Here is a 144179-nt window from a genome sequence, read left to right on the forward strand (position 1 = left end):
GATATAAGAAATGATAAAGAAAACATAAATTAACTAAAGACTAAATAAACTCTAGATTTGCTAAAATTTTAAATACATAAAATTTAAATAATAATTATTTTAAAAATAACAATAACATCACAGAGCAAATAAATAAGTTTAAATAATTTATAAGTAAAAAAATAAAATGTTTCGCAAATAATAATGATATAATTAATAAGTATAAATAATGATGAATATAAAATTAAATAAAATGTGCGTATCGAATCAAATGTATGCGTCATCGAAACAGAACCACTGGGGCATAATATAAAATATGAAAAGAAAGACAGAGAGAGAGAGAAACGTGTATGTTGGTTCGACCATGCCTGACCAACGTACCACTTTCACTACTTCATATTTAGGTCGTCGCATCAACCAACAGGAGTTCTTTTTTTTTATTTATTTAATTATTTATTATTCATTTTAAATCATATTTCGTCACAGTATTTGTACATTAATAGACACGATTAACGCATTAAACTATTATCAAAATAAAATCATTTATATTCAAAAAATATAAAATTTTTATATGAAATGAAATATATGGTAAGCATATAATTGATATTATCTATGGCACCATATATTTTCTTTGTTATATTTAAGCATATATTTTATTCGGTATGTGTATATGTATATGGGTATATATATTCGCATCAAATTAACTAATTTTGAACATTTTGACTGCAATTTAAAGAGTACATTAAAATTTATATCTAATTTAATTGGAGTTGGTCATACGAATAAGAAACTTTTTTTTCCATACACAATATAAATATATGTTTTTATATATGATCAGAATATGTTTTTCGTATATGATAGAAATATATATTTTTATGTATGATAAAAATGTAGTTTTCGTATATGACAAGAATATATATTTTCCTATATGATAAAAATATATTTTTTGTATATGATTGACATATATATTTTATATATGCTAAACATATACGGACTCGTATATAATGAATATTATATATTTAATATAGAAAAAAAATATATCAGGAAATATAGTTAAATTGGCCACATATATTTTCTGATATTTATCATATATTTTTACATATATTTTATTTTTATACGGATAGCTTGAGCATTAATTACGGATTATGGAAGTAAGTGATATTCCTAAAATATTTCTAAGCTAACTGGGAAAGAAGAATAAAGAAGATAAGATTAGAGAGCGAAATCGTGATTCAGGTAAGGTACACAGAATAATATATATGTATATATATAATAAAAAGAGAGAAAAAGAAAGACAAATGAGTGTGGATGGTATACACGGATGGTCGAGTGATTTGTTTGTGTTAGTATCTCCCATTTACCCAGTTCCCCTCGTGCGAGCGTGAACGCGGATTATGTAACTAAGTGAAAGTGGCACAACGTTCAACAGCAACATCATGCCGCAAAAGTAACCGCCATCTTCTACTGCACTGACAACAACTACAACTATGACGACGTCGACGATGACGATGATGATAAGAAAATCTACGAGAACGACAACGGCATTAACTTAACCAATCTCATTTCATTTTTGAATTTTACCATCTCCACAATACCTTCATAAAAATCTATATCATCAACACTAGCATTGTTTTTACTATGTACTGGTAAATACGACAGTTACTACAGCAAACGGGCCATCGTTGCTGTCTTTTTTCCTGTCTCTTTGGAATCTCTTGTGGGTCACGTCCGCTTTGTTCTTTAACTTTACCTTTCCGTATTCTCAAACACGTTTCATCTAGCATAACAACATTTTTATTATATTATTCTTTGTAATTTTACTTCAACACCGTACCACTTGTGATCTAATTTACTAGAATGCTAGATAAGAAAACAATATTTTGAGTAAACTATAAAAATTTTTAACTTTAAGTAACAGTTAATTTCCAGTGTAAACATACGATGGCGTAATAGTAAGTTGGTTTAGCTTGATTGGTTATTGAGGTGGATATGCCGGCTACCGTTTAACTCTATAACAACCTATGGAATTTACTATTTTGTCGATGTTATAAGAAGTAAATAAAGTTGTATAAAAAAAAGGGAAAGGGTGATTTTACGATTAGATAAACATTTTTATCGTGCGTGCAGAAATGCTTAACCAACCTCGGGTAAGGTGAAAATTGTAAGAATTACACTTATTGTTCAGTTTTTTTTTTTTTTTTTATACTGCAATTATGTATTTATCGAAATTTTATTTAATATATCCCGTATGAAAATAACATGTATGGTCAAAATATATGTAAAAGTATATGGCAAATATCAAAAAATATATGTGGCGAATCTAGCTATATTTTCTAATATATTTTTTTTTATATTAAAAAATATAATACTCATCATATACGAGTCCGTATATGTTTAGGTTATATAAAATATATATGTCAATCATATACAAAAAATATATTTTTATCATATATGAAAATATATATTCTTATCATATACGGAAACTATATTTTTATCATACATAAAAATATATTCTTATCATATATAAAAACATATATTTATATTGTGTATGGAAAAAAAAAGTTTCTTATTCGTATGACCAACTCCAATTAAATCAGATCTAGATTTTAATATACTCTTTAAATTGCAGTTCAAATTTTCAAAATTAGTTCATTTGATGCAAATATATATACCCATATACATATACATACACCGAATAAAATATATGCTTAAATACAACAATTTAACCACATATTGTTTTTTCATACGGGATTAGTATACTTAGATACACGCTTGTTACGTTATTCTCTATAGAGAAATTAAAAATATAAATTTTGTTTGACGAGGGGGGCGGTCAAACCAAAATGGGTCCTCTTAAATTTATATAAATGTTTGAGAGCAATATGGATCGTGTGTATACTAGCCATTGTTTCTTAGATGCGTTACCCCCTTCCCTTCTCTCTCCAGCTTCTAATTAACAGTTATTAATAACAAACGGCCAGTAAATCTATGCACTAATTGTATATATTTGTATACATTTAGACAGTATACATATAACTTAATGTGAAAAGTGAAATCACTTTATACGACAATTACTCGGTAGTATATATATTTAACTCAGTAGTTAAACTCATAAGGAAATTTGAATGCGCGGGTAAATAACCTATAACCTCTGTGCCACCCTACTTACTTTACGATACTTTGAAATAATAGCGTGCCGAGACACTTCAGCCCACGAACTATGTTTCAAATAGTTATATAACGGCTTAATTACTCTGCCCTATTTTCACGGGGCATTGTCTTGATGGGGCATTTACTTTCGAACTTATATTCTTCAATAGTGTGCGTTAGACTAACTTCTGTTAACGCAGCCATCGCAAGCCTGTTGTGCAATTCTTTCAGTACAAAGGTAAAAAAAAAAGTATTATGAATTAGTTATTTACCATTTTATTATAAATTATTATTTCAAACACTTTTTCAAAGATAATATTCGTTACACTGGACACAAAAATTGGAAGATATTAAAAAAATCATAAATTTTTAGGAGATTTTCAGACGATTGTTACTATGCGGAAAATCGTCGTAAAACAAAAAAAAAGCAAATTAGAAATTGAAGTTCCTAGTTTTCAGATCCTAACTTTATTTTTTTTATCACTACTAGTTTTTAAGTAATCATAAGAAAATCAAAAATATAAAAGAATTTTGAAAATTTTTTCTTACCATTCAGAAAGGGTATGAGCTTTGATAAATTCTTAACTTTCCGCTATAAAAATTGAAAATTGAATTTTCGAAAATCAAGTTTTCATCGGATGTCGACGTTTTGAAGTCTTATAGAAACTTTCCGCTATTTTCGAGCTCAAGGAGTTCGAAAGCATTATTGCCAATATATGTTCGAACTCTTTGAGCTTGACAATACCTTCGAGTACTTTATATTTTCGAGTTCTTTGAGCTCGAAAAAAGTAAGGTTTTATATTAATTTCCGAGAATTTGAGAAATTGAAAATAATCAATGAGGATAATTTTTTAACGTTTTGCTCATGATTATGCTTGGTTAATTCAGCAGATTAGATTTTGGAATCGATCGATTCAATAATTTCCAAAATATTTGAAAAAAACCGAACATAACCTAACACTCACGACACAAGTGATCACAACTAATGTAAGCGGTGCTAATCATGAATGTTGTAGGAATTTATATTTTTAACATATATTTTGTATTTATTTCGAATTGAAACTTTTTCAGAATATTGAAGGCTTAATAAAAGTGTGCAGTACAAAGAGTACTTACTAAATTCACTTGTAAATCTTTAATCTCGAGAAAAAATGCATAGATATTTCAAACACAACGTTAAGAGTCGAAAGTTTTTTATGCACAGTATATTTAAGCCTAAATTTGAAGTATTTATATGACTTAATACATATGTAAAAATAATTCCTTTAGATTGAAAAAAAAAAGGATAAGCTTTTTCTGTTATAAAATCTTTACAAGCTAGGTTTATTTAACTTACAAAATACTCATAGGGTATAGGTAGGCTCACTGAAAGATGTTAAATTAAAAATAAAAAATCTGTCTATCGGTTGACCCTGCAGGCCAGCCCTAAAACTTCCCGCTGTTTTCGAGCTCAAGGAGCTTTGAGTGATCGGGTACTAAGTCTCTTACCTTAATACATTTTTTTTTTTCTAATTTCTGTACGTGGAATTTTTTTTTACACCGATTTAACACCTCCAAATTGCACCACCACGCGGTGTTAAATTGAGTCCATTTTTAACATCACTCTATTTACAGCGCACGAGTGGTATGTTGAAAGTGCGATGGTGGTGTAATGGTCAGCATAGTTGCCTTCCAAGCAGTTGATCCGGGTTCGATTCCCGGCCATCGCACATTACTTTTTTTTATCATTCAAAATAAAAAAAAACCGGTCTATCGGTTGACCCTGCCGGCCAGCTTCGAAACTTCCTGCTGTTTTCGAGCTCTTTGAGCTCGAAAATACTTTTGTATGCCATTGTTTTCGAAAAAAACCGTTTTTTAGCATTTCTTTCTCCTGCGATATCTCTCGAACAAATTAACTGATTAAGCTGACTAAGGTGACAATCGACGCGTTTTATCAAATTCTAGAGCTGATCAGATTTTGGAGTTGATCGTTTGAGTCGTTTCTGAGAAATCGATAAAAAACTAAAAAAAAAAATCTGGGCGTCGGTTGGCCCTGCGGGCCAGCCCCAAAACTTCCCGCTGTTTTCGAGCTCAAGGAGCTTGAAAACATCACTGTGAATATATTTCCGAGCTCTTCGAGCTCGAAAATGCTATTACATGGAATAATTTTTTTGTGAACTTTTCAAGCTCTAACAAGTTACGTTTTATGCTAGAGTTTGAAAAGTTAAGAATCGAAAATTATTAATGAAGAAGCGGCTTTTTAATTTTTATTATCGATTATGTTCTCTGAAATAAATATATTGAGGCAGAAATCAATGTTAGTGATCAAAATCAAGATTTGAATGAGTTTTGACTTAGGTCAGAGCAATAATATATGGAATATCCGAGAACAACATTAAAGACTGGGTTTTTTCAATTTTTTGCTGACAATATGTTTAAAACTAAGGAACAAGTTATATGACATTATCTGATGATCGAAAGAGACTATAAACAGAAAGAGTTGGTATGATTTCAGACACATTTTAGCACATTATATTTTGATTTATCCGGAAAAAATATTATTTTTTTAACTTTTCAGCGCCGATATCTTTTGAACTAATTAACCGATTTTGACGTTTGAGGTGGCAATCGGTGTGTTTTCTTGAATTGTAGAGCTGATTAAATTTTGAAATTGATCGGATGAGTCACTTTAAAGATAATCGAAAAAAACCGTTTTTTATCATTTCTTTCGCCAACGATATCTCTCAAACAAATTAACCGATTGAGATGGTTAAGGTAGCATTCGACACGGTTTATAAAGTTCTAGAGCTGATTAGATTTTGAAGTCGATAGTTTAAATCGTTTCTGAGAAATCACTAAAAAACTAAAAAAAAAACAATTTTTTTTTTTTCGTAATTCACCAATATTTTTGAGTCTGCTTGATCAAATGATCTGAAATTTTCAGGAAAGTTGAGCGCCAACAAGCTCTTTCGATTGCCACCTCAACCATCCGAATCGATTCAATAGTTAAAAAGTTACAAAGAGTTTACACACGCACACACACACACACACACACACACACACACACACACACACACACACACACACACAAGTACGCGTACACGTACATACAGATACTCGGAAATCAATCTGAAAATAGTCAAAATAGCTTTCTATGACCTCAAAACGTCGACATTAGATGAAAACTCGATTTTCGAAAATCGGGGTTAAAACAATAACTTTCCGGATTTTTCGAAAATCGTCGATTTTCTTAGCGGAAAGTTAAAAAAAAGTAAAATAGAATTTAAATAACTTATTTAGGAGTTGGTGATTTTGTAAATGTAGGAAACTTAGGTTTTAATGAGAATGTTGTGAATTTATCCTACCAAATAAGAATGAATAGTTTTTATAGGTTTTAAAAAGAAGTCAAATTTTGATTTTTTAGAATCCACAGGAGCTAATAAGAGTATACATTATGAAAAATATTTATTTAGGTTCACTTAAGAATCTCAAGTTCTAAAATAGGTATATTTAAGTATATTGAGTCCTTCCCTGTTTAGAAAATCTCATAAAATCCAATAGATTCCCTCAAATTACTATAAAGATTTTATGAGAATGAATGAGTTCTATGAGAAGTGCTATAGTTAAGTATAGGCCTTATACATATACAGCTATGAGAATGTATCGGATTTTTCAAGCAGGGTTAGAGCGGAATTGAATTTCGACTCGGGATTCAATTTTTGTTCTTTTTTTTCCGTAACCCTATAACATGTCACTGTATTAACTATTCATAGTATTAATTAAATCAGATAGAAGCAGATAACATTCCGTTTGGATGTGTGTAAAATAGCTTAATTAATAATAAATGGAATACATGGCTTCCCAAAATTTTAATAAGCTACAAATAATTACAATAAATTTTATGGAGCTACTTATTTTTTTTTATTAATTAATTTTCATCTACTCTACCTTATGCAAGAGCGACAATGATAGAGTAGTGAGAAAAAAATCGAGAGAACCTCTGCGTAAATCTAAGACAAAACTTACATGGCTCAAAATCGTAGTATTCTTATCCTTAATCCGGTGTCGCTGTTTTCAGCACCTGTAAACGTTGAAGATGGGTCATTAGCGGTCGCCGCTTATTTAACTATGTTATTCTGTAAGAAAAAATCCGAATAAATTCGTAGGTCTTCTTTGGAATTCTAACGATGCGATAGAGTTTGCCCAGCCCCGAAAATCCCTTTTTCAATAAATACGTTCATCAAAATTTGGAGGCATGTAGGCTTTTTACAGTAGAATATTTGGACACAAACGACCCATGTTCAACGATTAAGGTTAATTTGAGATTTGTATTTTAGTTCAAGTTATAACTTTGTATTGATTTTATTTCTTAGTTCAAGATTTAAAATCCAATGAATGTTACTTCCCTCAAGAAAATTTTGATTTTTCTTCCTTATCCTCGAAAGTTTTTTGGTTCAAGAAAAATTTCTTAAAGCCAAATAATTTTTTTTTCTGAGAGTTATTAATAAAAAAAATTCAAAGAATCATAATGAAATGACATGAGAATCATTCATGAAAAATAATATTGACTGAGTAAACTAAACAGGATACTCTGCGGTATGAACTCGTCATATCCTGTTAAGAGGAATCATCAAGCTTTCTATTAAATAATAAAATATTAACGTGGGTAACTCTGTGATGTAATTCAATACGATCGGATTCAATGGATGAGAGTAACTATTAATTTTACAACAAAACTTTTGAACGATAAATATTTTCATAGTTATTTAATATTTAAATCAATAAAATAAGAATAGAATTTAATGAATATACTAAAACAGTATAACATCTGATAAATTTATTATGAATAAAATGTTAAAAACAAAATTGTGTGTTTAATTTCATTGTACCCTAAATACATTTAGAATAAATCAGTAAAGCGCGTCCCACTTTCATCAGCACCATGAGTAGTACGCACGTTTACTCGAGGACAAGAGAAACGTGTGCATGTGTATGAACAGAAATCGAAAGTAAAAACATGACGGTGAATCTAAACTAGCCAGATTATGAAAAATATAGCAAGCATTTAATAAACTTAAAATATACAACAGTTATCATAATAAAAAATAAACCTTTAATAATAATAATAATAATAATAATAATAATAATAATAATAATAATAATAATAATAATAATAATAATAATAATAATAATAATAATAATAATAATAATAATAATAATAATAATAATAATAATAATAATAATAATAATAATAATAATAATAATAATAATAATAATAATAATAATAATAATAATAATAATAATAATAATAATAATAATAATAATAATAATAATAATAATAATAATAATAATAATAATGATAATAAAACATTAACATGACAAGAAATCTGGTCAAAGTACAGTGTTATTTAACGATTTTAGTGAAACGTTCACGACATTATACAATCGGCCTAGATCTCGAGTCACGGAGCGTCACGGATCGTGAACGGTGAGCCAGGCATCCAGCCACAGAGCGAGATTGCCTTCATCGCGAAGTAAATACACACGGTTGAAGCTTTGCTTCGCTTGTTTAATGCTCCCCGAATGACACGTGCACCACACGTCTAAGTAAATTAAAATATTAAATTAAAGAAATAAAAATAAATATAAGAGAGATATTCCACCTGGTCGCAATAACTATGTTCGTTTTTACTTGTTGAAGGAAGCCTAAGATTTTTCGAATGATATTCATATGAAGCACATGACACGACCAAACCATCTGTTTACAAATTTATTTCATTTCAGCAATTACATGATTCCTTAACTTTCTGATTTATTTATTTAATTTCTTATTTTTTTTTCTTTGAGTTCCCGGGTCAAAAATAAAACTTGATTCAGGCTCGCTTCACCTTATTTCCTTTTGAAGTTATCGATTTGCCGACGATTTTTCGATAAGATCTCGACTTTTTCGACTTAAATTAAATTTTTTTTAACTTTTTGAACTTTTTTCATCTGAGTTTGAACTTATTCGTCTTTACTTCGAGCACGATAGTCATTCACCTTACTTTTAACTTGCTGAATCAAATCGAAAAAAAGTTATTTATTCGCCTTACTTCCGCCTTAATATATAACAATTATTTCAGCTTAGTTTTGAATTTTTCGCCTTATGATTTAAGGGGTAACGGTAACCGATTTTCAATTCAATTTAATTCACGGACACTCACTGGAAACCTTAAATAGAGAGTCTTGATCGTTTTTTAAAACCTTAACAAAGAGCTAGAAATTTCGTATTTTCAAAAATTCTAATTCGTCTACGAGAAAAATTGTTTTAAAATTCTCATTTACTCTACGAGTGCAACAGAGACAGTCCCGTTTATTTTTCTGAGTGTGAGAAAGAGGTCCGATAGCGTATCCCCTTAAGTCGAATAAGTCTAAACCAAGTCAATTTCGACTTGATTTCAACTTTTTTGTCTTAAATCGTGACTAAGTAGACTAGTTAAGTCTTAACCAAGACGAAAACTTAATATATTTCATACCTCCGTAAAAAAAAAGTCGAATTTGTCTTGTGAAAAACGGGTCCAAATTTCGACTTGGTAAACCGAGTCTAAATCAAGTTTTATTTTTGACCTGGGTTCAAACTTGACTCAAATCATGTTTATGTTCGACTTTATCGTAGACATTATTTAGGGTATCAGGCGTTTTGAGCACCTGACAAAATATCCCTGATAAAATATCTCCGGACAAAATATCCCCATGAAAAGAAAGCAAAAATAGTGAAAAAAACCAAAAAAACTGACACAAAACTGGGGATATTTTTTCCAGAGATATTTTGTCGGGGATATTTTGTCAGGTGCTCAAAACGCATGGAACCATTATTTAGTATATTTGGCATATTTCGTAGTTTGACTTTCAACCTCAAAAAACATAAAAATTTTTCTTATATATTTTCGTGTATATCTATATATATCTGTACCTTAACTTACTTAACTCAAAATAGAGACAGTTAAATTAGACTAAAGCGTAGCAACATTTGGAAAGTGCTTTTCGGTGCTCACTACGTCATTTCCGGTTCTTCAGCGCTTACTTCAAAGCACTTTCGTTTCATGACAAAGTGAACTTTGCTACGTATGTCAATCTACAATACTAAAAATTCCCTTCACTCTTCTACTCCATCTATAATAGTATAGGCGTATACACCGATAGGGACTTGATGGCTGTATCTATAGTTGGCGTTGGTTCCAATCATTCTTAGCATCGTCGTCGCCACCGCTGTCGTCGTAGAGTTACCTATGTTCAGCCTTGACGAACCTATTTCACATTCTAATGCCCGCCGACATCCAGAATATATTTACACACGTGTGTATGTACACATATGTACGCACAGGATGCAGAAAAGACCAAGACAAACAAAAATATTTTAGTATACTGGTGATGAGCGAATTCTTGTGTTATTTAGAAAAAAAATATTTTAAAATATAGTATAATATAAATGGTTTATAGCCGTACAGTTCATTGGAGCTAACAGGGTCCCAAGAATTTTCTCAACAGCAAACTCGTTTTTTTTTTCTTTCCCGCGTGTGATCAACAGGTCAAAATGATGATATGTGTTCTAAGAATAAGGGGAAGTACGGACCTCAACATGTGTATTTAGTCCTGTGTCATGCGCGATTTTTTTACACGTAACATGTTCATTATTTTATTATTCGCTAACTCGTCATTCGATTGCCAGGGTCAGGTATTCCGTTATTACATATAACGTTTCGTGGTTGATTTTCTCTTGTATATAAAATACAACTTTGCAAGGCGTGTCAGAATATAGGTATATATATATAATGGAGTGCGGCAAAAGTAGTATGCTACCGATCGCGCGAGTAGGATACTGAGTGTCGAGACTGTTACGCCGCGAGTTGGATAACATGGAAAGGAAAAGTAGCTAACCTACTAACCGCATCGCTCGACGGATGCGGGCTGAGAGCGAAACGATCGCCGACCATCGTGCGGCGATCGTGTAAGAGTGAGGTAAAAAATATAAAAAAGTTGCCAGGTAACCGGTTTACTTTGAAAACACTGGACTCAGCTCAACGCCTCCTGTTTCCTCTCTGCTGCACAGTCTAATTTATTATTAACTACTGCTCTAGTAATTTTTTCATTTATTTTTATTAATAATCTATTACATGTGTGATAATTTATCAGTATGCCGGAGTTACTGAACATTTAACTGATTCAAATTTTCCAATGTATACAACCTTTTACAAGTTATTGTCCATGTTACTAAAACATAGTTGCACAGATTTAATCAATTATTAAGAATAATATCTATGGGCTCAAATAGAAATGATGTCAATACTCCATATTTTATTACCATTTTTATTTGAATACCGAATAGTATGTATTTACTTTTTTTTTAATAGTTGATTCCCAATATCCCGTATGAAAATAACATATATGGTCAAAATATGTGTAAAAATATATGATAAATATCAGAAAATATATATTCTGATCATATATAAAAACATATATTTATATTGTGTATGGAAAAAAAAAGTTTCTTATTCGTATGACCAACTCCAATTAAATTAGATCTAGATTTTAATATACTCTTTAAATTGCAGTTCAAATTTTCAAAATTAGTTCATTTGATGTAAATATATATACCCATATACATATACATACTCCGAATAAAATATATGCTTAAATATAACAAAGAAAATATATGGTGCCATATATAATATAAATTATATGCTACCATATATTTCATTTCATATAAAAATTTTATATTTTTTGAATATAAACGGAAATATATCAATACAATATATTATAAGGTAAATGTAAATGTATATATAGCTTAATATAAAAAACATATAAGTTACATATATGAAATACATATATTTACTACTGTGTATAATTTTATATTAAATCGGCCAAAATCTCTATATGATTTTTAATAATATACAATATAATATATCATATATTTTTTTGTTGCAAACATATATGATTTTATATATTTTAACCATATATTGTTTTTTCATACGGGTAGCATAGTATTTCGGAGATAAATTTTCATTAATTGTTGTTTCGTAAGATCTATCTATAAGACGCGCACAAATTTATTAACGATAGCTGAGTCTGAAAGGGAAAACCCGGCGCATCCATCCAATGACCTCATGAGGCCTCAATGCAATACAGTCAAGTGGTTATAGCCTTATACTTCAGACCAATATAACTTGTTATATATGTATATCTATATTTGAATAACTTTCTCCTTCGATTAGCGGCTGTTGTGCGTGGTAACGCACACACGAATTTCTCGGCTTTCCGAAAACGTGGCCTTCACCATTTCTCAGCTATATATATAAATATATATAAATATATGTGTGTGAGAGAGAATTACGTGTCGTTCTTTATGTTCATTCGTCCATATCGTTCTATCCTTTCTCTCCTTTCCCCCTCTGTGCACTTAATTTTCACTTCCAAAATATCGGTGACACTTTCGTTTTAGCTCATTCGACATTTAAATTTTATTTGTATTTGAATAGATTTTAAAAAGTCTTATGACTCACTGACCTAATTGATCTGATCAAATTTCCTGAACTCAGTTGGACTAAAATTTCAAGTCTATATTATATACTAAGTTATTATCATTATTTATAACGTTGCGCAATACTATTGAGGAAGAAGATTCAAATTAAGCTGATATGCGTTAAAAGTATACTTATCATTTACTTTCGATAGACCCAATGACACACTTAGAAATCCATCTTAGAGAAAGTATGAATGTAGGCGATCGTAATAAAGTTACGTTATTTAAGGAACCAAATGTTAATATAATGAGATACGGATATACTAGTAAAGGATATTATTCTTGATTATTCTTTATTTGGGAATTTCACATGATTTTTTTTCACGTTTCGTATATAATCATTTTTAACGTCATGGTATTAATATTACATTATTCTCATAATTTTTTAAATTTCAAAACAGCCAAATAGGAAAAATTGTTAAACAAAAAAAAAATTCCAATCCAAATAGTTAATAATAGGGGAGGAGGGGGCAAAGTGGGCCCCTGTAGGCAAAGTAGGCTCCTGGGGGTAAATTAGGCCCCTTAAAATTTTCAAAACTTCAAAAAACATGGGGGCAAAGTGGGCCCCTAAAAATTTTCTATACGTCAATAAATTCGGATGGATAATAAGCTTATCGAAATTTCTTATATAATGAGGGCTAAAATGGACCACTAAAACTGTTCATTAAATATAATTTATTAAGAAAGTTAAAGATAATTAAATTACGTTTTAAAGTTATATCGCAGCAGGCTATTAAAATGACTTTTATGTTATTAAAATACAAGTGTCTTATAGTTATTTGAAAATATCACACGTGTAAAGAACAAAAAATATCAAATCCGAAATTTTTTGGAGGGCCCACTTTGCCCCTAATTTTCGATTTTTCAATTTTAATGCACGCAGCATAATGAAGTGAAAATAAGGATCAAGGGTCTAAAAAGAAGTAAGCGCGTAAAAAAAGTAAATGATGTTATAATTATTTTCCTTAAGGGGCCCCCTCTCCCCTACATTCAAAAAATGAAATTTAAAAAAAAAGTAAAGAGCTAGATGTGACCAAAGAAATTAAAAAAAATTTTTTTCTTTGATAGCTTTATTTATTAACTCAACTGATTGATTATTAAAAAAAATATATAAAGGTCTTAATTTTTGAGTAAGTTATGAAAGTATGAAAAAATGAAAAAGTCAGCCGTGTTGCCTCTGAAGTCTTAAAAAGTCACTTTAAGACTCTAGTGACGTCTTAGCACATAATTTCAAATTCAAATTATTCAGTTAAAAATTACAAATTTGTAAATTTTTTCATCTATTTATCGATCCGCTGTCAACAAAGCAATGGGTCAAAGCATCAAACTTCTAAAGTCACAATAAAATTTTCTACAGGCTAAAAACTGTGAAGTCCCCTTTCAGATTATGAAAAAAAGTTTTTCAGCGAATTTTTCACATGCGTCATAAACTACTCATCAATTTGTTAAATTTCATGACGTCTAAGTTCTGATGACCCTCTTCGACGGCTGCGAAATTAAGCCGAGTCGGCTAATGTGTTCAAGAAATATGATATCACTACATCACTTTTTTTTGCTAATTAGTCTCATGATTTTTACAAACCATTTTTACCTCACTTCGCTCGGGCGCTAAGATCCTTACTCGTTTTCTTGTGACACAGCGCAACCTGTCGGCTCAGTTTGGAGCGATCCATGCCATAATTTGTTACTTATCTGACATCTCATACATAGTTGTTCTGTGTCTTTTAGTTATAAATTTTATACATGGTAAAAAAGTCAAATATTAAAACTTTTTTCTGGGGGACTCATTTTGTCCCGAATTTGAAGAATTTTTAATTTTCAATAGACGCAGCACATTGAGACTAAATATATGGTAAGGGGTTAAAAAGAAGTAAAATAAGTGGGAACAACTGAGGATAAGTTTTTTTCTTCTTAAGGGACCCATTTTACCCCCCCCCCCCTTTCCCCATAGTTAGATAAACGATTTATCTTATTGGATATGATCTTCCAAAAACGAAAGTTAAGTCTTTTCAAGTATTCTAAACCCGTGTGACACAGTTTCATCAAACATTACGAACCCAGCATGCACGCATGGGCCAATCCATGTTGAGGCACAGAGACAGTAATAGTAAGTTTTAAATTTTCAGGTCGTTAGATACATTTGACAATGAATAGAAGATTTCTATTTTTTGGTTCCCAGACAAAACTCGTTCGGTTTTATCGACATTCAACATACCACAATAGTTAATTTATGTATAATCTAGAAATCATGATGTATAACTACTACTATATTTTTATTACATGAATTAATATTCATATTTAATTATTTCGAATCAATGAAAAGTATTAGCCGTTTTGATAAAAAGTTTACTTTTCTTCCAATAATACGTTGCATAGGTAATTAGCAGCCATTTAATTAAATACATACTCACTTGAAAAATTCAAAGCTCCAATAATTCAAATCTATTATTTTTATTAGATGTCTAGTCGTATTGTCATGAGAAATCCAGACACCACTTTTAATTACAAAAGTTTTCAATAAAAAACTGTTGTATTCAATCAATTTTTTTATAATAATCAATTAATATTTGCATTTAGATTTTTTGTACGAAACATATTTTTATTAAAACTGCAAATTTCAGATACATTTTAAACTTTTTGCCGGCTACAAAGTTTTGAATTTGAATAGTAATTTTAATATGTATATATTTATATATATTAGTGTGATTCATTTCCACAAAAGGTTTTTTTTTTTAAGTGCTCAAGCAAAATCTCAATCTACATCGAAAAAAAAAAAGTTTTCACCAAATAGGAGCTTATAATTCCAATGCTAACTACTTACTATTTCAATTTTATTTTTTCCCATTTAAAATGCATGTAAAAAATTTTTTTTTTTTTTTTTTTTTCAAATTTCTAATGCTGAGCTGCTTTTCATGATATTGAGAAACGAATTGTTAAATTTTGTAGGGAATTCCATGCTTTTTAAAATTGCTATTGGACTTTTTAATGTAGCTCACGGTGGTTCACCAGTTAGAGCTATCGAACTAAATTTTTTGGCGAAAATTGTGATTTTTTTATTTTTTAGGACGAACCGCTAAGTATAGGGAAACAAAGGAAACATAAATTCAAAAGAAATTTCATCTTCTTTAAAAAAGGTCATTAGACCTAAGTTGCTCCGACCGATAGTTTATGAGTTACATCAATTATTATAATAACTCCATTTTTGGAGCACTTTTTTTACAGATAAAATCAATTTTTGGGCTGACTTTGTTGACTGTTGTTAATATATAACGATGATATGTTAAATTACTACTCAGACTTACTCCTTGACGTTTGTAGAATTATTAGTTACTACCAAAATGAAAGTCATAAAAAAGTTTCAAATTAAATTTTCAAAAGGTTTGGCGCTATATTTTGCCGGAATTTTATGTCATGAAATATTTAAAACTCAATATTACATGAACTATCAGCCGAACAGAATTTCCAAAGAACAACTGTTTTGTAGCAATTTCGATTTTCTACAAGTTGTCATTTTCGATTTTTTCGTGTCTAGTAATTTTTTAAATAATTGAAATACTACAAAAACTACATGTGAAAATAGACTTCAGTGGGCTCTACAAAATCAACGGTTCAAGTTATAGTAACGCACGATGGGAAATTTTGTAGAGTATTTCAATACTCTTTAAGGGGCACACCTAGTGTGACGGCCTAAAAAAAAGGTGATTTTTGGGAATTTTTATTTAAAAAACTACTCAATTAATTGTTTTAAAATTTTCAGAGTATATACATGTTTTAAGAATATGCAGCGAAATTTTTGAAAAAAAAAAATTGAATATTTTTGAAGTTATACACGATCTCCAACGGCGCGAAACAAAAGATCCTCCACTGCTGCAGTGATTCTGGCCTTCTCCGTGGATGAAATGAAAAAAAAAAAAATTTCTCGTTTAACTAGAAGATATGGTCCGTCCGTACAATGACCTACGATCAAAAAAAAAAAAAAATCAAAAATTGACAAAATGGCAGCGTTTTAAAAAAAAAAGTCGAATTTCACCCAAAATTTTGGTCGTTTTTGGCCTGCCGAAATTCGATTTTTGATCAGATCAAAAAATCGAAAGGTCATTGTATGGAGAACTATATAAAGATCATGTAGAAAAAATTTGATAGTGATCGGATCATTTGCCGTTGAGTAATCACTGCAGCAAATTCGGAAAATGATGTTTCGAGAAAAACGCGTTTAAAGATAAAATGATTATTCTCACTGTTATAAATGGTTTAAAATCATACTTACAGCTAATCTGTTATTTCAAGTTTTACACATCACTAAGTTACTAATTGCACTGAAAACTGATATAAATTGTAAAATACAATATTCATGAGATGGGTCAATCACAACATTATTGTCATTATTACGTAACTGTCTCAATATCTCTATCTGCCGAGCGGCTGCTCTTTAAATGGCTATAACTCAAAAACTATTTGAGATATCGATTTGGAATTTTAATATGTTATTTTTTAAGGTGTAATCTATCAAAATACGAAAACAAAAGAAAATCGATTTTTTTGAAATTTCATACTAGGTGTGCTCCTTAAAATGAGAGTTTAAATGTATGGATAACATAAAATGCCTAAAACGGGTTCAAAACTTCTTTTTTTTTCATTCCACTCAGTATATTGATGCAGGAAATTGAAATTTCTATAAGAAAGTTCTGAAGCATTATGTTCGTCAAACGAACTGGGAAAAAGTTACGAGGCTTCAATGATCAACAAAAATTTAGTTTTCTCGCTGTTAAATTTTTTTATTATTTTTTATTTCAATTCTATCAAAAATTTTTTTTTTCAAATTTTGACGAGCACGTTCTTGCGAGAAAATGAAACTATCCACAAAAAGTATCTGATATATTAAATACGTCAAATGTATGAGAAAAAAGTTACAGAGGTTTTAATGTCAATGAAAAGTGAAATTTAAAAAATATTAATTTTTTTTTTTGACTCGATCAAAGAAAATTGTTTTCTTTTATTATTTTTTTTCATTTTTACAGGATTTATTCACATTAAATTGAATTCTCTATACGAATAAAAATTTTAAAACAACTGAATTATTTGAAGACACCCTAGTGTATATACACTATAAATATATAAATCCTCTTCTGAAAGGTACCTGTGCTTTGCTGTAAAATTTTGTGAAGGGTTAAAGCCATGGTACTAAAAAATAGTCTCATATCAACTCAGAACCAAGAGCGGTTCCGATGTTCGACGAGCGTGTGGCTTAAAACTTCGAAAAAGTGAAACTCGACGCTGCGCGTGTAACCTAGAAATGGTACCGCGGTTCTCAACTTAATCTGTGATTGTTTAACAATTTTACTTCATTAAATTTTTTTTTTTTTTTTCATTAGTCAAAAATATAGCTTCCATATGTTTGAATCCAACATAAACAGAAAAAAAAAATTTGCAATAAGTGAAATGATAAAAAAATTATGACTGAAGTTAGCGGACGTATAATTTTTGACTTTCCCAAAAACGATAAATTATAAAAAAAATATTTCAAAAATTGCACCTATATATTTTTTAATTTTCTACATGTGCATACTTTTGGTTTTTTTTTTTTATTTTTGTGATTGATTTCTTGAAAAAAATTCCGAAAATCGTTAGTTGTCTACTCACTTTATGATCATCAAAAATTACGAGATTCGGAACCTAAACATTAATATCTTCATATATATTTATTTTGAAAGAAGTATATAAATATCATTCGAATTTTAAAGATTTAATGAACAAATAATTCCTAAAAATGTTTTTTCAATAATTATAGAAAATAAGAATACAATGGAAAATTTTCTTAAATACACTGTATATTTTGAAAATATTTTTTTGAAAAAGTTCTAAAAAATAAAAATATATTAAACAATATCTTGTAAGAGAAAGTAAAAATAATTTGAATATGAAAGCAAAATTTGTTTGAATAAAGAAATACATCGTTTGGACATATGACAACAAAAAAATGAACGTTTAGTTTACAGTGAATTCGGTAACACAAAGATGCAAAATAATACATAAATTGTTACTATGATTTGTATACATAAAGTGGGGAACAATTTATTTAACTATACAGTACTTACCTTACATTACATTACGTTACATTATATTACACTAGTGAAAGTATGAGCGAGTAGCATCGAACGTTCGTTACATTAGTTTCCTTGGGGCGATTGCAGCGCCAAAGATCAAGGCCGGCAAGTAACATGTGTTCGTGTATTTTTAAAATTCATTCATTGGAAAGCCCAATAAACATAAAACATAATTTTTGATAAAAAAAACTTAACTTTTATTTTTGAAAATCCTAATTGATTATTACTGTTACCAGTTGTTACGCGCCGAGTTACACTAATCGTCGTCGAAAACAAGACGACCATTTATTGTTGTAACATAAATAATTAGTGTCTTTTAAGATTAAAACGAGTTATTCAATAGGGTTTGATAAAAAAAATTAAAGATAATTATTTTATGAAAAAATAAAAGTTTTTTTTCTGTTCCAGTGAAGATAAATCATGAAGAAAATTTCGTGAATTTGTGCAATGAATAAATATTAATCAACCCGTATAATTCGTCATCATGAGAAAAATAATTTTTTTATTTAGATCTATGAAGATCAAAATTAGCAAAAGGCAAATTATAGAAATTAAAAATTTTGATTTTGAAAAAAAATTTTAGATTTTAGAAATGCATAGATTTGAATAGATTGAAAATTCAAAAAAATTAAATCTTGATCTAAACCAATTTTAGCAGATGCAATTATTTTATTCTAGAAAAGTTTTAATTTTTATAACACAAAAAAAAAAAATTAATAAATTTCTTGATGATATAATTAAATTTTGTCAATTACTATTTTAACAATAAAACAAATTTTGATGACTTTTTGTTGAATGAGTATAAATAGCATTTTATTCAAATTAAAGCATACGAAAAAAGTTAATTGAAAAATAAAACTAATCAAATATATAAGTAGTTGAATAGATAGCCGACAGCCTTTATTAAAGAATTTACCTAACGATAAAAAGTAAAGAAAAAAAAAAAAAAATAACAACGTGTATGAGTTTGGGTAGCGGTCCACAAATTGTTGAATGCATGTACTATATAAGAGACCCGTTATTTCTTCGGTTGAATTCCTTTGCAAGTATCTTGTTGTCTCCCTTCAAGCCCATTTTGTTACCTTATTTTTTCTTTTTCTGACTGTCGTGTATACCTTTGTGGTCGATGCACTTTCATCCAATCCAGAACTCACAACTCCAGACAGAACGGTACTTATAATAAGCTCACAAAGTAGCTCACAAACTCATCTTTTAAGTCTGATTAATTTTTTTAACTTGATATATTATTATTTTTATATTTATTGGTGTTATTTTTATTGGATACAATTATTATTTTTTTTAATATTATGATTATTATTATTATTATTATTATTATTATTATTATTATTATTATTATTATTATTATTATTATTATTATTATTATTATTATTATTATTATTATTATTATTATTATTATTATTATTATTATTATTATTATTATTATTTATTAGTACAAAAAGGCTATTTTATTTTATGACAGCAATCACAAAAAAGTTTTCACTCGCACCTTCAGGCCACACCTGTATAACAGATCTTAGAGGAAATCCACCTACGTTATGTTTCACTACACAACACAATTCACGCACGTGGTTTACACACCTCATTTTTCCTACGCTCTTTCTTTTATTTCACGCCTTCACTCCTAATCGTACTTAAAATTATGTTTATTTTTTAAACATGGAAAAATTATTTAACGATAAAATCCAGCTATAAATTTAAATGTTAAAGTCACTAAAACCTATTACGGAGTATATACCATTTATATGTAATCAATTTAATATTTAGTTATTTCAATAATGTGTTGAAATGGTTAAATAATTGTTACATAACAAGATATTTTTACCACACGTCTATTAATAGTAAGACTAAAAAAGCATAAAAATACACGGGAAAATCATTTTTCACATACACGAAAAAAAATAACTGGTACTGCAACAGGATGCTCCATTGTAGCAGTTACAGGACTAAGTTGTGTCATAGCATCAGGCAGCCCTGTGGCTGCAACAAGAAAGCTCTGTAGTATTCACAAAATCAGTCCTGTTGCGCCACGGGTCTATTTCTGTTGCAGCGACAGGAACAGTCTTGAATTCGTAATAAGTATAATAATGTGAATTACTACACGGAAAAAAATTTACTGTTGCTGAAACAGGAGACATTCTTATTGCAGTAACAGGAAAAAATCCTGTTGTAGCAACAGGATTTTCCTGCAGCTGCAACAGGAGGCAGCAACAGGATTAATACTATTGTTGCGACTTAATAGTAAAATATAGTTACATAGTAAAAAATCCTGTTGCAGCGAGAGGATTTTCATGTGACAGCAACAGGATAAATCCTGTGAGAGCAACAGAACAAAATCCTGTTGCAGCAACAGGATTTTTCCTGTGGAATAAATAGGATAAAGAAGAAGTTTCATATATTAATTTTTTTGTCCGTATAATGAAATTTCCAAATTTGAAAAAATATTCAAAGTTTGGAAAAAATAAAAATTTGGTTTCGAAATTGATTTTTTTTTTCAAATTGGAATTTCTTCCAAATTTTGAAACTTCATTACACGGACAAAAAAATTAGTACATGAAACTTGTTCCTTATCTTACTTATTCCACAGAAAAAATCCTGTTACTGCAACAGGATTTTGTCCTGTTGCTCTCACAGGATTTATCCTGTTGCTGTCACATGAAAATCCTGTTGCTGCAACAGGATTTTGTCCTGTTGCTGTAACATGATAATCCTGTTGCAGCACTTATTTTTTTCCGTTTATATTAACAAATAGTAAAGAATTGATCTTCTAGCTTCGACAGGACTAGTCCTTTAGTTTCAACAGGATTATTCTTGTAGCTACAACAGGATTATTGTTGTAGCTGCTACAGGACTAGTCCCGTAAATAATGCAGTACATTCCTGTTACAGCTGCAGGCTTGCCCTAGTAGCTGTAATAAGATGGGTCTTGTAGCTGCTACAGAACTTTCCTGTCGCAGCAACAAACTCATGCTGCAGGGTCTATTCTTATTGCAGCTACAGTTCTTTTTTTTAGTATACACTATATTATTTTATTTTTTTTATACGGCACTATAATAGAAAACATTATTGCATGATCTATACTTTTATTCCACTAACTTACAAATATTATGGTTAGTTTTGGTTACATACATACTTTAAAGAATGAATTTTTTTTTGCCGACTGACGTAATAATATATACCTATATGCTTTAGGTTACTAGTGGGCATTTGTAAGGACTTGCACGTTCTGTGTACCCCGCATTAACCTCTGCTAATTTTGTCAACAGTGCAATATATACGTCTAGTATTTTTAGTATGGAGAGGCTTAGGATTGATAGATAACATATAAATAACATTGTTCAATCAAATTCGGAAGAAAACAATAAAGACGATATGGTAGCAGATTCTGTTAGTAGGTTTTATATTAATTACTATTTTAATTCAATACAAATTAATATTTTTTGATACAAATGAGCCTGATGGTAATATGATGCTAGCCACTCGAAAATCTGACTCGTCAGTACAATCTAACTTATCAGCAACAACATCTAGTCTAACATCTACTGATAGTTCTGACTTTAAAAATCAGTTTAGCCAACCAGAACAAATTTCGAAAATTGACATCATGGCAGCTGAACTTTCTGCAGCACTTGATCAAGCCAAAGTTACAAATAAAAATGTCACTTTTATTTTAGCTGCAACTTATAAGAGTGTAAGGGTAGATCTGTCAACTCTTAATCCTAGTTACAGTAAAACTTATAACGGGCGCATCAAATTCAGATCAGATATCGCGGAAGATTTGAAAACAGAATTTTACACAGGCGACGGCTATGTTGTACATTAGGACGGTGAAATCCTCTGCGATATTGCGGATACATAGTCGGTGGACCGTAAGTAAGGGGCCCAGTTTCTCACCTTTTTAGAGTGCCGGTTGGGGTTATACTATAATAATGAATGTAAGATTTAATTTAATGAGAAAAATAATAATTCTATCGACTAGTTTATGATTTGTCAAATAAAGTCATGCGCGTAAAATAATTATTTCAATTGAATTAATAATTTAAATTGACGTTTTAAAAATTGACATTCAGAGACTTAGTTCCTGACCCTCAGAATTTTTCAGGTCGCAGTTTCTGACCCTCACAGTGGCCTAGTTTCTGACCCTCAAATTACACAAACCATGATTAGGTTATGAAGTACTTATCATGTTTCAATAAACTAAAACTATTATTTAGATAAATAAATTAAATATTTATTAAAACAAAAACATAATTTTTAAATATTTAAAATATAAATAATTAAAGTCACTTTAGCTAGCGCCTGTTCTCATAATTTTTCATCGTAGCTCGTTGTCATTTTTTTTAAACTCTTAAATAAAAAAACAATGAAAAAATTAATTTTGTCATAATAACAATATTATTCAACTAAAAGAGTCATAACAATTTAATTACTATCGAAATTGACATTATTTTTACAATAATTTCATCACTCCAAGAATATGTACTTTCAAGATCTAATTATGATCGTTTATTTTTAAAAATGAATATTAAATGTTAATTTATCACTGCATTATGAATAATAGTAGAAAATAATTTAAGAAAATTGTAAATATTGCTATTTTTACATTTTATAGACAAGTAATTAAACAGATAACGTGGCTCGCGTAAGTTATAATTTTAGGGTCAAGAACTCCGCCATACCTTTAAAATTGAGCCTAGTTATTGACCCTCAAATTTCAACAACAAAACTCATTTTAATATGTTTTATAAATGTATTAAAATAAATTTTAATTAAATATTGATCGATCTATCTATGTTTTGTTAAATTTTTTTACTTACATGATAATTAGTGCACAAATTCAATCGTCGTACCTCCTAACGTAAACTGTTTTTTAAATTGCCATTAATTAGGCTCAAAATAAATTACAATAAATTAAGAAAAAATTGATTTTCTATTTAAAGTTATAGTTTTTTAAGTAAGTAAGAAAAAAGTTGAAAAGGTCAGAAACTGGGCCAGGGTCAATAACTGGGTCTTTTACCTTATTGCGATTCTTTTATCTATTTCTGAGGTTAATTAACTTCTCGAAGTTCCGAAAGCTGATGATGGAAGTGCCCATAAGTAAGCTTTAGCTGTTTTTGTCTGCTATACTTACCTGTGTCGATTAACAATATCATATTAAACAATGAAATTGTAGATGATGCTGGAGGTCGTATTTAACTGTTGTTTACTAGTTCAGAAAACCTTTTTTTCTGGGTGTAAAAAAAACTGTTTTCGTTTTTTTTACTATTTTTTAAGGATAACTCGTTAAATGAGATGATAAAAAGTTCGATTATTGAATTGATTTATTTATTTTATTTTTTATTTTTTTGGTCATTCATGTTTTTTTTAATTTTTTAAATGAGTTATTTAGTAACAAGGTAGTCAGACAAGATTTTGTGCGAATGATGCGAAAGAACTTGTTGAAGCGAGAATAAGTCTGCTAGCAGGCAAACAACTTTTACGCAATTCACATCACTGACCTATGTCTTAAAAGTATGGTGCAAGTATCAAAGAATAAAAATATTACAACTGCAATTTGATGACACTTTACAACATGCATCTGCGTAAGAGTTTTTTTTTTTCTTATATTTATATAAATATTAAAACTTGAGAAAAATAGTGTGTTCACTAATTTAATTACTGTTGTGGTGAATAAGTAGCCCTAGAACTACAAACCCATTTTTTTTACCTGTAAACTACAAACCGGAGTAAATATTTACCCCACGGTATTTTTGCTCGTAAAATCGTTTTGAAAGAAGTAATCTGACTTTCAAGTACGTGAATTTTTTCATTTGTTTATGCCAAAGAGAATGGTAAAGAGGAAATTCAATTTTATCAAGATTTAGTTAGCTAAAAATCGATTTAAATCGTTAAAAGTGCTGAAAAACAGTTAAGCCGTCATTTATCAAACGAAAATTTATAACTATTTTTCTAAACAACTCATTTTCAAATTGCAAGCAGGATTTTAAAGAGAACACATAAAGTTTTGAGGAAAAAATACCATCATGATGTTTTGTCAAAAAAGTCTATTTATTTGGGACTCTGAAAATTCAAAAAAATTGGTAATCTAATCAATGGAAAAGTCGAATAAAAATCTATGATATATTGGTTGTTAAGAATATATTTCGGTTTCTGTCTTGGAAAATGTGAAACAAAAGAGAAATCTGATACATATAAAAAATATTTAGAAGCATAGTTACGATTTGATTTATTCAAATACAGTCAATTGCTATGATTCTATGGAAATCTCGGATTCCGTCGAAGTTTTTGCCAGTAAATCTGCGCTTCTCAAATTGTATCTTTTCGCCATTATCTGCCAAAAAAATGGAATGCATATCAATTTCCTTGTTATTCTCTCAGTATATGAGTACTTAAAGTACGAAAATCATCGTCGAAAATTATGCATTTATGTTTTATTGTCAAATAAGGTTATATATACGTGAATCAAATTTATTTCAGTAAGAAAGAATAAAAATAACTTACCTGCACAAAACATTAACGGGAACTACAAACCGGGGTAGATATCAACCTCACACGAGCTTCACGTCTTCAGGCCGTCACAGTAAACAAGCAACTGAAGGGTCTCGTGACCTCACCTCATTGTTAGAACCTTGAACTAAATTATGGTACAGGTCTTTAGTCAAATATGTCACTGCCTAACTTAGAATCATAGTTCAAAGTTTACCTGGGGTACATATCTATCCCGGTTTGTAGTTCTAGGGTTCAGTATCTTATTAATTTGAACGATTTTTCAGAAACTAACTATTACTTTGGGAAAAATAATTTAGATTTACTGAGATTTGATTGAATCAACGATAGATCCATTTATATCTATTTAGTTTCATGTAGATTTCTTTGGGTAAATCATTAAAAAAAAATATTTTTTTCACAATATCTCGAAGTCTCTTTCAAATTCAATATTTTGAATTCTCATAATCTTATAATTTTCTTTTTTTTAGCTCTAACGTAGATCAAAAATCTTCTTCGTTCGGCATCTATGGCAGAGAGGCATGATTTTGTTAACTGAAAAAAGATTGCTTCAAGAGCTCAGACAAATGTTATCTTTCTGACAACTTTCTATGGATATCAGTTTTATGACATCTAAAAAATAACTTCTATATCTTTCTCTCCATATTTTATCATAACCGAAAGTAATCAACCGATGTTTGGTATTCATAAATTTAATGTTCATGTTTACCCAACCTGCAAAAACGCTATATGTGCAGAAATTGTTTGATACAAATATGCCTGATGGAAAATAATTAAGAGAACTATCAAAGAGCCAAAAAAAAAAGGTATTTACGTAAATTTTCAATGGAATCAATAAGTATTCCCAATCCCCAGGCAAATCAATTTACTAAGTCTTAATCATCATTAAATTTCGTAGCTGGTAGTCAATTTGTTTATGTTAATAATGATAATATAAATAATAATAGCGATGATAGTGAAGATGGCAGTGATAACAATAGTGGTTATAAAATTGAACAAAACGAAGTGAAGTTTAATTCTTCTTGTGTGGTGATTAATAGTATAATCCCAGTGAACAGGCTTTGTCATCGGGTAATAATTTTAGTTTACTACTAAAGCTATCTAATGGGTAAATGATTATAATATTACACGTGATGTGACTGGTAAACTATTGAAAATAATGAAAGCTTTAAATTGTTACGAAATTGATAAGTTACTAATTGATCCTCAACCATTACTTTGCACACCAGATGACTCTATAATAATCCGTAAAGTTTCCCCAGGTGAATAGATGCATTATAGCTTGGAGAGAGCCTTAAAAGATCGATTACGTATTATTGATTACAAAATATTATCAAATTTTATTTTGATTGAGGTAGTCATAAAGAGCTGGATAAAACGTATGATGGTGATTGCCTTAAAGGTTAATATGAAAATATCAGCTACATAAACTGCTTATTTTTAATATCATAAATACTATCATTCACGTTATGAATATTATTATTATTATCATTAAAATTATTTAAAACAAAGATTATATTATTTGGAATGTATTATTTTTTCATAGGTAATAAAAAAAAATTAAAAATAATAATGAATTTAAATACCAACCATCATTAAATGTCCTCAAAAATTTATCTGAATTTTATAAGTGATAACTACATAATTTTGAAGATTTGTTATCTTTTAGACACCAGAAAAATTTTATCTTTCTGATTTCTTTTTGAAGACGTCTAAAAGATATCAGTTCGTGGTGCATTAGATATCTTTTTTATATCATTATTTTATCTATAGATCTTTAAGATATCAGGCCTAAAAAAGTTATCTTCGTAAGATGATTATGATAACTTTTTGCCGAACGGGATCATAGATTTAAATAATGAAAAATTAGATCCCAATAGATGTAAATAGAATACTGGTTAAGATCACCGTAGACGAATTGACAATTTTTAGCTGCTACAGATTGTTTTTGTAAATTTCCTGCGGTGAAAATTAACGGTTTTCAAAAAATTCGGGAAGTTATTATTTTCACTCCAATTTTCGAAAATCAAGTTTTCAGCAGATGTCAAAGTTTTAAGATCTTGGGAAGCTATTATGACTATTTTAAGAGTAACGCCTGATTGCCTATATGCATGTGTCTGAACTCTTCATAACTTTTAATCTGATTAACCGATTTTAATTGTTCCGACGACAATCAAGAAGGCGTATCAGCCATAAACATTCCTGTAAATTTCAAATCGTTCGATAAAGAGACACTGGAATAATTGAATAATAAAAAAAATTTTTAGTTTTTCCGAAATTCCACAAAACAGACTATATGAATCACTTTTAAAATCTAGTCATCTTGACAACTTTAACAAAAAGCCTCGATTGCCGCATCAAACATCAAACTCGGTAGATTTGTTTAAGAGATATCATTAGAGAAAGTTATGATAAAAAACGTTTTCTTTAGAATATCTTCGAAAAGAATAAATCGATTGATTTTGAATTCTAATCAGCTCTACAATTCAATAAAAAGCATTGATTTTTTGTGAGAACCATCTTCAACGGTTGCTGCGTTTCAGGGATGTCGTTAGGAAGATGTTTTTTTTTTTGAGATCATGCACCTCCGGAATAATGTTAGGGGCTAACAGGGCGAAATTCAACTACAATTAATTAATTAATGTAATGAAACTGAAGTCCACCTCCGTTTGACGGCAAGCCGATTCCTCGCCTATTTCAGGCATACTCGCGCTGTGAAGTCATCCCCATCTTCCGACCCAGATGACACTTTTAGCCAAAAAAATATTATCGATTGACGACTAAGGTGGACATTAACCGGAGGTATAATCAAAAATCTTAATTGCGCGTGGTATCTAACCACAGTCACCACGAGTCCTACCTTTGTGGGCCAAACATTACTACCATCTCAGGAAATAACGAGACACTGGTCGAAGAGGGCTTGGAGAAGAGGCCCTCCGTGGCACCAATATCCTGTATTGGTCAACAGGTTGTTTCGTGATAAGTGGTGAGATGCAACTTCTCCTCAATACCCTAAAAATAGTTTCCTTCACTTGTTACCATTCAGTTTTGAACAAACTATTATCCACTTGTTCAGTCCCTGATGATTTTCTACTTTCCGACCCTACGGACGCTCTGATTATTAAAGCCAAATCAAAGTTTAGAGCAGCTCGGGAAAAAAACTTAACGACAATTGGCTTCTTCTCAGGCCCAATTGTACTTCTTCTGCTTCCACGAAAATTTTAGGCCTTGGGATGGTTCTGTAAGCGCCTAGCGCTATTTTAAATGAGATTGTCTGGATCGAATTAAGTTTATCGAGATGGCTCTTAGCTGCAAACTGGAGTAGTGTCGATTCAAAATCTTATTTCGATCGTATAATTGCTTTGTACGTATTTATTAGAATTTGAGTATCTGCACCGGACTTATTAGAGGCTTTTGATTTAAGGACATTATTTATTTGGTAGCATTGACGTTCTAATACTGTTTGTTCCAGGATAATGACTCATCGAAGTATATTCCTAATAGGAGTGTGCGAATAATTCGAACTTACGAATTATTCGTTCCGAATCGAACATTAATATTCAATTCGAAACTCGAATCGAATAATTCGAATTATTCGAAAGCCCGAATTATTCAGTAATTATTATATTATTCGAAAATTTTCGAGTATTTTAAATTCAGAGTTTGTTATGTTCGATATTCAAATATGAAAATAACAATTAATATACATTTTATTTAAGCCATGAAATATAATTACACAAATAGAAAAATGAGTATGAAAATTTGCTACAAATTTTTGTTCAAACGAAAATTAATAATTATAAAAACCAAAATGAATTGAAAAGATCTCTTGCCAATATTAGTATCTAGATTTTTTATGTTACCTACAGAGATGAACATATATTGAAATTGAGCAATTGTTTTCTCCAGGTAATTGATTTTTAATCAAAAAGTATGTTATTCGTAAGTAGAATATTTTGATACACGATGTAATGGAATTCAAATTGGAAACAATAGAAAATCCAATGAAATTTCGATATTTCGCGAATTGTTTGAATTATTTGAAATTTTTCGAATTATTCGATTCGAACTTTGAATCCAACATTAATATTCGATTCGATTTGATTCGAACGATATCCGCACACCTCTCATTCCTAATACCTTCAGGTGGGGAGTCTCGCGTAGTTTTCATGATCCTCAAAAATACTTTTTAAAGTTTTTTTATCTTAGATGTGCTCATTTTCTCTCACATTAAAATTTCTTTCGCGGTTTCGTTTTGCTTCATGTCAAATTTTTTTTTTATGCATAAACTATGGCAAGCTCTCAATAATAAGTCAAAAAATCTACAATATTAAATTTTCTCCTTAGACTGTCCATCTTTCCCCATTTCTCTGTTTTATTGCTTTCAATTATTATTAAATATACACACCAAAAAAGCAAGGCTTTATCTATCACTTTATTTCAAAAAACGTCTATATTATATATTTTTTACGATGGAAAAAGAATACAACACAAAAGAAATTCCGATAAAAATTTCTAGGAAACTGTTCTTAATTAAAAGTCTAATTTTATTTTTTGAAAAAAAAAATCCGTAAAATTTTATGGGATGAGATGAAATGATACATCTCTCGTTTGGTGGTCTGCTTTGGAGAAAGGTTATGTATACATAAAACTTGAATTTTTATTGGTCTAGGCTAAGTTTAATTTCGTTGAGACTAATAATGGCCTTTCGTTGACACTTTTACTCATTACATAATCTTTCTGATCCGGCCCGGGTCACTATGTCGACTTAACTTTACGGCTGAAAAATTTTAAGGTCAACACGTTATTAATTGAATGTATTCTTTAGTTTACATTTTAAAAAATATTCATAGAGTTAAAATATTCAAAATATAAGCCTAAAGTTATAACGTCGTAATATATTTTTATTAATAATAATTATCTTTAAAAATGACAGTACACCGAAATAAGTTCCGGAATGTTTTTTATCTATTAAAACTCAATAGCATCAACTTCTTTTTCAAATAACTAAACATCATTCAATCTTATCTGTATAATTATTGTTATTATATAGTTCACATATATATTTATTTGATAAAAAAAAAAGAAAAAAAAACTTAATAAAAATTTTAAAAATAATCTTTAAATATTACCTCAAGGCTATTATGTGATTAATTTATTTAAAGTTTTAAATATTTATCATATTTAAAAAATATCCAGAGGCGATCGATCGATATAACAAACATAGGCTGCAGTGATTACCAGAAAAAAATAATAATAATATTTTGTTTACGCAGTGTTTTGTGAAGATGACTAATGATCAGTAATCAACCACTAGCAACCTCAATTTTTAAATTTATATAATTATTAAAGCTCGGATACTTAATATATCGAATAGATAATGTCCTTGTTATAAAACTTTCAACAACGAAAATTGAATAAAAATAAATTAGTCACCCGTATGAAAATAACATATATGGTCAAAATATATGATAAATATCAAAAAATATATGTGGCCAATTCAACTATATTTCCTGATATATTTTTTGTTATATTAAAAAATATAATATTCATCATATACGAATCCGTACATGTTTAGCATATATAAAATATATATGTCAATCATCAACAAAAAATATATTTTTATCATATATGAAAATATATATTCTTGTCATATGCAAAAATTATATTTTTATCACACATAAAAATATATCTTTCTATCATATACGAAAAATATATTCTGATCAGATATAAAAACATATATTTATATTGTGTATGGAAAAAAAAAACTTTCTTATTCGTATGACCAACTCCAATTAAATTAGATCTAAATTTTGATATACTCTTTAAATTGCAGTTAAAATTTTCAAAATTAGTTACTTTTATGCGAATATATATACCCATAGACATATACATACACCGAATAAAATATATGTTTAAATATAACAAAGAAAATATATTGTGCCATATATAATATAAATTATATGCTACCATATATTTCATTTCATATAAAAATTTTATATTGTTTGAATATAAAAGGAAATATATCAATTCAATATATTATAACCCTCGCAAATTTGAATCACGGTGGAAACACCGTAGAAGTGTAAACACCGTGGATCCACCGGGGTTACACGGTGGGTTTGTTCCATTTCACCACCGGGTATACACAGTGTATCCACTGTGATTACGCGGTGTATCCACCGTGATTCGACGGTGGCTTGACCACTATGTATACACGGTGTTTCCACTGTGATTACGCGGTGTATTCACCGTGATTCCACGGTGGCTTTGTGCTATTTCACCACCGTGGTTCCGCGGTGTATCCATCGCGTAATCACAGTGGAAACACCGTGTATACACAGTGGTCAAGCCACCGTGGAACCACGGTGGATACACTGCGTAATCACAGTGGTAAAATGGAACAAACCCACCGTGTTTCCACCGTGATTCAAATCTGCGAGGGAAGGTAAATGTAAATGTATATATAGCTTAATATAAAAAACATATAAGTTACATATATGAAATACATATATTTACTACTGTGTATAATTTTATATTAAAACGGCCAAAATATCTATATGATTTTTTATAATATACAATATAATATATCATATATTTTCTTGTTACAAACATATATGATTTTATATATTTACTCATATATTTTTTTCCATACGGGCAAATGCCAATATGGATATATTTATATATATTTATTTAAAAAAAAAAGAATAAAATAAATCAGTTTATACCACAGCAATGAAAGCAACAATTACAAAATTCAAACTGGGAGCTACCTGAATCTACAACGACATATATAGGTGTAAAACTGTATACATTCAAGATAGGTAAACAACTATACGTTTTATGTATATATGCATATGTGTATACTTATATTAACGTGTGCATCAGGTTGGCTTAACGCCAACATAGTTGAAAAGTATAATCCAGCCAGCTGTGACGATCAACTTGATCGTGTGTCCTATTTTATATCTAAGATTCTCTCATCTAAACTGATGATGATGAGCTATGAAGGTTCCGATCTACAGAAATAAATTTCAAAAGTAAAAACTAAAATATTTAAATAAAAAATTAAATCTACACGCGTAAAAATCGTTGAATTCAGTTCCGTGATTTTATCAAAACTAATATAATTATTTTTAACCTCGAATTTTCTTCTCAACTTCATTAGAGGATCCGAACCGAAACTAAACGTATACAATTGGCCTTCACAAAATACCTGAAAGTAATTATTTTCTGAGTGGTATTTTTTAGAAACTCGACAGATGGGTCGGCTTTCCGTTCTAGATTTAACAATTTAACCAAAAATTATGGTATAAACACACAAAATATATATATGTATATTTTATATAAAAGAAAACATAAATATTAATCAGTTTCCTTGTACCTTTATATCGGTTTTTCTAGTTGTCCCTATAAATAATCACACCAAATCAAGTGTTGTATATTTGTTTGATATTTATTTTCAAGATCCGCTCAAAAGATTTTAATAGATTAACATTTATACAGAATTACAGCTAAAACTACGAACATGTAGTGATGTATAGGTATGTATATATATATATATAGTTCCTTGATAATATTATTTTTTTTTTCGCCAAGGGCAGGTGCCTGGATCGATTTCTACGAATCTTATGCCCTATATCCCATATATGGTTTCCAATAATTTATCCCTAAATATATAGATTGTATTTTATACCTGGCGCATGTTTTTTAGTTCCCAGCGTACATGTGAAGAATAAAAGTTAGGTGTGTTAGGTGTAGCCCTCTAGGTCGTTGTCCGAAGAATAAAATAAAAAATATACGAATAGAAGGCAAGTCGGTGCTTTTGTTCCTTTTACTCAACAGGCTTAGACGCCCCTCAAGGGACCTCCTCACCTGCACCAAATTCTTAGCTGAAGGGGGTTATTGAACTCAACCCGGAAGAGAACGAGATGACTAGCAGGGGTTTTTTTCAACTCCTTAATTGTCCTTTTAAAACTGGCCACAGTTAGCAAACAGAAAAAAGAATAAAGAAGTAGGAAAAATCATGTTCATATTTAGTTTAACAATAACATCTTTTCTCAGACTACATTTTAATTACAACTTAAATCAGATACTAAACGCGCCGCATAGCATTAATCTAAACTCGTGTTAATGTATCACACATATAGAGTTATAAAGATAAAAATACTAATATCTATTCATTTTTTTCTGCGTTTAATATAGAAAATTTTCTTGAATCTTATCAACAAATATTATATTGCGTGGTAAAGAATAAAACAAGACGATCTCAGGTGAGGGTGCAGATGACTATCTGAGCCAAAAGTGAGGGATAATATCATCCAAAGTCTGAAATCGTGTTTTATCACGTGTCACGTACTATATATTTAAAATTACCGGCATTGATAGGGGAGGGGGGGGGCAGAGCGGGCCCCTTAAAATTTTCAAAACTTTAAAAAATATGGGGGCACAGCGACCCCCCTGAAACTTTGAAAATAAAAAAAATTTTTTTTTTTTTTCGTCTATTTACTATAAATCTAATATATTGGAGCATTTTTAGCCCTACGCATGACATCTGGGGCAAAATGGACCAGCCGAAAATTCGGAAGAAATAATTTTTTCATATTTTCTGGCTGATTCTCTTTGTCTGGGGCCAGTTTGGTCATTAAAAATATTCAAAAATTAAAATTTTTTTTTTTAGTTGCTAAATTTTTGAAACAAAGTAAAATTATCAATAGTCTAAAAAATTAAAAAACACGTTTTTTGGGTTAAAAATAATGGCCAAAAAGAAATATAGAATTTTTTTTTTAAATAATAATTATTAATTAATCTAATCTGATGGTTGAAAGCCACAAAAAGTAATAACCGGCTTAGGGGGGCCTCCTTGCCCCGGTCTCCCCTAATGAGGGCTAAAATAGACCACCAAAACTGTTTATTAAATATTTATTATTACTATATAAATATAAACATAAAAATTTATTAAGAAAGTTAAAGATAATAGAATTACATTTTAAAGTTATATCACAGCAAACTATTAAAATGATTTTTTATACTATTAAAATACAATCGTTTTATAGTTCTTTGCAAATATCATACGTGTAGCTTCGCACTATTTTGTTGTGAACACCGGCATATGAACCATGGGCCCAATTTTTACATTGGCCACATTGAATCCACGGCTCTAAAGATTCCGAGTATAATTTGGCACAAAAAATACAAGCCGTATCATCGACCGATTGTTTTGATTTGCTTTTTCCTTTACCCTCTCCTTCATAATTAATTATTAAAATAAAATGAAGAATAAAAAATATCAAATCCGAAATTTTTTAGGGGGGCCCGCTCTGCCCCTAATTTTTGATTTTTCAATTTTAATGGACGCAGCATAATGAAGTGAAAATAAGTATCAAGGGTCTAAAAAGAAGTAAACGCGTTAAAAAAATTAATCATATTATAATTATTTCCCTTAAGGGGTCCGCTCTGCCCCCCCCCTCCCCTACTAAGAGCTTTAATATCTGGAGTAATATAGCAGCAAGACGATAGCTTTTTATTAATTTAATAATTTTAAACTTCCCGCTATCAAAATCGACGATTTTTCAAAATTCGGGAAGTTATTTTCCACCCCAATTTTCGAAAGCTAAGTTTACATCAAGTTTTGACGTTCTAAGGTCCTCAGAAGCTATTCTAATCATTTTCAGAATGATGTCCGAGTGCCTGTGTGTGCGCGCGCATGTGTGTGTGTGTGTAAAGTCACTATACCTATTTAATAAATCAACCGATTTAAATGGTTCTTGCGGCAACCGAAAAAACTTGTCAACCATCATATTTTCTGCGAATTTTAGATCATTGGATTGACTAGACAGAAAAATTAGAAAATACAAAATTTTTTTTTTTTTTTAAATTTCGCAGAAACGACTTATAAGTTGATTCCAAAATCTAATTAGCTGTAGAATTTGATGAAACGCGTCGATTGTCGTATGAACCATCTCCATCAGTTAATTTGTTCAAGATGTATCGTAGAAGGAAGAAATGGCAACAAACGTTTCTTATCTTTGCAGATAATGAACCAATAGACAACAAACTCTATAGTTGGATCTATAACTCAATGAACCGCGTCGATTGTGAGAAAAACTATTTCAATCGGTTCATTCGTTCGAGAGATATCGTTTAAGAAAGAATTTCAAAAATAAAAATTCACCTTATTTTTATAAGTAGCACATAATGTAATTGATCAAAAGGTTCAAAAATTACACTAATTTCTCGTCTTTAACAGTTTCTTGTTATCGCCGCATAATAAATCCTTCTGTTTAAGAGTTATTAGGGCTTGAAGTCAAATTCATGGTAAATTTTGAGATCTTTTTACTTTTCCGGCAAGACTATCAGATTTATTACAAAATGTCATGAAATCTTTTTTGTAGATAATTTTATTTTTCAGAAATTATCATTGATAAATTTTTTCAGAATTCTGCATTGTTTTCTAGTTATTGCTATTTGAATGTCAAGCTCTTAAAAAAAATAGTGTTCTCATCGATTTTAATTCCTATGTATCATTGGAAATTGATCGATCAAACGAGCCCGCGAAGCGGGCGAAGTTCGATCGAGATTATACTACGCGGCTCGTTCGAAGATGATAGATAACATGTAGTACTGTCAAGTATGCTTAAACTTCACAACTTTTAGAGATTTGAATTCAAATTTATTACCGCCCGCCTGGGTCAGTTGCTCTCGCGCGCCTCTATCGGTCGTCATATATTTTAGAGTGTTACTTACCTTTTTTGTTGTTTTTTTTTTTTTTTTTTTTTTTTTTTTGTCGTTATCACAGATTCGTATTGATGATTACTTGATTGTGGGTCCAATATGGGTGGGGAGTGATCATCTTCGAACGAGCCGCGTAGTATAATCTCGATCGAACTTCGCCCGCTTCGCGGGCTCGTTTGATCGATCAATTATACAACGCGTCTCGTTCTCGATGATAGATAACATGTAGATCTTTAGCGTCTGTGATAATGTTTCTATTTTCCATGAAAATACATCAAACAAAAGGAAAAAAAAAAAAAATACTTATAACTATTTCCCGTCTTTAATTACCTCTATAGGTCTTAACGTTTCTTATATATTTTAATTTATTTATTTATTTATAACTGCTGAAGCAAACTTATTGCTTGATTCTGTAAGGGGTCTATTATAAAAACGCGCGAACGTTGCAGATCCATCTGTCCAGCCTGCTGTTTTTCTGATAGTGTCGATGTCTACTCCTTTTCTATATGCTGCCGATACAGAAGCATGTTTAGCACTGTATGCGCTAAATTTCTCGGTATCGATACCAGCTTTGTTTAATAACGACTTAATCCAGTGCCCGATTGTCTGAGCGGTTACTGGATTGTGTGGTTTTACCGTCGATAAAAACAGTTTTTTATTTTCTGCTCGAATCGATCGTGTTATTTTTAAGTAGTGTAGTATTATAGAAGCTACGCAAACTTTTTGTCTTTCTTTGAAAAATGGTACTATTAATATTGGCTGGTTCTTTCCTAACTTAGATGTCTTGATTAATTCCGTTATTTTGATCTGAAGGCCTGATGAACCTTGACTAATATTATCTATGTCGATAAGAGATATAGTCTGGAGTCTGTGAGCAGTAATGAGGACAAGTAATGTTGCTGCGATTTCAGATACTTGTTTTAGAGTTTGATTTTCTATTGTATTTTGGTTTTCTATGTACTCTAACACTTGTTCTGTATTCCATGTAGTGGAATATTTTGGAGCAGGGGGCCGTTTCTTAAAAACTCCCTTAAAGAATCTTGATATAAGGTCATCTTTAGATAAGTCTCTTTTTACGATGAGTGAGATTGCTGATCTCGTCGAGTTTAAGGTTCCATAGCCCACGTTTTCATTAAATCTTTTCGTCAGGAATTCAATTATATTGGCAGTGCTAGGATTGAATGCATTGAATTTTTTCTCTGTGGCAAATTGTGTCCATCTTTTGAGACAGCCTTCGTATTGTTTGAGTGTTGATGGCGTGATTGAATTTACCATGAAGTCGACGGAGTCCTCCGGTACTCCCTTTATTAGAAACGCTTCCCTGATAGTTTCCCTACCACTAGAGAAAGCTTGTGTGATAGAGGATGGATCTTCTTCCTGCAAGGAGAAATTAACAAGTCAGCTGATGGATCTAGAACTAAGGGATCCTCGCAGAGAAGTGAGGTAAAAAACGGGTACCATGCTTGGGTGGGCCAATTAGGGACAACCACTACCCCAGTTGCTCCATCATTGACTATTTTTCTAAGTACTGGTAATACCATGGCAAAAGGGGGAAATGCATAAAATTGTTTTTTCTCCCATGAAATTGTAAAAGAGTCTACTACTAATGCCTCTGGATCAGGGTAACGTGAACAAAATTTTTTACACTTCGTGTTAATTCTAGATGCGAATAGATCAATAGTACAAAGGCCAAATTTTTCGACTATTTGTTCGAAGTACTTTGCCCTAAGTTCCCATTCGGTATCTAAATTAGTAACACGAGAGGCTGCACCTGCGTGGATATTTTCTTTTGAGGCTATATATGATGCTTTTATCCAAATCTTTTTTCCCTCGCACCACTGCCAGATCTCTCGGGCTAGCGCACTCAGGTGAGGAAATTTTATTCCACCTGCTTTATTAATGTATGAAATGGCTGTGGTGTTATCTATACGCATCAGAATTTCGCAATTGCTGAGATTTGAAGCAAAACATTTTAAAGCAAAAAAGGCAGCAAGAAGTTCTAAGTAATTGATGTGGAACTTTTTTTCTTTCTGGCTCCAAAACCCCTGAGTGACTTCTAAATTAGATTCCGCACCCCAACCTGATCTGGATGCATCAGATGATATTGTGATTTTATAATTTTGTGTCCTTATTGGGTTAGAACCAGTTAACAAATTTATTTTCCACCACGTAAGATCTTCCATTATGGAGTTAGTGATTTTAATATAAGCCTCAAAATTATTATCATTGATAGTTAACGCTAACCATTTTTCCCTCTCTAATCTTACGATATATATTTTACTGTACTCTACCGCTGGGGATGCCGCAACGAGGACTCCTATTAACTGCGCAAAAGACCGGATTTTATATTTGTTCCCTACTTTAAAGTGGTTCAAAAATTGCAGTATTTGATTTTTCTTATTGTCTGGTAGGTCTACAGAATATTTTCCTGAATCGACAATAAATCCAAGATACTTACATCTTGTACTCGGTCTTGTACAACTTTTTTTGTAGTTTATAATAAACCCTAATTTTTCCAACAACTTGATGATATTTTTTACATTACTGCTGCAAGGTTCATATGAACTGCAAATGCATAAAAGATCGTCTAAGTATATCACCGATAACCAGCCTTTTGAGCGCAAAATATTCACTACTGGTTTCATTATTTTTGTAAAAATGTACGGACTAGTCGATAAGCCAAATGGAAGACAAGTAAACTGATATAAGATATTATTAAATCCAAATCTTAAATATTTTCTATCACGTTCATTGACTGGTACTAGAAAATATGCGTCTTTTAAATCTAAGGTCGCCATGTATGAACCCTGTGATATTAAATTTTTTACTGTCCTGAGGTCTTCCATTTTAAAATGTGTCGTTTCGATAAACTCATTCAACCTGCTTAAATTTAATATAAATCTATTAGATTTGTCTGGCTTTGCAACTAGGAAGTAGGATGATACAAATTGGCCCTCACAAGCTACACATTTTTCGATTGCTCTTTTTGATAAAAGATTGGAAACCTCTTGGTTAATTTTTTCAAGTTCGTCTGAGGACCAGTTGGGTATACTTGGTTCTCGAAATTAAACTGATTTGGACTTAAAAGTTAGATCATACCCTCTCAAACAATTAAGAATAAACTTATCACTTGTGATCGTTTTCCATTCTTCTACAAAATGTCGTAGCCTACCTGCGATGAAACTTACTTTTTCTACTTCTTCGACGTCGATCGACTCGACGTTTGCGTCGTCGAGCGACTTGAACTCTGAGATGGTCTTGTCTGAAATGGTCTCGATTTGTATTTCACGTTCGTGAACTGCCGTTTTGGGTAATAGCCCACCTGTCTGGCTTTCCCAGGTGGGCCTCTCCAATTTACCTGACTAGTTGTCTTCTTAGCTGTTGGTTTTTCCGGGGCTTTAAGTGATGTAGACGCTTTTTTAATATTTTTAGCGTCTTTCACCTGATCAGTTAGCTTTTGACCATAAAGCCATTCATCAGAAACTGTCGCTTCTAACGTCGACTTAATATCTTTATCGAGATTAGGAGTAATAAATGATTTTCGTGCAGTTGAATGTTGATGAAAAACATCTGTCATAATTTTCCCTGCATCCCAGATGTATTTCATGAGTTGCACCTGATCTACACCATCCTCAGGATTTTCCATCAGCATTGATATCGCTGAACCAAGAGAAACAAGAGCTGTACCTACGCAGTTCTGGGTGTCAGCAAAATGTTGATCTCTCTCTTTTGCAACTTCTGACAAATGGGTGATTACCTCCAAATTAACCTTTGGTGCTTCTGTTCGAAAATTATCTACTCGAGAATATTTTTTGAGTAGTTCCTTTCGAGCTTCGTCTGTTAGGCCTTTAGCCATCCAATTTGTCCACTGTTTCTCGATGGTATCATCGACTTTTGTCGTCGGACCTGTAGGTGAGAGTTCCTCTCCCATCAGCTCGAGGAACTCTTTGTTCCAGTCTGAAGACTCATCATCTGCTTCCTGGGCATTATTTTTTGTGGTCACAAGGCCCTCGACCTAGAAATCATCTGTTTGTACACCGTTTATATCCAGTCAGATCTAATCAGATATAATTAGATCTAGGCTAAAACAATATCGGACATGATTATATCTAGTCAGATCGGCGTATATCTCGCAAGATCTGACCAGATATAACTATATCTGAACTACATACAACAATTAACATAATCAGATTTTGTTATATCTGCTCAGATATAATCATGTATGCATTGTATTTTTATTGAAAATTGTTCATATCTGGTTATTTATACTCACGCGATCGCATACGTGGATCAGCGCAGTGGATATTATCAAAGACGTTAAATGAGAAGGATGCAGGTTCGAGCCCAGCAGCCACCGGGATTTTTTCATCAATCATAATCATTTATAATTCCTTTAAGTAACGTTCCTAATACATTAGATTACATTTCGGATCGAATTAAAACTATCTTATTTTTAACTTCCCGCTAAGAAAATTGTAAATTTTCAAAAATTCGGGAAGTTATTGGTTTCGGTCCGATTTACGAAAATCGAATTTCCATCAGATGTCGACGTTTCGAGGTCCTAGGAAGCTATCCTGACTAATTTCACGATGATGTCCGAGTGTATGTATGTGTGTACGTACGTACGTACGTACGTACGTACGTATGTATGTATGTAAATATTCATAACTCTTGAACGGATGAACCGATTTTGATCGTTGAGGTGTCATTCGACGCGGCTTGTTAATGTGTTGAGGCCGTAGAAATTTGAACTTAATCGGTAGGGTGCGTTCAGAGATATTTCAAAAATAAAATTTTTTCGAAAATGTTTTATTTGGATAACTTTTAATTTGCTCGATGGATTTATTCCAAAATCTAATCAGCTCTAAAACTCTATAAGCCGCGTCGAATGCCACCTCAACCATCAAAATCGGTTCATTCGTTCAAAAGAAACCGTTGACGAAAGAATTCAAAAAAAATTTTTTCCTTGGTTTTTTTGAAATTTCTCAAAAACGGCTGAATAAATCAATTTCAAAATTCGACCAGCTTTAGAACTTGATAAAACGCGTCGATTGCCACCTCAACCATCAAAATCGGTTAATTCGTTCGCGAGATATCGTGGAAGAAAGAAATGCTAAAAAATGGTTTTTTACAAAACAATGGCATACAAAAGTAATTGCGAGCTCGAAGAGCTCGAAAATATATTCACAATAATGTTTTCGAGCTCAACGAGCTCGAAAACAGCGGGAAGTTTTGGGGCTGGCCCGCAGGGTCAACTGACAGACCGATTTTTTTTTTTGCAATTTAATATTTTTTTTAATAGGGATCCCTGGGAAAAAAGGTTTAGATCTGACCACATATAATTATATCTGATCATATCTGTTCAGATCTCGTCAGATAGAGACAATTTAAAGATCTGGCCAGGTCTGATTTGTCAGATCTGATCAGATATAATTATATATGGTCAGATCTAAACCTTTATCCCCGGGTACCTATTTTGAACATGGATATAATTGCTATGTTCACATAGAAAAAATTCCAATAAAAACATAGGTATTTTTTCTATGTTACATTGGTTTATTTACTTTATAACAATGGAAAAATCAGATATGTGAAACATAGGAATAATTATTATGTTCAACAGGATTTTTTACTGTTTTATAAGAATCACTCGTCTGTTAGCCTAATGAATTTTTCTATTTTGAATTTGGGAAAATACTTATGCACATATAGCAGAAATATTATAACCCGCATCACAATTTTGTAATAAATTTACACTCAATTAAAATAATTTATTAAAGAATGTAAGAAATAAATGACTTATATAGGTGTCACTAATTTTTATCTCGTATTTTACTCTACGGAGATTCTTTTATAAATTAAATAAATATAAAATTCCCCTTCAAAATAAACTGTATTCAAAGGGAAATGTATTTCCTTATAAATAAAAAATTGTTCACTCCGCTTTTACTCAACAAATTTTTTACACTGTAGCATGAATAGGAATCAGTAAAATATTATACAATAAAGCCAAATCAGTTTATTTTCAAGGCGTTGTAACTGTTTTAGCTTTACAGCAACTTTTTTTTAACGCTTTTCCCAACATAATTGTCAACAGAAACTTTCAAAAATATTTACTTCAAGTTATTTTTCATGATATATATCTTATAAGCTCAATTAACGATACAATGAAAACTTATTGATGAAGGAAAATCCAGGAATCCCCGGATGATCTCTGATGTCATGCAAGCAACGTATTGCATAATAAGCGCCAATGAACGGTGAAGGCCGCAGCACTTATTATAGCACCACATTATATTCAGAGGAAAAGCAACATAAGAAAGTTGAGTTATACCGTCTACATACTATATCCCTTCTCTTTGCTTAAATAAAATCTCAGCTCTACTCCCTTCTTTTTTTTTCTTCTTTAGATCGTCATTCGGAGCGATCGAGTGGAATGCTCAATGCCAAACCTGGTGAAAGCGACAGTATCAAAATTAATTATTATTTAGATAATTTGCATCTTTTTATCAGTAGATCTACGATTATATATTATAGTGTAAATTATGAGAAATTGAATAGTTGTAAGAGTTGTCTGCAATTTTTGGAAATTGTTTTTATTCAACAGGTGTTAACCTTCAAATATCTCAACGACTGTTTTCGGCCATTTTTAGGTAAACAAATCTATGTACACGGAAAGAAAATTATGGCAGCGGTTCCCATAATTTTGTGAAATTTTTTCCTATACCATAATAGGAATTACGACCATAAATTATGGGAGCGGTTCCTATAATAGTATGGGAACTATTCCCATAATATTATGGGAATGGTTCCTATAATAGTATGGGAACTATTCCCATAATATTATGGGAATGATTCCCATAATGCAATTAGAATGGTTCCTATACCATTATGGGAATCATTCCCATAATATTATGGGAATAGTTCCCATACTATTATAGGAACCATTCCCATAATATTATGGGAATGGTTCCCATATTATCATGAAAAAATTAATTTAAAGAAGTGCGGTAATCACTTCTACAATACACAGAAATATTATTAACCATAAAAACAAAAATTCAAACATTGAAAAAAAAATCGTATTTGGCAAAAAAACATTAAAATTTTTAACAAGAATTTTTTGTCAGCACAAAACATTCAAGAAAATTCAAATTTTGGGAAATTTCTACACTATTGTGCAAAAAAAAAAATTTAATGATATTATAGGGATGGTTCCCATAACATTATGGGAATAGTTCCCATAATATTATAGGAATAGTTCCTATACCAATATGGGAACCATTCCCATAATAGTATGGGAATGATTCCCATACCATTATGGGAATGGTTCCCATAATGATATGGGAATGATTCCCATACCATTATGGGAATGATTCCCATAATATTATGGGAATGGTTCCCATAATGGTATAGGAACCATTCCCATATCATTATGGAAACCATTCCCATAATGGTATGGGAACTATTCTCATACTATTATGGGGATGGTTCCCATAATATATGGGAACCATCCCTATAGTAGTATAGGTACTATTCCCATACCATTATGGGAACCATTCCCATAATGCATAGGAAAACTTCCCATAATTTTCTTTCCGTGTATATGCTTGTTTATATGTATGCGTGTAAATGAGAGCGTAAAGGTTTGTCGTATGGATACACAACATCTTTGATATAATTTAATCAATTTAGAAAATTTTTTAAGCACTTACCAAAACTCTTGAAATTTTAAAATTAAACATTTTTTTGGAGTTTAAAAAAGGTGCGAAGAATGTGCAATAATGCTGAACTAGAAAAATGTAGCACAATGGCACCCAGCTAGCAAAATGACGTCTTGATGAGTTTTGAATGAATTCCTATTTCTGATTTGTACATCTCATCAACATCTCAAAAAAGTCTTTAAGAAGTCCTCAAGATGTCGAATGAGCCACCTAGCGAACTCAGTAAGACGTCTTTAAGGAGCTCCTAATTTCGACGTTACATAGAAGTTTAAAATAGAATACATTCAGTCGTCACAAAACTGAATCTCTATTGGCCGCAAGCATGACGAACCATCTCATAGCAACCGTTGCGATGACAACATTCCCCATAGCAACGGTTGCTATGACAACAGTTTCCTTAGCAATCGTTGCTATGATGACTATAAGCGGTGACATAACACCAACTTTTTTAGGATAGACATGAGTGATTGGATGTACAATTTTGGATTCTCCAAGATTTTTTTAAATCCAGTCAAAGAGCACAAAAACACGCATCTAATATTTTTGAACTGATGAGATCTGCAGGTCGCAATGAGTTCTAGGACTAGTCAACTGAGCTAATCGTTTGCTGAATATGTTTTTTTTTCTTTAGAAATATTGTTCTTATGTTCCGCTTATTTTAAGTTTTTTATGATGATGATTATAATGGTGAGTGGTATTGAGAATCACTGAAAAGCCGTTAAGGCTTCCTAAACAATGCTTGACTTACTTTCACTTTTTACCATCACTAATTTCCGCTCATCAATGCAAGTATATTCTTATGTATAAGAAACATGATCAATAAATATTATCAGACATTTATTATATGATCTTCTGTTCTTATTATAATTTTGAATATAAAACTATAAATAAATGTGTGTGAATTTTGAAAGATGAAAATAAATTTTTCAATGATTAATGAAACGTAATAAAATTAAAAATGACTTTATTAGAAGAAATTTTAAATTGAAACAAAATAGTTGAAGTATTTAAATAAAACGTAAGCGCGCGTTATTTTAGTTTAATTATAAAATATTAATTTATAACCGACTATGCTGAGACATCATTGCACCATCTATAAATATCATTTTTCATTATTCATAATAGTTGAGGTGAAACAACACCGTCTTTATAAAAAAAAAAAATATAACGTAATTTCTCAACACTTAATATAATTAAGTTTAAAATATGAAGAAGAAAAAAAAAGAAAAAGGAGCATAAAATTAGCTACAGCTTCGAATTGATGGAAATTTATTTAATTTAAAATTGAGAATCATATAGAATATGAAATTCTTTAATTTAAGATTTAAATTATAAAGTAAATCGAGTGATTATATTTATAAAATTTATTTAAGAAATAAGATTTAAGGAAGTGTGTAGTGCGTAATTTGATAGTAACTAAGTATATCACAATTACAAATTCTATATTAGGCGTTCATATTCACTGTTCCATTATCGTTATGTCATAGAAATACAATGGAAATAGAAATAAAAATATAATAAGAGAAATAATAATTTTTTGAGTTCACAATTTATTTTAACTTGAATGCAAAATCTTTTTAACTTTCCACTAAAAAAAAAAAAAATTAAAATTTCCAAACAAATCTGGGGAAACGGGTGACCCTGTGGGCCAGCCTCAAAACCTTCGATTGTTTGCGAGCTCGAGAAGCTTAGAAACATTATTGACAATGCAATTTCGAGCTCTTTAAGCTCCAAAATACTCGTTAATGCATCGGGTTTGTCGAGCTCGAAGAATTCGAAAGAAGTTGTCTTCCCTAGTACCCTCGCGATTTTGAGCCCACTCTGAAAACAGGGTGGGAATGGAAACATTGTGTAGTCATGCTGTTTCCAGCGTGTTTCCAGAGTGGGTTTGTTCCATTTGACCATCATGTTTCCAGAGCTAATACATTGAGACAATGTGAATTGTCTTCTTCGTCCTCAGCCTTGCAGTTCCCAATTTTCCCCGTCTTGTTGCCGTCTGAAACTACACAAGTCATAATTCCGTGGTCACATGACTAATTATCACGTCGACGCATGTCCGTAAGGGTGCAGTGGGGACAGAGTCCCGAGGCTAGTCCTACGCCCAAAATTAACCCGCGAGTTCTGGTGGCTGCTGGTAAAAATCCCGAAGACAAAAAGCGATTTGTCTCAACATATTGAAACTGTAATGGCGTAGTGTAACCACAGTAAATCCACACTGAAACTAGAGTGTTTCCAGAGAAAAACCAGAGTAAATACATAGGAAAGACCGGGCTTGATTGTCTCACGGGTTGGTTGTCACATAGGTCATAATAGACAACTTAACGAACGAAATACAAACATTAATCGGTGTCAAAGAATCGGCGTCGAAAGGGAGTCGATCCCTTCGCGATTCTTCACCGCCGATCGATGAATCGATCGCCACAAATGACCAGTGTGACAATCAATCTGTGAGACAACCGACCCTAGTCTCCTCTACTTCAGCCAGAGTGTATTCAGAGTGAATAAATATTGAATACAAAAAATTTAGTCGAAATTTATTACTTTTAAAATATTTAAGATCATTTATGAAATACAAAGATAATTTTTTTGTATTATCTAAAACGTACTTTTTGTTTCTGGATTATAAAAAAAATTATTCAAGGAAATAAACATATTAAACATTGTTGTCTCATTGTAATATAGGATAAACTATTTTACCATCGAAAGAGGCTCTTGTCACTCTGTCAGATAACAGAGGAGCACCCGTGCCAGAGTAATTCTCAAGTTTGGCATATAAAAGTTCTGGAATATATTCGTTACCAGGGACACCACAAGGAACTGGGCGCAATATAGCGACGAGCACTGAACTACACCCGCTGCTGTTGCCTAGCACTGGTGACTTCCCCTCCTCCATAAGAGTAGAACAATTTCTTGGGAGAAAATATGCATACAGAGAAGGGAAAAGTTTCTGGTGCTGAAGCACAGCGGCGGGAGTAGTTCGGTGCTCGCTACTAGATCGCGCCCAGCCTTTTATGGTGTCCCTGGTAACGAACATATTTCAGAACTGTTATATTCCAAACTCAAGAACAACTCGGGTACGGCTTCTTCTTTGAGTAGCAATAATTCCGGCATGCGAAAACAGTCGCTCGCAAGAAATTGATGTAGCCATAATTGCTAAATATTTTTTTGCTACATTCCAAATGTGAGGGTATTCACTTTTCATGCTTTGCCAAACAACAAAAGCATTCGGATTTGTTTTTCGTTCAACACTAGGCTGAGTCAGATATTGACGCAGTTGAATCGGGAGACCACTCCATACATCATCTTTAATTGCTGTTTTTACTGCGTTTGTTTGATAGTTGCATGCTATTGCTAAATTATTATTGTTAGTGCTTGACATCGTATTTGATTTCTTATTAATATTCCAGTGTTTGTTATTGTTTGAGTACATTCTTTTATACTTTGGAAACCTTTCAATCTGGGATCTAGAAAAGTTGCCATTGCATACACCTCAACTTTTTCAATATTTGAAAACACTATTAATTTCATTTAATAGTTTTTCTTTTAAATTGTAGCTAATACCAGTACTAGCTTCAAATTTATTGACTCGTCTCAATAAAAAATTCCGTCACTTTATAAGACGCATGCGCTCTAGGGTGATTCGTTTTGAACGGCTATTTTTTTTTTTCACTCCCACTTAAAAATTTTGTTATAGACATTGAAAAAATAATCCCTGCAAGTTTCAGCACTTAATTTTAATTTTAAGTACTTCACATTTGATTTTGAAGTTTTCCCATTTAAAATACATAGGAAAGTTGGGATTTTTTTTTTTATTCTCTATAACTCAGCCGCATTTTAAGTTATCGGGTCGCCATTTGCGGCATTTTGTAGGTAATTTAATACTCTTCAAAAGTCTCATTGATGATTTTACTCGGACTCTAATTGTTTTTTCTGTATTGGTTCTGAAAATAATTTTTTTAACAATAATTTGGGTTTTTAGTTGATATTAACTAAGTAACGAAATTTACAGAAAAAGTGCAGATAACGATTTTTTAGGAAATTTTATTTGCTACAAAAAAGGTCCTTTTAGTTGAGTGGCTTAAGTTCTCCGTTTACGTGATATAGGGATTTTAGTAATTTTGTAAATAAAATATTTGTCAAAAATTTTTCCGAAGTTCATCAATTTGACCCCTTCTAATTTTAATGACTGGATTAAATTACTAAAAGAAAAATTATTTACTGATTTAAAATTGAAATAAAATAGCATTTGTAGGAATTTTTTGACAAATATTTGATCTACAAAATTACTAAAATCCCTATATCACGTGAACGAAGAACTTGAGCCACTTAACTAAGAGGACCTTTTTTGTAAAGAATCAAATTTCCTAAAAAATCGTTATCTGCACTTTTTCTGTAAATTTCGTTATTTAGTTAATATCAACTAAAAACCCAAATTATGATTAAAAAAATTATTTTCAGAACCAATACAGAAAAAACAATTAGAGTCCGAGTAAAATCATTAATGAGACTTTTGAAGAGTATTAAATTACCAACGAAATGCCGCAAACGGCGACCCGATAACTCGAAATGCGGCTGAGTTATAGAGAATTTAAAAAAAAATCCCAACTTTCCTATGTATTTTAAATGGGAAAACTTCAAAATCAAATATAAAGTACGTAAAATTAAAATTAAGGGCTGAAACATGCAGGGAATTGTTTTTTTCAATGTCTATAACCAAAATTTTAGTGGGAGTGAAAAAAAAAATAGTCGTTCAAAACGAATCACCCTAATGCGCACATTGGACTTTCATGCGCTACTGTTGCGACGTCAACCGTATTAAAGTCGAAAGCTTGAAGTCGATTATCAATCGATTTCGATGACGATAGTTCAATTGTAAAAAATCGATTATTTTGAGTGAAAACCCGATTTTCGATTAAAATCGAAGTCGACTTTACCATCCCTAAGCCGCCACAGCTTTAAGGCTGCTAACGGTTGAAGTACTAGTAGCGAAACCCACAGAAAGAGAGGTGCTTATTGCTGGTCTAGCGCCCAATAAAGAGCGCTTGACCTCTTTCGCCAGTGGGCTTAAATTAATTAATTTAACGGGATAGATAAATGTACATAAGCCAATTCAGTTGAGACAAAAAAAGAGAGTTGCTAAACACAATTTGACGTTCTTTAACCGGACTATGAGAATGTATATTATGAATGTGTAGATATTTATACGTATGTTTATATTTATGTAGTCATGAAATACTAATTTTTAAAACAAGTCATTCTAATATTGAACCAAATGTAAAAATGTAGTGGAGCCTGGAGCACGAAGGCCCCCCTGGGGTACAAAGGCCCCCCTCAAAAATTAGGTAATAATTTTTTTTTAATTTTCCGTCAAGTTATGACCTCTATAATGTTTTTATCATATTTTCGGCCAATATGTTATATGTGGGGTAAAATGAACCACTCGAAAAAAAAATTTGTTTTTTTTTTGTTTTCTGTCAAGTTGGGACCTCTATAATGTTTTTATTATATTTCAGGTCAATATGTGATATGTGGGGTAAAATAGACCACTTGAAATAAAAAATTGTAACCAAAAAAATTTTTTTTTTCTTTTCCGTCAAGTTAATTTTTTCGTTAAAATTTTTTTTTTTTAATTGGTCCATGTTACCCCACATATCACATATTGGCCTAAAATATGATAAAAACATTATAAAGGTCACAACTTGACGGAAAATGAAATAAAATTTTTTTTAATAATTTTGTGAGGAGGCCTTCGTGCCCCAGAAAAATTTTTTTTCGATTTTATGCAATATTTCGACTGATTCTTCCGAAATAGACGGAAAATTAATGAATTTGATGGTTCAAAGCCACAAAAAGAAAAAACCGGCTTAAGGGGGCCTTCGTGCCCCAGGCTTCCCTATTGGCTTAAGAACACGGAGAAAAATGAAGGTGAAAATTCCATGAAATTTTATGTGAAAATCCATAAATTTTTATTATGCTAGCCGACTAAACTTGAAACCGTATGATATTCCAATATTTTATGTTATGCGTGTTGTTACTAATTGTATTGAAGCATAATAAAATATCGTTGCGGCCGACAAAAATTTCTTTCTTGAACATAATACATTTCGTATTGAGCATAATAAAAATTATTAAGTATTTTATAGTTATAATAACTGACACGACAAAAATTGTGTCGCTAGGATGCAATATTCACCGTCTTATGAAAATAAAATGTACCACTAGCATAATAAAAATTGTTTTAATTATTTTACTTATACGATCAAAATTATTTAAAAATTAATTGAAAAAAATAATAATTTTCATTTTTGTTTTTTTACTCTTTAAATTAACTTTTATAAAAATTATATTACTAATCTAAAAAATTTATAGAGACTCTTTGTAAAATTTATGACACTAACATAATAAATTTAACGAGACTTTTCTTTACTTTGTAAATTCAATATTGCACGAATCGTGAAATTAATTTTTGAAATATATTGTCAACTAATTACCAATACCAATGCTGCTAAAAAAATATAAAATTAATATAAAATAAAAAATACAGTGTTTTGTGTTGATATTCTCATATGTTTCTATCAATTATCTTTAATAGTCTTATATGTATATACAAAAACGTATAGTATAAATATTAAATGAAATTGATAGAAACATATATATGAAAATATCAACACAAAACACTGTATTTTTTATTTTATATTAATTTTATATTTTTTTAGCAGCATTGGCATTGGTAGTTAGTTGACAATATATTTCAAAAATTAATTTTACGATTCGTACAATATTGAATTTACAGAGCAAAGAAAAGTCTCGTTAAAATTATTATATTAATATTATAAATTTTACAAAAAGTCTTATAACTACTTATCTAACTTAATGAACATTTATCAGGATATAAAATTAATAAAAATACATCTAATTTTCCATAAAATTAAAATCCATGCGGTTTACATTTATTACACACAATGATACATCAAATAGTTTTTTATTTTATTAAAACAAAAAAAATATAATTTATTGTTATTCGTAAGTGTGTAATTTATTATCAAACGTAAAAATAGTTATGCAAACAAATCTCATTAGCATAATAATATTAAAATCAATAAGAATAAAGATTTTCACAATCACACAACCCCATAAAACTCAACTGAATAATTGACACTTACTAAATAAAATAGATGCTTCTTGAATTCCCGCGGAGTACTGATCAGAAAAATAACCAAATAAATCCGAACATTCAGAACAAAAGATTATTTTGTTTAAACACCGTTGTAAAAATTACTCAAAGACAAACAAAAATTATTGTCAAAAAATTATAAATAGCTGTATTTCAATGAAATTTTATTAAATGGGTGTAAAGACTGTTATTAATTATTTAAACGTTAATGATTTTCTATAAGTGTTGTTCCTCAACTGAGTAAATATCAGTTTAAATTTAACAAATTTTATTATGCTGGCACGAGAAATTTTGCATTACTGATAAAGTAGAATTTCTACTGATCATATAATGAAACTTATCAACCGACAAAACTAAAAGTTTTAAAATTTTAAGAATTTTTATTATGCTAGCTTTAGAATTTTCAATTAAATCAATGTTCGAGAATTTATACCCAGTAAATAATAACAAAAATTGAAGTAAATATAAATATCATGACAAAATCTGTAAATTTTGTTATTCTATTGTGGCAATTATTATTTTTAGTTCTTATTAATTCTTGTGTGATCAAAAATTATGAAATTTATATAATATAAAACAAAAAAACCATTTTTTCATAGAAAAAATTTTACACAGGAGTTTAAAATGTAACGAATTTATTTCGAATTTAATACTGTTTGAAATAAATATTTTTATGCTGAATATAATTTTTGATACAAAATTATAAAAAATTTACAAATCCATAATTTAAAAACTATAATATATAACACATAAAAATTTTTATTTACATTTTAATTAATAGCATACGTTTATCAAAACTTTACTCTCAATTTATAAAATTTCAAGATTTATTTTGATATTACTTTCAAAGCATAACATATTTTATATTTGTTAGTCATTAAAAATCAAAGACTTCAAAAATCATTATGCTACTCTATAATTTTTTTTGCGTACCTATTACTTTCTACTAATTTTTCATAAAAATTGTCATAATTTATGATTTTCTAAACAGATCTAGTAGAAATCGAGAATCAGACAGTATTTTTTCGTTTATATTGAGCTTCATTTCTCTCCGTGAACTTTTTTCTTAAATCAAGATTTAAAATTCAAGAAATTATTTAACTTCGTCTAAAAAATTTTCGGTTTTCATTCCACCGGCCGAAAAAGTTTCTTGTATGAAGAAAAATTATCACGAGTCAAGTAATTTTTTTTATATAGTTTGAAAACCAGTAGTTTAAAATTAAGTACTAATAATAGTAATATGATAATAATAATAATCCTAATACTAACCAAAATTACGAAATATCCTAATATTGATACCATCGAAATATAATTCTCGTGGATAATTTTTTAACGTAATATCAGTAATAATATTTTGTCTTGGTTATTCTCGCGAGATTGGTGTCGATTACATAACAAGTGTACTAACCGAATCACGAATCAAAACGTCAGCATGGAAGGTGAACAGTGGAAGGATATTGAAAAAAAGTAAATAAAAAAAAACTAATATTTCAAGTAACAGAAATAGAGAGGGCGCGAAAAGTAATTTAGACTCATGGACCAATAAACGAATAGGTAAAATAGGAGAACCAATGAAAATACTTTGAGAACGTTTCAATCCAAAGAGTTGAAAAAAAGTGAAAGTCTACCGCTTCCAGCGACTTATTTTACTATCGTCCTCTTTCTCTTACATACTTACTGCATAATAATTGTAAACTCTTTTTATACAGCAAGAAAAAGACAAAAAATACTCATATTTGTTGTTTTGCTTTATTAATTTTTTTTTTTTTTTTTTCACTAACAAAACATGATATTATAAATTATTAATGGAAATAAAAATTCAAAATAAGCACCTATGTTAAAAATTATATAAAATTTACAAGATTAAAAGTAATCTATTAATATTTAAAATTTTTCGATAAAATAGCTCACGGCAAAATATTAAAAGAACCAACAATTTTTTAATCTAATTTTTTTATAAGATACTCATAAGAAAATCTGTTCAAAAAATTTTGTCAAGTACATTAATGAAGTTTTATAAAATATTTTTTGTGACAGACACTTGAAATCTACGACATTTAGCGCCTATAGCCGACAGCTAAAAATATTAGATAAGATACAGCTGATAAAAAAGATACCTCATCGTTCTAATAGTGACGTCATCATCGGATCAAAAAATATTTTTTGGTTACATGTGCGATAGCAAACGACCAAAAAATATCGAAGTAACTTAACGAGCCATCTCGTGACAAAATTTATCATCATTTTAATTCGTGAACTTACCGACTTCTCTCTAATTTTCAACAAATACTCAAAACAATCTTACCAAATAAATAAACGCGGATTTATAACCTGCCATTTATAGGCACCAAATGTAGTAAATTTCAAATATCTGTCACAAAAACTAATTTATTTATCTAGTACAATCGAGTCTAAGACGCTCGCACTCGATAGATAAACTACTAATACCGAAAAAATTCATAAAATTTTCTAAAACTGCATGAAATTTTATGGAATTTCATAAAGTTTTACTGACAGTAGTTATTTTTGGGAAAAAGTATGGAAAAAGCATGGTAAAGGATAAAGATATCCATGTTATTATTCTCATTCATTATCATAAATTTCACATTAATTGTTTAAAATACTAATTTTATTAACTCGTGGGATAACAAATTGCAATCAGATCTTATATATTGATCTAATGGATGAGGACATTACTGAGACGGATTGAATATGTTATTATTGACGAAAAAATTCCGGTGACTGCTGGGCTCGAACCTGGATTTTCCTGATTCTGTCCTTACTGTTATTCACCGTACGTATTCACGTATGTGGCCGTGAACGAATAAATAGGATATTTATCGAGATATGAAGTTTCAAAATTTCATAATAAATAAAAAGATTTTATGAAATTTTATATAATTCTGAAAAAATTTATAATTTTATACAAAATTAAGAATTTTATAAAATTTTACAGAACTTTGTCCTATTTCACACACTGTTATAAAATTTCAACAAACCATTAACGTTTGTAGTGAATTCAAATTTGATAAAATTTTACAAAATTCCGTGAAATTTTGCAAAACCAAATTAAATTTAGTAAACTTCCTCAAACTTTTATAAAACTACAAAAATTTTCATAAAATTATTTTCTTTAATAGTTCATTCCAACTTATGAATAATTGACAAAATTGTATGGAATTTCATATACTTCGTATATCAAGGTATTAAGCAATTTGATATAATTTTAAGAAATTTTATACAATTTTATAAAACTTTATGGAATTTTTAAAATTTTTAAAATCATTATCTTAGGATTGGATTCGAATTTCATGAAATTTCATACAATTTTACGAAACTTTACCAAATTTTATAGAATAGATAAATTTTCATATTTATTGAAAAATGTTGGGCATTGGTATCTATATCTAAATCTATACATTATTGATAATAAATGTTGAACTATAACTTGAAGTAAACGAAACCGCACATCAATATTCTTCCGATGAACGAACGTTTCATGTTGGAGTGAAGAACGCCGGCGAGTGAATAGTAGTTAACAGTGTTAGTTTCCTCGGGGTGCGGCTTCGCGAGCGCCCTCGATTTCACTTTCATCGCAAGACCAACATCAACTAACAGTTTATTAAAGTAAATATAGTCGTATTTTTATATATTTATAAAATAGGTAAAAAAAACATTCATTTATAAACTATGTATATAAATATATTTGATTTTATTAATGAAAAAATATTTTATTGTCAAGTTATGATTGATTTTTAAATATAATATAATATTACTGAAATATTATGATCCATAAAAAAAAATTCATATGTGTTGTTACAACAAAAAATACATTTTGTGTAGCGGCGCCTTCTCTGAACAGACCTTTATCGTGGAGGTCGCTTCGGCTTCCCGAAATTTCTCGTCCGCCAAGTAACCGCATTCCGGCCAAGGATTGTTTGATATAACGTCGATGACCGCTGACGTACACAACATTGGTTTTGAATTATAATTACATCATTTTACGTATCAAAACTTATTACATAAGTGAACAAAATAAGTTTCTTTGAGACTATTAGTAAATATGCAGTAAAACTGTAGAAGAGCAGAACAAATCCATATAAGTAATTTTTTACTTGTTTCATTTCATTAAACTTACGTATTATTGTAAAAAATTTTATTGACAATGAATCAATTGTTTTTCCAGTTTTTACTTTTATAAATGTCACGAATCAAATTAAACGTAGTGTATATTATATAATTCAAAAAATTAAAGTTTATCTAATCGACAATCAATCGCAAATTTACAAAAACATTCTACTAATAATGATAATTTTAAACTATTCTGAACACATATTTATAGGTTAAGTGTGTAGCGCGAGCCTAACCATCAAAAAACGTTCCGCAATAAGGGAAACTACTACCCTTGTAGGAAATGACGACAGGCCAGGCTTGGTTAAGGCTTGGCCCAATATACTTACTAATTTTGGACCACGCTAGAAATTCAAACCTGGCCCAAGCTTGTTTGAGCATCGGGATGATAACTTCATGCTAGGCCTGGCAATCTATCCTGGCCCAATATCGAGTACCAGTATTGTGCCAAGACTGTTGCTAAGTAATAAAGCACCTATACTTATCAAAAATAAATTGAAAAAAAATTATATCCGTAATCATGTGCGTGATAGTAACATATGAAGGTAAATTTGGACATAGAGAAATCGAGTAGACCGATGGGAATAATTTTTTTTGCATTTGCTAGGTTTCGAACCTGGTCCTTCTTGGCTGCTAGGCAAGTTTCTTGTCCACTAGGCCGTGAGGCTATTCATAGAAGCCGGAGTTTTTTAAGTACCATTTGTTATTTAGCTGTCTTATACCTGATGAAAAAAGATTTTATACAATTATATAAAATTATATACAAAAAATGGCCCGATCCAATTGTATACAACTGTATAGAAATTGTATACAAGTCTATATAATTATATACAATTTTATACAAATTATATACTATTCTATATAATTGCAATATATAGAATTGTATAGAATTATATAGAATTGTATACAATTTCGATACAAATTGTATACAATTGGATCGGGCCATTTTTTCTATCCAATTATATATATAGTCTATATATAATTATATATAGTCCATATATAATTGGTATATAATTCTATACAATTGTATAAAATCTTTTTTCATCGGGTAATTATAAGATATATGAAATTGTAAAATAATATAAAATCATGATATTTACTGCTTAAAGTTATTTGAACTCAAACAAAAATAAAATTATTAGCGAACTCGAAAAAATTTGATAGAAAATTAACTCGTAGGCCGAGACTAACAAACCGAAGCTCGGTAGTTGAAGATTGTCGGGCTCGAAGGCCAAGGCTCCACGAACAGATAATTATAGGAACTTTTGCAATACATTATGGGAATAGTTCCCATAATGGTGTAAGAATTGTACTCATACTATTATAGGGATGGTTCCCATAATATCTGGAAATAGTTCCTATATCAATATAGGAACCATTCCCATACTCCTATTGGGCGCCAAATCAGCAAGCGCCCTCTTCGTGGGTTTCGATACTAGCACTCCAACCGTTAGCAGCTCTAACTATATAAGCTAAACTATATATAATACGTTACAGAGCAGTGGTTGCAGGACGCCAACAGGTGCCTCTGCGAACATCTTAGTGATGGATGAGGGCAAGCTTGTGACAATGACATGTCTAAAATCTTTGTGATTATAAGGGATAGGTATGGCAAAAACGCTGATTAATAAATTTCTCTAAAATATTGACTTTTCGCACATAATTTTAATGTTTTGTATAATGATACATTGAATGGACTATGGCATAAGCTCGGATAGCTCAACTCAAATACCACTCGACACGCCGTTGACATGGTCTCGGTTCAACATCCAGATTATTTTAAAGCTTTGAAAAAAAAAGTTAATTTTCAAATTTAAGTTTAGAAAGTTTTTCTATTTAGAAGTGTTAAAAGTAAACCACAATCTCGAACACTTTGCAAGGGTTCCTTGTTCATAAATCATTTAAACTGAACAAAATTTTAGGGAGCCTATCTCCCCCCTCCTCCCTAACTCATAAATATTCTAATATTTGTAGCAAAAAAAAAAACATAATATAAACAAGAAACTTGATAAAATAATGGAAATATCCAGGATGGAAGATTTATTCTAATTCTGATGCAAGGTTGAATCTTCTTAGTCAAGGTTCATATTGATAACTTTTGATAAAAAAATGTATTAATAATATCTTTTGCGGCACGTGCATTATTTTTAATCTACGCATATAATTATCATTCATTTTTATTTAATATAAAATAATGATTAAATATTTTAACAAAGGAAAAAAATTAAAACTTGTCAATTACAATCAATTTAATGAAAAATTACATTATGAAAATAAAAATTGACTTAATTAATATTACAAATTTAAATATCAAAAGTAAATGATGTAATAAATTGAAGTAATACTCATGGTTAATGTTTATTTATGGTAAGATCAATAAATCATTGACGATGACCTCTCTGCTTGGGGTAGTCATAAACAGATTACACGAGAAAAAAAAGTTTAATGTTACATGTAACGCGAGTGGAATCGTTGAAGGGGTCATGGATTGAGACATTTCTTTAAACTCAACATAACAAATTCTATAATCATCAACTAGCACAAGTACTTGATTGCAATAACGAAATTGTTAATAATAATAAAGGTGCTGACGTACTTATGGTACTTTTTTATTATTATTATTATTATTATTATTATTATTATTATTATTATTATTATTATTATTATTATTATTATTATTATTATTATTATTATTATTATTATTATTATTATTATTATTATTATTATTATTATTATTATTATTATTATTATTATTATTATTATTATTATGATTATTATTATTATTATCATTATTATTATTATTATTATTATTATTATTATCATTTCTTATCATAATAACCCAATAAGATCGTAGTATCAAATAGTTGCTGGTTATAAATTCTGATGTAACACAGTTTAAGATTTCATTGAAAGCATAGAGAAATTATACTATTTATTTTCTGTATTTTTAAAATATATAAGCGACAACTTTATTGATAACCTCAGAGTAGAATATAACGCAAAAAATTCATTTAAATACTGATGCAACTATAGCGATAGTTAATACATCGCAGGGGGTATAAACAAATAATTGCAGAATATATGTTTTTATTGTATGGATCAGCATTTTTTTTTTTTTTTTTTTTTGTAATAAAGAAAATGGATATTGTTGCAATAGTCGTTTATCCGCACATTGAAGACAATTGTTACTTACCATTTATATTGTTTTGATTAATTATCTGTAATTGTATACTTCACAATTAATGCAACATATATTTTATTAGAACTAATCAATAATTCTAAGAAAATTGATTAAATGATTTTTATGTATTTTTAGAATTTTTAAATTTATTAAAAATCCCGATGATAATGAAAATAACTCGTAATTAAAATTAATTATTAATTGATCAAAAAAAAAAAAAAAATGTATACATATAAATAAGTCCGTTAATCATATCAACAATTTTTTTTTCTGTGAATGCCAAATCGTGACCTAGTTTACATTATTAAGTCCAATTGTCTTGTTTAATTATTTTCAACTGTGTTGATTAAGTTTTAACTTTAAATTAACAGATATCAAATTATCATAACAAATTATATTTATAATTTATAATATAATCTTCTATAATTATAAATTGTAACTGAAAATAATTTTAAGTAATTTTTTGTCTTCTTTTTCTTAATGTGGGTTATGGTGTTGATTGTCCTTAAATATATTACATGTATGGTCAACCAGTACACTCATGTCAACATTAAGCTGTCATGTTTTGAGAATAAACTACCTTGTTGAATCAGCGAAAATATATTTAAAACACAATATGTATGTCAAATGAAATAAAATTCATGACGTAATTTAATAATACTGTCGTGAATTTTTTAAACAAGTAATTAATTAATTCATAAATAATATAAATTTTATCTTATTTGTTTCCTATAAATCAATTAAAAATTTTTAATTTTTGAACCTGATACATGACAATAATTATTATCAATTAGTACTTAAAAAGTTATTTAGATCAATTGATTACAGTTTGTCAAATAACATTAAGTAGAATTTAAAATTCCTTCATTTAATTAAATTTGAACTTTCTCTTTTTCTTTTTTTTTTTTATTTTTTATTTATTTCCATTATGTAAATTAAATTAGATAAATATTTTTAATTAAGAAAAAGAAATTAAGTAAACAATGAATTTAATAGAAAAAATTTCCACAAATAATGGAATTTTAAGATTGAATTATATTTTTAATTTTTGTTTAACAATCATTTTTCTTGACCCCAAAATGTATCAACCTGATACCGATTGACCAAAAACAATACTGAGAATAATGTCACGTGTCAATGCACATATATATATGTATATATCCCGGGAAAAAATCAGCATGCATGATCATGCCTGAGCAGGCTTAAATCTCATGCATGATCAGGCCTGAATTTTGGCCAGACATGAACAGGCATGATTATGCCTGAGCAGTCATGATCATGCATGATTCTGCCTGAGAAGTCATGATCGTGCCCAGTCATGCATGATCAGACCTGGATTTTGGCCAGGCATGATCATGCATGACCATACATTATCATGCATAACCATACATTATCATGCATGATCTTCCCTGAGCAGGCATATGATTTTATAATCTGTGATTCCTCTCGAGCACGTTTGGTCGCATTTAAATATTGGCTGCTTATGAAAAATACGATCAGGCATTCCCATACATGAACACGCGTTAGTATGCATGCACATGCATTCCCATAGCTTATTTATTTGAAAGATGTTGCTGTAAGTAATAGAAACTAAGGTATATAATTAATCGTACTATACAAATGATAGAGAGTAATTTATCAATTTTCATTGGTTCTTTTATTTTGAACTTTCATTAAAAACTGTTTTTAACATATTATTCACTTAATGCATCAAACAATTAATATTTATGAATACAAATTGTTTTTTTATTTATTTAACCATTAATATGTTTAGTTTTCCACTATATTTAAGTGGTGTATTACCGTACGATGGACGGTGTGGCTCAATAAGTTATAGATCAAATTGAATGGAATATTGTATAGTGCCGGATAGCTCAACTGGTAGAGCACTCGGCGCGATACCGAATTGGTCTGGGTTCGATTCCCAGTTCAGGCTATCTATATTTTTCTCAATTTATCTATAAATTGTCTTATTGAGAGGTTTGCATGTTTAGCTTTCCACTATATTTAAATGGGTTTCCACTATATATAAAAAACTCGAGATACAATGATTTCTAACGTAAGTCATGAGCAAGCCTGATCTAGAATGAATCATGCATGATCATGCTTGATCACAAATGAGTTATACATGATCAAGTATGAACCATGTATGGTCATGCATGGCAGAGCATGCTCAATCATGACCTTTCCTGATAAAGAATATCTCTGTAGACAATTATTCATAACGTAAGTTATGAGCAAATCTAATCTAGAATGAGCCATGCATAATCATGCTTGATCACCAATGAGTCATGTCTAGCCATGAATGAGTTGTGCATGATCAAGTATGAACCATGCATAATAGAGCGTGCTCAAGCATGACGTTTCCTGATGGATAATATCTCTGGATACAATTATTTCAAACTTAATGCATGCGCAAGCTTGATCTAGAATGAGTCATGCATGATCATGCTTGATCACGAATGAGTCATGCAGGATCAAGCCTGAATTATGCATGAATCATGCACGATCAGGCACGAATCATGCATGAATCCTGCATGATCATACATGATCATGCATGGTAATTTTTTCCCGGGATTGTATCAAATAATATATATATACTGACAATTTTTATTTTTACACACATCATCACAATAATATATTTTTATTGATTTATATTCTTGCGCAAACATGATATGTATAAAACATCATGTGCGTAACAATAATTATTTTTATCATTATTATTAATATATATTCATTTTTTTACTATGTGATGATATCTTATATTAGTAAAATTGTTTTTTGATCAAAATAAATTTATATAAATAATAAACTCGTGAACAACTTTTTGGATTAAATTTCTTTCATGGTTGGAAATTTTGTGTATAAAGAGTAGTTGGTTAAATACTTTCTGTTGATAACTTCACATAGTGGAGTGTAAACCCGAGAAAAAATCTTTTAAAAAGATTTATAAAGTTCAAGGAAACTGTAAAAATTTTATGTAATATTTTATATAACTTTATAGAATTTTACATCACACAATTGATAGAATTCTATAAAACTTGAGAAAGTTCCATAAAATGTTATGAAAATTTATTGTATTTTCTAAAATTTGAAAAAAATTTCATAAAATTGTATGAAAATCGAATTGTACGGAAGCTGAATTCAATTCTGAAATAATGATTTTCGAAGATTTTCTATAATTCCATGAAATTTTTTCAAATTTTACCGAGTTTTGATAAATCGTAAACTTCACGATTTTATATGCTTCTCGGCCCGTGCATGTAACCCTACGACTCGTGCTGAAAACATTACCCTCGCCACATAAAGACTATCGTAGTATCCTAACTGTGCAATATACTATTATTCAACGCAGGCCTGATTCGCGCGCTTTATGACGTCTGCGTTGCGAACCCTAAACGGCTGTTTACCGACCGGTGCAAAGAAGTTTAGTAAAATCAAAATAGATGTCCTCGACTTTCGCCGGCGTTGTGAAAAGTGAGTGGTGAAATGACATTGCACCACGCGTCTCGAGATTTTTAGCTGAGCTCTATCTATTAACATCGTAAGAACTCGTTGAACGACTTAAAGTTTTTTGTCAAAATCCATGTTTAACGGCTAGTACACTAAATATGGTTACTTCAATTCATCATAGGGGGAGTGGGTTATACCGCGTGGTTGTGTTGTATATGGAGCATTCCACGCCAAATCGACCACTTTTAAATCGAATCCTTTAGATTTGGCTGAAAAATTTTTTTCTTTTTCTACCCCATCAAAAACGTTTCTCATAATTTTTTCAAATTTTTTCACCCAACTGAAAAAAAGTTAGAAATTTTTGAAAAAATGGCTTTTTTTATTTTAAATAGCTATAATTTTTTCAAAATTCGACTGATTGAGACGTTTTTTTTTTTCAAAATTTTTTGTGTTTAAATGTAGTTTAGAGAAAAAATACAAACAAATTATTGCAACCTATCTTCATTGTTTTTTTGTAGATTTTTAGAAAAAATCAAAAATTTTTCGATGTTTACCATTTTTGATTTTTGATTTTTTTTTTTTATATAAAACTTTGACGTTTTTTGCAGATCCTCAAATTTTTTCAGAGTGATGTTATTTCGATTTATATATTTTTTTTTTTTTCAATTGAAAAAAAAAATTTTTTACAACTAGCCTTATTTCTCATAACACCATGCTAAAAATTTTTGAGAGTGCTCAGAAAACTTTCAAACTTGGAAAAAAAAAAAAAAAACAAAAAATTTAAATGGTAATCCTCGAAATAATTTGAACTTTGTTCGAAAAATCAAGTTCAAAAATAGAAGGACCGTCTGAATAATTTTTTTGTATTTTTTTCTGAAAACTACATTCAAAAACGAAGAAAATGAATAAAAACTAGTTTACGTTTGGTCCGTTTTTGGACAGATGCTGGCAATTCAAAAAAATTCCTTTTACACTCATTGTTTTATGGTTAAAAGATTTTTTTTTTTAATTGCCAGCATCTGTCCAAAAATGGACCAAACGTAAACTAGTTTTTATTCATTTTCTTCGTTTTTGAATGTAGTTTCCAGAAAAAAATACAAAAAAATTTTTCATACGGTCCTTCTATTTTTGAACTTAATTTTTTGAACAAAGTTCAAATTATTTCGAGGATTACCATTTAAATTTTTTGTTTTTATTTTTTTTTTTCCAAGTTTGAAAGTTTTCTGAGCACTCTCAAAAATTTTTAGCATGGTGTTATGAGAAACAAGGCTAGTTGTAAAAAATTTTTTTTTTTAATTGGAACAAAAAAAATTATGAATCGAAATAACATCACTCTGAAAAAAATTGAGGATCTGCAGAAAATGTCAAAGTTTTATATAAAAAAAAAAAACAAAAAATAAAAAATGGTAAACATCTAAAAATTTTTGATTCTTTCTAAAAATCTACAAAAAAAACCATGAAGATAGGTTGCAATCATTTTTTTGTATTTTTTTTTTTTTTTTGACTACATTTAAACACAAAAATTTTGAAAAAAAAAACGTCTAAATCAGTCGAATTTTAAAAAAGTTATAGCTATTTAAAATAAAAAAAGCCATTTTTTCAAAAATTTCTAACTTTTTTTCGGTTGGGTGAAAAAATTTGAAAAAATTATGAGAAACGTTTTTGATGGGGTAGATAAAGAGAAAAAAAAGGGAACGAAATTTTTTTTTATGCTCTTAATAATAGAGATAAAATGTAAGTAAAATATTTAATAATTTATAAATTGTTAATTAATATTACGTAATATATTATCATATAGTTGCGTTACCTATTATGTCAGAGTGAGAAATTTTTAAAGATAATAATAAAAGTACTGCATATATTTTAAAGATTATTATCTCATCACATTTGTTTTTTAATTAATTGTATTAAATACAGGCTGTTATATGAAAAATTTAATAATTTTTTGTATATATAATAAGAAGAAAATATCATTTGCAAGAAGCGTCCGTCTACTGGTATTGGCTGTCCATCTATTTGAGATTTTGTCCATCTGGGAATTTGGACTTTTTTTAAATTTTCCTTTTTTGTAATCAACCACTACGTCATATAAAGTTTTAATTATTTTTTTCTAGTTAATTAAACATTTTTGCTTAAGTATAATTCATTTTATTATAATAACTTATTTATATTTTATTGCTTCGTTTTGATTAAAAAACGAGAGACTGATTAACCGTCTATCTATTGGTGCGTTTACCCTACTCGAAGGTATTTTCGAGCTCAAAGAGCTCAAACAGCGATTGGCAATAATGTTGTTGAGCTTCGAGATCCTCAAAACAGCTGGAAGTTTCAGGGCTGGCTGTTTTAAATTCTACTGACTGATTTCCCCAAGTAAAATTTTTTTTTTCTACAAAATACTTTTCTTTCAATCATTGGAACATTCCTTAGACTTAGCTTCCTTAGATTCCTTAGCTTTTATAGGCAAAGTATGTTAAAAAGTCGTTTAAAAATCACACTAAGTCCCATTTCATCCTCGTTTTTAACCTAACTGTAGAATAGAAATAGTGTGAAAATGATGACTATAAAGTTAGCAGACAGCTCACAAATAAAATATTTGACCAAGCATATCTTGGTTATATGTCATATTATTGAAAATTTAAAAATGGAAAATGGCGCGTAATTTGAAAACGTCAATATCCATGAAAAAAACTTTTTTTTTTTTAATACAGTTGTCCAGCAATTTAAAAAATAAAAATTTACGAAGGTCTTACGACTTTAAATTTAGATAAAATTCGATGAAATTAACACATTATGATTAGCTAGTTACAATCTAAAGGCCCATTTTACAATTTTTTAAATTTTTGGCTTAGAATCTTTAGAACGTTATAACTTATGAAATAATCATCCAATCTGATACAAAAAAAACTCAAATTGTTGATTTTTAAATTCTCTAAAGGTCCATTTTTTTTTTTTTGTTGTTTTCATTTTTTATTTATTGTTATTAATAAAAATAAATTTTAAAACATTCCAAAACGAACATATCAAACTCAAAATAAATAAAATTCACAAAATAAAAAATAGGGCATTTATATTTTTGAAAAATTTAAATGTCCATTTTTTTTTTTTTTCACTTTTAAGCTTTGTTCCCCAATTAGCAACCAAAATAAATTTAAAAGAAAGTAAAAATAAGCATATTAATTTGAAAATTGATCCAAATTATAAAATTAAAAAAAAAACTTTTGTAAGTTTAAAAAATCTAAGTATCCATTTTTTTTTTTTTTATTCCTCAGTTTTATTTTCTAAATAATAAAAAAAAAACAAATTCCAAAAAAATTTGAAAATAGAATATCTCGGTCAAAATTAATAAAATTTATAAAATAAAAAACTGAATATTTAGAATTGACAAAAAACTAAAGATCCATTTTTTTTTTTAAATTCCAAATTCATTTTTAAGTTGGTAAAAAAAAAAAAATTGATTTTACTAAAGAAAAAGAATCTAGACTTTTACCTAAATTGTCATTTTTTTTAAATAAATTACTCTCTTTTCGATTCATATACCATAACTAATTCTATCTTGTCTTCTTACTTACTTTTTTTTCTACTTAAAAATGAATTTGGAATTTAAAAAAAAAAATGGATCTTTAGTTTTTTGTCAATTCTAAATATTCAGTTTTTTATTTTATAAATTTTATTAATTTTGACCGAGATATTCTATTTTCAAATTTTTTTGGAATTTGTTTTTTTTTTATTATTTAGAAAATAAAACTGAGGAATAAAAAAAAAAAAAATGGATACTTAGATTTTTTAAAGTTACAAAAGTTTTTTTTTTAATTTTATAATTTGGATCAATTTTCAAATTAATATGCTTATTTTTACTTTCTTTTAAATTTATTTTGGTTGCTAATTGGGGAACAAAGCTTAAAAGTGAAAAAAAAAAAAAAATGGACATTTAAATTTTTCAAAAATATAAATGCCCTATTTTTTATTTTGTGAATTTTATTTATTTTGAGTTTGATATGTTCGTTTTGGAATGTTTTAAAATTTATTTTTATTACTAACAATAAATAAAAAATGAAAACAACAAAAAAAAAAAAATGGACCTTTAGAGAATTTAAAAATCAACAATTTGAGTTTTTTTTGTATCAGATTGGATGATTATTTCATAAGTTATAACGTTCTAAAGATTCTAAGCCAAAAATTTAAAAAATTGTAAAATGGGCCTTTAGATTGTAACTAGCTAATCATAATGTGTTAATTTCATCGAATTTTATCTAAATTTAAAGTCGTAAGACCTTCGTAAATTTTTATTTTTTAAATTGCTGGACAACTGTATTAAAAAAAAAAAAGTTTTTTTCATGGATATTGACGTTTTCAAATTACGCGCCATTTTCCATTTTTAAATTTTCAATAATATGACATATAACCAAGATATGCTTTGTCAAATATTTTATTTGTGAGCTGTCTGCTAACTTTATAGTCATGTGAAAATGGCTTTAGATTGGCCGTGGTAAATATCGATATACACCAAAATCAGGCTGTTTAAAAGGATTTTATAAAGTTTTGACTTGGGAGAACATATCACTTACGTATACATTTATAAAATATTAATCTGGAATAAATAAATAAAATTCCCTGTATGAAAACATGTAAGTGATATATTTTGATTGATTGAATAAATAAAACGCAATTTCAAATCCAATTATAAAGAAAGTTAAGATAAGTAATAAAAATATCAGTATAAATATTGGAGGCATGGATGGCGCGATGTTTTTATCTCAACCAATGAGAAACATTTAAATATGCCTTACCCCCATGTATATGACCTCATAAGTATGTCATATCATTGACCCTATGAAAGGATGAATAATAAGATTAATAAATTATTAAATAACTACTACTTATGACATGGAAATACATTTTGTATGACAATAATACATCGTGCAATATTGTTATGTTTACTTTATAAATAATCATATTCACTCATAAACACTTAAAATATTTGTTATATTGCTTTCATATTATTGGATTATTGTTTATTGGTAAGATAGGGGAAGGGGGGGGGGGGGGCAAAACGGGATACTTAACGAAAAATATAGTTTTTAGGGACATAAATATCGTAAATTGGCTTCATTTTGATTCTATTTGAAATAAATATAACGAATTTTAGACTGCCATCAGAAAAAAAATTTTTATTTTCTGCGGGCAAAATGGGATACCCCAAAAAAAAGTAATTTTTTTTTTTTTTTTTTTTAAGTGAATAAAATTGATGTAATAATGTCTTTCTAAATTGATGTAAGTAATAAAATTTACGTGTTTCGGACGACGATACTCAATTTATCTGTGATTATTGTGAATAATTTTAGAGATTTATCTTTCATTAACGATGAATCAGTTATATATCGTTATCGTTATTTATTATAAATTTTAATACTTATGTTAAAAATAATGTTAGTTTTCATCCCAAAGAAATTATTTTTATAAGAGAAATAATTAAATATTGAATATTAGAAAATTAACATAACTGTTAATAATGTGATATTATACACGGAAAGAAATTTTTCGCGGATACCACTATGCTGTATGGTCGATTCCACCATACTGTATGGTAGCAAGGATTTTTTCATTCGTTTAAAAATTTTATGTATAGATGATTTGACCATACGGGAATGGTAACATTCACAATAATCATGGCGTCAGGCCCATACTGCTTGGTGGTATCCACAATGCTTCTGGCAGATAACCCTATTCAATATTGTAAAATCACGTATGCTTATATTGCAGTAGTACCAGTAGTACCAAAGCTTATTGAAGTCAAAACATAGGTTATGTTTGGTTATAGTTTTAAATATATTATCTATAAATATTATAAGATTAAACCCAGTATTTATAAGTAGAGAAATATATAAGAACATAATATTAATGATAAATCTATGTTATTATTAATATTAATTATTTTCAGTATAAACTATATGATTTTTTTTATTCCCGATTGAAATCAATTCATACCAATTAAAAATTCTCGATGGGATTCAGTGGAAATTAAAATATGATAAAAATGTTCAGAAATATATATTGATTGCTTTAAATAATAAAAATATATCTTTTAGAAAAATTAATTTTTAAATTATGAGGCATTATTTCTTGTAAAATTTAAAAGATAAATAAGGAAATAAACTACTTAATTTCTTTTTCAAATTTATTTATTTATGATTTCTTTTTTAATTTGATTAATGTACAGCATTATTGGCATTAATAAAGATTATATAAAAAAATTAGCAACTACATGTACGCAGTATTAATGGTAATCCGATAGCGTATTGACCCTGATTAAACAAAATGATTTCACACGTTAAATGTCCATAAGAGACAGGATTAGAAATGATTTGAAGGATTAAAAAGTATTTAAAATGATTAAAAAATAAATCATTTTAAATCATTTTTAAGCATTTTGTTTAATCAGGGGACTATTTCACAAAGATCTATTGCGACGCAGCCTAGTGGCATTGCCGTTTCTTTAATGTAGTATGGGACTCAAGCCCATACTGATATTGTCTATCCCGCTATACAGACATGTAAACTACGCAAAGATTTTTGTACTATACTATACAGTATAGTAGATAACGCCATACTTATGGTACTGGCTGCAATACTATGATAAGAGTATGGCGATAAGTACCATACATTTCTTTCCGTGTAGCACTAAAGTTATAAAATATTACAAAATTATAAAAGTTACAATGTAACAGTTAAAATTATGGTGATTACCAATGTTACAGTTTTAGAGTTTTTATTAGTATTATTGTTGTTATTGTTCTTGAGTTAATTAAAAAAATAAGTTTCTTAATTTGTGACACTTCATGAAAATAAATTTGTAGTACGATAAAATTTGTACATTTTTTTCATTTATACTTTTCGCAAAAAATATAAAAATGTTTTTTTTTAGCTTTTAATAGTGTAAAATGATACTAGATGTCATTTTTGACCATTTACGAAAGTTTTTCGAGAAAAAAAAATTTTGACGAAATTTTGAGGCTATCCCATTTTGCCGGCCTACCCCGTTTTGACCCCCCCCCCCCCGTCCCCTAAATATATACATGTGAATTGTGAAATCCAATTGGTTGATTTTGCAGCTTTTGATTGAGTTATTAAACGATAATAATAATAACTAATGTCTAAAAAAATACTTTTTTCATAAACTAAATATTGAAGTTGAATATTTAATCATTTTAATTTAATTTTGAATAAATAGTTTTTTATATTTTTATAAGGGATTAGCAAATAGTTCGACCTTACACAGAAAAAAAGAATATCTTGGCGCAAGAAATTTTTTCTTGCCGCAAGAATATTTTTTGCAATTTTGAATGAAAACGAACATTTTCTTGGTTCAAGAACAAAATTTTCTTAAATTTATTCATCTTGGCATAAGATTTTTTTTTTATTCAACCGATATAATATATGCTTCTTGAAGTAAGAAATATTTTCTTAAAGTGAGAAAAATAAATATTTTGCCCCAATATATAATCAATTGTCCGAAAAGTAAAATATTCTTTGTTTAAGAATAATTTATTTTGAATCGAGATAATTTGTGACTCGAGTCAAGAATTAAAAGTACCCGACTTAATAGTAAAAAATATCTTGGTTCAAGTATTTTGTTGTTTTGCGGCGAGTAAGCGTAGACGTTTGAACCAACAGCAACTGCGTTCACGGCCCAACGCAAAAATTCTCTTGGGAAAGCTAACTGTACTATACTAAAGTGGCGGTAGTGTAGATTCTACATTGTACAGTGTGCTTACTGGATATAGGTGAAGTAAACGAACATTCAGGGAATGATCGCATAGCATAGCTGGTAAAGCTCTCGCGTGATGCCGAATCGGTCTGGGTTCGATTCCTACCATGAGCAAACCATTTATTTTTTCTTAAGTTGTTCATAAACCATTAATCGAGGATGTTTATTTCTTATCTCTTCTACTGCTGTATCGTGATATTCTGAATATACACATATAATTTCCTGCTTCACAACATTTAATATTTATACTAGGTTAAATTCACTCAAAAATATAGGACGATATATTTTTTCAAGTAGAGTCATTTATTTTCTTGAATCGAGACTACATTTTTTTTAAGTCAAGAAAAAAAATCATCAATGGGAGAATTTTATGTCTTCCGTGAAGTAAATATTTGCATGATTCAAGAAAAGTTATTTTATTAAGTTAAGATTATAATTTATTTAAATCAAAATTAAAATTTTCTCATTACAATAGACCGTTGTCTTGAGTCGATAATGTAGTTTTCTCAAACTGAGAGTAAATGTTCTTCTGCCACGCAAAAAAAGTTCTTGGTTTGAGATGTTGATATATATTGTGACAATTTACTATACTCACCAACCAAGACAGAAAATATCTTGTTTCGATAGTTTTTTTTACTTGGTTGGAAACAAAATAAATTTGATTTAAAATAATTATTCTTGAATCAAGATTATTTAACTTGAATTAAAATTTAATTATTCTTGACACAATATTTTTATAATATTAGTCGAAGAAAATGTTCTCGGATTAAAAAAACCCAATTACTCAGCCCAAGAATAAAAAAATGAAGGCAAAAATTATCTTGGGCCAAGTCAACCTTTTTTTCTGTGTGCGAATCATTCGAAAAATTTTAATTATTCATGAATTTCGAAGTATTCATAAAATTTTGAATTAATCGATAAATCTGAATTATTTTTATTATTATCATAGATTTCTAATAATATCACTCTAAAACCAACTGTGTATACACACAGTTGACTATAGTCAAAATTAACACACTTGCCAAAGAACATTGAAACGCCATAAGCAATCTATAGATATTTAATACGCCGTGAAACGTGTTTTAAATGACTACAAAAAACTATAGTTTCGCTTATGGCCTTAAACATAGAACACATTTAATATGTGTTAAAATAATACACTTGTAACTCACTTGGTTTTAGAGTGATACCACAAGATAGATTGGAATCCAATCGAATTATCTGAAAATTTATGAATAACTCGAAAACTGCACGAAAAAAACAGCACGGAAAAAAATAAACTCCAAAAATTACTATTTTGAAATTATAACCCGGAACCCGGTTGCCAATATGGGGAATTTTAACATTCAAATAGTAAATTTTATAATACGTGTCGTCAATTTTCAAAGTATCAGTTACGATTTTTAAAGTTCAAATAGTAATTTTTCTTACATAGACAATAAATTTTCATACTTATCCTGTAATTATTCACGTTTTAATCATGAATGACAAAATTACTATTTAGAATGATAATTTTTACTGATCACTTTGTCATTATATTACTTGTCATTCTCAATTTGTTTACTTCATTTTTTCCGTGAGAATATTAAAAATCAATAAATAATAGTAAAAAGTGGAATCTGTTATTAATAATTAGCACTATCATGTACTTAATGCAAAGTAGTTTACTAATTTTTGTAGATTCCTAAAAACTACTATCAATTATTTCAAAAAGTAAGGAAATATTATTACTTTTAGGTATAATACGTGACTTATTCGTGAAAGTTAATTAATTTATGGCGTACATCTATTAAAAAATAATGATTGGTCAAACCCGATGAAAAAAGATTTTGTCTCATCATATATGATCGTGCAAAATTGTCTATATATGATCAGATCCAAAAATTGGCCAGGTCTAATCATACATAACTTGATCTGTTTATATATGAACAGATATGTTTATATATGATCATGCATGAACGAATATAGTCATTTTTAGAATCTCATATAGAATATCTGTATATTATTAATTAAGTAATGTAATTAGAATTTATTGTCTTTATCAACATAAATGTCGGTTAAAATTAAATAATAAAAAAAAAAAAATTATTATCCGTTGACTACTATTTTACTACGAGGTCACCCGTCCAATTCATGTCCCATGCCGATGCTGCTTAACTTCGGTTATCGATGGATTGTAGTCTGATCCTCTAGTCTGTTCTACACTAATAATAAAAAAAGTTTATGGCATTATTTAACTCAAAAAATCACGTTGATACTTCATACTTTTAAATTGCTGCCGAAACCTTTGAACATTTTTTAAGTATTGGGGATTTAAGTTTGATTGATAGTTGACAGAATAAAAATTTAATAAATTTGATATTAAAAAATTGTCATATTATTTAATGTATATAGATATATATTTATTGGAACTATATACATAATTAAATACTTATAGGTTTCATACCATTAAAGTCTGATCAGATCCAATCATATATAAACTTATGCACGACTATACATGATTTTATATTAGCCATGTCTGATCAGATCTAATTATATATAGTCCTATATCTAATTATATATGGGTTTTCATCAGTCATGTCTGATTAGATCTAATCATGTATAGACTTATATATGATTATGTAGGGGATTATAACAGCCAGGTATGATTATATCTAATTATATATAGACTCATATATGATCAGATCTGATCATATATAGACTTATATATGATCAGACCGGATGATATATAGACTTGTATATGATAATATATGAGGTCATAACAGCCAAGTATGATCAGATCTAACTATATATATAGACTGATATACACTAATGAAAACAATTAAAGGATCAAAAAAAAATTCTAAATTTTTAGGCGATTTTCAACAGGCTCTAACTTCGAGAGAAATGGTCATACAAGAAAAGAAAAAAAAAGAAATTGTAGCTCCAAGTATCTACTTTTTGGATTAGAATTATATATAATTATATAGGGCCATTTATTATATGTAATTTTTTTACCCGGATGGGCATGAACAGACATGAACATACCTGATCAGACCTGAACATGCCTGATCAGGCCTGGTCAGGCATGGTCATTTTTCATGTCTGATCAGGCCTGAAGACTCATGCCTGTTCATGTCTGATCAGGTCTGATCATTTTTTCCCGGGTTGGGATTCCCCAAGTCGTGACTTGCACTCTGATAATTTTCAAAAAATAAAATAAAATAACGTTATTTGTTATCTTGATTCTTCAGTTAATTTTTATTTTCATACAGTTTTTAATATTTTTAGAGCTGAAATAATTACAAGTCAAATGTTCAGGAAAAAAAATAATTTTTATAATAACCCTCGCAGATTTGAATCACGGTGGAAACACGGTGGGGTTTATTCCATTTTACCACTGTGATTACGCGGTGTATCCACCGTGATTCCACGGTGGCTTGACCACTGTGTATACACGGTGTTTCCATTGTGATTACGCGGTGGATACACTGTGGAACCACGGTGATGAAATAGCACAAAGCCACCGTGGAATCACGGTGGATACACCGCGTAATCACAGTGGATACACTGTGTATACCCGGTGGTGAAATGGAACAAACCCACCGTGTAACCACGGTGGATCCACGGTGTTTACCCTTTTACGGTGTTTCCACCTTGATTCAAATTTGCGAGGGAAATTGAGTATGATAATTATTTAGGTATTTTAAAAAAAGAATTTTTTTTTTTGTTAATTAAATAAGTCATATCGAATAAATAATTTGTTATTTTACATCTTTTGTTGCTTTCATTGTATGTTCTCACTTAAATAAATTAGCAATTATCTCTCTTATTAACTTTCAGATCAAACCAAGATCATTATATGTATTACAAAATGGCTATTATTTATATTAAAGTTTGATACACATAGAAGACCAAAATTTTTACTTTCGAACATTAAAATTAATATGAAAAAGAGTCGATAAATTGCTATTTACAGTTATTACTATTCGAATTAACATAGAAAAGTTAAAAAAATGAGAAACCGAAAAATTAGTAAACGTACATATTAATATATAAAGATCTAGTATGCTAATTTTTAATTTTATTATTTACCACTTATTCGATTTATGTATACAATAAATTAATTTATAATGATGAATAAGTGATATTTTAAGATAATATTTGATCAGTGATATATCGACTTTATAAAATAAAAGTTAGTAACTTTTGCAATTTTCGGCTGGAAAAATCAGCATCTAAGATAGCAATTCTCAATTTCCGATGGAAAAAGATTTTGTCTAATCATATATGATTATATATGTTCATATATATGATCATATATGATTATGTATAATCATATACGAAGTTATATATAATCATGCATGAATATATATAATTATATAGGACCCCATACATAATTAGATCTGATCATACCTGGCTGTTATGAGCCCATATATAAGTCTATATATGATCAGATCTATTTATACACTAATGAAAAAAATTAAAGGATCAAAAAAAAATTCTAAATTTTTAGGCGATTTTCAACAGGCTCTAACTTTGAGAGAAATGGTCGTACAAGAAAAGAAAAAAAGGATATTGTAGCTCCAAGTATCTACTTTTTGGATTATAACTTCAAAATTTTTAAGCGTCAGTAGTTTTAGAGAAATCTTAGAAAAACCAACGACAAAAAAATTTTCAAATTTTTTTAATTTTTTTTTTCTGGTCTCCGGGCGTGGAACAAATTATTTTTGCTTAACCACTATGAGGATCGGATACCTTCATTATTCAGCTTTAATTTCTTTTTTTATGGACCTTGATACGTCCACTTCTTGCCGAGATATCGGTCTTCAAATGGATAAGGATCCTCTTGTCTTTGATTATCGATATCTCAGAAATCAATGATCGCACAGAAAGTTAATGGTGGGTTTTAAAAACTTGAATAAATTCCCTTCAACGATTAGCCATTGCTTTTTCGAAAAAAAAATTTTTTCCTATAATCACATGAATTTAAAAATGCACCAAAAAAGGGCTTTTTGTGGTTTTTTGGAAAATCAAGCGCTGAAACGAAAATATTGTGGAAATCGATAATGTTGACTGTGCATTTTACAGTTCAATACGTCTACAAAAACCCTGCCAAGAGCCAGATTAATCCAACCAGCCGTTTTTTTGTTTTACGCGATTAAATTTTAAAAAAATTAAAGGATCACGTTTTTTGCTCTGAAAAGCTCGTAATCTTGAGCAAGATGAAAAGAAACATTTTTTCGGAGCTTTGTGCACAATTTTATTGCAGACAGTGCTTAAATTTCCAAAAAAGAAAAAACTTTTTTTTCAAAACAAAATTTAAAAAAAAAATTTTTTTCAAAAAAATTTTTTTTTCGAATAACTTTAGGAAATTTACAAGACCAACACCCAATGATTTTTGACGTTTACGTCGCTGCATTCCGTGATTTTACTAATCTCTCAGTCATTGAATTAAAAAAAATTTTTTTTTTTTTTGAAAATTTTGTTTCGAAAAAAAAGTTTTTCCTTTTTTGGAAATTTAAGCACTGTCTGCAATAAAATTGTGCACAAAGCTCCGAAAAAATGTTTCTTTTCATCTTGCTCAAGATTACGAGCTTTTCAGAGCAAAAAACGTGATCCTTTAATTTTTTTAAAATTTGATCGCGTAAAACAAAAAAACGGCTGGTTGGATTAATCTGGCTCTTGGCAGGGTTTTTGTAGACGTATTGAACTGTAAAATGCACAGTCAACATTATCGATTTCCACAATATTTTCGTTTCAGCGCTTGATTTTCCAAAAAACCACAAAAAGCCCTTTTTTGGTGCATTTTTAAATTCATGTGACGATAGGAAAAAATTTTTTTTTCGAAAAAGCAAGGGCTAATCGTCGAAGGGAATTTATTCAAGTTTTTAAAACCCACCATTAACTTTCTGTGCGATCATTGGTTTCTGAGATATCGATAATCAAAGACAAAAGGATCCTTTTCCATTTGAAGACCGATATCTCGGCGAGAAGTGGACGTATCAAGGTCCATAAAAAAAGAAATTAAAGCTGAATAATGAAGGTATCCGATCCTCATAGTGGTTAAGCAAAAATAATTTGTTCCACGCCCGGAGACCAAAAAAAAAAAATTAAAAAAATTTGAAAATTTTTTTGTCGTTGGTTTTTCTAAGATTACACGAAAACTGCTGATGCTAAAAAATTTTGAAGTTCCAATCCAAAAAGTAGATACTTGGAGCTACAATTTCCTTTTTTTTCTTTTCTTGCACGACCATTTCTCTCAAAGTTAGAGCCTGTTGAAAATCGCCTAAAAATTTAGAATTTTTTTTTGATCCTTTAATTTTTTCCATTGGTGTGTAAATAGATCTGATCATATATAGACTTATATATGGGCTCATAACAGCCAGGTATGATCAGATCTAATTATGTATAGGGTCATATATAATTATATATATTCATGCATGATTATATATAACTTCATATATGATTATATATAATCATATATGATCATATATATGAACATATATAATCATATATGATTAGACAAAATCTTTTTTCATCGGGAATTAAGAATTGCTATCTTAGATGCTGATTTTTCCAGCCGAAAATTGCAAAAGTTACTAACTTTTATTTTATAAAGTCGATGTCACTGATCAAATATTATCTTAAAATATCATTTATTCATCATTATAAATTAATTTATTGTATACATAAATCGAATAAGTGGTAAATAATAAAATGAAAAATTAGTATACTAGATCTTTATATATTAATATGTACGTTTACTAATTTTTCGGTTCCTCATTTTTTTAATTTTTCTATGTTTATTCGAATAGTAATAACTGTAAATAGCAATTTATCGACTCTTTTTCATATTAATTTTAATGTACGAAAGTAAAAAATTTTGGTCTTCTATGTGTATCAAATTTTAATATAAATAATAGCAATTTTGTAATATATATAATGATCTTGGTTTGATCTGAAAGTTAATAAGAGAGATAATTGCTAAATTATTTAAGTGAGAACATACAATGAAAGCAACAAAAGATTTAAAACAATAAATTATTTATTCGATATGAATTATTTAATTAACAAAATAAAAATTATTTTTCTAAAATACCTAAATAATTATCAGACTTAATTTCCCTCGCAAATTTGAATCACGGTGGAAACACCGTAGAAGTGTAAACACCGTGGATCCACCGTGGTTACACGGTGGGTTTGTTCCATTTCACCACCAGGTATACACAGTGTATCCACTGTGATTACGCGGTGCATCTACCGTGATTCCACGGTGGATTCACCACTCTGTATACTTGGTGTTTCCAGCGTGATTACGCGGTGTATCCACCGTGATTCCACGGTGGTAAAATGGAACAAACTCACCGTGTTTCCACCGTGATTCAAATCTGCGAGGGTTATTATAAAAATTCGGAAATCATTTTTTTTCCTGAACATTTGACTTGTAATTATTTCAGCTCTAAAAATATTAAAAACTGTACGAAAATAAAAATTAACTGAAGAATTAAGATAACAAATAATATTATTTTATTTTATTTTTTGAAAATTATCAGAGTGCAAGTCACGACTTGGGGAATCCCAATTCAACAAAATCGGAGATAGTTTTATTTTTGATACCACTAATGCCATCTTGTAAAAATGCCACTAAATAAAATACTGAATCACGTAGGAATATATGTCCGGATAACTACAGTCTCTCCGCAAGTAAGTCGCGTGGAGAAACATCTATTTGCGCTCTGACGAAACTTTTCTACCGACTGTTTTATCGTATTTTTAGAGTCGATAATTTAGAAATTTTGTTGCATACACTGATAGAAGGATTTCTTAGCATTTAAGAAGATTTCTTTGTATTTAAAAAATCATTTCTTAAACATCATTTCTTAGCATTTAAAAAATATTTCTTTGTATTTAAGAAATATTTTTTAAATACTAAGAAATGATTTCTTTAATACAAAGAAATATTTTTTAAATACTAAGAAATTTTTCTATCAGTGTAGAGAACTTAATGCAGAGAGTTACCCTGATAGCCAGAGTTTCCGATCAGAAAGTTGGTGTACCTGAGTTGCGACCAACTTGACGACAAGTTGTCGACAATTTTCAGCTTGTGTAACTGTTGCCGACAACTTGGCTACAAGTTGCTCAGCAACTTGGCGACAATCTACTGCCGCAACCTGTCACCAAGTTTCTGAGCAACTTGTAGCCAAGTTGTCGGAAACAGTTACACGAGCTGAAAGTTGTCGACAAGTTGCTCGGAAAGTTGCCGTCAACTTATGGAAAAGCTGACTTTTGCGGCCAACTTGGCGACAGGTTGCGGGCAACTTGTCTATCAGGGTAAGTAATTCGATAATTCGATATTTCACTTCAATTATTACTACTTTAACGGCTTATGGTACACAGAAATCTTAGTTGGTTATTCAGTTCAACCTCTAAACTGCATAATCTACGGGGTTTTGAAAATCCTATACGATTCAGTACTTTCCAACGCGATTCAATGGGTTTCAAAAATAGTATTGAATCGCGTTGAATCACATTGAATCGCATTGGAAGCCAATGCGATTCCGATTGCTGGGAAATTTCAAGTAATGGAAAACTTGAGATTCAAAGTTCTTGACTTCTTAAATAAACAGGTATGTTGATGTATGACAGCTCGACTTTTCGTTGTTATTTGATCTAAATTAATTCATTTATTGTACATTTGCGTTTTTGTTTTTCTGCTTCAAAACAATCCAATTCATAGGCATGGAATTACTTCAGAAAAGTTGAATTTATGATATTGAAAACAGCAGACATCAGGAAATTTTTTAATTTTTATAAACAAGTTAGTTGTAAGTAAAATACAATTCTCAGAACGCGCCAAAAAAATTTTTGATGCGCAGTTTTTGAAAGATTTTTCTGTAAGTATGTTATCTACTCATTTAAAAGGAATAAACTTATTTAATATCTGCCACTTTGAGTATTATGCTAAACTTACCAATATTTACAAAACTTATGGATATACTTTGAGTAAAGTTCTAAAAGTAAGGCTCTGCCTATTTTTGCTGGTGGAAAATTTTGAGGTTTGACTTAAAAATCGTAGTATAGTTTCGATGGATTGAATAATAAAAAAAAATCTTGAAATCTTGATTTCTAAGGTAGTTATTTAACAACTATTTTTAACTTCCCGCTAAGAAAATCGACGATTTTCGAAAAATCGGGAAGTTATTGTTTTCACCCCGATTTTCGAAAATCAAGTTTTTATCAGATGTCGACGTTTTGAGGTCCTCGGAAGCTATTCTGACTATTTTCAGAATGATGTCCAAGTGTATGTATGTATGTGTGTGTGTGTGTGTGTGTGTGTGTGTGTGTGTGTGTGTGTGTGTGTCTGTGAAAATTTCAGATCATTTGATCAAGCAGACTCGAAAATATTGGCGAATTACGAAAAAAAAAAAATTTTTTTTTTTAGTTTTTTAGTGATTTCTCAGAAACGACTTGAACGATCGACTTCAAAATCTCGTTAGCTCTAGAACTTTATAAGCCGCGTCGAGTGTCACCTCAACCATGTCAATCGGTTGATTTGTTCGAGAGATATCGTTGGAGAAAAAATGGTGAAAAACGTTTTTTTTCGATTATCTTTGAAGTGACTCATCCGATCAATTTCAAAATCTATTCAGCTCTAGAATTCAAGAAAACGCGCCGATTGCTACCTCAAACGTCAAAATCGGTTGATTAGTTCAAAAGATATCGGCGCTGAAAAGTTAAAAAATAATATTTTATGATATTTTTTCCAGATAAATCAAAATAAAATGTGCTAAAATGTGTCTGAAATCATACAAACTCTTTCTCTTTATAGTCTCTTCCGATCATCAGATAATGTCATATAACTTGTTCCTTAGTTTTAAACATATTGTCAGCAAAAAATTGAAAAACCCAGTCTTTAATGTTTTTCTCGGATATTCCATATATTATTGCTCTGACCTAAATCAAAACTCATTCAAATCTTGATTTTGATCACTCTGACATTGATTTCTGCCTCAACACATTTATTTCAGAGAACATAATCAATAATAAAAATTTAAAAGCCGCTTCTTCATTAATGATTTTCGATTCTTAACGTTTGAAACTCTGGCATAAAACGTAACTTGTTAGAGTTTGAAAAGCTCATAAAAAAATGATTCCATATAATAGCATTTTCGAGCTTGAAGAGCTCGAAAATATATTCACAGTGATGTTTTCAAGCTCCTTGAGCTCGAAAACAGCGGGAAGTTTTGGGGCGGGCCCGCAGGGTCAACCGATAGACAGATTTTTTTTCACCTGTCTGATTGAAATTTAACCTTGATTTTTTGGTATATGTTTTGTAATCATGTTCCGAAGCTTACCTCAAAAAATCTGACCTGGCTGGGCCTTTCGCGAAAAAACATATTTAAGCTAAAAGAGCTATGTTATAACATTTTTGTCATCAGGAATAATATTTTCACAGTATCGAAAAAAAAAAAAAATATTCGAATTTTTCGGCCCAGTCTAATGTTTACTATACATGGTATTTTAATGCGAAGATGTGCACCCAAAGCATTCATACTCAAGGAACACCGGGGGGAATAGGGACCACCGGATTGGCCTATTTCTTCCTACAGAGATAAACGCCACTTACTCCTCCCGCTTTTGCAGGGGCCAGTTTTCCATTTCTGGAGAAAAAGGATATTCAGTCCGTCACTAATATTCCATTTTAATTGTATATCTATTCAGCTTTCAGTTATACATCAAATATTCGAATTTTTTCACCAATTGATATTAAACTAATACTAATTCATTCAAGAATATCAACTTGAATACGAATCAACTACCCTACTTCAAAAAATTATGTTTTTTTAATTTGATTCATCTAGACATGTAACAGGAAAACGAAAAATTCATGATTCACACTTTCAGGTCATGAAGTGTGTGGATCATCAAATTTACTAATAGTGTTCTTTGTTGAGGGCATCAATTACATTGTGAAAACAACAATCAACAAAATGGAAAACACAGGGTTCCAGTCGTACATTAATATAGACCAAACAAACGATACGTAAGTTTTTAATTGAAATAATTAAATTTCTTCACAAAATTCTGTACTAAAACTTTCCTCATAAATTAAATATGCCGTCAATATTTTTAAAGGATAAATAGATACGCTGATAGTAAAGTTCATATAGTGTAGGTAGTTAGGAATTGAATGGTATAAAAGTATGATAATTTTATCTAACGTTTTAGTAAGTAAACTAGTAGGGGAGACCGGAGCAGGGTGGCCCCCCTAAGCCAGTTATTACTTTTTGTGGCTTTCAACCATCAGATCACTTTAATTTCGTCCTTTTTTGAACAAATTTATAGACATTTTGCCGAAACTCTAAAAAAAAAAAACTTTTTTTTTTGGCAAGGAGGCCCCACTCCAAAAAATGATAAATTTTTTTTTTTTTTTTAATTTGTGTTCATTGTTAAGAACGTATTTTTCTTGAAAACTATTTTTACTTTTAGATGACTCAAAAAAAATTTTTAAGGTGTAATACATCGTTCCCCCACGATTATTAGATTAATTTATAATTATTGTTTAAAAAAAAAAATTCTACATTTCTTATTTGTCATTATTTTTAACTTAAAAAAAGTGGTTTTTAATTTTTTTGATAATGGATAGTTTTACTTTATTTAAAAAATTTATCAACAAAAAGAAAAATTTTTAGTGACTAAATATGCCTCAGACATAGAGAATCAGCCGAAAAATATGGAAAAATCATTTTTTCAGAAGATTCGGCTGGTCCATTTGGCCCCAGGTGTCATGCAAAGGGTTAAAAATGTGCAAACATATCGGATTCATAGTAATTAGACGAAAAAAAAAAAATTTTTTTTGATCAAAATTTCAGGGGGGCCTCTCTGCCCCGCTCTCCCCTATTCATTTATTCGAGAAAATCAATTTAAACTCAAATCAACTACCCTGCTTAAAAAATAGTATCTTTTTCATTCGATTTATCTAAATATGTAACAGGTAGACGGGAAATCTACGCTCCATACATCCAGGTCACAAAGCACGTGGATCATTGCATTTACTAAGAGTGAACTTTATTGGGAACATAAATTATATTGTGAAGACAACAATCAACAAAATGGAAAACCCAGGGTTGCAGTTACACAATGATATAGACCAAAAAAGCGATATGTAAGTTTGTAATTACAATCATATTATATTTATTATTAGTTAATAATCGTCGACGATATCTTTCGAACGGATTATCTGAATGAGATGTTCTTGGCAGCGATTGATATCTTTCATTGATTTCTAGAGCTAATTAAATTTTGAAATTGATCGATTCAACAGTTTTCAAAATATCAAAAATTTTTAATTTGAATGAATAAACTATATAGATCGGTTTATCCATTCAAAAGATATGAGAGGTTTACATTCACACAAACGCACACACATCTCTCTGAAAATGTCAGAATAGCATCCTAACACCTTCAAACGTCGACATCTGATGAAAACCCGGTTTTTGATAAAGTTTTAGGATGCCGTCGACATGGTGGACATGCTGGAGGAGTCGAACATTTAAGGAACGGATACAAATAATATTGCTGATTGTTGCAGTCATTGCAGTTATTGGCTTGGCAGTAGGTATTAGTATAGTAAATGTGAAGGCGAATTCACGCAGTGGCACAGATGCAGGTAAAAATGTAATTTTTATTATTATTATTGCACACCTCGAACGCAAAGCGGAGAGGGAGTGCTCTACTGTCACCAAATTTTAAAACTGAGTTTCGGTCAACTTCTATTATCTCCACTAATTTTATATAGCACTTAATAAAAAAAAAAGAATTACTGATAGCAAAAAAAATAACTCCAATAAATAATTCTAACATAGTCATAAGTTTTTTTATTTGGACTATTATCAAAAAAAAGTTAATTGAAAAAAATTTTACTTGGACGTCAGTTGGTCTGTATGTCTGTGAGCACGATATCTCGATGAAAAAAGTTTTTGTATAATTATATATGATTATATATGATCATATATAGGGGAGGGAGGGGCAAAACGGGGTACTTAAGAAAATACCAAGTTTTCGAGGACTCAAATACGCTAAATCTTTTTTTTTTTAATGATATTCAAAGTAAATAGAAGAAATTTTCAGTTACCATTGAAAAAAAAAATTTTTCATTTCTGCGGGCAAAGTAGGGTAACCCCTAAAAAAGGTAAAAAAAAAAAAATTTTGGATTTTAAACGAATTTGATTAAGTTGAATTTTTTTGTAAGTAATTTACATGAAGAAAAATTATATTTTACATGTTTATTAGATACAAAAGAAGAAAAAAAATTTTTAACAGTTTTTATAGTAAAACAAACGTCATTAATATTTTTCAACTGACAATTGATTTTTGAAAAAGTTTACCAAAAAAAATTTTAAGTAACGCTTAATTATATTTACAGGAGTGATTTGGGAATGTTTAAAAACCATTTAAAATATAAAATTTTTTTTATCAAATTTTAGAGGTACCCCGTTTTGCCTATCCTACCCCCTTTTGCCCCCCTTCCCCTAATTATACATGAAATTATACACTATACATGGGATTATATATAATTATATATAAGCTTATACATAATTAGATCTGATCATACCTGGCTGGTATAACCCCATATATAACCACATATAAATCTATATATAATCAGGTCTGATCATATATGAGTCTATACATGATTAGATCTGATCAGACATGAATGATATAAACTTATATGTAGTTATATATGTCTATATATGATTAAATCTGATCAGACTTCATTGATATGAAACCTATAAATATTTAATTATGTATATAGTTCCAGTAAATATATATATATATATATATATATATATATATATATACACTAGGGTGATCCAAAAAATAACAAACTTTTTTTTTTTTCTTCCAAACAGGTTCAAAAGTTTCATTTAGATAAAAAAAGACGCCTGTGAAAATTAGAGCTCTTAATATTAACATTAAGAGGTTCCTCATCGCACTTTTCTATTTTCCATAAGAATAACATGGGAAAAATTTTTTTTACGTCTTCTGATTTTTATAAGTAGCTAACGATGCGTCATAGGAATAATTGGCAGGCATATTTTTGTAGGGAATTGAATGCTCTACAAAAAAAGATTCTTATCATTTTTTGAGGAATCTATTTGTTTAAAAGTTATTTGAGGTTGAAGTCGAATTCATATTAAATCTTGAGATTTTCTACTTTTCCGGTGAAACTATCAGACTTATTACAAAATATCATCAGACCTTTTTTGTAGACAATTTTATTCCCTAAAAGTTATTTTGAATAAAGTTTTTTCGAATTCCGCATTGCTTTCTAATTATTTTTATTTTAATGTCAAGCTCTTAAAATCGATCAGAAGACTATTTTTTTATGAGCATCACATTAAAATAAAAATAACTAGAAAACAATGCGGAATTCGAAAAAACTTTATTCAAAATAACTTTTAGGGAATAAAATTGTCTACAAAAAAGGTCCAATGGTATTTTGTAATAAGTCTGATAGTTTCGCCGGAAAAGTAGAAAATCTCAAAATTTAATATGAATTCGTCTTCAACCTCAAATAACTTTTAAACAAATAGATTCCTCAAAAAATGATAAGAATCTTTTTTTGTAGAGCATTCAATTCCCTACAAAAATATGCCTGCCAATTATTCCTATGACGCATCGTTAGCTACTTATAAAAATCAGAAGACGTAAAAAAAATTTTTCCCATGTTATTCTTATGGAAAATAGAAAAGTGCGATGAGGAACCTCTTAATGTTAATATTAAGAGCTCTAATTTTCACAGGCGTCTTTTTTTATCTAAATAAAACTTTTGAACCTGTTTGGAAGAAAAAAAAAAAATTTGTTATTTTTTGGATCACCCTAATATACACTTATCCAAAAAATTAAAGGAACAAGAAAATTTTATAAATTTTTTAGTGATTTTTGGAAGGCTGTATTTTCGTGAAAAATGATCGTATCGAAAAAATAAAAAAAGCAAATTGAAGCTTGAAATCTCTAGTTTAAAGATCTTTCAGCAAAATATTTTTTTGAGCCACGGTTTTTGCGAAATCAGAAGAAAAAGGTCGAGACAAAATTTTTCTAAATTTTTTGGTTTCGTTTTTTAGGTCTACGGGGCCGGGAAAAATTTTTTCAAAAAAACGAATTCATGGCTTGTTTAGAAAATTTATTCAGCTACAATTTGCTTTTTTTTGTTTCTCTGTACGACAATTTGCTGCTGAGATATCAGCCTTCAAATGAAAAAGGATCCTCTTGTCTTTGATTATTGATATCTCAGCAAGAAATGGTCACACAGTAATTTAAAGGGCAGTTTAATAAACTTGAATAAATCCCCTACAAGCTCCATTTTTGATTTAAAAAAATAATAATTTTTTTTTCATCCTTGATATCCATTTGAAAAACCTTTAAAAAATGGCCATTTTCTGGTTTTTTAGTCGACTCATCGCTACTCTGCAAATATTGATAAAAAAAATAATGTTGCCAGGTAATTTTACAGCTTAATGTACCCCCAAAAACCCTGGAAATTTTCAGATTGATCCATTGAACCGTTTGTCCGGTCCGATTGCTCAAAGTTTTACAAAACAATGAAAGGAAAAAGTTTTGTTCCTTAATCTGTGTAATCGTTATCAAAATGAAAAAATCAATTTTTTCGGATTTCCTTTCATTCTTGCGTTAGTTATTCAGTAAATGTAAGGTAAAGAAAAAAAAAAAATTTTTTTCCGAAAAACGAAAAAAAAAAAATAACCCCCCGAATAAAACATAAAAAAAAAAAATTGGAAAAAATTCTTGTTTGGTCTCGTTTTTTGGAAAATTTTTTTTTTTTGCCTCTTTACCTTACATTTACTGAATAACTAACGCAAAAATGACAGAAAATCCAAAAAAAAATTAATTTTTTCATTTTGGTAATGATTACACAAATTAAGGAACAAAACTTGTTCCTTTAATTGTTTTGTAAAACTTTGAGCAATCGGACCGGACAAACGGTTCAATGGATCAATCTGAAAATTTCCAGGGTTTTTGGGGGTACATTAAGCTGTAAAATTACCTGGCAACATTATTTTTTTTATCAATATTTGCAGAGTAGCGATGAGTCGACTAAAAAACCAGAAAATGGCCATTTTTTAAAGGTTTTTCAAATGGATATCAAGGATGAAAAAAAATTTTTTTTTTTTTTAAATCAAAAATAGAGCTTGTAGGGGATTTATTCAAGTTTATTAAACTGCCCTTTAAATTACTGTGAGACCATTTCTTGCTGAGATATCAATAATCAAAGACAAAAGGATCCTTTTTCATTTGAAGGCTGATATCTCAGCAGCAAATTGTCGTACAGAGAAACAAAAAAAAGCAAATTGTAGCTGAATAAATTTTCTAAACAAGCCATGAATTCGTTTTTTTGAAAAAATTTTTCCCGGCCCCGTAGACCTAAAAAACGAAACCAAAAAATTTAGAAAAATTTTGTCTCGACCTTTTTCTTCTGATTTCGCAAAAACCGTGGCTCAAAAAAATATTTTGCTGAAAGATCTTTAAACTAGAGATTTCAAGCTTCAATTTGCTTTTTTTATTTTTTCGATACGATCATTTTTCACGAAAATACAGCCTTCCAAAAATCACTAAAAAATTTATAAAATTATCTTGTTCCTTCAATTTTTTGGATAAGTGTATATATATATTCAATAATATGATAATTTTTCAATATAAAAGTTATTAAATTTTTATTCGGTCAACTATCAATCAAACTTAAATCCCCAATACTTAAAAAATGTTCAAAGGGTTCGGCAGTAATTTAAAAGTATAAAGTATCAATTTGATTATTTGAGTTAAGTAATGCCATAAACTTTTCTTAATTATAAGTGTAGAACAGACTAGAGGATCAAACTACAATCCATCGATAACCGAAGTTAGTAGTAAAATAGTAGTTAACGGATAATAATTTTTTTTTTTTATTATTTAATTTTAACCGACTTTTAAATTGATGAAAACAATGAATCCTAATTAAATTACTTAATTAATAATTTACAGATATTCTAAATGAGATTCTAAAAATGACTATATTCGTTCATGCATGATCATATATGATTAGACAAAATCTTTTTTCATCGGAATATTTTTCATAGTTCGGACAACCAGTTTTTTCTCTCAGTGTAGAAGATATTTTATTGATTACCGAACTTTTTAATATGTTTTTTGCGATACTTATGATTTTAAATATACACATCACTCGTTTTGGTTTCTTTTTCACCTGAAATTGCCACAACTGAGATAAAAGCCAAAATATAACCATAAACAGAAAAGTTTTACGCAGTGAGAATTATTTCGCGGATGGGTAAAAAACGTACGTGTGAAAATTTCAATTTGATTATTTAACATTTTCACGTGTAAGTTTAACGCTCTGTAATTATAATCTCGTATGACTAGTTTTAATCAATTTATTTTTCAACATACAACAATGTTATTTTATACGAAAATAATGTTCTGACATGTTACCGTCCAATCAACTTACAATATTTAAAAAATTATCAGTTTTACATTTAAAATATGTAGGAAAGTACTTTAGACACATCGGCATACGTTAAAACAACTTAAATTAGTGTAAACTGTTTTTACGTGCGATTTATGTTAATTTTATCAAAAAAATTTTTACTGCGTTGGACCAATTGGATATTTCAAACCTCACCTTCTGTTTGTTCTAGTTTCAGATAAAGTTTGCGACTTACCATCATGTAACCATGCCGGTAAGTCATGATTAATTATCAAGTTGTAATGAAACAAAATGATCGACAATAAAAAATAAAATTGATTTTAGCCTCAGAGATCCTAAAAAATATGAATACATCTGTTGACCCTTGTGATAACTTCTATAAATTTGCCTGTGGTGGATTTATGAAACCAACTTTCATTTCCGATCACTCAACTAAGGTATATGAGCCACATATGAGATATGATTCATTCAGTGCCGGTGAAGATGTAATTTTAAACCAATTAAGAAGAAGTATAGAAAATCTAATTTCAACGAATATTCCTTATGCATTCAGGCTTGTAAAAACTCTCTACAAGAGCTGTATGGATAAACGTTAGTATTTTTTTTTTTTTTTTTTTTTTATAACCCTAGCGGTTTTGGTGCCACCGTGAGAACTCGGAAAAAACTCGACAGAAACTCGGTGTTTCGAAGGTGTTTTGACAGTGTTTTCGCGGTAGAAACGTGGCATTTCGTGTGCAATTACGACACGGAGTTTTTACGGAGTTTTCACCGTGTTTTTGAAGAGTTTTGCCAGTTTTCTCTTGGAATTGCATTGGTGTTTTCTTGAAGTTTCATCGGTGTTATCACGGACTTTTGTTAGTGTTTTATCGGAGTTCTTTGGATATTTCCTTGTAGTTTAGTCAGAGTTTCCACAGATTCTAGTGCTTTTAGCGCCACCGTAGAAATTTGAAAAAAACTCGAGCGAAACTCGGTGTTTCGAGGGAGTTTTGACGGTGTTTTCATGGCAGAAACGCGGTATTTTTGTATACAGTTACGACACGGAGTTTTTGTGGAGTTTTGTTGGTGTTTTTACTGACTTTTGTTGGTTTTCTCTCAGAGTTTTATTGGTGTTCTCTTGGAGTTTCGTCGGTATTATCACGCAGTTTTCTTGGTGTTTTGTAGGAGTTTTTAATGTGTTTCTTTGTAGTTTAGTCAGAGTTTTTAAGGATTCTCGCGCTTTTAGCGCCACCGTAAGAATTCGGAAAAAACTCGATTGAAACTGGGTGCACCAAGGGAGTTTTGACGGCATTTCCATGGTAGATACGAAGTATTTTTGTGTACAGTTACGACACGGAGTTTTGTCGGTGTTCTTGCTGAGTATCTTGAGTGTTCTTTTGGAGTTTCATGGGTGTTTTCGCGGAGTCGTCTTTGGGCTTGCTCGGAATTTCTATGGTGGTTTTTTATGGTTTTTGCGGAGTATATTGAGGGTTCTTTCGTCGTTTTGGTAGTGGTAACTTAGAGTTTGTGTGGCATATTTATGATATTTTGAAATAAAAAACTTGAACATTTACATCATCGGTGGTGTGAACGTTCTATAATTCACACAGTCTAAAAGTTAACACTGTGCGTCATGTGACTTTCACACCGGCAGTGTTGAAAATTTTTACACCAAATCATTCACACCACACCGTGGACTTCACATTTTTTACATTGTTTAGATGTCATTAACAATTTTAAAGTTTTAGGTTATACGTTAGAATATTAAAATGATAATTATGATTATAAAATCAATCTAATACGTTGATAAATTTACTAAATTAATATAAATATATAGAAGAGATTAATATAAATAAATTAAATAAATCAATGTCATTTAATTAAAAAAATTCATATAAATTTATTTAAGAAATAATATTTAATAAATTAATATAATCAAATTACAAGTTTAAATTCAATTAATTACTTTTATTATAAAATTAACAATTTTTAATAAAAGTAATGAAATACTTTAAACCATTTGAATAGTTTAAAATTTTAATGACAGGTACTATTCACTTATAGTTACAATTTAATATTATCACTTATTAATTATCATCATTAATTAATTCACATTATAAAATAAACAATTTATAATAAATGTAATATTTGTTTTGATCGCCCACAATCGAGTTTCCACGATAATATCGAGTCTTTTATACACCCTGATTAAAAACAATGATTAAAAATGATTTCACACGTTAAATGTCCATAAGAGACAGGATTAGAAATGATTTGAAGGATTAAAAAGTATTTAAAATTATTAAAAAACAAATCATTTTAAATACTTTTTAATCATTTTTTTTAATCAGGGCATTTTTAAATATTAATTTTCACAGAATTGTTATTTATCCTACTACTTTTTAATCACGATAATAAACTACTTATTACACCACTAATTTAGCATAGTAATAAATTATATATAAACGAATTCATATAGAATTATTTGTATTATATAGTTATTATCATGTTTAATTACACAACACTTTACTTAGCAAATTTTTATCATGAATTTGCGGTTATTTAGTATATTATGTAAATGTAAATATATCTTGACGAAGACAGTACATAGGTGGATGTAAAGTTTAATCAGGGTATCACTTCTAAGTCATCGATTATTCTTTAATCAAATGAATTATTTAAGATAAACCAATATGATCAATAATTTAATTAAAAAATAGATTTACTTATCCCTGATTAAAAAAAGCGATTTAAAACGATTTGCAATGTTAAATGCCCAGAAGAAGAGGGATTCAAAAGTATTCAATGTATTCAAAAGCATTAAAAAGTATTTAAAATTTTTTATTTCGAATCGTTTTAAATCGCTTTTTTCAATCAGGGATACTTACAGAGATATGCATTTTATAATTAGTACTTTATTCTTATTTGAAATAAATTTTTCAAATAAAATACAAAATATCATTTACTTTGAAACAACGTTTATTAAAATCAAATTCTAGTATAAAATACAATATATACTTAATACCGTTGGAAAGCCGCGAATCTATCAAAAAAATTCCAAGAATATATCGACAGTACACCCTCAAAACTCCGCAAAAACTCCAACAAAACCTCGTGTCAAAGCCGTTAAAACTCCAACGATACACCGATGAAACTCCGTAAAAACCCTAACAAAACTCCGAAGAAACACCGACAAAACTCCGAGTATCAAAGCCGCTAAAACTCCGACGATACACCGACGAAACTCCGCGAAAACGCTAACAAAACTCCGGAGAAACACCGACAAAACTCCAAGAATACGCCGGCAAAACACCGACGAAAGTCCAAAAAAAAAACCGAGAAAACTCCGGGTGGACACCGACCAAACTCGAAGAAAAGACGAGAGAAACCTTGTCTCGTAACTGCACAAGAAACGCCGCCCTTCTACCATCAAAACACCGTCGTAACTCCGTCGATACACTGTGGAAACACTGTAAAGGAGTAAACACCGTAGAAACTCCGTGTTTTCACCACGTTTCTACGGTGTCGTCAAAACCGCTAGGGATGGTTATTTTGCATTGAATTTATTGAAATTTGATTGTTACTTCTAGCTGTTATTGAAGAACAAGGACTTACTCATTTGTTGAGTATAATAAAAAAACTCGGAGGATGGCCGGTACTGGAAGGAGATACATGGAACGATCATGAATCTGATTGGACGACAATTGTCTTCAAACTCCGTGAGCTCGGTTATGATTCTAATAATCTAATAGACTTTTCCATTAATGTAGATCCCAAAAACAGTTCAAAGCGTGTTATATATGTAAGTTTCGAAAATATTCACCTATATTTTTTAAGAAACATCACTTCCCAAGTCGAAATTTAAATCGTAGATTGAACTTACCAGACGGTGGAAACGTAAATTCAACCTTTGAAGACGTAAATAGTCGTGAAACGTATTTTAGACGTTGTTGACGTACAAAAACGTAAGTAAGACTTGCGTAATCGTAAATCGCAGATACAACCTTTTAAAACTGGCAATAAATAGTATATTGTGTGACAAGGGATGAAACAAGACGATTTCAGACTAGGGTGAGGGCTGACATCACCCTTAGTCGAAATCGTGTTTTATCCTGAGTCACACACTATATTTATCATGATTACCTGCATCGGAACTTGAAGATTCAGTGTCAGCAGCCAGTACGAAACAAGTTAATTTCAAGCCGATGATGCGGAGAACTGTTAGAGAATGAGATATATGTAATTTACAGTCACTTATTTAATAGTAAATAATACAAAAATATTATTTTCACTCATTTTTTATTAATTTTATTTGGTTAATTAAGACTGTCCCCTAAAAAATGAAATGAGTAAACTGAAGTGACAAGTAAACAAATGGGAGTAAAAAGAATGCTAATGAACATTAAATATAACTAGCACAGGGCAGAAACACGCATGTTTCTGCCCGCTGTGAAGGGATTTGTGAATTACGAATTTGCGAGCAGTTGTTTGCAGCATCGGCTTGACATTAGCTTGTTTTGACGCGCTGTAGAGACACTGAAACTTCAAGTTTCGATGCTGGTATCATGAAAACAATTAAACTATGTCGGAAAAATTTTTATCTACAAGCTTCTAGGTAGTCTGTAAGACCCAAAAAATCTCGAGAAACTGGGCATCAGTAGAGTTATCCCCTGCAAGGCCCAAAATACTTTTCTACAGCTGCTAGGAATTCTTATTTATTGTCTTCTAGCTGCTAGACATATCTTTTCCATATACTAAAATTCCCGTAAAATCCACTCAAATGCGACAAAAACTGCATAGAATCCTACAGACTGTATTGGTTTCTATGCGGTTTTTGTCGCATTTGATTGGATTCTATGGGAATTTTTGGATAGGGTTGGAAATGAAATGTTTTCGATACACGGAAAAAAATTTACTGTTGCTGCAACAGGAAAAAATCCTGTTGCAGCAATAGAATTAATACTGTTGTTGCGACTTAATAATAGTAAAATATAGTTACACGGTAAAAAATGTTGTGTCATTGCGTCAAAAAACTTAGTCTTACAAATTTTTGAGTTAAATATTTAACACTTTTATGTGTACATTTAAGATTTATTCTGTTCAATCAACCCAAAAAAGTGTTAAATATGTAACACAAAAATTTATAACACTAAGTTTTTTGACGCAATGACACAACATTTTTTACCGTGTAACTATATTTTACTATTAAGTCGCAACAACAGTATTAATCCTATTGCTGCAACATGATTTTTCCTGTTGCTGCAAGATGGCTGCCTCTTGTTGCAACTACAAGAAAATCCTGTTGCTACAACAGGATTTTTTTCTGTGTATAGTTCGATTGTTTGATTGCAAGTTTTGAAAGGTGGTATCTACGGTTCACGATTACGCAAGTCTTATTTACGTTTTCGTACGTTAATTACGTCTAAAATACGTTTGACGACTATTAACGTCTTCAAAGGTTGAATTTACGTTTCCAACGTCTGGTAAGTTCAATCTACTTTTTAAATTTTGACTCGGGTTAAGTTCCCAAGCGAAAGAAAAAGAAATTGTTGACTTTTTGTTTAATTTAAGACGATAATTTGTTATTATGTAACCCTAATTGTTGACTTAAATTGAACTAAAATTCAACAACTTTTTTCTTATGCCGCTAGGAGTACTGAAAATTTTAAAAATATATTTTATGGAAAAATAAGTCGATATCTTGATAGTAACTATAATTTGGGCTAATAAAAAATCTTTGTAAAAAAATCTTATTACAGCTAGACGATCCTATACATGATGAAAGACGTTTTCCCTTAATATTAGGATTCCGCGAGAATATTTCTAAAGAATATTACCGTTACATGTTTGATACTGCGGTAATTCTTGGTGCTGAACGTAAACGCGCTCAATATGAACTTATGGATGCTTTTGAATTTGAAAGGAAACTTGCCCAAGTAAAACTTTATGATAAATTTTATTTAATTAATTAATGATAAAAAGTTATATCAAAAATTTTAGATGAGTATGTCGGAAATTTGGCGGGAAAACAACGCAACTTCCATGTACAACCCAATCACAGTAGCTGAATTATTAAATAATCATTCTAGTATCCCTTGGAAGGAATATTTCAATAGATTTCTCGCACCTTATTACAAATTCGATGATATCGATGTAGTGATGGTTAGGAGTCCGTACTTCTTTTCAGACTTTGAACAACTGATTAAGTCAACTCCAAAGAGAGTGCAAGCTAATTATCTAATATGGCATACTGTTGTTTCATCTGTAAAGTACTTAAATGATGGCATTCGTGAAAGACAAATTAAATATAATAAATATTTATATGGTGAAACGGAAGGAAGACCTCGATGGAAAGAGTGCGTTGAAACTGTCTCCAATACGTTACCAATCAGCACAGGAGCGATGTATGTAAGAGACTATTTTAGCAAAGACGCCAGAGAAACTGCCAGAAAAATAACTTTGGATGTTCGGGATCAGTTCATTAAAACATTGCAAACAGTAAATAATATATTATTAGTCCTTCTATTTATTAATAATAATTAAACTCTTAGTATATAACTAATTTGAATAATATATAAAAGGTTGACTGGATGAATGAAGAAACTAGGAAACATGCTTTAGATAAAGCTGAATCTATAACTATCAACATTGGGTATCCTGACGAATTTTTGAATGACACTAAATTAGATGAATTTTATGGGAGTCTCAAACTTGATGAAAATGCTTCTTACTTAGAAAATACATTAACTTCGTTATTATATGAAACAGAATACACCATTAGTGAGTTGAAAAATCCCGTAAATAAGAGTGATTGGGTAAGATTTGACAAAGTAGTTAATGTTGATGCATACATTTCATTACTGGGAAACTCTTTTTGTATGTATATTTTATTATTCATCACATAAATTATTAAGAATTAATTGAGGATTCGTTATGAGTTGCATTGATTTTATTTTTTTCACTTGTCTAGATTTCCCAGTTGGAATTCTTCAAGGCAATCTTTTTAATAAAGACCTTCCAAAATACTTGAATTATGGGGGCATTGGGTTCATAGTCGGTCATGAAATTATTCACGGCTTTGACGATCAAGGAAATCAGTATGATAAAAATGGTAATCTAGCTGGTTGGTGGGATCCATCAACAAATGAAAAATACATAGATAAGGTCTTAGATCTAATCACTCTATATAAAATTTACGGTAGCAAGGCATCAATGACCTACGTAAGAAAATTAAAAATTTACTTAAGTAAAAAAATAACTTGTTTAGAAACCTTTTATAATGATTATCGTTTATTCTATGTTTCTTTTTGCAGTATAGTGAATTTTATTGTTACCGCGAAAATACTGCTGACAATGAAGGTATAAAACTAGCATATTCAGCGTACAGAGATTGGGCTGATCAACATGAAGCAGAACCAAAACTTCCTGGACTTCCTTATTCACCGAAACAAATGTTTTGGATTAATGCAGCAAAAACATGGTGTTCTGGATACCGTCCTGAATTAGCATCACTGATTACTTTATTTAGCATGAAGTTTCCAATAGAATACCGTGTCGATGGACCACTGTCTAATAGCCCAGATTTCGCTAAAGATTTCAACTGTCCACTAGATTCAAACATGAATCCGCAGGAAAAATTTTCAGTGTGGTAATATTTTTAACCAGGAAAAATTCATTTATTCTTTTACTTCATCGGTTTTTTTATTATATCGAGTTCACAGTGGCTATCAAATATCCTAGACAATTAATTGCTATTATTACCCAAGTGAAATGTCCATTGCAAAAGTCTTAGTCTACGATACTAAATGAATATGTTTGATAGCAGCATCATGACAATTTTCAGTGTAAAAAATTTTATTTTTATTTTATTTATTTTTTATATTTTTATATTTATTTTATTTATCAAAGTATGTGGATCACATCATAGACTTTCAAGCAAATTTGCACCAATAACCAATAAGTGGTGGGACGCAACTTCTCCCCATACCTTATAAAAACTACTATCAATTATTTCCAAAAGTAAGTAAATATTATTACTTTTAGGTATACAAATACGTGACTGATTAGTGAAAGTTAATTAATTTATGGCATAATCTATTAAAAAGTAATGATTGGTCAAATTAAGAATTGCTATCGTAGATACTGATTTTTCCAGCGGAAAATTTCAAAAGTTACTAACTTTTATTTTATAGATTTGATATCAGTGATCAATTATTAGCTTAAAATATCATTTATTTATCATTATAAATTAATTTACAATATGCATAAATCGAATAAGTGGTAAATAATAAAATGAAAAATTAGTATACTAGATACTGATTTTTTGCTCATAAAAATACCGAAAATTTTTAACTCTTATTTTATAAATTCTATCCCATTGACTAACAATTAATATAAAATGTTATTTATTCGTTATTATAAATTGAATTATTATATAGATATATCGAATAAGTGGTAAATAATAAAATTAAAAATTAGCATATGTAAGCTACCCGTTCCTGAATATCGAGCCTTTTGCTCGATAGGCATCTTGAGGCCTGTAGCCTCTGACGTCAGGAGCTACCCCCAGCCTGTGACAAGGCTCACCCCCACTAGAGAAGGGCGAGTTGGACATTGAGGCTGACGAAGAAGAGGCATTCCGACGGGGCCCTCCGAGAGGACCCAACGTGACGTCATCTAGCTACTCTCTCTCCCTTACCCTTATTATATTACTTATTATTAACTGTCCATATTATACGATTAGTTGTCGGGTTCAATAATGTTTAACTGTTAAATAAATATCTGGTTCTATCTACTAGCAAGTGAAATATATTAAAGTGTCCTTCTTACATATCAGAAGTGGGATTGGAAACCCGTGTGCCAGTATAAAGTGCAGTGTGGTTACAATAAGTTAATAATAAAGTAGTTATTTTACAGAAAATATCATTAGATCACATCCAGGGAAAGTTCAATTCGTTATGGTGAGTGCCATTCCGTGGCACAATGGATCCTGTGTACTACGATGGGAAGCAGCGATTAGTCAACAAATAAGTTCAAATTACATCTGAATACATCCTCGCAATATGTGTAACTCCTGCAAGTACAGAAGTTATGACGAGAATAGCCATAATTATTATTGACGAGTACATCATCTGAATCTTCACATCATCACGAAAGCAGCAGCAGGGATTGATGAAAATTGTTGAACTCATCGCTAAAGTAAACTGTATACAGACAGTACAATGACTACATAAATGTAGTGTATCATTGAACAGAAGTTCAGTGTCAAGAGCTGGTGAAACTGTTATTGCTCAGGTTGCAATGGGACACCGAGTGTCATTGGGTTTGTTAACTTCACGAGCTTGGTAATGTAGAAAAATATATCTTGTTAATGACTTGCATGTTGAGTTAGTGTACTGGGACAGATTATCAAAAACGCAGTAATGTAATACTTGCTAGATATCTAAGTAACGCGTATTACAAAATCGGGAGAATAGTTATATAATTTGTATTATTGTTAAAATAAATAAATGTCAACGAAAATAAATGAAGTACAACGTTGAAACCGAAGAAAATAATAAACGAATAGAAAAATACATAACCGACCTTCATAAGATATGCCCAGGTATCTAAACGGCCAGGTAGTAAGCCGAGACGTACTGTAACCATAATCGGTGTTGCCGCATTAACATAATTAGATCGGTAGAAATCACAAACATAAGTTTATTAAATATAAATCATCAGTAAGCTTTAACGCGTTGACTCTTCAATATTTAAAAATGAGATGATCAATCATTTTTGAAAATACAAATTCAGTAATATAATCAAATACATTCAGTCAGAATTTATGTATGCGTTATCAATATGAATTTTACAGTAATAAACCTAAGTTACAAACACATTGGTTATTAAAGAATTTCTGAAAATAGTAGGCTTGAGGTAAGCAAAATATGTTGAGAACAATATACAGAAGTTGAAGGTTGAGATCGGGTTTAGTAGTAATATAACAACCCAAAAATGTTAAACTGCACATGTTTAGTACTTGAATTCTTATTGACGCTAGTCGTTTTAAGATTCTGGTAAAAGCTTGTCCTTAAATTCTGTGTTGAAAATAAATGTCACTATTAAAGTAACGAGTAAAACTTATGTTCATAGAGAATTCACATAACGCGGGTTATAGTAAAATATAAAAACTTAGGTACACATAACAGATGGCTTCAAGGCCATAGTACAAAGATTTTTACTAAATTAAGAATTCTCGAATACAATCGTTCGTTCAGTCCGCATCTTACAAGGACCCTTATTTTTATTGCTTTATGACGGTACGGTACGAGAGAAAGTTGCCTAGAGACCAGATGTTAAAAAACTGAGGATTATGAAAAACCAAAAACTAAAAGTTCTAGTCAGAAATGCATTTGTCCTTTCCAAAGATTTTATATTATTCATGTAAATATGATAATATTTTCAATGCTTGACAGTATTAATGGAAGGAAAAATAAATTGAGTATCAATTCTAAGTTTTTTACTAATTGAGTGTTTATACAAATAATCTTCGCGATAAATAAATTATTCTTGAACTGGCTCGAATATTTAACGAACAAACTAGTAATTAAACAATACTTTCGACACAAAATATTAAATTCAACCTTAAACATTGATCGGTCCCTCGCGGATTCGGGGTTACTGTGAAATCACAGTGAAATCACAGTGAAATCAATTTTACCGTAAGTTTACTGTGTATTGATGGTAATTTCATAGTGAATTCACAGTCGTTTTGTGCCATTTCGTCACTCTGGTTATATAGTAATTTTACAGTAATTTTATGGTAGTTCCATAGTGATTTCACTTGTGATTCTTTTGTAGGTTTAGAATTAAATTACCATACTTTCATGATAATTTTACTGTCGATCAGCTATCGATTTATGGTAACCCAACAATGGTAACACTGAGACTTTATCATGGGTTCACAGTCAGTTTATCGTGATTTCACTACGAATTCACTGTGATTCCATAGTAATTTGATAGTGTTAACTCTGTGACTTTACAATAGTTTCACAGTCAGTTCATAGTGGTTTAACCATGAATTTACCGTGATCCCATGACAACCTAGTAGTATTAGCACTGTGACTCTATGATACTTTCACAGCAAATTATTAGTGTTTTCTCCATGATTTCACTCTACTTTGATAGTGATCTGATACAGTATATCTATCATTAATCCAATTTCAAAATCAAAATTTGAATTTTTAATGTCATTAATCGATAGAAATGGAATTAAAAAAAAATAATATCAATTATTTCATAAATGCTCCTATAATTATTTGTAAGTTTAGCAAATATTTGGGCACAAATGTATTTTATTTATTATAAATTTAGCTATTTTAGGAATTTCCGAGCGAAATTTTATCTGTAATTATCTAATTTAGTTAATTTTATAAAAGCTTAAGACGGTAAAATTCTTCAGAATTATGAAAAAAAAGAAATAAATAAAAAAATTGAATAACTTTTTTTTTAAAACTGAATAAATTGAATTTAAACTACTGCAAAAAATAAAGAGAATATCATTTAGATTAATATTTCAATAGTAAATATTTATTATTTATCATAATTTAAAATAAAATATTCTTAAATTAAGAAAACTTGATGATTTACAAATGAAGGCAAAAATTTTTTTTTGATAAATATCGAATTCTTTTAATTTTATAGTATTTAATAAAATAATTTTTCTTATAGCTTAGTCTTGAGTATATATAGTATTGAATAGCATGAAGTAACAGATTAAATATGTAGTTCCGAATGCGTGTGGTGGCCGAGCGGGCTAAAGTACATGACTTAAGCTACTCTCAATCGAAGGGTCGGCAGTTCGAGTCCCATCATGCGTTAAAAAAAAATAAAATTCCTTCTTTACCGAGGGTAAAAAAATAGCATTTAATCCACCAGAGGAATTACATGAAGTCGTACAAAGGGATGGATACTAAACAATTTTTTTAAACAAGAAAAATTATTTATTGAAAAACCAAGATTAGGATTATTGTTGCTATTATAATATTATTATTAATTTTATTATTATTATCTTTGAATCAATAAATATAGGATCTCAATATTGCCCCTAAATCTCGATGAAAACTAAGCAGATCCAGGATTAAATGATTAAGAAATCACAGTAATATTACTGTCAATTCACAGCGATATTATTGTGATTTCACGAAGAATCTATAGTAAGACTGCTGTGAAATCACTGTATGATCACGGTATTATTACTGAGAAAGCATGACTGAAGCACTGCAGATCCAGCATAAACTGATAGTGAAATCACTGTAAATACACAGTAATAATACTGTCAACTTACAGCTATACTACTGGAAATTGACTGTTATGCTATTGTGATTCTACTATGAATCGATGGTGAAATCATCATAAAATTACCATCGGATGATAATTATCACACAGTAAGCAAATGGCACAAAGTTACAGTGATTTCACTGTCATTTCACTATGATTTCACCGAAATTTCACCATGATTTCGGAGTAATCCCGAGTCCGCGAGGGCGTACAATCACACCAATCATTAGTTATTAAAATTATAACTTAAATACATTGTTATACTTGTAAGTCAGAAGAATAGATAGTTTCCGAAAACTAACCGAGTTAATAACGAGTCGATTGAAATGACTGCGCTAATTGTATCAATTAAATTAGTTTATCGTATTGACCGAAAAATTCGGGAGGAAGATAACTGGTTAATTATGAAGCGCTACAATTCTTCTAGATACTTGTAAATTGAAATTAGCCGCAAATTAAGTATATTTCTGAAGAAATACATTAACATATGGTATCAGTAATAAATGCATAAGTCAAACATTAAAATTGTCATTAGCTTGAAGATACTGCTTAGAAATTATTATTACAAGTTGTACTGTACAATCTGTTTTATACCAATAGATTGATAAATGGAAAAATGGAATGGTTGATAGCACATGATAGAATATGTGATGAAACTCCATGTATTGAATATTATTAATTAAGGATTTCATAATAGTTGCAAAATAATAGTTGTAATTCTTCTGGAATAAATAGTTACTGTAGACTAGAATCTCATTGGGATTGTACTGCTGTTGAAATCAGTTAGTACGAGCTCACTGGGTTAGTCTCTGGAAGGTTTCGTACAATACTTACGGGTTTAGTTATGTACCAGTCACATGATGTGTATCATTTTACTGAATAGTTAACTTAGTTCTGCGTTGAATACACTGAGTACCTTAACAATTGCTTATTGAAAAAAAAGTTATGTTTGACTTACTATTTTCTTAAGTAAATATCGACTATCTTGAATTTTAACGAGTTGAAATTAATTCGGTAGTATTCAACTATAATTGAAGGTGGAGTTGCCACCATTGTCTTACGGACATGCAGCAGGCACCAAAGTAAAAGATTTAATCGTTGACTCTTATTCCTCCAGAAAACTAGGAATTGATAGTTACTGTACTAACTATAACGTTAAATCTAAATAAAATAAATGTTTAGCGATAACGATGGTTACGATTTACAAAACATTCCCAAGTACGCTGGCTCGTATCAAGTCATTAGCATTCTCGACGATGAGATTCATACGTCGTCGAGGACATTGTTGTTTCAGGTGGAACGTTGATTCGAACTGTCAGTCTCAGTCAAGTTCGAAAACAATTTGGAAGGATTGTCGCAGTTACAATCTTACTTGGTGTGCAATGGCGTAAGATACAGCAAAGGATTATTACTTTGCTTAGAACTACTTCTCTGACCAGCCTCAGGGATTGTAAGAGGATCTTACTTCAATTGACAGTAGTTCTAGGAGGTTCGCCTACGCACGGATTTGCGGTATCATGGGTGATCACCAAGTGCTGATAGCACAGTGATCAGCAACCCAGAAAGAAATTCTGATGGTGAGATACTTAAGTCGTTGAGAGCTTTAAGTTGTTTCAGGTAGAATATTCATTCACATCGTGGAAGTTGACAGCTCGACTTCAAGGATGTGCAGATAGGATTGTCACAACAATAATCCTATCTGGTGTGAAATTGCGTGGAATATTGCAAAACAAAGCTAACTTGCGTGAGACTACTGTATTAAACAAATTAAAAGACTGCAGAGGGTTTTGGCGCAGTAAACGGCAGTATTCGGAGGCACGCGACGAATGGATTCGTGGGATTACATAGAAGCACTGAGTGGTCAGTAATCCAGAAAATCTCAAGGGAGATCATACCCCAGATGAGGATCAACTACACTAAGGCGGGTACCTTGGCGTGGAAATATCGGACCATACTTGCTCTGATATCAGAATGACTTCGAGAATTGCGAAACATCGTGAGGACGATTTGCGCCGGTTGGCGGTGATTCTCGAAGACTTAAGGCCTACCTAGAACTGCGAAAAGTCGTAAGATACGACCTGCACCGGTTGGTGGTGGTTCTAGAGAGGCAAGGTTGCACTAGAATTGCGAAAAGTCGTGGAGTACGACCTGCACCGGTTGGTGGTGATTCTAGATGTAGAATAAGACGTTGACAGAACTGCGAAGGGTCGTCCATACGATCACACCGGTTGGTGGTGGTTCTGGAAACGGAAAGGGGCCTCTAGGACTGCGTCTCTAGAGGCTGAACTATCGGGAGAACTGCGAAAAGTCACACTTTGTGTGACCTGCACCGGTTGGTGGTGGTTCTGACGAGAGTAACAAGGCACTCGAACTGCGAAAAGTCGTAAAGTACGACCTGCACCGATTGGTGGTGGTTTGAGTTGCGAGGCCCGAGGCTGACAGAACTGCGAAGGGTCATGGATCCGACCACACCGGTTGGTGGTGGTTCTGGAGGCTGGCAGAACTGCGAAGGATCGTGAATACGATCACACCGGTTGGTGGTGGTTCTGAGGGTGGACAGTCATCTCGAGTTGCGAAACGTCGTGAGATACGACCTGCACCGGTTGGTGGTGGCTCGGGTGACTGTAGTTTTGATGATCTGGCAATATGATAACGTTGCCAAGGTCAGCAAGACGAACGCATGGTGCTACTCGGAAAACGTCGAGTAGCCACTTATGACTTAAGCATGTTGCATTGAATTAAGACAGTGGGGCTGCACCCACAGCTGTCTATCCGCATGTTATGTTTACTAGGAGCACAAATTGTTAATAATTTCTATTGATATAGAGTTTTATTTATATGTTATAAATGCAGATATTGTTTTATCCGGTTTTTACGGAAGAAGTGGCAGCATGATATTGCATGATAAATTACACTGAAATAATACTAATAAGGTATGAATTAATTTTCTAGATTAAAGGTAAAAACACAGTTGAGGCGCAGTGATGAAAACACTTGGAGCTTCAACTGACTATTTGCCGCGAGGACGCGACCATCATCAGGACGGCCGACTGTAAGCTACCCGTTCCTGAATATCGAGCCTTTTGCTCGATAGGCATCTTGAGGCCTGTAGCCTCTGACGTCAGGAGCTACCCCCAGCCTGTGACAAGGCTCACCCCCACTAGAGAAGGGCGAGTTGGACATTGAGGCTGACGAAGAAGAGGCATTCCGACGGGGCCCTCCGAGAGGACCCAACGTGACGTCATCTAGCTACTCTCTCTCCCTTACCCTTATTATATTACTTATTATTAACTGTCCATATTATACGATTAGTTGTCGGGTTCAATAATGTTTAACTGTTAAATAAATATCTGGTTCTATCTACTAGCAAGTGAAATATATTAAAGTGTCCTTCTTACACATACTAGATCTTTATATATTAATATGTACGCTTACTAATTTTGCGGTTCCTTATTTTTTAAATTTTTCTATGTTTATTTGAAAAGTAATAAATAACTTTAGATACCAATTTATCGATTCTTTTTCATATTAATTTTAATGTACGAAATTACAAATTTTGCTTTTCTATGTGTATCAAACTTTAATATAAATAATAGCCATTTTGTAATATATATAATGAACCTGGTTTGATATTAGTATCGAAACTAATTTTAAGTCAAACATAAACTACAAACTATTAAAATTTTAAGCATCATTTTTTCCGTGTGACGAATGCAGGCTCAAGTGCAGATGATCATCTGACAGTTAATAAGAGAGATAATTGCTAATTTATTTAAGTGAGACCATATAATGAAACCAAACAAAGATTGAAAACAAAAAATAATTTTTTTCGATATGAATTATTTAATTAACAATATCAAAATTTGACTTGTGATTATTTCAGCTCTAAAAGTATCAAAAACTGTACGAAAATAAAAATTAACTGGAGAATTATGATAACAAATAATATTATTTAATTTTATTTTTTGAAAATTATCAGAGTGCCAGTCACGACTTGGGAAATCCCAATTCAACAAAATCGAAAATACTTTTTTTTTAATACCACTAATGCCATCTTGTGAAAATGCCACTAAATAAAATACCGAATCACGTAGGAATATATGTCCAGATAACTACAGTCTCTCCGCAAGTAAGTCGCGTAGAGAAACAGTTTCAGTCAATGTGCTGTCAAGTTCATGGCAACATTTGACTACCGAACTATCAGCTACAAATTAACTTCAATTGGCTTTTACTTTCCCAGAAAGTTGGCGACAATCTGAGGCTGCAATATGAAGGCTACTTAACAGAGAAAATTTTTGTCAACTTGTAGGCAACATCTTACGTGCCTATCTTATTGCATTCAACTTGAAAGTTGGCGACCGGTTGCGGCAATAGATTGCCGCCAACTTTTTGGAAAAGTTAGTAACAACTTGTAGTCAACAGTTACAAAAGCTGAAAATTGTCGAACAGTTGGTTAACTTGATCACAACTAATTGACACCGACTTTCTGACCACAAAGTCTTGCGATCAGGCCAGTTTTAAGCAGATATTTCACCCTGACAACCAAACTTGCTGTTCAGTGTTTCCGGTCAGTTTTACGTCAAATTCTGCTGTTCCAGCCGATGGTGGACAATTAACAGCTAGCAGATGAACGAAACACTAGTGCATTCCATATCTTATCCCGATGAAAAAAGATTTTGTCTAATCATATATAATCATGCATAATTGTCTATATATGATCAGATCCAAAAATTGGCCAGGTCTGATCATACATAACTTGATCTGTTTATATATGAACAGATATGATTATATATAACCATGCATGAACGAATATAGTCATTTTTAGAATCTCATTTAGAATATCTGTAAATTATTAATTAAGTAATTTAATTAGGATTTATTGTCTTCATAAATTTAAAAGTCGGTAAAAATTAAATAAAAAAAAAAAAAAATTATTATCCGTTGACTACTATTTTACTACGAGGTCACCCGTCCAATTAATGTCTCACGCCGATGCTGCTTAACTTTGGTTATCGATGGATTGTAGTCTGATCCTCTAGTCTGTTCTACACTTATAATTAAGAAAAGTTTATGGCATTACTTAACTCTAATAATCAAATTGATACTTTATACTTTTAAATTGCTGCCGAAACCTTTGAACATTTTTTAAGTATTGGGGATTTAAGTTTGATTGATAGTTGACAGAATAAAAATTTAATAACTTTGATATTGAAAAATTATCATATTATTTAATATATAGGGGAAGGGGGGGGGGGCAAAACGGGGTACCCTCAAAATTTTATGAAAAAAAAAAATTTTTTTTTTTCGTCTAATTAGTATAAATCCGATATATTTGCGCACTTTTAGCCCTACGCATGACACCTGGGGCAAAATGGACCAGCTGAAAATCCTGAAAAAATGATTCTTTCGAATTTTTATCGTTAAATTTAAAAAAATTTGATATAATTCCGCATTTTTAGCCTTACCCATTACACCTAGGGCAAAATGGACCAGCCGAAAATTTTGAAAAAATGATTCTTTTATATTTTTATCGTCAAATTAAATAAAAGATAATACATTAATCCATTTTTCGGCTGATTTGTTATAGCTGGGGCAAATTTGGCCACTAAAAATATTCGAAAATAATATTTTCTTGTTTTATTGATAAAATATTTTAAATAATGCAAAATAATCTGCAATCTAAAAAATAAAAAAACACGTTTTTTGAGTTCAAAATAATGACAAATAAGAAATACAGAATTGTTTTTTTTTTATTAAATAGCAATTAGTAATTAAGCTAATCGAGGGGAAACGATTTATTACACTTAAAAAAATTTTTCTTGAGTATTATAAAACCAAAAATAGTTGTCAAGAGAAAGAAATACATTCTTAATAATGAAAACAATTTTAAAAAAAAAAAAAAAAAAAATATCATTTTTTGGAGGGAGGCCTCTCTGCCCCACAAAAATTTTTTTTTTTGCCTTCGTGTCCACCAATGATGTGAAATGTAATTTTTCTTTATGTATATTACATATAAAAGATTCAAGTAATAAAATTTGATCAATTTTCAGAAATTTTTTTTTTTCAACTTTTTTTAAGGGTACCCCGTTTTGCCCGCCAAAAATAAAAATTATATTTTTTAACGGCAGCTAAAAATTTTGTCTATTTACCTCGAATATCACTAAAAACAAAAAGATTTAGCTTATTTTAGTCCTCGAAAACTTAGTATTTCTTTAGGTACCCCCTTTTTCCCCCCCCCCTCCCCTATATATATATATATATATATATATATTTATTGGAACTATATACATAATTAAATATTTATAGGTTTTATATCAATAAAGTCTGATCAGATTTAATCATACATAGACATATATAACTACATATAAGTTTATATCACTCATGTCTGATCAGATCCAATCATATATAAACTTATGCACGACTATACATGAATTTATATTAGCCATGTCTGATCAGATCTAATCATGTATATAGACTTATATATGATTATGTATGGGGTCATAACAGCTAGGTATGATTATATCTAATTATATATAGACTCATATATGATCAGATCTGACCATATATAGACTTATATATGGTTATATATGGAGTTAAAACAGCCAGGTATGATCATATCTAATTATATATAGACATATATAATCAGATCTGATCAGATCTAATTATGTATGGGGTCATATATAATTATATATGACCCTAGATATAATAATGCATGATTACAAATAACTTCATATATGATTATATATAATCACATATAACCATATATATGAACATGTATAATCATATATGATTAGACAAAATATTTTTTCATCGGGATTGTAAAATAAGAAATCGTTTTTGCTTGTTTAATTGATAAAATAAATCAAACCAAAGAAATAATTTTTTCAGTTTACAATAAAATATGCTAAGCACTTTGTTTTTGTTTATTTACGTACTTTTTATTTCACTACTATTTATTCAATCCATAAGTCATGAAAAATTTAACAATTTGCTTGCATTGAGTCAATATAAAAATATTTAATTTATTAACATGAAGATATTTTGTACGTACGTACGTACACACATACATACATTCGGACATCATCGTGAAATTAGTCAGGATAGCTTCCTAGAACCTCAAAACGTCAAAATCTGATAGAAATTCGGTTTTTGCAAATCGGACCGAAACCAATAACTTCCCGAATTTTTGAAAATTTTCAATTTTCTTAGCGGGAAGTTAAAAATATATTTCAAGTATATAAAAAATACATTTAAATATCTAAAATATATACGAGAATCGGCCAAAAGTTAGCTATTTAAAATATATTTTTTATCCATATTTTATATATATTTATATATTTCTTAGGTATTTTTTTTTTATAAAAAATATATTTTTTTTTATATTTTAACATATATTTTTTTTGTTAATTTTTTTCATGGGGGCTGACTTCCTGTTTCAAGTTTGTTCGACAGCATAATAAAAATTTGTACATGCTTTAATTAAAATTACAATTGTCTCCATTTTTCTCTGTGCAGAAATTTGAGCTCTCAGAGTGCAGGTGTGGTGGAAAGAATTCGGGAATTAAACAATAAATTGGTTAGAAATGTAGTCAAACTAGATAATCGATAGTGTGTTAATTTACAGGCTTTTAATTATGTTAAAAATTTATCAATTAAATTTCAACACACCGTTTTTTTTATTTTTTAAACAACATTTTTTGGGTGTGAAATAAATTTTTTATTGAATCAAACGATACAATTTATTAAATAAATTTCATTTTGTACTCAAACTCAAAGCAATTCAATTATACTTTCGCTGTTTATAGGACGTTTTCTGCTCGACGCTATAACGGTGGGCCCTGGCTACTGCGTGTCCATGTAGCCAAGAACCACTGTTAAGTTATTATTCCCGGGGCTTTATTATTAATAAGTTTAATTAGCGAATTTCGTCAATTATCGCTGGTTCTGAAGCTCGGGAATTTGAAGTTCTCGGGGGTGAGTCGGCTCGTCCTGAGCCGGACACGCGGCTGAAAATAAACTTAACTCTAAAGGACTCTGGTGATAGTTTATTAATTAATACTCAGATAATATGAACTATTGTATTTTATTTAACCAACCCCTTATATACAGATTTTCCCCTTAGTTTCATATGTATATAGGTATCATCATTACAATTTTATTTCAAGAATTTATCGGCGATATGCGCGGGAATAAATATCGTGGTAGATAAACAAAATTTGCGAGAATTACCGCGTTGAAGAGAGAGAATTTATACGGGAAATATTATAAAATATCAATATATATATGCGAGCAAATGTCGGGACTTACTGTAGGAATCGGCCTACGCTCCATGCTTCTAGTCCCTGGGTGGTCTACTTGGTTGATGAGGGATCGATCCACGCAGCAAATTTCCTCCTTGGAATTATGGATATCTGGCACAGCGACACTTGGTTTAATTAACCACGCGAACACAATACTTAACTCACTGGACAAAATCTATTCAAAGAAATAATTAAGGCACACGGTGAGAGAAAAGAAAAGCGACTAAACAGTAGTAGCACTGGAGCACAAGTAAATTCTTTTGCAAAATAAAAAGTAAAGAAACGACTGATCGGTTTGCACTCTAGAGTTCAAGTGTCGTCTCTTGATTAATTGTCTCGGGTCAACACCTCGTGTTGACCCCACCTAATTATGCGCAGTGACCGAAAATCGCTCACCTGCTGCGCTAAGACTAGCGCTGAGACTCAGCCGAACTCGCAAACGAGAAAATTATACGAGAGAGAGAGAGAGGACAAATAGAAGCGAGAGAGCCTCACTCTCACGTCTTAAAATCGCTGTTGCACGGTTACAACGCTTCTAACCCTAGTTTCGTGGCTCTATTCAGTAGAATGGCATACCTTGAGAGACCTGTGATCTAGCTTGCAAACAAAAGGAGCGCAGCATTCACCGTAAAAACACTGAAACGAATTAAAAATAAAAGTTTTTTTTGTCAATATCTTGAAGCCGTGAGAAAATTGAGCTTAATCGGTAGGGCTCGTTCAGAGATATTATAACAGGGCTATTGCTGTTACTCTGTTCGTCCTTTATCAAGGGCGCCACTGGAAGTGATAACGGCCTCCCAGAGCCGGATCTTCGATCATCAGGGTCGTTGTAAATTAATTAATTTGTAAGAGAAGGAAGAGGAAGGATAATTTATAATTATTAACACTTTATTTAAAACAACAATTTTAACCTTTATTTATATGATCTTATAAACCTTTTTATACCTTGTAACACTTATAAACCTTATTAACCCTTATTAACTACCGTCAACTACCTTTGACGTTTTTAAACTTATTCTCGTCAACTACCTTTGACGATTTCCTAAACCTTTATTAAGCCAACTACCTTTGGCATCACACACACACTCACACTGAGTCCCCTGGACTTATTACACACACACGCGACTTAACTAAACCTTAACTTAATCCTCCACGCGGTCACCAAGACCCTCTACGTGGCTAAAACCTTATTTTTATTCCCCGCGTGGTCCCCTGGACCCTCTACGCGACTTTTATTTTAACAATTAATTCATTCACGCGGTCACCTTGACCCTCAACGTGATTTTAACACTAACAATTTTAAAATCACTAACACTATTTTCACTTTTAACCCACACATTCTTTTGACAATTTTCCTTTTACCAATATCAAAATCCTTCGATTCAATTCACTGTTTAAAATTACAAATCAATTAGTATACAACCAATTAACCGTCCTTCACCAACAATAAAATTAATTAATTAAAATTTAGTTTAAAGATATTATTATTAATTAATTAATTTTTAATCAACTGTCTCACTATTACTTTTATTTCCATTTTCGTAATTATCTGTAACCACAATAAATTTACGTCAGAAATCCCAATACCACGTTCACCCGATTCTCACTCGATTTTTCAAAGTATGCGTCACTGACTACTTTTGACTTTCCTTGATTCTTTTCTGTTCTGTTCAGACACTTGATTTTCTTTTATTGTTATTAACTTTAATTACGATAATTTATTAATTACTATTATTTAATAATTTCAATTAATGATTAATTAAATTTTATCTCAGACTTTTCGCGTCTGTTAACTTTGTCTTATTTAGTTATTTAACGGTCTCTTTATAAAGTTCAATTTATTTATTTAATTAATTACTTATTTTTAATTATTTATTTGAATTAATTAATTTTTATTTAACGCGGACTCGACCACGAAATTTCTGGCTTGTGTTGTCACACAATAGGCCTAGAATTTTCTACGACGCAATAATTCCGGCAATGGCCTGGAATCATGAACGACGCGCTGGATCCGGCTGAAGGGCCTGGATCTGGTTAGACAAACGTCTGGCTTAAATTAATTTTAACAAAATTTACACTAATTAATCTATTACGGGCCTAGACGCGGATTACCCTGACGAACGACTAAGTATTTACGTGAATTATATTAATATTCTGGCTTGGGCCTAGAACAATTAATTTCATCAATTAATACCTGATTTTATTTTTGATGTTTTCCGGTGGCTTTGTCTCCGTCTGGTGGTTCGTCCCGTCGGGTTTCTTTGGCTCTCCGTCTCGTTCGTCAAAGTTCTAAATTTACTTGTACTCTACTGCGTTAATTCAGCGTCTCAATCGTCGGTGGTCTGTCCGGTTGTATGTGTACGTCTTGATGGCTACCCGGCCCTGCCGGTTCTGTGTGTTCTCTGCTGCTGTCTTACGTTTTTAATAATTTCGCTCGAGTGTCTTCGGTTGTTATCGGAAAACCACTCCTCTACTAATTTATGATTGGGCCTAACGTAAAAATGTTTTCAATCAGCGCGCCCGGCGACAAGTCGAAAAACTCATTAAATTGCTCGTTTGGGGTTGCGGACAGGGTAAATGACCATCAGCGAAAAATCGCGATTTTGGTCAATAAAATAACTCATTTTTCCCTGTTACAATATTCCAAAAATAAAGTTTTTTCAAAAATGTTTTTTTTGGATAACTTTTAATGTGCTTGATGGATTGATTCCAAAATGGACTGGACTCTAGAGCTTTATAAGCCGCGTCGAATGCCACCTTAACCATCAAAATCGGTTCATTTGTTCAAGAGAAACCGTTGTCGAAAGAATTAAAAAAATTTTTTTTTTAGTTTTTTTGAAATATCTCAAAATCGACCCGATAAATCGAATCCAAAATTTGATCAGCTTTAGAACTTGACAAAACGCGTCGATTGCAACCTCAACCGTCTCAATCGGTTTATTCGTTTGAGAGATATCGTTGGAGAAAAAATGGTAAAAAACGTTTTTTTTCGAAAACAGCAGCATACAAACGTATTTTCGAGCTCGAAAAGCTCGAAAATGTATTCACAATAATGTTTTCGAGGTTCCTGAGCTCAAAAACAGCGGGAAGTTTTGGCGCTGGCCCGCAGGGTCAACTGACAGACCGATTTTTTTCCGTGTATTATTACTGTAACTATACAGTATACTTCTCAGAACAATATTTTTTTTCTCCGTGTACATATACAAGCATATTTAATTAGAAGTAAATAAACTTACACTCTCTCCTTCATTTCCACAGCGTTCACAACCATCCTTAATTTGACAGTTTCCAATAGCAAACAATGCACCCATACATATTAAAAATATAATGAGTTTCGACATTTTAAACAAATTTCGGTTTATATATTAAAGTTGCTGTAAAAGTTATTCAAAAAGTCATAATATATATTGAATTGTTATGTGTTTTTACTTACGACGCTTGTTAGAAGACAGTCGACTCAAAAGTTGTGACAGCCAGTAAATAATTGCCCCTTTTTATAATAACTACTAAAAATGATACTTACTGTCTTTGCTATCCATCGGTTAATTTTTTCCTGTTCGTTATTATAAAAGTAATCTAAATGCGTCATATATGTAATTGCCACGTACAACCTTGTAGTAGCTATTAAAAGCAATTAAAAATATCAAATAATTATATTTAAATACTTACTGCAAATATTATCAACGTTATCCAACGAAAAACGAGACTATTTTCTATTTGAAATTATAAACTTGAAAAATAAATTCGCAATAACGTTACTGAGGGAAGCAAAAATTTATGAGTAGTTATTTATATGATTACGTATGTCTCAACATTGCTCCAAAAATCGTAGAATTAACTCAAATATTTAACTTTGATTAAGCCATACTTCTATCCCTAATACTGAACCTTCACGTATTTTTTTAGTTGATTTTTTAAATTATTGAAAATGGCTAAAGTCGGAGTATATCGATATTCAGATTTATTTGACTAATATTTCAGTCAATGATCAGTTAATCTTCCTAATAAGTTTTAATTAATATGGTTCGTCTTCTTTAAACACTGAGACAATAATTATTCATGATAAGATCAAATATATATTTTATGTTGGAACGCGTATCTTCAAACGCTAACAGACGACATCCTGAGTCGAAAAATATGACCAAGTGACTAAAGGTGGACGTTGACCGGAAGTTCCAAGAACTTGCCCCATCGACATGACCTCCACGAGTCAAAACCTCCGTGGGTCTAACACTTCTTCCATCTCAGGAAATAAAGAAACTCTGTCCGTCAAGTCTGAAACCCGTATACATTGTAACTTGCGAAAAAATACAGTAATTGAATCAATTTTTTTTTTTTTTTTTAAATTCTTTGAAAGATTTGTAGGTCTCCTATTGCGAATGGCTAGGTAACTCAGTGCCGTTTAATTACAATTAATAAAAAAATAAAAAAGGCTGTATAATTATATCTATATATGTATATTTTCATTGCAAGTATTTATTTATTAATTTACATATTTCTCTTATCTATAACTGACCATTAACTGGAATGAACTGATAATAAAAATAATGGTAATAACAATTTCAATGATAAAAATAATGATAATATTAATATTAATAATTTTTTTCTCAGTGTAATAAAAAATAAAATAAATTACGAAAAAAAAAATATTTTTAGTTTTTAATATTCTTAGAAAAAATTTAAGCTATGAATTGATCCATTTTATTATTTTTTATAGAAGTAAAAATTTAATTACTATTTAATTTTTTCGTTAAACAATATATAAATATCTTTTAGCTAAAAAATTAAAAGTAATTTTTCGAATTTCAAATTCCCGAACGAGCGCGCGCGCAGCTTCGTCATGCATCGTCACGCTTCGGCAAGTTTCGGCGTCGGAACAGCTGATGTATTGAAAATAACATCAAGTTGACGAGAAAATGAATTAACATTTAAATAATTTACAAACTACAGCTCATAGGGGGTACCATCAGAAAAGCCTAACAATAAAAGTGGCTAAAGAGCAATGTGGCTAAATGTAAACCGGCTAAAAGAGAAGTTGGCTAAGTTATATAGTGGAACCATAAGAAATGTACAAATTATTAATCGCTCAACCTATCATTGTGGCTAAATGTTAACCGTAGCCAATCACAAATGTTATACATAGAAAAGCGGCAACATATTAAAGTGGCGACATATATTGTAGGTACACATACAATTGGTTTCATAGCCATTGAGGCCCTATATCAGTCCGGCTAAGTTTCATTTCGTCCATATATTCTCAAAATTGACTGTCGGTATAAAATCACCCGTCGATATCAAAAATTTCAGTCAGTAATAGAGAAAGTATGAAAATTAGAGAACACTGTAAAAATTTAAACAAAGAAAGAAAATTTGATTTTAATAGTAAGCTTTATTATAAAGTAAAGTTCAATAAATTGAAATAATTATAAACATTCTGTAGACAGAAAAGAGAAAATGATATATTGTATTATACCCCCCGAATACCAATAAACGAAAACAAAATAATTTTGATATTTATATTTTTCAAATTAATTTTTAATTGTATAGTTTTCTCATATTGATTATATTCCATAGAGCTTAGCTGTTTAGATTTTGATTATAAAATTATATGTCGCCAAACAAAAATTTAGATTTATTTTTTTGATTAACCAGCTTTTATTTTATTATATTCATTTAGAAAAAAATATTTTTATAACATGTATGCTGCAGTCGTTGACATAAAAAACTAGCAACTTTCTAAGCTGAATGTAATTAAAGACTAGACATCGATTTATTAATGATTAAAAACTATTAATCTTATGATAAAAAATACATAGTTGAGTCCACAAAACAATATTTTCTTTTCCCACTACTTGGCTTTGATTGTAGATATACATTTGCATTAATTAGACACAAATATAGTTCAGTGCGCAAAGAGATGTGACTTTTCCCCGCCTCTTATCCAGAATTATGCACTTGATGCAATATCTACTATCAGAGCCAAGTAGTAGGAGAAATAAATATTCTTTTGCGGACTCAACTATGTATTTTTGATTATAAGATTAATAATTTTTAATCATTAATAAATCGATGTGTAGTCTTTAATTACATTCAGCTTAGAAAGTGGCTAGTTTTTAATGTCAACGACTGTCGCATACATGTTATAAAAAATTTTTTTTTAAATGAATATAATAACATTAAAGCTGGTTATTAAAATAATTAAATCTTAATTTTGATTTCAACCATTATATATTTGCATGAACTACAATATATTTATAATTTATAATGTATTCATAATTACCTCAAAAATGTGTAATTTATCTACTTTTTACTCTTTTCTTAGTTAAAAGGATTAAAAAGTAGTTCACGATAATTATCGCGTGAATTTTAATTTTTTTATGAGATTCAAGTTAGCCGACGTTTCATAATTTTTGGACTTTTCTCATTGCGAAAAATCTAAAAAAAAATTATTTCTTAAAATTGCACCTACACGTTTTTTAATTATCTACAACCTGTTTTTTTTCGGTTAGTTTTCTCTTTTCTGTCTACAGAATGTTTATAATTATTTCAATTTATTGAACTTTACTTTATAATAAAGCTTACTATTAAAATCAAATTTTCTTTCTTTGTTTAAATTTTTACAGTGTTCTCTAATTTTCATACTTTCTCTATTACTGACTGAAATTTTTGATATCGACGGGTGATTTTATACCGACAGTCAATTTTGAGAATATATGGACGAAATGAAACTTAGCCGGACTGATATAGGGCCTCAATGGCTATGAAACCAATTGTATGTGTACCTACAATATATGTCGCCACTTTAATATGTTGCCGCTTTTCTATGTATAACATTTGTGATTGGCTACGGTTAACATTTAGCCACAATGATAGGTTGAGCGATTAATAATTTGTACATTTCTTATGGTTCCACTATATAACTTAGCCAACTTCTCTTTTAGCCGGTTTACATTTAGCCACATTGCTCTTTAGCCACTTTTATTGTTAGGCTTTTCTGATGGTACCCCTCATAGGAACTTAAATAAGGGCTCATTTTATTCATTATTTTTTTTTCTTTCAATTTTATAAGGGTTTTTTTGTCCATATGCTATAGTTTGTTAAATATTTGCGTAAAACTGGAATTTTGACCATTTTTTTAATAAAAAAACGTATTTGCTAAGCACTTTTTTGTTGGATTTTTTCGGTTGTCGTAGTTTTAGCATATTCTGAATCATTCTGTGAAAAAATTAGCCTGCCAAGAATTTTCGCGAGCAAGAGTTACTTTTTAGGCCTAACTCGACTGGACTATAAATATAATTGCTCAGTAAGCTCTGCATGATAGTACTTGCGTGCAAGTTGATGCAAATCTACTGCCGTCACCTGAATGTAATTTAACAAAAAAACTTGCCGTCAATTTCAAGTGAAACTTTCAATCAACTTAACGTCATTGTCTGACAGTAACACTTGTAGTCAAATTGAATTCAAGTTACAGACAATTTACAGTCAACTTAAGGAGGTTCATCGGTAGCAGTAGTTCGCAACTTTTAGAACGATTTCTCTCGTGTAAAACATTTTACGTGCAATAAGAAGTGGTTGAGATACAGTACACTTTTGTGCATCCTCTTATATGCGCAGAAGTATAAAAATGATCCCATTGCGTCTTTTCTCAGACTTGGTTACGTTGCATTTTAACTTAGAATATGGATTTTTCCTCTTGAGCATGTGTTGAAAAAAGTGTTTTGAATAATTTTGAGGTTATACATAGTAGGAGATAACAAATAATAAATATTTGTATTGCAGTTATTTATAATTTATACCTTTTATTATTTTAAATATAATATATATTTACCCTTCCCTATACGGTAACCTTATGTTTAACCTATATCCGTAAAGTTTTTATAATTATTAAAATCTGTTGGGCTTCTACTGTGTTTTAAACTTCCCGCGCACTGCAACGTTGCCAAGTTACTATCTCGCACTTGTCAGGTTATGGGAGAAAGCTTGAAAATTATTAAAAGTAACAAACTTTAAAAATTAATTACAAAAAAATGAATACCGCTCGTTTATGTTTTTATCGAAAAAAATTACTTGTTATAAATTGAATTAATAATTTTCAACTTTTAAAAAAATGTTGTAAAAAAAGTATGATCATTATTTAATAAAATTCTCACTCTAACTACGGTCTACATAGGGAATGCATGTTAAATGTACGATTTTTAATTGTTAATATTTCAAAATTTAGTACCGCAAGGGCTATTTTAAAAAATTCCTACGTATACAGGACACTTCAAAGTATTTGTATTTAAAAATTGAAAGATATTGTAAAAAAAGTGATTATCCGATGAACCTCCTTAAAGGTAACTGTTTGCTTTCCAACACTTTCCTTTAAATTGCCTTCAGAATACGGCAGTAGTTTGAAGTTAACTTATGGATAAGGTGGCTATCAGGGCAGGATCTTCACTACTGTCGGTACTGAAAATCACCAAACGACTAACCATCACTCGAAAATGCCACAGACTCACACGATATTATGGTAGCGTTTTCATAGAAAAAAAAAATGACATACGACAAAAAAAGGACCAGCGACACAAACTTGTCCCAACCTCCCCTTTTCTATTCTAGCTTCTAGTTTCTAGTTTAATCTAGTAATCTTACCTCATTTTTCATATTGACGTCCATCCGAATTTTTTGACAGTATGGTGTAAATAATGTTCCGTTTGTTTTCCACGAGTAATTTAAATGACAATTAAGTAAATGGTGAAAGTATTAAAATTTATTCGCTAAGAACTTGAAAATTAATACAATAATTTCATTTTGAAAGACAATGTTACTCAAATTTTTTTAGAAATGATTGATCCAAGCAAAAAAATTATGGATCATGACGGAATCAAAATAAACAATCCGTTTAACTGACAACTTCAAAAATAAGATAAAAAATTTAGTTTATTCAGGGAGAGCTGCAATAATAATGAAGTTTTATAGTCAATTGGAGCTTAATGTTCTATAGAATTAATCACTGAAAATTGTTGACCAAATTTCAAATAATGGAAAACTTGAGATTCAAAGTTCTTGACTTCTTAAATAAACAGGTATGTTGATGTATGACAGCTCGGCTTTTCGTTGTTATTTGATCTAAATTCATTCATTTATTGTACATTTGCGTTTTTGTTTTTCTGCTTCAAAACAATCCAATTCATAGGCATGTATTTACTTCAGAAAAGTTGAACTTATGATATTGAAAATAGCAGACATCAGGAAATTTTTTAATTTTTATAAACAAGTTAATTGTAAGTAAAATACAATTCTCAGAACGCGACAAAAAAATTTTTTAAAGTTTTTGATGCGCAGTTTTTAAATGATTTTTCTGTAAGTATGTTATCTACTTATTTAAAAGGAATAAATTTATTTAATATCTGCTACTTTGAGTATCATGATAAACTTACCAATATTTAGAAAATTTTTTTTATTTATTTATTTTTTTTTTTTATTTTAAATTTATATGCTAAGGCATTGAGCCTAATGGCAAGTACAAAATTGTAACATTTTAATTCTATCACGTAAGTATAATATATATTTAGAACATAGAGGAAATAATTCTCTAATACGTAAAGGTATATAAACTGAAGGATATTTTGCAAAGATAATATAAATTCATACAAATTTATACAGAGAAACAGTAGTCCATGCAATGTTCAGTAAGAGGTTGCAAACATAGTAATTGTCAAGAATTTGATTCTTTATTCATAAAAAATTCATATGCTTTATTTTTAAAGATTTGAAGTGACGATGAATTTATGGATATACTTTGAGTAAAGTTATAAAAGTAAGGCTCTGACTATTTTTGCTGGGAAATTTTGGGGTTTGACTTAAAAATTGCAGTATGGTCTCGATGGATTGAATAATAAAATAAAATCTTGAAATCTTGATTTCTAAGGTAGTTATTTAACAACTATTTATTTTTGTTTAACTCCCACTTGAAAATATTGTTGTAGACATTGAAAAAAAAATCCTCGAAAGTTTCAGCTCTTAATTTTAATTTAAAAACTTTACATTTGATTTTGAAGTTTTCCCATTTAAAATACATAGGAAAGTTTGGATTTTTTAATAAAATTCTCTATAGCTCAGCCACATTTCAAGTTATTGGGTCGCCGTTTGCGAAATTTTGTAGATAATTTAATACTCTACAAAAGTATTCGCAGTAATTTTACTGAGATTCGAGTTGTTTTTTCTCTATTGGTTCTGAAAATAATTTTTTTAATGATAATTTCCGTTTTTAGTTAATATTAACTACATAACAAAATTTACAGTAAAAATGCGGACAACAATTTTTTAGGAAATTTGATTCTCTACAGAAAAGGTCCTTTTAGTTAAGTGACTCAAGTTCTTTGTTCACGTGATATAGGGATTTTATTAATTTTTTAAATAACATATTTGTCAAAAATCGAATTTTTTAAAAATGTTTTATTTAAAAAATTAATAAAATCCTTATATCACGTTAACGAAGAACTTGAGCCACTTAACTTTAAGGATCTTTTTTGTAGCGAATAAAATTTCCTAAAAAATCATCATCTGCACTTTTTCTGTAAGTTTCGTTATTTAGTTAATATCAACTAAAAACCCGAATTATTACTTCAAAAATTATTTTCAGAGCTAATACAGAAAAAACAACTAGAATCTCGGTAAAATTACTGCGGATACTTTTGTAGAATATTAAATTACCTACAAAAACTCCGCAAACTGCGACCCGATAACTTGAAATGCGGCTGAGCTGTAGAGAATTAAAAAAAAAATCCTAACTTCCCTATGCATTTTAAATGGGAAAACTTCAAAATCAAATGTAAAGTTTTTAAAATTAAAATTAAGAGCTGAAACTTTAGGGCAATGCTTTTTTTAATGTCTACAACAATATTTTCAAGTGGGAGTGAAAAAAAATCAATAGTTGTTGAATAACTACCTTAGAAATCAAGATTTCAAGATTTTTTTTTATTATTCAATCCATCGAGACCATACTGCAATTTTAAGTCAAACCTCAAAATTTCCCAGCAAAAATAGGCAGAGCCTTACTTTTAGAACTGTACTCTAAATATATCCATAAATTTTGTAAATATTGGTAAGTTTAGCATGATACTCAAAGTACCAGATATTAAATATAATTATTCCTTTTAAATAAGTAGATAACATACTTACAGAAAAATCTTTCAAAAACTGCGCATTAAAAACTTTAAAAAATCTTTTTGGCGCGTTCTGAAAATTGTATTTTACTTACAACTAACTTGTTCATAAAAATTGAAAAATTGCTTAATGTCTGTTATTTTTATATCATACACTGAGAGAAAAAAAAACTTTTTTCAAGTATATAAATTAGACCGGTTCAAAAAAATCGACTATTTTTTTTTTTTTTTCAAAACCCGCAGTGAAATATCTTCCTAGTCATGAAAAAAGAAGCCCGTGAAAACGGGGGCTCTTAATATCAATTTTGAAAGGTCGCTCATTGTAAATTTCTATTTTACGTTTAAATAACATGGGAAAAAAAATTTTTTATTTTTTTATTTTTCTAGCTCGGCATTCGCACCTCATATAAATGAGTCTATAGCATATTCTTGTAGAGAATTCAACGCTCTACAAAAAAGGTCTCTTATCATTTTTTGATAAATCCATCCATTCGAAAGTTATCGGAGCTGGAAGACAAATCTATAATAAATTTCCAGATCTTTTTACTTTTCCAGTAAAACTATCAGACTTATCAAAAAATGTCATAGAATCTTTTTTATAGACAATTTTATTCCCTACAGATTATTTTTAATGAAGTTCTTTGAAATACCGCATTGTTTTCTTATTATTTTCATTTTAATGCCAAGCTCGTAAAAATAATAGCCTTCTACTCTGTTCTGAGAACTTAAGATTAAAACGAAAATAACTAGAAAACAATGCGGAATTACAAAGAACTTCATTAAAAATAATTTGTTGGGAATAAAATCGTCTATTAAAAAGATCCTATGACATTTTTTGATAAGTCTGATAGTTTAACTGGAAAAGTAAAAAGATCTGGAAATTTATTACAGATTTGACTTCCAGCTCCGATAACTTTCGATTGGATGGATTTATCAAAAAATGGACTTATCAAAAAATGATAAGATACCTTTTTTGTAGAGCGTTGAATTCTCTACAAGAATATGCTATAGACTTATTTATATGACGTGCGAATGCCGAGCTAGAAAAATAAAAAAATAAAAAATTTTTTTTCCCTTGTTATTTAAACGTAAAATAGAAATTTACGATGAGCGACCTTTCAAAATTGATATTAAGAGCTCCCGTTTTCACAGGCTTCTTTTTTCATGACCATGAATATATTTCACTGCGGGTTTTGAAAAAAAAAAAATAGTCGATTTTTTTGAACCGGTCTAATATAAATGTTTGTACCCTACCGAGTAAATATTTGTTTAATCTTAGTAAAAATGTACTCCGATCAAGTATATTTTCTTAAAATAAGTATAGAAATTCTTAAATCAAGATAATATTACTCGGTTGAAGTACATATTTACTATGATTAAGAATGTTATTTGTTTGTATAGTACCGAGTAAATATTTCTTTAAATGAAGTATTTATACTGGGGAAAAGTTTTTTTTTCTTTCAGTGTAAGTTCAACTTTTCTGAAGTAAATACATAGTAGTCTATAGTAGTTACATGAGTGGAACTTTAAAATACCGCCCGCAAGCAAGCTGAAGACTTGCAGTGGCTTTTTAAGATTTTCAGAGGCAAACTTAAAAGGATCCTGCAATACTACAAATTTTTAAATAAAACATCTGATATTATTTTTTGTTTCAGCATCAACTACAAATTCCGTCAATGGGTCTAAACCCTGATCTCTTGAATCCATTAGAATCTTGTCGACATGATAACATTCAGTTTAAAGCTAGCCATGACATAGAGAACGAAGCGATATCTGATGAACAAATACTTGAAACCATTGAATCAGTTTATTATCAAATAGATGATGCATTTGATCCGTGTAGACATGAACTTAATAAAATATCACATCATCCTAGTTGTTACCAAATTGAAAAATTTAATAAACAATTTAACCAGCAGCAATATGTAGTTTCTAAAAAAGTATTGCAATTAATCCTACAAAAACAAAGTACATGCAATCAACAGTTTCACGAAGCTCTCGACATACAAAATGAATTGCAAAGTCTTATCAAAACATGTAAAAGTGGAAGATCGAGTCTTCATTCGGCTACTGTTAAATTTACAATAGCAAGTCTTGGTATTCTTGCTAATTATAAAAGACGCCAAACTATTGAGAAACTTATGAGCAGCCTTAACTCGATAAAAACGCTGGTAAAAATGGCTCTACAGTTATTGGATGTTCTAGTTTTTTATAAGATAAATTTAATCACTTTAAGTTAAATTTAGTGCTGTACAATTTGGCCGACTAAACCGGCCATAAAATTTAACCAAGTTAATTAGTTCTTCAGCCAGCTAGCTAATTTAAATTAATCGGTTAACTTAGTTAACCGGTTAATCAGTTAAATTAGTTAACTGGTTGACCGACTAATCAGTGAACTGGATAATCGGTCCAATAGTGAAATTGATATTTTGCTATTTATAAGCTTGGAATTATGATTAAGGGTGAAGTCTAGTTCGTGGGCTAAAAAAATAGTCTATTTTTGGGAATTTCTTGCGAGCTTGCTATGAAAGATAAGTATACTAACACTATTAGAGATGATAAATGAAGTCTTGAATTATAAAAAAAAAAATTTCTTTTATTCATTTTTATAAGTATGTTCATACAAAAGGTGTACTCTAACGGAGCGGCATAATTTAAAGGCAAGTCGGGTCAATCACGATATTTCAGCAACGGCTTATCTGAAACAAAAAAATCGAATTCGGTATGACAGTGGCTACAAGATAGACTAGGGATATTAATTTTGGACCATTTTTACTAATTTTATCTAACGAAAATTTAAAAAATAAAAAAGAAGTGTTTTTTTTTCTCGCTGTTATTTGTAAAAAAAAAAATTAGTTGAAATCAAGATTTTATATGATTTTAGTCTATCCTGTAAGTACTTATGTATAGAATATATGATCAAAATTTCAGAAAGATCAGCCCACGGGTTCCAGAGAAATCGTGATTTTGGCGTCGGCGAAATCGTAGTTTCGAAATAAACGCGTTTAAAGTTTTTTTAAATAAAAAAAAAAAATCTTACCAAAATTTAATCTGCGATGCCTGCACCATACGAAGTGTCTTTTTCTTGTTCAAAACTTTCATTTGCTTCTAATTTGGCCTTCTTTTTTTCCGTTCTGCTCTCTCTTGATGTGTCTAAGCTGTGGCAGTTCACATACTCGATCTACGTAAAATCATGTTAGTTGACCCTTAGATTTAGAAAAATACACTTAAACTGCTTGGATCTCCATAAAAATTTGGCACAATATGCTTGGATACATTACATTAAAAAAATTAAAAAAAAAACAAAAAAGATTTTTCAAAAATGACTAATTAGACTACACCCTCAAATCACATTTCATTAACGTATGTTGAATAGTACAATATTTATCAGGTGATTAACATTACTTAAATTATTAAATTATAGTTTTCTTTTCATAATATGCCATCACAATAAAAATAATTATATAGTTTTAATAAATTCATTGTTCTAAAACCTACATTCAAATATTTTAATTTTCTTAATAATAAAAGAAACAACTTCAGCATAACGATATCATTTGAAAAGTAAACATGCAGATAAATTACAATCAAATAGTCAAACTGAAGACCTTGTCTCCAGTGATTTTGATAACTTAGTTAATACCAAAAATATTTTTCTTTGTACAAAAAAAAAATTTTTCGGAAAACAAAAAAAATTTTAGGTCGATATCTTCGGCTCGCCAAATCCCGTTAAAGTTAGAAGTTGTTTAAAAATTTTTTTCCAACTTATTTTGATCGGAAATTTAATTCTCTACATAAAAGGTCCTATAATAAAATTACGTAAAATTGATAGTTACTGAGATAATTGCAATTTTGTTCTAAAAAATATAATTTTTCAAGATATTATCACTTTTTCAGGGTAAAATATGAATTTTATCATATAAATTTCATGGAAAATAAAATTTCTTACAAAATTGGTCTTCTGGTAAAAACTTGAAATTTACAGTTATTCAGAAACTGGCAGTTTTATGTTTAGATAGTCACATTTATCGTTATTTGGTGGTTTTCACCAAGAATTGCTATTTTCTTTGTAACTGAATAAATTTTTATTAGGTCTGTTTTGTAGAAAATTGAACTTCCTATGAAATTTTTATGATAAAATTTATTTTTTTCCTTGAAAAAGTAATAATATCTTGAAAAATCTCATTTTTTAGAGCAAAATTGCAATTATCTGAGTAACTATCAACTTTACGTAATTTTATTACAGGACTTTTTTTGTACAGAATTAAATTTCCGATCAAAATGTATTGGAAAAAAAATTTTAAACAAATTCTAACTTTAGCGGGATTTGGCGAGCCCAAGATATCGACCTAAAATTTTTTTTCATTTCCGAAAAATTTTTTTTTGTACGAGGAATAATATTTTTGGTATTAATAATGAAAATTTAAAAAAAGCGGATTTTCGGCCCACCCTATTAGTTAACCGATTAATTTAAATAAGCTAGCTCACTGATGAACAAATTAACCTAGCTGAACTCGATGGCTGGTTTAGTCGGCCAAATTATACAGCACTAATTAAATTTAATATTTTTATTTATTCTAGCAACGTACAGAAGATCATCTTCAAGAACTTCTCACTGAAGGAAATTTTCCAGGTGCTATATCTCTTTTGCTGGAATGTCGAAGTGCAGCACAAACATATAAACATTTTTTTTGCATTGCCGCTTTGAGTAGAAAACTTCAAGATACATTAGAACAAGTTGAAGAAACACTAGACTTTAATTTAACTAAAATCTGTGGTAACTTCGATGAAAAAATGTATTCTTCGATTCAAGAAGCGTATCAATTACTGGGTAAAACTCAAATTGCGATAGACCAACTGCATATGCATTTTACTGTAACGATTCACAATACTGCTTTTGATGTTGTCCACTCTTATGTTGGTGGGGATATTAAAAGACAATTCAAAGAAATATGTGAATCTATATCACATGAGAACTTCATTAATTGTTTAATTGATTTAAGTAAAACTTTGTGGAGGATAATTCACTCGTATTATCAAGTGTATAACTGGCATATTACTTGTACTGAGTACACCGTAAAAAACGATGAGAAAATACTAAAAAATGTTTTGGGAAAACAATATGTACAACATAAGTTGGAAACAGGTATTATAAAAATATGGATGGACATTGAGATTAAAATTTCAACGTTTTTAGTTAGTACTGATATAACTTGTTTCAAGTTTGAACAATTCGTTCGAATTCTCGGTATCATTAACAGGTAAGTTGGTTTATGTTGCATTAATTTTTAGTTATTTGAGGGGATTTAAACTCTCGAATCATTTTAAATTAATTTGAATGAGGAAAAAATACCGCAATTTTCAGTTTCTCGGGTAATTCAAAATTATTTGAGATGATTTGAACTTTTGAATCATCTAAGGTAAAAGCCCCTATCTCACTTTTCATTGGAGTGAGATTAAATCACTCAATATAAATTAATAAATAAAATGAAAAACAAAATTTTTTTTATAGTTATTTTAGAAGTTTCGAGTATTAGAATAAAATTTAAGTTTGAAGAATAATGTTGATAATTAATTATTATTAATTTTTTAAATAAGGTCCTTGAGTGTACCCATAGTCGCTCACTAAAAGTTGTGATGTGCCATTACTCGATCAACACATGGCCCTATAGTCGCTCAAAGACAATATCAATTAAACTATGATAAGTTTATTGATTTGGACAAATAATTTATAAATTATACTACTTTATTCTTTCATAATATAAAATTTCATGAATTTTAAAAATGTATTTAATAAGATATAGTTATAAAAATTCGAAAAAAATTTGACGTAACCGAAATTTAATCTAACGAATGAACGTTAAAGTAGAAAATGACCGGCTGAGCGCGATTTTGAAAACAGTCATTTAATTTAAATTTATAATCTATTATAAAATAATTTGATGCATCATATTCTAATATATTTAGATTCTCAAATAATTATTTATCAATAATAATATTTTTAGTTGCAATTTTTTTTTATAAAAATGATAAAAAAAACGCCTTAAACAGTTGAAGTGAGCGACTAATGGTACTGAGCGGGTATAGAGGCTTTTACCTTATTCTATATTTTTAAGAGAATAAGGAAAATTTTGTTCCTGCCATATCTATATGATAGAATTAATTAACGTTATTGAAATTGGTATCATTAAATAGGTCTCGACTTGAATTTGTGCCTTTTCATAGTTGAAACTCTTTTTAATTGCCAAGTATTGAGATATATAGATTTATCTGTATCATTCGAATTAAATTTAAATTACGCGGGAAAAAAGACGATCGTACCCGGGTCAAAAATAAAACTTGATTCAGGCTCGCTTCGCCTTATTTTCTTTTGAAGTTATCGATTTGCCGACGATTTTTTTATAAGATCTCGACTTTTTCGACTTAAATTTAATTTTTTTCTACTTTTTGAACTTTTTTCATCTTAGTTTCAACTTATTCGTCTTTACTTTGAGCACGATAGTCATTCACCTTACTTTTGATTTGCTAAACCAAGTCGAAAAAAAGTCATTAATTCGTCTTACTTTCGCCTTAATATATAAAAATTATTTTACTTATGATTTAAGTCGAATAAGTTTACATCAATTCAGTTTCGACTTGATTTAGACTTTCTCGCCTTACATTTTAAGTCGAATAAGTCTAAACCAAGTCAATTTCGACTTGATCTTGACTTTTTCGTCTTAAAATTTAAGTCGAATAAGTCTAAACCAAGTCAATTTCGACTTGATTTCAACTTTTTCGTCTTAAATCGTGACTAAGTAAGCCAGTTAAGTCTAAACCAAGGCGAAAACTTAATATATTTCATACCTCCGTAAAAAAAGTCGAGTTTGTCTTGTGAAAAACGGCTCCAAATTTCGACTTAATAAACCAAGTCTAAATCAAGTTTTATTTTTGACCCGGGTAATCATTTTCTTTAAATAAATTAATGCTTTAATTATTCTGTCACTAAATATGACTGAATGTCACTGAATATATAGCTATATTATTTATATCGCGGTACTTATTCCTAAATGACAAATTTTTCTACTCCCTTTTGGTTTTAGGAAGCTTTTCAATGCCAAAAAAGTGTGCGTAGAAAAAAAAAGGATTCATTGACACAAAAAATCTTTACTCGCCTAAAGAAAGTTATGACTTACCCCAAGAAATTTTTTGCATTGTGAATTGAAAACAAAAATTTATTTAAAACTAGAAAAAATTAGTTGGTGCAAGGAATTATTTCTTGAGCAAAAAAATCTTTTCTCGCCCCAAGACAATTTTTGTATTTAATTGATAATGCATAAAATTTCTTGGTGGAAATTAAACTTTTGTTGCGGCAAGAAATCCTTTTTTCTGCGTATTCTATAAATTTAGTAGTGATATTTGGGCAGTCACGTAGTGACTTTATGTTGTTCATGATTTTTGTTGACAAAAAATTAGAATTTTAGTGAATAAAAAAAAAAAAAAACTCATCTTGCTCAAAATTTGATTTCGCATCGAATGAGCTATCACTGATATTTTTGCCAAAATTCTAAAGATTTTTTCCAGCAAATTCACACAGGATTTTTACAAAAATCTTCGTTACTATGTAACATAGTAATGGTTACAATTCTAGCATAGGAATCAGAACTATTCTTTTTTCTCTGTGTACGTTGTCTTTTTTTCAATAAAAGTTAAAATTTTTTTTCAATCAATTGATAAAATTTTGATACGCTTATGACAATTGAAAGTAATTGAAAATTTTTAAAAAGTGAGGGCACTATTTGAGTATGGTCTTAACAACGGTTATCACATAATTTCGTTCAAACTTTTCTCTGAAATAAAAGCTCTAAACGAAAAATAAAGATACAGACCCGATGCTTTACTCTACGAACTAGTGAAGTGCACTTTAATTTTTTGATAACTTCCATTTGGTTACGAGAAAAACTTGGGCAAAGTTCCCATTTACTGTACCATCCTGAGTCAAAATTAAAAAAGTAGTTTAAACCTCCAAAGCCTCAGTTCTTCTGATCTTGAACTTGCCGATGAATGAAATATGTTATTTAAGTCCTTGATGTTCTAGAAATAGCGTATGAAGGAGTAAATCACCTTTTTAAAATGGTATTTTAACCCTCCATGGCCTGCCATATATTTTAAAATGCTATTCAATAACAGCTGCGTTCTAACTAGATGAAGATAATTCTAACTGATCGTGAGCGTTCGAGTAGCAGTGCGGCAGTGGTTGTGCTTCATTTTCGTTAGGTCTTGGTTTCGAACCCCGCCGGCAGCAGATTATTTTTCAGCGTTCTTTTTTCAAATTTTTTGGCAGTTTCCGTTATCTAATACGTCGTTTGTATTTATTGTTCACATAAAATAATTAGTTATATATTAAAAAGTTAAAGATTTTAATTATTCAATTCGAATTTCGAATGACTTAGTACTATTCTATTCGAACGCCTATTCGTATAACTTTAGCTATTATTATTAATATTTAAAATTTTATTGTTCTTAATCTTACGGGAAAACATTTATTACTAAAACATTGTTTTTTGAATTTGTAAATTTCAAATTTTCTTTGATTACGGCGGCCATGTTTAATTAGTGGCTCTCTTTTCCCTTCTGTTTCTTTATCAATTGTACGCAATCCGATTGGAGTCTTTCTTGATACATAAATTTAGGCTCTGGAGGCTTACTTTACCTTTTTAAAGAGATTTGAACCTCCTTACCCTCGTGTAGGATTTGGAGGCTCAAATCACCTTTTTAATTTTGGCTCGAGATTGTAACAAAGATCGTACCGTTCTTCCACTTGAGCGCGAATAGAGAAACAAATGAAAACACGTCTTAAGAAAATAAATTTCATATTTCAGATTAATGGAAGCCAGCGAAGAATTGTGTGGTAAAAAATTAGAAATTCTTCAAGAATCGATGAAAAAACAATGTTTGTTATATTTTTCTCATTACCATGCTTCGCGGTTAGATGAACTATGTATATTTCTTGAGCATGATGGGTGGGAGCTATGTCCCGTCAAGTCAACATTTGTAGCCACTCAATTACAAGAGTTTAAAAGTTTAAAATCAGTCTTGGACAACTGTGAGCTTTTAAGTAACACAGATAGATTACATTTCGACGAGCACGAAAATTTCAGAAGTGATTCCGGAAGCTCCCGAAAATACTTGGAAAGTGATATAACATTTTTCGACGTTGATTTCGATGAAACGAAAGATGAAGATATTTTAGTTACTATTGATGATAAGGCGTGTGAATACATTTCTGAAGACTCTGAAGACGAAGTAAATCATGATGTCAAAAACAATGCAACTATTGAAAGATTTCACATAAAAAATTCTAAAAGAAGATTGAAATCAATCGTAGTTGCCCCCATGGTAACTAATACCACTCTCAATGTTCTGAGAGTTTGTGGAAGATATTTACAAATGTCCAGATTATTATCGACTATAGCTGTCACTGTAATTCGAAGTATGATTCAGTTTTTCGAATTATATCTGTATTGTATTAATTTGTTTTTTACATCAGATTTACAAATTACTAGTGAGTCATTATACAGTCCCAAGCTTAAGTTGACACTTACGCGTATTGAAGAAAACTTGATAAATAATAATACGACAAACATTGAAAGTGAGAAAATAAAACTTCGTAAACTGAACTTATCAACGGTTGTTGATCTTCAAAAAGATGATAAACTTTTTGGTCTCGCTGAGCGAGTCGTTGGAGTTGAATCACTCATATTCTTAGGTCAACAATATAATAATTTACAAGCTTTTTTGAAGCAATTTGTTCCTGACAATTCCGAGCGAGGATTTCTCAGTCAGTTTTATGTTCAAACAGTTGAGTCTGCTGTCGATTTGCGGAAACCAGTGTATATGGCTGTTGTCTCTAAATGCTTTGATGTAACAAATATTTTATCACTTATGAACAGAGTTAACTGGGAAATCCGAGATGTTATGTCACAGCATAGCAATTATATTGACATACTATTGCAAAAAATTGAAAATTTTTCAAAATCTCTTGACGAAGTCATGTATATAGTACCGTTATCAATAGACGTAAGATGTGCAATTTGGGAAAATGTTGCGCATTTAATAACACATACATTAGTAGAAGGGTAAGTTTTTTTCATTAAATCTATATTACTTTATAAATCTGTAGACTCTGTCTGTACATTTGATTAATTGACCAAATTTTGTGTTAAGTAGTCATTTCATGACCCCCTTATCTCAATTCTACCATTTTTAGAATTTGTGACTGTCGGTATGTATGGGTTGTAATAACTCAAGAACGGCTTGACTGATTTCAATAAAACTTGCAGAAATCGAAACACATGGACTGCGCGTGAACTAGGCTATGTATAATCTCAATAAATCGTATGGTAACCATAAAAAAGAAAATTAACCTTAAAAAGCATGAATTAATTTTTTTTTCGACCGCCATGTTGAATAGACTTCAAATTGTCAACTGTTTATATATTAGAGACCCCCAGTTTTGAAATTCGGCACATATGCCTCACATTCTTACGAATACGCCATCACTGGTATTTAATTCGAAAACTTACTCCGAAGGGGGGTTGCAATGAGGTCGAAGATAAATATACTCCCGTTTTTTCATTTTTGACCTCACCCACTTGAACTTTGGTACAAAAGTTCCTCACATTCTTATGAATCCTGTAAATTTTAGATCATTCGATTAAATAGACTTTAAAATAATTAAGAAATACGAAAAAAAAAGTTTTCTTAGTTTTTCTGAACTTTCTCAAAAACAACTTGATTAATCAATTCCAAAATCTAATCAGCTCTAGAATTCAATAGAACCCGTCGATTGCCACATTGGATGTCAAAAACGGTTGATTGTTTCTAAAGATGTAGGCATCAAAATATTAAAAAAACAATCTGTCTATCGGTTGACCCTGCGGGCCAACCCCAAAACTTCCCGCTGTTTTCGAGCTCGAAAATATTATTGTATCACATTCTTTTCGAAAAAAACCGTTTTTAGCATTTCTTTCTCCCACGATATCTCACGAACGAATCGACCGATTTCGATGGTTGAGGCGGCAATCGACGTGTTTTATTGAGTTCTAGAGCTGATCAAATTTTGAAATTGTTTGGTTAAGTCGTTTCAAAGATATTCGCAAAAAACCGTTTTTTGGTATTTCTTTTGCCCACGATATCTCACGAACGGATGAACCGATTTTGATGGTTGAGGCGGCAATCGACGTGTTTTATTGAGTTCTAGAGCTGATTAGATTTTGAAGTCGATCGTTCGAGTCGTATCTGAGAAATCAATAAAAAACTAAAAAAAAAAAAAATTTTTTTTCCGTAATTCGCCAATATTTTCGAGTCTACTTGATCAAATGATCTGAAATTTTCAGAAAAGTTGATGGCCAACAAGCTCTTTCGATTGCCGCCTTAACCATCCAAATCGGTTCATTAGTTAAAAAGTTATAAGCCGGTCACACACACACACACACACGCACACACACACACACACAGACACACACACACACACACACACACACACACACACACACACACACACACACATACAGACACTCGGACATCATTCTAAAAATCGTCAGAATAGCTTTCTAGGACCTCAGAACGTCGACATCTGGTGAAATTTCGATTTTCGCAAATCGGGGTAAAAACAATAACTTTCCAATTTTTCGAAAATCGTCGATTTTTTTAGCGGGAAGTTAATAACAATTTATCTTGTTTTTCCCGGATAAGTCAGAAAATAATTTACCAAATGGTCCAAATATTATACTAGCTTTTTGTCTTCATAGTTTCTTTCGATCACCATGCAATGTAATGCAACTCATTCTTTAGTTTAAATAATACTAAATAATACATCGAAAAAGTTGAAAAAACACCGTTTTTAACATTTTTCTCGGATATTTTATATACTAACGCTCTGATCCGAGTCAAAACTCGTTTAACCCTTTCCCGAAAGTGTGTGTCGAAATGAATCGATGTGAGCTCTCCGGGGATAGCGCCAATCAAAGTTCGCTGTTAAGGCTGTATGAGTAACGGTTTAATCGTGTGAGTAACAGTTTAATCGTAGTAGTGCGTGCATGCGCCCCCTTCTACTATTTTTTCTGCCCCTTCTCTTTTCAATAGGCTAGCGCTCTTTCGCTTTAAGACCAAGACGTACGATTCAAATTAAGAGTAGGGACTCAAGGTCAACCGGGAAAGGGTTAAATTCTTACTTTGATCACTTACATTGATTTCTGTCTAAATACATTTATTTCATTGTACATAATCGTGAATAAAAATTTAAAAATCGCTTGTTCATTAATTATTTTCGTTTATTAAATTTTCAAACTACAACACATAACTTAAATTGTATGAGCTTAAAAAGCTCATAATAAACAATTGCATTCAAGAGTGTTTTCGAGCTCCTCGAGCTCAAAAACAGCGGGAAGCTTTGGGTCTGGCCTGCAGGGCCAACCGTTGCCCAGAATTTTTTCTTAGTTATGCCAAAGAAATAAACTTTTAACGCGTGTAGATAAAGAAACACACCAATTTTTTTATTATTTATTGTTACTGTTTCAATTATTGTAGGTTTTCTAATGCAAAAAAATGCTCAAACGGAGGAAGAGGATTGATGCAACTTGATTTTACTCAATTAAAATCAAAATTTGAAATGATAACTGGAGTTAGACCAATGCCTCACAGTGAGTATGTTGAGACTTACGTCAAAGCATACTATATTCCTGAAAACTTACTTCATGATTGGATCAGAAAACATAAGGTATTTTTATTTATTTAATCTATCATTTCAATCATGCTCAAATAAATGGAGGTGGCAATGAATAAAAAATATCAAATGTCATATAAAAAACCTTGTTATAAAATAATAGTACTAATTTATATGAAAGTAGTAGTATCTTCATTCACTGTAACAATATCAGCTCTTTATATACCCAAAGTTTATACGTTTTTTGAGCTTCATTACTTACTATCCATCTAACGATTTAAGATTTTTTGGATAATAATCTCTCAACATTTTTAAAAAACTATAAGAAAGTGCATGTTAGGATTCCTATCCAAAAATTTCCATAGAATTCACTCAAATGCGACAAAAACACCATAGAAACAATACAGTCTATAGGATTCTAAGCGGTTAGTGTCGCATCTGAGTGGATTCTATGGGAATTGTTGAATAGGGATCCCATTATCTTAATATCTGGTATAGAAAAAAATTTTTCTTATATTCTTCAACACCTGAAATTGGTGAAAATTCAGTGATTTAATTGGAGTTATTATTATTTTTATTTTTATTCAAATAATTGTCTATGAAAGTAACCAAAATTATTTCATTTTGAAAAAACTTTTTACATTTTTATTAACCCTTTAGCGTCAGGCCGTTTTAAATCGTCTTGTTGTGTGACGAGTGTGGGGGAGGGGGCACGAATTATAACGCGCCGCGAGCTTGTGTGACTAAAACGCAGAAGTAGTAGTGTGACCGTGTGTACCCTTCCACTGACTCCCGCTCGACAGTGGGACCATCGACAATACCGCACGGTATTGCTACGGTATGCTAACTACGTAGTTAGCATTGTTTACATGACTTAACTCAGCCGCTTAAAACGTAGGTTAGGAAAATTTATTCCTTATTCTTGATACACCCCTGACGGATTTGTTTTGCTCTCACTCTGATTCTAAGCAGCTCCACCTGACAAGAGAATTGTGTTTCAAGACCGAGCGCTAAACGGTTAAAGAATAATATACACTCGTTGTCATCAATGCCTGGTCCCCCAGACTATAGAATCTTAGCCATGCAGGGAGCCAGGCATTAATGACAACGAGTGTACCACCGTGTGTTGAAGTACTGCTCGAACAAGAGTTTTTGTTACAGAAATTTGATTAGGAATGTTAATAGTTAGTGAAATTTTTAAGATTACTCGTTTACGTTTATTTCGAATTATGCAAGTTAAATATCAAATTTTTTTCAAGGCTACCTAAGCTGTATTCAGTAAAAAGATATTTACAACTATCACATATGCTTCCTCAAATTAGCTTTTTCAAGTTTTATAACGAGGTTTGACTGTTAAGGAGTAAAAAATTAAATGAAGTATGTCTTTTTTATTTCTAGGAATATTCCAATAAACAACTTACTGGTTTAATTTCCTGTATGTGCCAAAATAACAAGAAGTCGCGGCAAAAGTTCATTATGATGGTAGAAGAACAATCTAATCGATGATATTCAATCCGATCTATTGCAGTTATAATGCTTTCCTAATTGAAGAGCTTTTTTTTGTTTGAGTTATTGTTTTATTTTTACCAATCAGACGCGTTGTTTATATAAACAATTGAAAAAAATCGAACTCCAATTATATGACTTCTTTTAAACTACAGAGTAGTCTATTTTTTAACCTGGAATTCGAGAGATTTGTAAATTACTTTGGAGAAACCATTGACTAGAATCACTTTTCAAAAATTAATTTAATACAAAGGAAAGCAATATAGTTGAATCATGTTTTGTTAAATTATTTTGCTCGTTATGTTACTGTCACGTTAAATGCCTGATAACTCCTTTCCTCGAGAATTAAGAAATAAAAAATTTGTTTGTTTTAAATTTTCGTTACGAGGCCGGACAATAGATAAAATTAGTTTACAATGTAATATTAACGTATATATTATGTACATTAAGATATTTCGTATTCAAATCACATAAAATATATAAGTATTTTTTTTATTCAAGGTGTTGTATGAAATTAATACGGCTTTAGCCTGAAATTAAATTATATTAAAGCACAAAGGCCCGATTAATTGTTGTTATTTTCAGCAGATCCCTGTACTGGTAAGCGCTGCCCGGGAAAAAATGATTTTGCCTAATCATATATGATTATATATGTTCATATATATGATCATATATGATTATATATAATCATATATGAAGTTATATATAATCATGCATGATTATATATGGGGTCATATATAATTATATATAATTATATATGACCCCATACATAATTAGATCTGATCATACTTGGCTGTTATAAGCCCATATATAAGTCTATATATAATCAGATCTGATTATATATAAGTCTATATATAATTAGATCTGATCAGATCTGATTATATATAAGTCTATGTATAACTAAATATGATCATACCTGGCTGTTATGACCCCATATATAATCATACATAAGTCTACATATGATCGGATCTATTTATATATAAGTCTATATATAGTTAGATCTGATCATACCTGGCTGTTATGACCCCATATATAATCATGTACAAGTCTATATATGATCAGGTCTGATCATATATGAGTCTATATATAATTAGATATAATCATACCTGGCTGTTATAACTCCATATATAACCATATATGAGTCTATATATGATCAGATCTGATCATCTGTAAGTCTATATATAGTTAGATATAATTATACCTAGCTGTTATAACCCCATATATGATCATATATAAGTCTATACATGATTAGATCTGATCAGACATGATTGATACAAACCCATATATAATTAGATATAGGCCTATATATAATTAGATCTGATCAGACGTGACTGATATAAACCTATATGTAGTTATATATGTCTATGATTAAATCTGATCAGATTTCATTGATATGAAACCTATAAATACTTAAATATATATATATATATATATATATATATATATATATATATATATATATATATATATGGGTCATTCCACCAAATAAAATTACTTTTACGGGGCGACCCTCGTTGATTTGGTTCAAACTTTGTGGAGTCGTTCTATATATTGAAAAAAAAATTCTCTGAAAATTTGAGCCTTTTATATGCAGTTGTTTCAAAGTTATGATTTTTTGAATTTTTTAAAAATTTTTGTTTTCAACTTTTTCATTAATTTTTTTGAAGGAAAAAATTTTTTTAAAAAAATGAGCACATAACAGTTTTTCGTAGGAAAAATTCTCAGCTTTCCAATAAGAATATCCATTTTTTATTTTATGTTACAGAAGACCTTTTAAAATTCGATTAAAGACGAAAAAACGATTTTTATGACTGTGCGGCGCTTGATACATCTAATTTAATATTTTTTTCTGAAAGCTGAGACTTTTTCCCACTAAATATGTGATTTTCACGATGTGCATATTTTTTGTTTGAACATAATTAAATAAAATATAAACTCTCTATGATTATAAGACGTTAATTCTTATTTTTTTTGAGGATGTTGATGCATTTTCAACACATATATATCCTAAGCTATCAACAATAGGTGAGATAGGGTGCACTGCTTGTGTTTCTTTCACCGTTTTTGACTCTAAGTATCGTACATCTAAAACATTTAATCATCATTCCCTGATTAAACGAAACGATTCGAAACGATTCGTGTTGTTAAATGCCCATAAAAAGGGTGATTCAAAAGTATTAAAAGTATTCAAAAGCATTAAAAAATATTTCAAATTTTTTTTCCAATCGTTTTAAGTCGTTTTATTTCATAAGGGTTGGTTAAAACAGTTAAATCAACGCTGGTTAAATTTTGAATATCCGGATGTATAAATTTTGCGGTGTGAGGATATGTTTTCGGATATGTATCTGCAGTAAAGCAAGAACTTGACAATAACTGCAATCTGAAGTCGTGTTTCATCTAGTGTTACACACTATTTTTTTTATGATTACCTGCATTGAAAATTATTATCAGTGTCAGCAGCCAGTTAGAATCAAGTTATATTAAAATCAATGGTGTGATCAACCATTAGTGTACGCCTAACTTATGATTTGCAATTTATAATTAAAATTTTATAAAACTTGATTACAAAGTCAGAACTGTCATTAACGCAGATGACATCAATAGTCTGAAATCACTATTGAACAAAACACAAGAATCAAAGTTCAAATTACTAATTCCTAGACTTGAACCATTGATGCGGGTATCATGAAAAATAGTTTTATAATTTTTGTTTTTAGAGCTTTACTGCAGATTCATACCCGAAAACATATCCTCACACCGCAAAATTTATACATCCGGATATTCAAAATTTAACCAGCGTTGATATAACTGTTTTAACCAACCCTTATGAAAAGAAACGACTCAAAACGATTGGAAAAAAAATTTGAAATACTTTTTAATGCTTTTGAATACTTTTAATACTTTTAAATCACCCTTTTTAGAGGCATGTACGATACTTAGAGTCAAAAACGGTGAAAGAAACACAAGCAGTGCACCCTATTTCACCTATTGTTGATAGCTTAGGATATATATGTGTTGAAAATGCATCAACATCCTCAAAAAAAATAAGAATTAACGTCTTATAATCATAGAGAGTTTATAATTTATTTAATTATGTTCAAACAAAAAATATGCACATCGTGAAAATCACATATTTAGTGGGAAAAAGTCTCAGCTTTCAGAAAAAAATATCAAATTAGATGTATCAAGCGCCGCACAGTCATAAAAATCGTTTTTTCGTCTTTAATCGAATTTTAAAAGGTCTTCTGTAACATAAAATAAAAAATGGATATTCTTATTGGAAAGCTGAGAATTTTTCCTACGAAAAACTGTTATGTGCTCATTTTTTTAAAAAAATTTTTTCCTTCAAAAAAATTAATGAAAAAGTTGAAAACAAAAATTTTTAAAAAATTCAAAAAATCATAACTTTGAAACAACTGCATATAAAAGGCTCAAATTTTCAGAGAATTTTTTTTTCAATATATAGAACGACTCCACAAAGTTTGAACCAAATCGACGAGGGTCACGCCGTAAAAATAATTTTATTTGGTGGAATGACCCATATATATATATATATATATATATATATATATATATATATATATATATATATATATATATATATTAAATAATATGACAATTTTTTAATATCAATGTTATTAAATTTTTATTCTGTCAACTATCAATCAAACTTAAATCCCCAATACTTAAAAAATGTTCAAAGGTTTTGGCAGTAATTTAAAAGTATAAAGTATCAATTTGATTATTTGAATTAAGTAATGCCATAAACGTTTCTTGATTGTAAGTGTATAACAGACTAGAGGATCAGACTACAAACCATCGATAACCAAAGTTAAGCAGCATCGGCGTTGGACATTAATTGGATGGGTGACCTCGTAGTAAAATAATTGTCGGTGGTTAATAATTTTTTTTTTTTATTTAATTTTAACCGACATTGATATTGATGAAGACAATAAATCCTAATTAAACTACTTAATTAATAATTTACAGATATTCTAAATGAGATTCTAAAAATGACTATATTCGTTCATGCATGATTATATATAATCATATATGATCATGTATAAACAGATCAAGTTATGTATGATCAGACCTGGCCAATTTTTGGATCTGATCATATATAGACAATTATGCATGATCATATATGATTAGGCAAAATCATTTTTTCCCGGGTGAGATGGTAAGTTGCGACTTCGCTTTAATTTTTCAGAGAGGGCCATCTTGAAAAATTACTCTGCTTAAATCGAGGGTTACATGGATTTCGAAGGATGAAAAAAACGTATTTTCTCTATCTAATTTATTGTTATAATTAAGGTTAGGATTTTTTCCTTAATTAAAAAATATTACAATTAATAATTAATGATGTCAAATTTTTGATATTACGGCAAAAATATTGGTCGTATAAAAAAATTTTTCAAGTAAAAGTTGTTCAAAATTAAATTTTCTAAAAACAATGTCTCTTATAATTCGTCCGTAGGATTAATAAAGAAGCCGTAATTTCGAAATTAAGATTTTCATAATTAACAATATGACAGAGTGATTAGCTTGCCAAGTCTGGTCGCACCTAAGTATTATAGACGAATATCCGGGCGCCACTGGAAGATGGACTCGGCCTTCCAGAACCGGATGTTAATTGTATTTTATTTAGAAACTCAGGGTCGTTTGTAAATTTTAGATTTTGTGAGAGAGGAGAGGAATAATGAACAGGCTGAAATAAATTTATTTAAAACTTTACTTTTAATTTTAATAACTTTAAGCACCTTGCTTATTATTTATTTAACCCTTTTTATAACAATTAATATACTTATGACAAACTATATTCTTATGACAAACTAATATCCTTATGACAAACTAATTTCGTCTCCCGGACGTTTCCACACTCACACACACCCACGTTAAAAAACCGTCCCCTGGACGTTAAACCTTAATACCAATTAATAAATCGTCCTCTGGACGTTAACTAAAATTATTATAATATCATCCCCTGGATGTATAACTAAAATTTATCATAAAATCATCCCCTGGATGTATAATTATTACTTAATTGTCCACCGGACTAAATCACAGATTTCCCCTAACATTAAATTTACTTTACTCGACTTTACTTTGCTCAGTAATTTTCTCACTCAATTTTTCTAACTCGAATTTTATCTCAATACTCAATATAAAGCTTCTCATACTATAATTCACTGTCTTTTCAATTAATTAATTTATTTTTTGTTTAATGTAATTTATAAATTAATTAATTTTACCACTTATAAATTTACACTAATTAATTTTCTCTGATTAAATTTTTCTAATTAATTTGCCACAATTATTATTCATTTATAACTTTCAATTCCTAAATTTTTCACTGACAATTTTCACAATCAAATTTATTTCACTTTCAAAATAATCCGTTTTCTCAATTTTACTCAAAATTTAATTTACCCAAACTTATAACGGTGGGCCCTGGCTACTCCGTGTCTAGTAGCCACGGACCACAGTTAATTAGTGTTTCCCGAAATTACTGATTTTACTTAAATTTACTATCATTAATTAGACTTATTTTATTCTAAAATTCTGGTTCCAAAAGACGGGAAATGCTCTCAGGAAGCAGGTACTCGTCCTGACCGGACACGCGGCTGAAAGAAAATTCTTATTCTACGTGACACTGGTGATAATTAAATTTAAGCAAGAGATCACAATAAATTTTATACTTTATTTAACCAATAATCCCAATTTACATACAAACTTCCCCTCGTTAGTTATTCTAAATTTATATATATGATCGACTAAAGAGAATTTGTTTAATAAGAACGCGCAATTTTATAGGGCGTGAAATGCGACAATTTTGTCGAATAATTTAAGATTTGGGTTTGCGTTGAAGAGAGAGAAAAATATAATCTATACTTGTAATTTGTTGAGAACTTATCAGAATCTTGATCTGCTTACTGACGTTGCTGGTCGACGATTCTTCTCGGCTTGGTCCTGGTAATGTCTGTGTCCAATAGGTTTCCTCTGGCTTCTGGGATCCGCGTCGGCAGGTTGTCGCACACGAAGAAAAACCACACCACTCACTTTATACACTTGGTTTTATTTAATTGATCAGATAGACGAACTTTAGATATAATATTAATTTGCTGTATCAAAGCAACACCACGTATCTCAATTAACAAGTTAAATTTTAATTCAAATGAATTATGAAAGACTCAAGCGGAAGGTTTCGTATCACTTCTAATAAGTTGAATGAATTTATTTAATATATCAAAGACAAGTTCTAATAATTAATTACTTGAGCAGAAAGAATTGTGCGTCGGTGCGTCTTCGCTAACCGAACTCGAGTTAACTTAAACTCACTATATCTTATATACAATAATGGTCGGAAAAGAAATATATATAGTAGACAAATTTAGAGAGTGTAAAGTGGATAAGACCGATCAGTTACAGCTCTCGAACTTAAGTGTCGTCTTTTGATTAATTGTCTCGGGTCAACACCTCGTGTTGACCCCACCTAATTATGCGCAGTGACCGAAAATCGCTCACCTGCTGCGCTAAGACTAGCGCTGAGACTCAGCCGAACTCGCAAATGAGAAAATTATACGAGAGAGAGAGAGAGGACAAATAGAAGCGAGAGAGCCTCACTCTCACGTCTTAAAATCGCTGTTGCACGGTTACACTCCCCGTCGCCAAGTGTAACCGTGCAACAGCGATTTTAAGACGTGAGAGTGAGGCTCTCTCGCTTCTATTTGTCCTCTCTCTCTCTCTCGTATAATTTTCTCATTTGCGAGTTCGGCTGAGTCTCAGCGCTAGTCTTAGCGCAGCAGGTGAGCGATTTTCGGTCACTGCGCATAATTAGGTGGGGTCAACACGAGGTGTTGACCCGAGACAATTAATCAAAAGACGACACTTAAGTTCGAGAGCTGTAACTGATCGGTCTTATCCACTTTACACTCTCTAAATTTGTCTACTATATATATTTCTTTTCCGACCATTATTGTATATAAGATATAGTGAGTTTAAGTTAACTCGAGTTCGGTTAGCGAAGACGCACCGACGCACAATTCTTTCTGCTCAAGTAATTAATTATTAGAACTTGTCTTTGATATATTAAATAAATTCATTCAACTTATTAGAAGTGATACGAAACCTTCCGCTTGAGTCTTTCATAATTCATTTGAATTAAAATTTAACTTGTTAATTGAGATACGTGGTGTTGCTTTGATACAGCAAATTAATATTATATCTAAAGTTCGTCTATCTGATCAATTAAATAAAACCAAGTGTATAAAGTGAGTGGTGTGGTTTTTCTTCGTGTGCGACAACCTGCCGACGCGGATCCCAGAAGCCAGAGGAAACCTATTGGACACAGACATTACCAGGACCAAGCCGAGAAGAATCGTCGACCAGCAACGTCAGTAAGCAGATCAAGATTCTGATAAGTTCTCAACAAATTACAAGTATAGATTATATTTTTCTCTCTCTTCAACGCAAACCCAAATCTTAAATTATTCGACAAAATTGTCGCATTTCACGCCCTATAAAATTGCGCGTTCTTATTAAACAAATTCTCTTTAGTCGATCATATATATAAATTTAGAATAACTAACGAGGGGAAGTTTGTATGTAAATTGGGATTATTGGTTAAATAAAGTATAAAATTTATTGTGATCTCTTGCTTAAATTTAATTATCACCAGTGTCACGTAGAATAAGAATTTTCTTTCAGCCGCGTGTCCGGTCAGGACGAGTACCTGCTTCCTGAGAGCATTTCCCGTCTTTTGGAACCAGAATTTTAGAATAAAATAAGTCTAATTAATGATAGTAAATTTAAGTAAAATCAGTAATTTCGGGAAACACTAATTAACTGTGGTCCGTGGCTACTAGACACGGAGTAGCCAGGGCCCACCGTTATAATGGCGCCCAACGTGGGGCGCCAAATATAACGGTGGGCCCTGGCTACTGCGTGTCCATGTAGCCAAGAACCACTGTTAAGTTAATGTCCCCGGTCTTTATTATTAATTAATTTAATTCGCGATTTAGTTCGATTATCGTTGGTTCTGAAACTCGGGAACTTGAAATTCTCGGGGGTGAGTCGGCTCGTCCTGAGCCGGACACGCGGCTGAAAATAACTTAACTCTAAAGGACTCTGGTGATAATTTTCAATTAATACTCAAATAATGTAAACTATTGTATTTTATTTAACCAACCCTTTATATACAGATTTTCCCCTTAGTTTTATATGTATATCGGTATAATCATTACAATTTTATTTCTAGAATTTATCGGCAATATGCGCGGGAATAAATGTCGTAGTTGATAAGCAAAATTAGCGGGAATTACCGCGTTGAAGAGAGAGAAAGAAATCGTATAAATATAACAATATAAATTTTATACGGGTGGCGACCAAAAGTATTAAACACTTACAGCTGGTACTGGTCGTCGGTTCATCCTTCCGGTGTCCAGTAGTAGTGTCCTTGGAGTAGATGGAGTCCAGGTTCGACGACGTAATTAACTCTTGGAGATGGATATTACACAGGACCAACTGTTGCACTTTTGGTTTTAATTAACCACACAGGAAACGACTCAAAGTCACTAGATTTTATTTTAATATAAACTCAAGAGAAATAACTTAAGCAAAAATGGTAGAGTAAAAAAAGAGCGACTGATCGGTTAGCGCACTAGAGTTCAAGTAAATACTTTTGCAAAATAAAAGAAGTAGAAGAAACGACTGATCGGTTTGCAGTCTACAGTTCAAGTCGAAGGTTTCGTATCACTTCTAATGAGTTGAACAAATTTAGTTTAATATATCAAAGACAAGTTCTAATAATTACTTGAGCAGAAAATATTTATGCGTCGGTGCATTTTCGCTGACCGAACTCAAGTGTTCTTAAGCTCACTATATTTTATATACAATAATGCTCGAAAAAGAAATAGTATAGTAGACGATTTTAGAGAGAGTAAAATGGATAAGACCGATCAGTTACAGCTCTCGAACTTAAGTGTCGTCTTTTGATTAATTGTCTCGGGTCAACACCTCGTGTTGACCCCACCTAATTATGCGCAGTGACCGAAAATCGCTCACCTGCTGCGCTAAGACTAGCGCTGAGACTCAGCCGAACTCGCAAATGAGAAAATTATACGAGAGAGAGAGAGAGGACAAATAGAAGCGAGAGAGCCTCACTCTCACGTCTTAAAATCGCTGTTGCACGGTTACAAACTCTAGCGTCTTTTATTTAATTTTTAGATATTTTAATTAATTAACTTAAAATTAATTTTGTAATCACGTAATCACTAGAATTTAATTTCGGGTTGACTAGAAATTCAGCCGGTGAATTGGCGTCACGCGGATCCCGATTTTTACTGACGTTATTCGAGTAAATTGATTGAATTTATGAATTATAGAATTAATGTGGCTGACGGAATAAATTCCAGCCTGTATTAACCTTAAGACACAGTAATAAATTAATTTATAACGGCCGAAAAGCCTGGAATAAATTAATAAATTAAAAATTTTAATTACCGGATTATTTTCGCGACAACTTTACTTTATTCCGGCTGTATAGCCTTCAATAAATACTACAGAGTTCGAACACTTAACGACGACAAAACGAGAAGCAATTGAACTTTCGGGAACACGAGATTGAACGGCTGGAGAGCCTGAACTATCCGTTTCTTTACACGAGATCAACGGAAAGATATTAAGTAATATTATGACAGAGTGTTTAGCTTGCCAAGTCTGGTCGCACCTAAGTATTATGGTCGAATATTAGGGTGCCACTGGAAGATGGACTCGGCCTTCCAGAACCGGATGTTAATGTAATTAATTTATATGCTCAGGGTCGTTCGTAATTTTTATAATTTTGTGAGAGAGGAGAGGAATGATGAACAGGCTGAAATAAATTTATTTAAGACTTTGCTTTCAATTTTAATAATTATAAGCACCTTGCTTTTATTTATTTTCCCTTAATGACAATTATAACCTTATGATAAACTAGATTCTTATGGCAAACTAATTTCCTCGTCCCCTGGACGGTTTACTTATGACAAACTAAACTTTCTCGTCCCCTGGACGGAATCTTATGACAAATTAAATTTTACCTCGTCCCCTGGACGGAATCTTATGACAAACTAATAATCCACTTTCATTTTACAACTCCCAATTTCAATTAATTAATTAATTTTTGTTGAATATAATTTATTAATTAATTAATTTTAACGCTTATAATTTTCCCACTTTTAATTTCGTCATTTAATCATTTACATTCTTTTCCAATTGTTCATTAATTAATTTATTTTTCCACGCATAGAATTCTACTATTTTTATTCGCCACAATTAATATTTATCAATAACTTTTAATTCATAATTTCTTCACTTATAATTTTCAAAATTAAATTTAATTCACTCACAAAATAATCCGTTTCTCACTTTTACTCAATAATTAATTTACCCAAAATTCTAGCGTCTTTTTTTTTAACTTTTAATTATTTAATTATTTATTTAATTTTTACTAAAATTAATTATCACTAAGCCACGACTAGAATTTATTTAATAATTGACTAGAAATTCGGCCATAGAGTTGGCGTCACTCAGGTCCAGAATTTTACCGACGGATTCGAGTAAATTGAAATTAATTATAAATTAATTCAGCCACTGGAATAAATTCCGGCCTCTATTAATTTATTGACTTTAGTTGATTAATATTTCACGCGGAAAATTATTTTATTTCGGCCAAAGGACCTGAAATAAATAATTTTGAGTTACAGACACTATTTAACAAACGAAACGGCGCGACAACTTTTGAGAAACACGAGACGCGTAATTGTAATGGCCAACGGCCTTACAATACGAAATATAAATTAACCGACGGAAAGATATCAAGTAAATTAATTATAATTAAATTTGGCCATTGGAATAAATTCCGGCCAAACTAAAATTATAATTTTACCTCCAGAACGTTACTGCAGCAACTGATGATGTTAATTCTGCTGCTTCCTGGATGTCGGTGTAATTTTCCTTGGTAGATGGAAATTTAGCCGGTCTCGTGTTGTCTCTGGACTCTCTCTTTCACTCTCTTTATTATTAGTAATTATTGATATTGATAAACCTGTCAATGAACAGTACGTATTAGTAATTGATTTCAAAATTTATAAAATTGGGAATTTATCGGTCAAAGGTCCAGATAATATATTTTATTTTTAATTAACTATCGCTTCGTTCCACGTGAAGCAAACTTAAGCGTAAATAATTACCTTAATTTTATTTAGTGTCCTGCCGTTGTCGTTGTCTGAACAAAAACTAGAAC

The 144179-nt window shown here is 30.3% G+C and overlaps 3 protein-coding genes and 1 non-coding gene across 8 annotated transcripts; 3 read left to right on the forward strand and 1 right to left on the reverse strand.

Annotated features, from left to right (window-relative positions):
• Nucleotides 1–4766: 4766 nt before the first annotated feature.
• Nucleotides 4767–4838, forward strand: Trnag-ucc (transfer RNA glycine (anticodon UCC)). Its single transcript has one exon. It is a non-coding gene; the product is annotated as a tRNA-Gly (tRNA).
• A 31433-nt stretch (nucleotides 4839–36271) lies between these two features.
• On the reverse strand, nucleotides 36272–111086 carry LOC130668457 (uncharacterized). 3 transcript variants are annotated; one of them, XM_057470757.1, is made up of 3 exons: nucleotides 110967–111086; nucleotides 110770–110907; nucleotides 36272–37406 (listed from the first exon to the last, which is right to left on the reverse strand). In XM_057470757.1, the coding sequence occupies exons 2-3, from the start codon at nucleotides 110872–110874 to the stop codon at nucleotides 36399–36401; spliced, it is 1113 nt and encodes a 370-aa protein (XP_057326740.1). In that variant the 5' UTR covers nucleotides 110875–110907; nucleotides 110967–111086; the 3' UTR covers nucleotides 36272–36398. The 3 variants fall into 3 exon arrangements, with proteins under 3 accessions (XP_057326740.1, XP_057326741.1, XP_057326742.1); XM_057470758.1 differs by having other exon boundaries at nucleotides 110963–111015; XM_057470759.1 differs by lacking the exons at nucleotides 110770–110907; nucleotides 110967–111086 and adding an exon at nucleotides 39218–39605.
• Nucleotides 80356–95060, forward strand: LOC130668456 (neprilysin-2-like). The gene is made up of 11 exons (XM_057470756.1): nucleotides 80356–80483; nucleotides 81435–81605; nucleotides 81946–82109; nucleotides 87148–87189; nucleotides 87261–87527; nucleotides 90503–90714; nucleotides 92672–92848; nucleotides 92913–93410; nucleotides 93494–93788; nucleotides 93883–94133; nucleotides 94226–95060. The coding sequence occupies exons 2-11, from the start codon at nucleotides 81553–81555 to the stop codon at nucleotides 94562–94564; spliced, it is 2298 nt and encodes a 765-aa protein (XP_057326739.1). The 5' UTR covers nucleotides 80356–80483; nucleotides 81435–81552; the 3' UTR covers nucleotides 94565–95060.
• A 5025-nt stretch (nucleotides 111087–116111) lies between the features above and the next one.
• LOC130668084 (syndetin) lies at nucleotides 116112–133480 on the forward strand. Of its 3 annotated transcripts, none has more exons than XM_057470153.1 (7): nucleotides 116112–116269; nucleotides 116358–116601; nucleotides 120339–120854; nucleotides 123265–123944; nucleotides 127545–128801; nucleotides 131254–131443; nucleotides 132788–133480. In XM_057470153.1, exons 2-7 carry the CDS (start codon nucleotides 116557–116559, stop codon nucleotides 132893–132895), a joined length of 2796 nt encoding a protein of 931 aa, XP_057326136.1. In that variant the 5' UTR covers nucleotides 116112–116269; nucleotides 116358–116556; the 3' UTR covers nucleotides 132896–133480. The 3 variants fall into 3 exon arrangements, with proteins under 3 accessions (XP_057326136.1, XP_057326137.1, XP_057326138.1); XM_057470154.1 differs by having other exon boundaries at nucleotides 116125–116262; XM_057470155.1 differs by lacking the exons at nucleotides 116112–116269; nucleotides 116358–116601; nucleotides 120339–120854 and adding an exon at nucleotides 120929–121575.
• The last annotated feature ends 10699 nt before the right edge of the window (nucleotides 133481–144179 follow it).

Source organism: Microplitis mediator, chromosome 5, assembly GCF_029852145.1.
Source record: "Microplitis mediator isolate UGA2020A chromosome 5, iyMicMedi2.1, whole genome shotgun sequence".
Lineage (NCBI taxonomy): Eukaryota > Metazoa > Arthropoda > Insecta > Hymenoptera > Braconidae > Microplitis > Microplitis mediator.

Coding starts and splice junctions, on each gene's coding strand:
- LOC130668084 (XM_057470153.1), top strand. CDS start 116,557: ATGGAAAACTTGAGATTCAAAGTTCTTGACTTCTTAAATAAACAG. Junction 123,945..127,544: donor ATTCTCGGTATCATTAACAG/GTAAGTTGGTTT, acceptor TTCATATTTCAG/ATTAATGGAAGCCAGCGAAG. Junction 128,802..131,253: donor ACACATACATTAGTAGAAGG/GTAAGTTTTTTT, acceptor CAATTATTGTAG/GTTTTCTAATGCAAAAAAAT.
- LOC130668456 (XM_057470756.1), top strand. CDS start 81,553: ATGGAAAACCCAGGGTTGCAGTTACACAATGATATAGACCAAAAAAGC. Junction 87,190..87,260: donor ACCATCATGTAACCATGCCG/GTAAGTCATGAT, acceptor AATTGATTTTAG/CCTCAGAGATCCTAAAAAAT. Junction 92,849..92,912: donor TTGAAAGGAAACTTGCCCAA/GTAAAACTTTAT, acceptor CAAAAATTTTAG/ATGAGTATGTCGGAAATTTG.
- LOC130668457 (XM_057470757.1), bottom strand. CDS start 110,874: ATGTCGAAACTCATTATATTTTTAATATGTATGGGTGCATTGTTTGCT. Junction 37,407..110,769: donor GTGGAAATGAAGGAGAGAGT/GTAAGTTTATTT, acceptor TTCTCCTTGCAG/GAAGAAGATCCATCCTCTAT.